Below are 133,145 nucleotides of genomic sequence, written 5' to 3'. Positions count from 1 at the left end.
TTTATACAGTTCTCCAATATGTAATTTAATTGTGGTCCAAACCGGACCATATCTTGATATCACTCTAATAGCAGAGCAAATCTTTTCTTATATCCGTTTTTGCCTAAGGAGAGATGCCGGGAAAGGAACTCGACAAATGCGATCCATGGTGGAGGGTATGTAAGATTCGGCCCGGCCGAACTTAGCACGCTTTTATTTGTTTTTACCAATAAAAGCTGCATTCGTTTCTTTTAAAATAGTTTTGTGTTTTTTTATGTATTAATTTCGAAGGGGTGGGTTTTGGTCGAAATTAAAAAAACGTGCATGAATTTCTGTAAGGTCCACACACTCACATTTGTGTGTACACATGCACGTAAGCAGCTGATAAATTAGTTGGTGGCATGTTAATTTTTATATGTAAATGGCAACATTTTAGCCAAAGAAACTCAAAAAATCAAATGTGGAAACCTTGTCAAACCCATGGCGAAACAATTAAAGGTGGTCTCATTTGTACAACAACCACAAATTTTATGATGCAATTCGCCATTTTGCCATCAAGCTGATCGACGGTTTGGCAACACACGCAAAGAAATTTGTGCGCGTGTGTACGTACATGAGCAGAGAATATGAGAGAAAGGAGATGACAACAAAGAGACTGTAAACATAAATCTGACATCTTAATACCGTCAAACCTGGCTGGTTGTTAACAGCTGTTCGCGTGAGACCACGTTGTTAAATCCGCCTTGTGTCAAACCAATGAAAGAACGATTTTCAGAAAAATTTTCCCCAAAAAAAAAACGTAGTACCAGTCTTAACCCATTTTAGACCACTACCCCTTCTTGTGGTGCAATCTCTTAGAAACATTACATGTAAGTTTTGGTTCCCTGATAAATAAAAAGTACACTCGGTGTTTTTATGTAGTATAGTTCTCGAGAAATCGGGGTCGGAAAAAATGATAGGACAGACACTATATTTAATATCGAAATAAAATTGAAAATACCAATAAAAAAATTCCCATGAATATTCCATTTAGGAACAGGGAATAAATTGAATATAATTGTTGTAATTTTCAATTACATACACATGTTCAAAACATTATTAACATAAACAAGTAAAAGCGTGCTAAGTTCGGCCGGGCCGAATCTTATATACCCTCCACCATGGATCGCATTTTTCGACTTCTTTTCCCGGCATCTCTTCTTAGGCGAAAAAGGATATAAGAAAAGAATTGTTCTGCTATTAAAACGATATCAAGATATGGTCCGGCTCGGACCACAATTAAATTATGTGTTGGAAACCTGTGTAAAATTTCAGATAATTCGTATAAGAATTGCGCCCATTGGGGCTCACGAAGTAAAATAGAGAGAACGATTTATATGGGATCTGTATCGGGCTATAGACCGATTCAGACCATAATAAACACGTTTGTTGATGGTCACGAGAGGATCCATCGTACAAAATTTCAGGCATATCGGATAATAATATCAGGTTATGGACCGATTTAAACCATACTTGGCACAGTTGTTAGGTATCATAATAAAACACGTCGTGCGAAATTCCATTCCAATCGGATAAGAATTGCGCCCTCTAGAGGCTCAAGAAGTCAAGACCCAAGATTGGTTTATATGGCAGCTATATCAGGTTATGGACCGATTTGAACCATACTTGGCACAGTTGTTGGATATCATAACAAAACACGTCGTGCAAAATTTCGTTCCAATCGGATAAGAATTGCGCACGCTAGAGGCTCAAGAAGTCAAGACCCAAGATCGGTTTATATGGCAACTATATCAGGTTATGGACCGATTTGAACCATACTTGGCACAGTTATTGGATATCATAACAAAACACTTCGTGCAAAAATGCATTTCAATCGGGTAAGAATTGCGCACTCTAGAGGCTCAAGAAGTCAAGACCCAAGATCGGCTTATATGGCAGCTATATCAGGTTATGAACCGATTTCAACCATACTTGGCACAGTTGTTGGATATCATAGCAAAACACGTCGTGCAAAATTTCATTCCAATCGGATAAGAATTGCGCACACTAGAGGCTCAAGAAGTCAAGACCCAAGATCGGTTTATAGGGCAGCTATATCAAAACATGGACCGATATGGCCCATTTACAATACCAACCGACCTACACTAATAAGAAGTATTTGTGCAAAATTTCAAGCGGCTAGCTTTACTCCTTCGGAAGTTAGCGTGCTTTCGACAGACAGACGGACGGACGGACAGACGGACGGACATGGCTAGATCGACATAAAATGTCACGACGATCAAGAATATATATACTTTATGGGGTCTCAGACGAATATTTTGAGGGTATAAAATGGTGGAGGGTATAAAAATTGTGATGTGCTTAACAAAAAACAAATGGAATCATTCATTGGCATTTACTTTTTTTGGCGGGTGAGGAAGAGGCCAACATTCTATAGCTACCACAAGGCACCCTGGCCTGGCATGGGATAACTATTAGCACCACACACGGGATAACTATTAGCACTACGCTGGAACTTTGAGCTCCAAACTGCGTAGTGTTCATCGTTGTCATGAGGAGCTAAGCTGCGTCCACAGGTTGCGGATACACAAGTGCTTCAGACGGAGTAGCTGCAACTACAGTCGCGAACAATCAGCGGTATCGAGTGAAGAGTCTCAGTGAGAAGCACCTGTTCTTGCATAAATACTGAGTGCCTATGAAGCTCGATATGACAAGGCGAGTTTTTGGGGCATTTAAATAACCAATGGCCATCTTGTCCCCGCGGCGAGCCCAGAACGAGCTTGCTCATCTATGAAGCTTGACAAGGATCGCCACCTCCACATACGGGCATGGCTACAAAAGTAACAAAAACCTCGAGGCGCAAAGAAACAATTTTTTACTTTTGGAGCTCCTAGAAGCTCTTTTTTGTGTCTTAATTTGCAGAAGTACCCTTAAGAGAGATATCCGTAAATTGTAATAAACAACCTTTTTTTGGCCCTTTATTATACCCTACACCACTACTGTGGTACAGGGTTGTTGTTGTAGTAGCAGTGTGTGGTACACTGAGGCGGCAGCCCTTGGCGATGAAGGAATTCATCGGGTCAATCCGGTACGTACAACCGGCTGCCATGGTGCTGTCACGAGAAGCTTAGCTGCGAGCGACCGCAGCTTGATAATAGTAGAATGCTCCATACGGGTTCAGATTTGGATATAGCTCCAATATAAACCGATTTCCCGATTTGACTTCGTCAGCCTCTGGAATCCGCAATTTTTGTCCGATTTTTGCATGTTTTATTATGACTGTGCCAAGTACGGTTCAAGTCGGACTATTGGGTTGCCCAAAAAGTAATTTCGGATTTTTCATATAGTCGGCGTTGACAAATTTTTTCACAGCTTGTGACTCTGTAATTGCATTCTTTCTTCTGTCAGTTATCAGCTGTTACTTTTAGCTTGCTTTAGAAAAAAATGTGTAAAAAAGTATATTTGATTAAAGTTCATTCTAAGTTTTATTAAAAATGCATTTACTTTCTTTTAAAAAATCCGCAATTACTTTTTTTGGGCAACCCAATATAACCTGATATAGCTCCCATGATACCGGATAAATTTGAAATTCGTTTTATATATGTGAGCATTTTCAAGAATAATATCAATTTAAATTTTAGCGTTTTTTGATTCCCTAAACAAATTGTAAATAATTTGAATTTTCTAAACGGCATTCCATTTTACTCAAAGTAAACTATGTAAGGATATTATAATGGCGAAACAATTAAAGGTAGTCTCATTTGTATAACAACCACAAATCATATGGTACAATCCGCCATCTTGCCATTAAGCTGATCGTCGTGTTGCCAACACACGCAAATAAATTTGTGTGTGTGTGTGTATACGTGTGCGTGCATGAGCGGAGAATATGCGAGAAAAAAGATTACAACAAAGAGAATGCAAACAAAAATCTGACATCTTAAACCGTCAAACCGGGCCTGATGTTAACAGCTGTTCGCATGCAAAAAAAAATCTGACATCTTAAACCGTCAAACCGGGCCTGATGTTAACAGCTGTTCGCATGAGACCACCTTTTAAAATCCGCCTTGGGATATTATGTTTAAAACCTCAAAAGGGTGGTACCACGTTCGCTTTTCGCGGTGAAAATCCATATAAAAAACTGAAAAAATTGCCGAAATGTTTTTTCAACTATTGAAAATTTAACATTGAGCGACGCCCAAGGAAAGCACAATAACAGTGGCTATGAAACACACACATCATTGTAACTCAATGTTATTAGTTTTGGTGACCATAAACATATGTTTATACACACATATGTGGTAAATTATTAATCTTGTTTATTTGTTTGCACTATAAAGTTAAATGCAGTATTTATTGAAGAAGTATGGACACACCAGGAAGTAGGAAGATGTTAAAGTACATAGAATATTATAAAAAAAAGCAATAAAAGATGATAAAAATAGGTTTGGTAAAATTTTAATGTTTAGTATTTTTACGGTGATTGCGGACCACAACCACACACTCTTTATCCATAATTTATCCAACAAATACATAATCAACATTAAGGTACGTATATTTACTTCATTGTAACATTTAATTTTATATGTCCAGTGTTGGACATGTGCAGATGTATTAAAAAAATAATAATCATTCCCACTATCAGTCGTAATCGTCTTATCATCAACAGCAACTGCCAAAGCATTTTAATGGACATTATCATCACAATTCATGATACAGGTGGTGGCCGTAAGTGCTATGCTCGTCTCCATCCCCGTGCTAATAACTGTCGCAAAAAGAAGTATGGACACAACAAGTTGCGCCCTACGAAGAAGTTGAAGTACATATACTATTATAATACAAGCAATAAAAAACTATAAAAATATGTTTGGTTAAATTAACAAAACAATGCCTTCGCTCCTGTAATTGAAGAGAGGCATACATAACTCAAAAAATAATTTTTTGAGTTAATTATTTATAAACATTAAAATTTTGAAAATTTAAAATGCGTATTCTGCAAAATATGTTTTTTAGTTATGTCACTCTTCGAGTACATGAGCGTTATTTATGTTTCTTTGGACATAACTCACCTTTTTAGAGCAGTTGGGTATAACAGTTTTGTTGCGTTCAAGTCCAACTTTCGCAGAATGATCACTTGTCGTTGATATGACCTGGCGCTGGAGCGTAGTAGTGCCCTTTGCTTTAGTCACTTGGTGTTCTCTCTCACAGCGAGGTTTTTTTGTTAACCATTTGTCACTAGTGGCACCGATTCTCTACATTTGCTCGACTTCAGTTATGGCTTTTGTGGCAATAGCAAAGCTACGCTACGAATGTGGAACTACAGCAAAAGGCATCTTTATATGAAAACCATCAAATCTTATATGAGAATTATGTTCTTTTTAAGTATTGCTCTGCAAATTTATTTGTTTTTTATAATCAATGAAACATATGATTATTTGACAGTTACTAATGCTGCCAGGTGTATTTTTACGGTTTTAATCGCCAAAATCACTAAAGTTTCCAATACGGCATCTCTGTTTTAATAAGTGAAAAAACGGATTTATGAAAGTTCACTTAAAATAACGTAGTACCGCCCTCAAGGGTTGGTATTCTATTCTGCTTTTGGAATAGCCGCTGAAATTTTTAATTGATTCCATAGCGAAATTTGACAGCAATCAAATTTTTTTGTTTCCATAACAAAACACGTTTCTTTATCTGCACTTATTGTTTTCTCTATCAGCACTTATTGTTTTCTCTATTTATAGTGTTTTCGTCGCTCTAAGCAGAGTACTACTTTTCCGCCTATTTTAAGCCATCGTTTTGCCGACGCTTTTTTATATGGAGTTTAACAGCATTCTGCCTGAAAAGCTGAACGGAATACCCAGTACGTACAGTACGTACGTACGTAGGCTGTAAAAAAAATGCTTAAATGGGGTTTAAATAGAGTTTTTTTGTGCTAGTTTTAACAGTTTTTTGATATTTCGAAAATTTTGACAAGAAAAATTCAGTTTCCTAATTTAGCATTATTTTCTTTAAAAGTTGCTATAATTTCAAACTCGTTACAAGTAGAAATTTGATTCCTACAGCATGCAGATACAGAATCAAAAAGGTATTAATTCCACATTTCAATTTATAAATAGAACTCAAAAAGATTTATAGCGTTTTTTGGTTTTTCTCAAACATGGCAACACAAGCAATTTTTGTAGGGTGTCCTTAAAAATAGCTTTCTGCATCTGATTCAACGGTTTTTTTCCATTTTTTAAATTTGGAGGTTTGAAAGCTTTTATAAGAACAATTTTTTGTATGGCTTTTTCAAAAGTTACAAAAATGTCATACTCATTTACACTTAGAAATCTGAGGCCTCATTCTCGCATCCGCAATCGACTTATTACGATCGAGTTTCCCATTATTTTGGATTATGGTATCCGTTATCAATAAATTCTATTCGAAACTTCGAATGAAAATGTGTGAGTTTTTGCCCGCAGCAATTTATCATAAATATCCAATTTTCGTCTATTTTTAAGAAATGAGGAAAATAGGTTATCGAAGTATTTATTTTATAGAATAAAACAATAATTATTATAATATATTCGCATTTTGTTTCCTTAATTTGGACAAATTAACTTGTGCCTAAGCCAAATTTGGCAAAGCAAATAACCAATTTTAGTCAAATCGGACAAAAATTGTGGCTTCCATGGGCTCAAGATATCAAATCGGGAGATCGGGTTATATGGGGGTTATAGAACGATTTCAACCGTACGGATAAGCACGGATATTGGACGTCGTAACAGAACACTACATGCAAAATTTCATTCCGATCGAATAACAATTGAAGCTTTTAGGGGCTAAATATGTTAAATCGGATGATCGTGCTATATGGGAGCTATGTAGCTTATAGACCGATTTCAACCATACTTAGCGCGGTTATTCGACGGTGTAAGAAAACACTATATGCTAAATTTCAGCCCGATCGGCTGAAATTAGGGCTTCTAGGGGCTAAATATGTCAAATGGGGAGATGGGTTTATGGGTTTGGTCCGATATGGCCCATTTGCAATCCACGACCTACATCAATAAGATGTATCTGTGCAAAATTTGAAGCGGCTATTTTTATCCGTTCGACCGCTATCTTGATTTCGACAGACGGACGGACGGATATGGAGAGATCGACTAAAAAATGAGGTTCAAGTAAATGGGGGTCGCCCCACCCTCAAATGGGAATATAATTCGATCCTAGCTAGATGAGCCTACAATTAAAAGCATTAGATAGCAGATTACGAATATGACATTAAACTTTGTGTCCAAGAATCTAGGTGGTGCTTTACCTCCCCATTAAAACAGTGGGGGATCAAGTGATAGATATTTTTGAGTGGAGTGCGTCATTCAAATTTGTGCTCAAGTGGCAGATCGAGTGAGGCGCCCCCACCGAACGGCAGTATACACCAATTATGACAATATGGGGCTAAATTCAAAGTATAAGGTTGTGGAGCGCTAATATGATATCTATTTTCTGCTGGCCAACACTTTCATGTTCAAAAGTTTTACATGGTTAAATTACTAAGAACTGTCGCCACCGCACCTAATAAATTTAGTTCTCTACCACTGAGAATCGTTTAATATGGTGATTTGATTTAAAAAAGACTAAATTATGATTATTCAACAGGTAGCCATATAGTCAGTTATAGGCGCTAAGCAGCTCCAAGCGAGTAGCAGCATGGACAAAGGAAATCTATAGACTCATAACATATGTTCAAAAAAGTTCTTACAAATGGGAGAAATGTAAAATTTTCAGTCGTTTATATGTGATTGCGCAAGCATCCGGGGGACATGGAACGGAGAACTTTTAAGTTATTTTGTTAACATTTTGGGTATTAAAGTCTAAACCTTTTCCTTATCGATGGCAGCACTAACATTTAAGTAAGCGTCATTAATTCTGTTTGCAAATGGATCAACTAAATGAAGACGCCACCACGAACAGAGAGAGGGCAGAGTGGTAAAAATTGATCATGCAGCATCTTTCTTTGTTATGGCAATATCGGTCCGTAAAATAAAGAAAACTAAAGTAAAGGAATTTCGTTGCGGTTGTTTGCTGTATTATTTTTTTGCAAATTTCCCACCCTAAGATAGGTGTTTCAGGTAGTTTAAGCGGCTATTTTTGCCATAGATAAACATTTATTTAGTAGAGTGCGAATATCCAAGTTTGTGTTAAACTTTTAGAGGGGAAAGCTCAACGAACGAACACAGAATCAGAGCTATTGGAGAGTAGGTTACTTTACAAAGGTGACATTTTTCTACGTCTTGAAAGCGAAAACTCAGTGGAGCGGGTTTGATTGAAAATTTAGCTCAAAGATAAGAAGCCTCCTTTTTATAGTCGAGCCCAAGTGGCATGCCGATAAGCACATATTTTTTTCGTTTTGTCACTCGATTCGTTCGCCAAGTCATTGAAAACAGCTGATTTTATAAAGGGAAAATAGCTGTTTTCAATGACTTGGCGAACGAATCGAGTGACAACAAGTAAAAGCGGGAAAAGTTCGGCCGGTCCAAATCTACCATGGATCTAATTTTTAATTTTTTTGCCCGATATCTCTCTATAGGCAAACAAAGGATAATGGATAAAAATTGCAAAGCTATTGGAACTATTTCAGGTTATCAACCAACTCGGAACATGCTTGGGTTTGGCTGCTGGAGACCATATTCATCAGTCATTGTGCAAAATGCCAGCCAAAATTCGATAAGAATTGAGCCCTATATTGGCTTAAGAATTAAAATCGGGAGATCGGTTCATATGGAAGCTGTATCAGATTATGGACCCATTCAGACCATATTTGGCGCGTATGTGGAAGGTCATAGGAGAAGTCGTTAAAATAATATTAAGCCAAATCGTATAAGAATTGCGCCCTCTAGAGGCTCAGAGAGTCAAATTAGGAGATCGGTTTATCTGGGAGCTACATCAAGTTTTAAACCGGTTTGAACTATACTTAGCACAGAAGTTGGAAGTCATAACAAAATATCTTATACAAAATTTGAGACAAATCGGATGAGAATTGCGGCATTTAGGGGCTCAAGAGGTCAAGATCCAAAATCGGTTTATATGGCAGCTATATCAAAACATAGACCAATATGACCCATTTAAATCCCAACTGACCTACACTAATAGGAAGTATTTGTGCAAAATTTCATGCGCCTAGCTTTATCCCTTCGAAAGTTTGCATGCTTTCGATAGATGGACGGACCGATATAGCTCAATCGACTTAGCATGTCAAGACGATCAAAAATAAACATATATACAAACGGAATGACGAAATTAGATTATGATGGAGGGTATAAAAAGAAGTAACAAATTTAGTGGTCTAGGCCGTAAGTTTTTGTACTGAAGACTTAAATGGATAATGATTATTGTCGCAATTATTATTGAAGGAATATCCAGTGCAGAAAATTTTTTCTGATATTTTTGCATGAGTAAGCCGAAGATGCTTACATATGCGCAACGGTGACATTAGATAGACCGACAAAACTGGAAATTCGATTAAATTCAAAAATAGACAAAATGATGACAATGTGATGGGAATTAACAGCGAGCATCACCAACAACAAATTAAGCGCCATCTATTGGGAGAATAATTTGAATAGCCCAGCAAACCCGAGCAAAGAAAAAGAGCGCGAGAGGTACAGGAGGGTGTGTTCAAAGTTGATCATTTGCTTTTCACTACTGTTTTGACAAGTTGTCTGTAAATAAAATAAAGGAACTAACCTTTGACTGTTTTCGGTATTATTTTTTTAACCTTCCTACCGGTGGAGCGGACCCTCCCCCTTACCCTAATTTTCAGAAACCCCAGATCTCGGAGATGGGTGGTACGATTGTGTGGTCTCTTATAGTAACCTACAAACAAAAATTTTGGATGGGGTACCTAGGGAGGCTGCCCCACCCCATAAACCTACCAAATATATATATATACACCAATCACGATAATATGGGACTCAAATGAAAGGTATTTAAGGTCGGAAAACGTATCTGCTATCCAATTGTCGGACCACCCAAACCCCCAAAAGACCTCTAAATCGGACATATTTACCGGCCATGGCAATATGGGACTCAAATGAAAGGTATTTGCGAGTAAAATACGAATCTAATATCCAAATTTGGGACAAAGTTTCTGGGGGTCAACCCCTTTCCCAAAGCACCCCCAAACAGGACTTATTTACTGACCATGGCAATATGGGGCTTAAATAAAAGGTATTTTAGTGTAGAATACGAATCTGACATCCAGATGTGGGGGCAAGTGTTTGGGGGGCCGCCCCTTCCAAAAACAACCCCCAAAGAGGACAAATTTACTACAATAGCAATATGGGGCTCAAATGAAAGGTCTTTTTTGGGAGTAAAGCACGAATCTGATATCAATATTCGGGAAAAAGTGTGTATGGGGCCACCCCACCCCCATAACACCACCCATTTAGAACGTATTTGCTGACCATTCCAATACAGGGCTGTAATATGAAGTATTTTAGAGAAGAACACGAATATGATTTATATTTTCCAATATATAAATCAGATTCGTGTTCTACTGAACAACCGCCCCATCCCTCAAAACACCCCCGAAACCGGTAATGTTTGCCGACTATGGATATGAAAGGTATTTAGGAGTAGATCACGAATCTGATATCAACATTCGGGATCAACTGTCTAGGGGACGTCCCACCCCCATAACAACGCCCAAATAGGACGCATTTGCTCACCATGACTATTTTGGGTCTTAAAGGGAGTGGATCTCGATATTGATAGTTTTTAGGGCCCATACCCTAAACCGGACATATTTGTTGACTTTTGCTATAACGGGTATAAATGAAAGGTATTTGAGATTGAAAAACGAATTTGATATCCAATTTTGAGGCCAATGGCAATATGTGGTTCAAATAAATTATATTTGAGAGTAGAGCACGATGCTGATATATTATCAGGGCTAAGTCCCCAAAACAACACTAAATCGAGCATATTTACCAAACACGTCAATGTGGCGCTCAAATGAAATATATTGGGGGTCTACCCCTTCCCTAAAACACCCCTCAATCAAAACCCAAACTGCCGCAAGAAGAATTATGGACACACCAAAAATTTGCGCCCTAAGAAGTTGAAGTACATTATACGTTGAAGACAATTATAATACAAGAAATAAAAAACATGTTTGGTTAAATTGAAAAAAGAATATATTCGCTCATCTACTTGAAGAGTGATATACAAAACTCAAAAAATATTTTTTTTCAGTTAATGGTTTAAAAACCTTACAATTTTGAAACCTTAAAATGCCTTTTCTTCAAAATCAATTATTTTGAGTTATGTCGCTCTTCAAAGACATGAGTGTTATTTATGTTTCTTTAGACACAAACTCGCCTTATTAGAGCAAATTAATATAACAGTTTTGTTGCGTTCAAGTCCAACTTTCGCAGAATGATCACTTGTCATTGATATGAAAGAAGATTTCAGAGCAAAATCAACATTGTTATCCTGGCGCTGGGGTGTAGCAGTGCCCTTTACCTCAGTCACTTGGTATTCTCTCAGAGAACGAGGTTGTCGCCAGTTGTTTTATCGGCATTGATTTTTCCATGTACAATAACGGCCAACTTGGCCTGTGAAAGTAGAGCAGCAAATTCAGCGGACTCCTATGCAAAAAATATTAAAATAAAAAATTTGAAAAGTAATAATTTAACACCCCACTTACCTTTGCTAATGTGTACGATATTCTCTCCAGGCTTCGGATTCTGGATCATTTGCCTGACTTCAGCTATGGCTTTTGTTTCAATGGCATCTTAGTTTGAAACCGTCAAATCTTATATGAGAATCATGTTTTTTTTATTACTGATTTTGCAGATTTATTTTTTTTTGTAATAATTAATGAAACATATGTTTATTTGACTGTTACCTTAAGCTGCCAGGTGCATTTTTACGAAAAAAGATGTTTTAATTGTCAAAATCACTAAAGTTTCCAATACGGCATCTCTGTTTCAATAAGTGAAAAAAGGGTTTCTGAAATTTTTTTACTCAAATGAACATAGTTCCACCCTTTATGGTGATTTCGATTCTGAGAAAAAAGAAATACTAATGTTACGGGACAGCATTTTGCAAATGTCGCCCCAACCCTCTCATAGTGTTACACTTTTTATACCCACCCCCATAGGATGAGGGTAAACTTAACTAGTCATTCCGTTTGTAACACCTCGAAATCACGATAGCGGTCGAACGCGTAAAGCTAACCCCTTAAAATTTAGCACAGCTATTAACTATTGATGTAGGCCGTTGGGGATTGCAAATGGGCCATATCGGTTCAGATTTCAATATAGCTCCCATATAAACCGATCTCCCGATCTAGTCACCGAGGTATTGCACGGTCCCATTTTATAAAAATAAAAAAAGTATTGGTTTTAAAATTTTTTACGCACTTTTTTCCCAACCAAAACCACCAAACCATTTTTCTGCAGTATGGCTTTCAAAATCCTTACCAATTCTTCAAAACTGAGTCATGTAATTATATATATATTTTTTTTTATTTTCAAACATAGGCGTTTATTTTTTATTATAAACAACTTTTCATTAATTCTTTAAAATTGTAAGTATAAATTTGTCTTTTGTGTGCATAGTGTGTGTTGGTTGTGTTGTGTATAAAAAATATTTATTTTTTACTTAAAACTATTTGAAACTAGTCTAGGAGAGTGTGTAGAGAAGATGATCGTGAAAGTGGATAGAGAAGAAAAGACAACGCAACGAACTAAAAGGACCATATAAAATTACGTATACTTAGAAGAGTATGAGTATTGAACTATTTGTGATAGAAGTTATGTGCATTGTATGTGAATATGTATGTGGTTTAAGCCTCCAATATGTAAGAAAAAGATGAGAAATGGATATGGTCTGATTCATATTTGAATCACTCCATCATTATGAAAAGGAATTCCAAATTATTCAATAGTCTAGGTTAAACAATGGTGGGAGATGACTTTTTTTTAGCAAAAAAAAAAAAAATATATATATCACAGTCGGGACTAACAATGGGATGGTTTCCAAAACAAAAATAAGGAAACAAAAACTCATAAATTATATAAATCTAAAATTATGATCTCCCCAATAGTTTCTCTGGGCGTACAAAGTAAACAGCAATAGCCTTTTTAGGGACTTGCGCTCATTAAGGGACTCTTCCTACGCTCTACTTTTAATTCACTCAAAGCATTTAAGGTAGTTGATGGTGTCGTTGATTCCGGTGTTTGGTTAGGTGCACTTGATACTGGTGTTGTTTGTTTTGTTGCAAGGTTACTTTTTGTTTCATCCACCGTCAAAGGTGAGCTGGGTGTCCGCGAATTGTTGGCCACATTACCCATGCCTGTGGGTGTAAAGCTTATTGAACTGTTGCTGGTTGTCAACTCTTTGGTTGGTGTTGTCGTGGGCGTCATTGTTGTCGGGGTAGATGTTGTGGGACTTTGTTGATTCTCCCTTAAGTGTTGTTGTACCACAGCATTGGCTGCTGCCAAATGAAACTGATTTGGCAAAAACATTTGATGGTAAGCCGAGTTTAATTGCGCTGCTGTTAATTGCTGTTGTGGCGATGAAGACAATTGTTCGCTGCACATTCTTTCCACGGAGCTAAAGGCAGCTGTGGCATTTTGAAAGGATTGCTGCAGAGCTGGAGGGGTATTGGGCATAGTGGTGGACTTTAGGTCGTCAGCATTGGGCGAAGATGCTGAGGCGGCTGCTGCGGCGGCATTTATAGTAGAAGCTAGCAGTTTATTAGCCCTTTTCCTTCTGGCTTCTGTTTCACAAGGTGATGGAGCACCTGGATGTCGGTAAGAGACATGTTTTCGTAGGGCATCCTTGCTGCGAGACACATGGGAGCAGACGTTACAGGCATACCTAGACAAAAGAGAAAAAATTTATGAAACAAAGCAAACAACTTTAGAATCATGAGAAATTGACTGCATAGAAAATGAAAACCTGAGTAAACGGAGCTAGAGCCGTTGCCTTTGTCTAGCGTTCGAAGCCATCAATGCAACTTCCAACAGATGCACAGAATCAAGTATATGCCATGAGAATAGTGTAATTTGTTTAGACAAAAAATCTGCCATTACACAAAAACACACGCATTGGAAAAAGTACAGCTTATAGACAGGATTATCGAGCATGATTAATGTGGTATTTATATCAGAGGCGTCTTTGCAATAAATTCAATATAAGTACAACATAACAACGTACGGCCCTTGAAGCCTTCATACCTAATATGGCTGATGAGTAATTCTAAACCAAATTACGAAATTACGTCCCATTGTGGTTAGTATGTGATGCGATCTCCGGCTTTCCTTTTCCATTTGCAAAAATCTTCGTTCATTGAGCTCCTCTCAAAAGAGAAACAAACAAAAATTGTAAAATTTAATGATCTTCGCCCTAACAGGCAAAAAACTTGAAAATGAAAAAAATCCCCAGAGCCTGTCCGTGATTCGAACCTGGGCACACGGAGCAACAACGAGTGCCGTTGCCGTTGTATAGTGTTCGAAGGCACCAATACAATTTCCAAAGGATGTACAGAATCATGGGTGTACCATGGGAGTATTGTAATTTGTGAAGATAAACAAGTAAAAAGGCCGGGCCGAACTTTGGATACCCACCACCTCGGGTGTATATGTTAACCCCCTTTTGTCACAATCCGGTGAAAATAGGATAACTTATGCATCCAAATTCGGCACGGACATTGAGTTGTCTAATAAATATAAGTGACTGTACAATTTTGTAGAACAAAATATTGGTCTTTTTGGCAGCTATATCTAAATATAAACCGATCTGAACCATATAGGACACGGATGTCGAAAAGCCTAACATAAGTCACTAAGACAAATTTCAACGAAATCGAATAATAAATGCGCTTTTTATAGGGCCAAGATTTTAAAACGAAAGATCGTTCTATATGGCACCTATAACCAAATCTGTACCGTTATATCTAAATATAGTCCGATCTGAACCATATTAAGGTCGATTATCGGGAGGCTCAAAACAACTCGCTATTTCAAATTTCAGCGAAATCAGTTAATAGAAAAGGCTTTTATGGGCTTCAGACCCCTAATCGGCAGATCGGTCTATATGGGATCTATATCTAAACATAGTCCGATCTGACCATATTTGGGTTGGATGACAGGAGGCTTAAGATAAGTCACTGTTTCAAATTTCAGCGAAATAGGGTAATAAATAAAGCTTTTATGGGATTCAGACCCTTTAGCGGCAAATCGGTCTATATGACAGCTATATCTGAATATAGTCTAATCTGAACCATATTTAGGTCGGATGTTGGAAAGCCTAAAACCATCCAATGCTTCACATTTCAGCGAAATCGGAAAAAATAAAGCTTTTATGGGATTCAGACCATTTATTGGGAGATCGGTCTATATAGCAGCTATATCTAAATATAGTCCGATCTAGACCATATTTAGGACAGATGTCGGGAGGCTTAAAATAACTCACTGTTTTAAATGTCACCTTTATCGGGAGATCGGTCTATATGGCAGCTATATCTAAATATATTCCGACCATATTTGGATCAGATGTCGGAAGGCCTTAAAGTACTCACTGTTTAAAATTTCAGCGAAATCGGATAAAAATAAAGCATTTATGGACAGATTGGTCTAAACACCATCTATGTCCAAATATGGTCCGATTTGGCCCGTTCAAGAACTTAACCAGCGCGCATCGAAAAGACGTATCAAATTTCAGCCCAATATCTCAATTTTCGAAGGCTGTAGAATGAATACAACAGACGGACGGATAGCCGGAGGGACACACCGACATCGTTAAATCGTCTTAGAATTTTACGACGATCCGAAATATATATATTTTGTAGGGTCGGAAATTGATATTTCGAAGTGTTGCAAACGAAATGACAAAATGAATACCCCCTATCCTATGATGGCGGATATAAAAATCTGAAATTACACAAAAAACATGCATTGGGAAGAGTACAGCTAACAGGGTTGTCGAGCGTGGTTAATGTGGTATTTAGATCATAGGGGCGTTTTTGCAATAAATTCAGTTTAAGTATAACATAACAACGTACGGCCCTTGAAGCCTTCATATCTAATATGGCTGATGAGTAATTCTAAACCAAATTACAAAACCCGTCCCATAGTGGTTGGTATGTGTTGCGATCTCTGACTTTCCTTTTCCTTTGTCTCGAACGATAAATAAGCAGAAAATTTGATTTTAATTTAATTATTTATGCAAATTTTAAGAACACGTGGGTCCATGCCACTGGTATTCAGTCTAGAACTTCGTTACCTTTGTGCGACAGCAATTTGACCCCTTCTTTTGGCTTGCCTTTTTTTGTGACATCAATACCTGTTTCTAAACCTATTTAATAGTTATCCCTTTTATTTCCCAATAAAGCCATAGTAATTGAAAATCCATGAAAACTCAAATATTTATTTTAATTCAAGCTCAAGGTCATTGTTATACCCTCCACCATTGGATGGGGGGTATACTAATGTCGTCATTCCGTTTGTAACATATCGATCGTCTTGACATTCTAAGTCGATTAAGCCCTGTCCGTCCGTCTGTATGTCGATAACTTTGCGAGGCGCTTGAAATATTGCACGAATACTTCCTATTAGTATGAGTTGGTTGGGATTGTAAATTGGTTCTATTGGTCCATGTTTTGATATAGCTGCCATATAAACCGATCACAGATCTTGATTTCTTGAGCCTCTAGAGGGCGCAATTATTATCCGATTTGGCGGATAATAATTGCACGAAGTTTTTTATTCTAACTTTTAACAACTGCGCCAAGTATGATTCACATCGGTTCATAACCTGATATAGCTCCCATATAATCCGATCTCGAATTTTGATTTCGTGAGTATCCAGAGGACGCTATTATTATCCGATATGGCTGAAAATTTGCAAGAAGTACCCACCACCATAGAATCTAGTCATTCCGTTTGTAACACCTCGAAATATTGATCTAGGACCCATAAAGTATATATATCCGTGATCAAGAACCTAATGCAGCTCCCATATACACTAATCTCCCAATTTGACTTTTTAAGCCCTTAAAAGCCGCGATTTTCATCCGATTTGTCTGAAATTTTGCACAATGAATTCCACTTTGGTCTCCAATAGCCAAACCAAGTATGGCCCCTAATTGGTTCATAACTTGGTATAGCTCAAAAAGCATAGCAATTCTTATCCATTATCCTTTGTTTGCATATAAAGAGATATCGACCAAAGGAATTGACATATACGATACATGGTGGAGGGTATATAAGATTCGCCCCGGCCGAACTAAGCACGCTTTAACATATTTTTTTTATTTAAATTTTCATTTATTCTTCAATATTTCACCCACTCTTTGGCGGTCATTCTCAAGATAATCTTATAAAGGGTGATTTTTTTGAGGTTAGGATTTTCATGCATTAGTATTTGACAGATCACGTGGGATTTCAGACATGGTGTCAAAGAGAAAGATGCTCAGTATGCTTTGACATTTCATCATGAATAGACTTACTAACGAGCAACGCTTGCAAATCATTGAATTTTATTACCAAAATCAGTGTTCGGTTCGAAATGTGTTCATTCACCGTTCAGCGATGAGGCTCATTTCTGGTTGAATGGCTACGTAAATAAGCAAAATTGCCGCATTTGGAGTGAAGAGCAACCAGAAGCCGTTCAAGAACTGCCCATGCATCCCGAAAAATGCACTGTTTGGTGTGGTTTGTACGCTGGTGGAATCATTGGACCGTATTTTTTCAAAGATGCTGTTGGACGCAACGTAACGGTGAATGAACACATTTCGAACCGAACACTGATTTTGGTAATAAAATTCAATGATTTGCAAGCGTTGCTGGTTAGTAAGTCTATTCATGATGAAATGTCAAAGCATACTGAGCATCTTTCTCTTTGACACCATGTCTGAAATCCCACGTGATCTGTCAAATACTAATGCATGAAAATCCTAACCTCAAAAAAATCACCCTTTATAAAACAAGTATAAAACAACAATGTGCTGAATTTTTTCTTTCCTCCAGCGTAGGATAGCGGGTATATTTATTTAGTCATTCCGTTTGCAACATACTGAAATATCAATTTCCGACCCTACAAAGTATATATATTTCGGATTGTCGTAAAATTCTAAGACGATTTAACGACGTCCGTGTGTCGGTACGTCTGTCCGTCCGTCTGTTGTAATCACTCTACAGCCTTCAAAAATTAAGATATTGAGCTAAAATTTGGCACAGATAGACCGATCTGCCGCTGAAATTTGAAACTGTGAGTAGATTAAGGCTTCCCGACATCTGACCCAAATATGGTTCAGATCGGACTATATTCAGATATAGCTGCTATATATACTGATCTGCCGATAAAGGGTCTGAAGCCCATAAAAGCTTTATTTATTATTCGATTTCGCTGAAACAGTGTGTTAATTTAAGCCTGCCGACATCTGACATAAATATGGCTTGGATCGGACTATATTTAGATATAGCTGCCATATAGACCGATCTGCCAATAAAAACTTTATTTTTTAACCGGTTTCGCTGAAATTTGAAACGGTGAGTAGTTTAAGGCCTCCCAATATAGGACCCAAAATGGTATTGACTTACAAAAATTTTTTCAAACAAGGTGTTAATTGCTTTTATATTGATATAGAGATTCGCGACAAGTGATTGTTGAATAGGGCATACGTTGAACATATTTTTAATTGTACGAATTAAATTTTTAGTTAATAGTATAAATGGTGTATTGACCAAAACTATATTGTGTTCCCTTTCACACATATGTAATGCGAAAGAAGTGCGAATGAGTTAAATATATGTCTAGTTTCTATCACATACAGACACAAAGTAATAACTTTAAAGTTAAACAAATGTATTGTGAAAAATTTCGATGTGAACAAATAGAATGGATGAATGCCAAACGCAACAAATTGGTGTTTATAAATACATATCTTTTTAAATATAAAAATCTATTTGTGTTTGTTTGTTTGTTCCGTATAGACTCAAAAATGGACGAACAGATTATCTTGAAATTTTTACAGATTATGTAGGTTGGTCTGGAAGGAAACATAGGTTAAATAATGTTTTGATATCGGAAGGGGGCGGACCCTCCGCCTTACCCCAAAAGTACAACCCAAAAATAAGAGTGTACCGATCGGTACAATATAAGACTCAAATGAATGGTATTCGGGAGTAGATTGCGGGTATGGGCAGGAGGAAGGAATAGGCTTTATAATTTGTTGATATCGAAAGGGGGCGGAAGCTCCCCCGTTACCCCAAAAACACCACCCAAAATCAAATGTGGACCGATAATGACAATATGGGTATCAAATAAAAGGTATTGAAGAGTAGAATACGAATATGGTATTACGTCTAAGTACCCAGGAAGTCACCCTAACACTAAAATTCCTCCAAGCAGACAAATTGAATGTTCATATCAATATGGGGTTCAAATAAAAGGTATTCGGGAGTAGATAACAAATTCGAAATGCAAAATCAGATTGAAGAATAGGGGGTCACACCAACCCCCCGAAAACACCCCAAATGGGGACATAAACCAATTGTATCTATATGGGACTCGGTTTGTTTGTTTGTTCCGTGGAATCAAAAACGGCTGAACCGATTTTCTTAAAATTTTCACAGAATTTGTAGGTTGGTCTGGAAGGAAACGTATGCTATATAATTTTTTGATATCGGATGGGAGCGAGGCCCCATTGGGGAGGCCTCATTCCCCAAAAACACACCCCAAAATTAAAAGTTGGCCGATAGGCACAATCTTATATATAAAAATCAATTTGTGTTTGTTTGTAGGTTTGTTGTTTGTGTGTTTCTTATAGACTCAGAAACGGCTGAACCGATTTTCTTGAAATTTTCACTGATGGTGCATAATCATCCCGAACACCCCTAAATCGGACATATTTATCCACCATGGCAATATGGGGCTCAAATGAAAGCTAATTGCGAATAAAATACGAATCTGATATGCAAATTTGGGAAAACGTTTCTGGGGGTCCACTCCTTCCCCAAAACACCCCCCAAACAGGACTTATTTACTGACCATGGCAATATGGGGCTTAAATAAAAAGTATTTGAGTGTAGAATACGAATCTGATATCCAGATTTGGGACCAAGTGTTTGAGGGGCCTCTCCGAGAACATTCCCCAAAGAAGACAAATTTACGACCATAGCAATACGGGGCTCAAATGAAAGGTCTTTGAAAGTGAAGCTGATATCAATGTTCGGGAAAACTGTCTATGAGGCCACCCCACCCCCATAGCACCACCAAATAGGAAGTATTTGCTGACCATTGCAATATGAAGCTCAAATAAGAGGTATTTTAGAGAAGAATATGAATTTAATATATATTTTCATCGCCCCATCCCCCAAAACACCCCCCAAACCGGTCATGTTTGCCGAGGAGCTCAAATGATAGGTATTTGGTAGTAGGATATGAATCTGACATCAACATTCGGGACCAACTGTCTACGGGACGTTCCACCACCATACCAAGCAAATTTGGGTTTTCAAGACAATGGAGCTCGATATTCATATTCACAATAAGGGGTTTAAGTGAATGGTATTTGAGATTAGAAAACGAATTTGATATCCAATTTTGAGGCCAATGGCAATATGGGGTTCAAATATATGAGAATAGAGCACGTTGCTGTTATATTTTCAGGGCTTAGTGATTGGGGGACCACCCACTCCCCAAAACACCCCTAAATCGGGTATATTTACTGACCATGTCAATGTTGGGTTTAATTGAAAGGAATTGGGGGGTAGAACTAGAATTGATAACCACTTTCGGGACCAATTTTCTAGGAGTTTACCCCTTTCCCAAAATGCCCCACAAACAGCAATTTTTTACTGACCACGGCATTATGGGGCTCAAGTAAAGGTATTTGGGAGTAGAATACGAATTTGATATCCAAATGTAGGACCATGTATTAAAGGCATCACCCCTTCCCCAAAACATCCACCAAAGAGTAAAAATTGTTCGACCATGCTAATATGTGGCTCAAATGAAACGTATTTGAGATTAGAAAACACCCCCCCAAGAGTAAAAATTGTTCGACCATGCTAATATGTGGCTCAAATGAAACGTATTTGAGATTAGAAAACACCCCCCCAAGAGTAAAAATTGTTCGACCATGCTAATATGTGGCTCAAATGAAACGTATTTGAGATTAGAAAACGAATTTGATAACCAATTTCGGGACCAGGTGTTTGGGGGACGCCTCATCCTGTAAACTCCCCTCAAAACCAATGGCAATATGGGGTCTAAATAAATGGCATTTGAGAAAAGAGCACGATGCTGATATTTTTTCAGGGCTAAGTGTCTGGGGGACCACCTCATCCTCGAAAACACCCCTAAATCAGACATCATGAGAATATCGGGCTGAAATAAAGTATTTTAAGAATGGAGTACACCTTATATCCAAACTTAAATTCGTAGACCAATAGAGATCATATAAAGGTACTTATATTGTTAAAATGTTTGTCAAGCGATATACTATTTTCGTAGCATGGTATTTCACTAAAAGCTCTTTAATTGTCGAAAATAAATATTCCAAGGGAAATTTTGTTCCATAAAATGTAAAAGAAGGCGCAGCGGAGCGGGCCCGGTCCAGATAGTATGGGTATAAAATAAAAGGTATTAGAGACTAGAAAACGAAGATCGTATTAAAATGTTGGGTCCAAGTAACCAGCGGGCCCCCCAACCCCAAAACTCATCTTTGCAGATATATTCCACGTTCATGTCAATACGGGACTCAAATAAAAAGTATTTGGCAGTAGATTACAAATATGGCATATAAAATTAGTTCCAAGTAATGGGAGGTCACCCCCCCCCAAATGGGCACATACGCCGACCATGGTTTTATGGGACTCAAATGAAAGGTATTGGCAAATAGATTACGAATATGATATTAAAATTTGCGTTCAGGTCTAGGTGGCGCTTTTTCTCTTAAAAATACGATAAATAGGTCCATTGACCCCTTATGACAATAAGGGACAAAAATGAAAGGTGTTTGAGAGCAGAAAACAAATCTGATATCCAATTATGGACCCAAGTGTTTGGGGGCACGCCCTAAAGCACCCTTAACTGAACTTAATTTCCAACGATGGCAATATGGAGCTCAAATCAACGGTATTTAGGAGTAAAGAACGAATTTCATATCTATTTGCAGTTCAAAGTGCCGGTGGGCGCTCCATCCCCAAAATACCCTCCAAATGGTTCACATTTACCGACCATGGCAATTAGGGGCTCAAATTAAAGGGATTTGGTAGTGAAGCACAAATTAAAAATGGATATTTGAGGTGCCATCCCTCCGCTAAAAAGCACTTCTCATTACCCTAATTTACAAAAAAAACAGATCTCAGAGAATGGTACTGCGATTCGTTCAAAAATTTTTTTCACTCTTACAGTCACCAAAAACAAAACATGGTTTCTGTTGTTGGGCTCGGGTGCCTCGGTGACCACCCAAATCCCGACAAATGGATATATAGACCAATCACGACAATATTGGGCCCAAGAAAAAAACGAATTTGATATCCAATTAAAGAGCCATGTGTTTGGCACTCAAATAGATTATGTAAAAGCTATTTCGGAGTAGAGTACGAAATTGATACTCATTTTAGGAACAAATTCCCAGGGGTCCACTCCTCCCTTAAACATAACTTATTTACCGATCATGCCAAAATGGGGCTCATATAAAATGTATTTGAAAGTGGAGCACGAAGATTTTATTTACTTTAAGGCCAAGTGTCTGGGAGGCCATCCCACCCCCGAAATACCCCGTGACAATTACAAGTTCTATTGATGGCTTCGAACGCGAGAGCCATTGCTGTTGTCTAGCCTTCGAAGCCATCAATACAATTTCCAACAGATGCACAGAAACATGTACATACCATGGAAGTAGTATAACTGTTGCCGACAAAAAATCTGTCATTACACGAAAAACACATGCATTGGGAAAAAGTACAGCTAATAGACAGGGTTGTTGAGCGTGGCGTTTTCGCAATAAATCCAATACAAATGCAATATAGCAACGTACGGCCCTTGAAGCCATCACACCTAATATGGTTCAAAAGTCTTCAAACAAAGGCGAAACAGGACCCATAGTGGTTGGTGTGTGTTGCGATCTCTGGCTTTCCTTTTTCATTTGCAAAGAAAATCTCCGATCATCGAGATCGTCTCGAAAGAGAAACAAACGAAAAAAGGGGCTAAGTTTACCAGCATGGATTTTGTAAAAAATGTCCACAAACAAAGATACTTGAAGACATCTGTGTGTTTTGCGTACCAAATTTCTGCCAAGTCAGGACAAATTAAAGCATCTAGGGGCCGTAGAAGACTATCAGGGAGATCGGTTTACACGGGAGTTATATCAAGTTATGGACAGATTTGGACCGTACTTGGCACAGTTGTTGGAAGTTCAATCGAAAAACTTAGTGCAAAATTTCAGCCTAATCGGAAAACAAATGCGGCTTCAATGGGCTCAAGAAATCAAATCGGGAGATCGTCTTTCATTGGAGCTATATTAGGTTGTTGACCGATTTAAATTGTACTTGGCACAGTTATTGGAAGACTTAACAGAACACTTAGTGCAAAATTTCAGCCAAATCGGATAAAAATTGCGCCTTCCAGGGGCTCAAGAAGTCAAATTATGGGAGCTATATCCAATTCTGAACCGATATGGCCCATTGGCAATCTCACATTAATAAGAAGTATCTGTTCAAAATTTCAAGCGGATATTTTAATTCGTTCGACTGCTATCGTGATTTCGACAGACGGACATGGCTAGATCGACTCAGACGATCAAGAATATATATACTTTATGGCGCCCCAGATCAATATTTCAAGGTGTTACAAAGGGAATGATTAGATTAGGGTGGTGGATATAACATCCTTTGGTGGTGAGTATAACAAAATATATAAACTAACACGTACAAGCATAATACATAACATCACCTAGTATATCATCGTTTAGAGGCCACCGTGGCGCAGAGGTTAACATGTCCGTCTACGACGCCGAACGCCTGGGTTCAAATCCCGGCATTAACATCAACAAAATTTTCAGCTGTGGTTATTGTTAAAAGACGTGTTTTATATTCAAAAACAAGCAAACGAATGAAAAATTTTATTTTTCAATATACATACAAAGGGTAGTTTTCATAACTAATATTTCATAGCATACTACCATACATTATAACAAAGTTTATTTATTTAAAGTACAATCTTCATTTCCAACACCCCCATTAGATTGGTCTTTAAAGCCAAGTAAATTGCAACAATGGATATGTTTGGGAGCCGGCAATCCTTTCGTCAGTATGTCTGCCACCATATCTCTAGTTTGAATGTAAGCAATCTTAATTTGGTCTTCTTCAATTAATTCTCTAACGAAGTGATGACGAATGTCGATGTGCTTTGAGCGAGCATGAAATGTATTATTATGTGATAAACAAATAGCACTCTTATTATCGCATTTGATTTCAATGGAGTGAATTTCATCAAGTTCTGTGAGCAAGGATTTAAGCCACATTGCTTCTTGTGCTGAAGTTGATAATGCCATGTATTCAGCTTCGGTGGTAGAAAGAGCTGTAGTCTGTTGCTTCTTTGAATTCCACGATATTGGCCCATTTTGAAATTTAAAAACATAACCAGTGGTTGACTTTCTGTCATCCACATCACCAGCCCAATCAGCATCAGCAAATCCATCTATTTGACTAGATCCATCTTTACTGAATTGCAGTGCATAATGACTTGTCGCCTTAAGGTATCGGAAAATTCTTTTTACAGCTTGCCAGTGTGCTTTACCATAATTTTTATTAAATCGTGAAAGCACCCCCACTGCATATCCAATATCTGGCCTTGTCACCTGCGCTGCATACATTATGCTTCCGACTGCTTCTTGATACGGTATGGTTTTCATTTCGTTTATTTCATCTTCTGTGGTAGGACACATATTCTTGGTAATTTTCTGGTTGATGTCAATTGGAGTCGAAATTGGGTTGCATTGATCCATGTTGAACTTTTTCAGCATATCTTCAATGTATGAATTCTGATTCAACCATAGCTTTCCATTCTCACGATCCCGTGTTAATTTCATTCCTAAAATATAGTGGGCTGGACCTAAGTCCTTCATCTTAAAACATTTTGAGAGTCTTTCTTTTATGTACTCTTTACTTCTTTGATTATTTGAAAATATCAAAATGTCATCGACGTAAATTGCCACGTACGTTTTCGCTCCGTTTTGAGTTTTGAAATAGATGCATGGCTCTGTTTTGGATTGTGTGAGACCAATTTTCTTCAGAGTTTCATCTAACTTTCTATTCCAAACTCTACTCGCCTGTTTTAAACCATATATGGATTTCTTTAAGTGACATACCTTACGTGTGTCCGATTTGCAACCTTCTGGGATTTTCATGTAAATTTCTTCTTTTAGTTCACTCTGAAGAAACGCTGTCACAACATCCATTTGATCTATGTCCAAGTCATGACGAACGGCCAGGCTGAGAAGAAGTCGAATGGATGAATATCTCACAACTGGTGAGAACGTTTCGCTATAATCAATTCCTTCCTTTTGTGAATATCCTTTTGCCACAAGTCTGGCTTTGTAACGCTCGATTTCACCGTTAGAATTTCGTTTTATTTTGAACGTCCATTTGCTATCAATTGCATTCCTTCCTGGTGGTAAATCAACAATTTCCCAGGTTCCATTTTCAACAAGTGCATTTAGTTCGTCTGATATAGCCTTTTTCCAATGTTCTCTATCAACACATTTTAAAGCTTCTCTCATATTTTTGGGTTCCTCAGAACATTCTATGAGACTTACTTGCGCATACTTTGGATTAGGCTTCATAGTCCTAGACGATCTTCTTAATTTCGGAGATGCGGTTCTACTGTCATCAGATGAACGGTTATCCACACATTCCTTAAACTCATCTTCAGAAATTTGATCAGAAATGTCCTCATTCTCTTGACCATCCGCTTCGCGAATGTTAGGATCTTCTTCCCCCACTGAATCGCATCCGAAATCTATTTTGTAAAATATAATATCACTTTCCCTCTTTGGGTCATCTAAGAATTCAGATTCCAGAAATTTCACATCCCTGCTCAATGAAACATTTCCAGTTTTAGGATCAAAAAACCTATACGAATTCGGATGTTGTGAATAGCCAACGAAAATCACTTCTTTGCCTTTTGGATCCAACTTTTTGCGTTTCTGCTTTGGGACTTGAACAACGGCCTTGCATCCAAACACTTTCAAATTCTTCAAATTTGGTTTTCTCCCATACCATGTTTCATAAGGACTAAGGAAATTTTGGCGCTTACATGGAGTTCGGTTTATTAAATAAACTGCAGTATTTGCAGCCTCAGCCCAGAAAGTTTTTGGTAGTTTTGAATCAATAAGAAGGCATCTGGTTTTCTCAATGATGGAACGATTCATTCTCTCTGACTTACCATTTTGTTGCGGTGTGAACGGCACCGTGGTCTGATGTTGAATTCCATTTTGCACCATGATGCTTTTCATTTTAGCATTGCAGAACTCGGATCCATTGTCACTTCTAAATGCTTTAATTCTTTTACCAGTCTCATTTTCGACTTGATTTTTGAACTCCAAAAACTTCTCAGAGACTTCACTTTTCTTCTTTAAAAAATAAACAAAAATTTTCGATGAAAAGTCGTCAACAAAAATTAGCATGTATTGTGAGCCCGCAAAGGATGGACATTCCATTGGACCACAAACGTCACTGTGAATCAACTCCAGGAGGTCAGTTGTACGATTGGTTGTTTCATAAAAAGGATATCTTGCAAATTTCCCTTTATAGCATGTAACACACTCGAAGTTACAAGGTTCAAAGCAAATTCCATCAACAGCTCCAGAAGCCATTTTCTTCAAAATGTCATTATTCACATGCCCAAAACGCTTGTGCCACATCTGAACTTGATTTTCTTGAGCCTTTCCTGCTAAAGCCTTATGATTCGAAGTTTTTAATTGAAACATACCATTCACATGATTTCCAGTAGCAATAACTTCCTTGTCATTGGTGATAACCTTACAGCCATTATTAGTGAAACGAACTTCGTGTCCCTTTTGTACTATTTTCGATACTGACAAAAGGTTTAGACATAATTCTGGAACAAACAGTACATCATTGAGCTCAACAGACTCCCTGTTCGCAATTGTAGGCAAATCTATATTTCCAACTCCTTTTACCATCATCTTGGAATTATTTGCAACTGTCACCTCAGCTACTTTTGGTTCAATATTACCATTAAACAATGCCTCATTGGACGACATATGAGCCGATGCTCCAGAATCAAAATACCAGTTCTCTTTTCCGGCACTACTTACCGAAAAGGAACCAATCATTGCATTTGACTTTTTCTTTGTGGTATTTTTGTTTGGGCACTTAGCAGCAATATGTCCAAATTTTTGGCAATTAAAACATTTTGGACCCTTTGGTTTTTGCTTCTGACGACTATTGAGTGCTAAATTTTCATCATTTTGGATGCGCACGTCCTGTAAAAGTTTTAGCTTAATAGAATCTCCTGTGATTTTCATTCCAGAACTTTGAATGCCCATTATCATTGGTTTATATTCCTCAGGAAGACCAGCCAGCATCATTGAACCAACCCATTCTTCATCCAATTTCAAGCCAGCACTTCTAAGCTTATGTGCACTCGTCAATATATCATTTACATACCCATCCACGGACGCAAAATTATTGAGTTTTGCAGAACAGAACCTCTGGATAAGACTGACTCTTCGTACCAAACCAGAATCGGCAAAGACTTGATTCAAAGTATCCCATATTTCTTTAGCATTCTTGCACTCTCGAATATGTGGATACACACATTTGTCCACCAGCATAATTAGCTCTGCTCGGGCTTGAATATTTTTCTCCTCTTTGCTCTCGGTTCCCTCTATAGACTTCCATAGATTCTTCATTTGAAAATATGCCATTACGGCAAACTTCCAATCTTCGAAATTTTCATTTCCATGCAGCTTTTCTATAGCAGTATTATTCGTTGCCATTGCTAGTAAGTAATAACGTATCTTACAAATCACACTTCAATTATTTTACGCGTTCAGGCCCATAACCTGTTAAAAGACGTGTTTTATATTCAAAAACAAGCAAACGAATGAAAAATTTTATTTTTCAATATACATACAAAGGGTAGTTTTCATAACTAATATTTCATAGCATACTACCATACATTATAACAAAGTTTATTTATTTAAAGTACAATCTTCATTTCCAACAGTTATCCTCTTACTAATGCTAGCTACATTTGTAAGGTATTCTGCCATGTTAAAACTTCTCGGCATAAAAAAGGAGGCCTCTTATCATTGAGCTTAAACTTTAATCCCCTGTTCTTTAATTTAGTAAGAGTGGGAAATTTAGTAAGAGTAAATTATAGTTTAGCTTACAAATAATCCTGAATAACGAAATACGAACAAAAAACCAGTAAGGAAAGACAAAAGTCTGAAGGTGCCGACTATATAATACCAACCCTATAAGTGGCAATTGGGAGCTATTTCTAATTCTGAACCTATTACGATGGGATATTTTATCCGTATCAAATTTCGAGCAAATAAGTAATATCTATCCGATTTTTATAAAATTTAACAAAAATGTCAACAGTTATAAAAGAGTAATGAGTATATATGCCAATTTTTGTGATAATCGGTTAACAAAAAGACAATATTGTTGCCAATTACTAAAAATCGGACGAACATATATATCTAAATCTAAACCGATTTCGATCAAACCAAGATATTGTGGTAGTCGTCTAGGTAAGCGTTGTGCAAAATTTTGGAAAGATTGGTCAATAAATGCGCTTGCAGTAGCTCTAGAAGTGAAAATCGGACGATATGTATATGGGAGCTTTATCCAAATCTGAACTGATTTAGCAGTGATGTTTAGAGTCATAAGCAAATTTTGAGAGAATCGGCTAACAAATGACCACATTATTGCAATATTAGTCCAAATCGGACGGCTATATCCGCCCGGCACGGGATAGCTGTGAACACCACGCCGGCTGGACCATAAAGGCCTGATCTGTGTGGTGTTCAATGCTGTCACGAGAAGCTTAGCTGCGAGCTACCGGGCACGTCTACAGGTTGCGGATAGTGGAATGCTCCATACGGCGTAATTGCCAAGGCAGTCGCGGACAATCAGCAGTATCGAGCAGAGAGTCTCAGTGAGAGGCCGGGCGGCACCGGTTCTTGCACAAATACTGAGTGCCTAATATGCTCGATATGACAAGGCGAGTTATTGGCGCCTTTAAATAACCAATGGCCACCTTGTTGAGGCTGCGATTGGTCCTTTGGACCGGAACGAGCTTGCTCACATATAGGAGCTTGACGAGGATCGCCACCTTCCCATGAAGATCTGGCTACGACAACAACAACAACAGCTATATCCAAATCTGAACCAATTTTTTCCCAAATTTCAATAGGCTTCGTCTCTACGCCAAAAAAATGTATGTGAAAAATTTGAAGACGATCGAATGAAAGTTGCGACCTGTACTTCGTTCACAAATTAAAATGGACAGACAGACAGACGGCATAGCCAAATCGAATCAGAAAGTGATTTTGAGTCGATCGGTATACTTATCAATGTGTCTACCTCTCCTCCTTCTAGCTGTTGCAAACAAATGTACTAACTTATAATCTCCTATACCACAGTAGTGGTAAAGGAGATTATTAAAACTAAAAGCTATGCGACCACCTTCGTTGGCCGTTATCTGTTTTGATACTGGCATTTCTTATTGGATTTTGTTTACTCGTTTAATAAGCAGTCTGTAGTTGATCGCACATCCCTCTGTGTCTGCTTTGTAGTAGAGCTGGTAAACTATCGATATTTGCAACACTCAATATTTGCGATATTTCTAATAATAAATATCCATAGTATCGATTCTATCGTTAATTTCCTTTCACCTATATTTAAAACGAAAAACAACATTTTAGACCAATTGGATGAAAATTGTTTCTTTTACAGGCTCAATAAGTAGAGATTTAATAAACCATATCAAGTTATGGGCCGATTTGAACAGTACTTGAAGTATTCAACATGGGAACGATTGGATTACATTCTTGATCGGATCGCTAATTTTTTGTTCAATTAAGCAAATAGTGGAACTTTGCCGATAGTATCGATACGAAAAGTATCAATCGATATTCAGCCAAAAACTAAAATATCGATAGTATCGGAAGCGCCATCAATATTTTGTCATCTCTGCTTTGTAGTTCATATGTCTAGTTGCTGTTGTATTGATGATATGTTAGATTATCTATGACTCTCACTCTCTATAAAGCGATGTTCAGGTTAGTCAAATATTTGACCCAACTTGCATTGCCATTTTTGCTCAAAATATGTCAAATTCGTACATTCATTCGTATTCACATTAGACGCATTTATTTAATACATTTTGCTTGTCCAAAAACAAATCAAATGGCGTTAACCATTATATTACAAAAAGGCTTTTTATTTGCCCTGCACCGATTGCATGTAAAAATTGTGTTTCCTTGCATCATCTTACAAAAAAATTTTACAATCAAACAAGGAACCCTCAAATTTTATATGCAAAAATAAAAAGCCCTTTTTGACCTAATGTTACAAGCTATTTGATTATTTACATATTTATCGATATTTCGTATATAAAAAACCATATCTTGTTATCATGATATCTTGAAAATGAATTCTATTGAAATATTGATAAATAAATTAAATAAAAACAAGTAAAAGCGTGCTAAGTTCGGCCGGGCCGAATCTTATATACCCTCCACCATGGATCGCATTTGTCGAGTTCTTTTCCCGGCATCTCTTCTTAGGCAAAAAAGGATATAAGAAAAGATTTGCTCTGCTATTAGAGCGATATGGTCCGGTTTGGACCACAATTAGATTATATGTTGGAGACCTGTGTAAAATTTCAGCCAATTCGTATAAGAATTGCGCCCATTGGGGCTCACGAAGTAAAATAGAGAGAACGATTTATATGGGATCTGTATCGGGCAATAGACCGATTCAGACCATAATAAACACTTTTGTTGATGGTCATGAGAGGATCCATCGTACAAAATTTCAGGCATATCGGATAATAATTGCGACCTCTAGGGGTCAAGATCCCAGATCGGTTTATATGGCAGCTATATCAGGTTATGAACCGATTTGAACCTTATTTGACACAGTTGTTGAAAGTAAAAATAAAATACGTCATGCAAAATTTCAGCCAAATCGGATAGGAATTGCGCCCTCTAGAAGCTCAAGAAATCAAATCTCCAGATCTGTTTATATGACAGCTATATCAGGTTATGGACCGATTTCAACCATACTTGGCTAAGTTGTTGGATATCATAACGAAATACTTCGTGCAAAAATTCATTCAAATCGGATAAGAATTGTGCCCTCTAGAGGCTCAAGAAGTCAAGACCCAAGATCGGTTTATATGGCAGCTATATCAGGTTATAGACCGATTGGAACCATACTTGGCACAGTTGTTGGGTATCATAACAAAACACGTCGTGCGAAATTCCATTCCAATCGGATAAGAATTGCGTACTCTAGAGGCTCAAGAAGTCAAGACCCAAGATCGGTTTATATGGCAGCTATATCAGGTTATGGACCGATTTGAAACATACTTGGCACAGTTGTTGAATATAATAACAAGACACGTCGTGCAAAATTTCATTAAAATCGGATAAGAATTGTGCACTCTAGAGGCTCAAGAAGTCAAGACCACAGTTCGGTTTATATGGCAGCTATATCAGGTTATTGACCGATTTCAACCATACTTGGCACAGTTGTTGGATATCATAACAAAACACGTCGTGCAAAATTTCATTCTGATCGGATAAGAATTGCGCACGCTAGAGACTCAAGAAGTCAAGACCCAAGATCGGTTTATATGGCAGCTATATCAGGTTATGGACCGATTTCAACCATACTTGGCACAGTTGTTGGATATCATAGCAAAACACGTCGTGCAAAATTTCATCCAATCGAGTAAGAATTGCGCACTCTAGAGGCTCAAGAAATCAAGACCCAAGATCGGTTTATATGGCAGCTATGTGAAAACATGGACCGATATGGCCCATTTACAATACCAACCGACCTACACTAATAAGAAGTATTAGTGCAAAATTTCAAGCGGCTAGCTTTACTCCTTCAGAAGTTAGCGTGCTTTCGACAGACAGACGGACGGACGGACAGACGGACCGACTTGGCTAGATCGACATAAAATGTCACGACAATCAAGAATATGTATACTTTATGGGGTCTCAAACGAATATTTCGAGTAGTTACAATCAGAATGACGAAATTAGTATACCCCCCATCTTATGGTGGAGGGTATAAAAAAACTAAAAGACCCAGAGCTTGAATTGAACAGCAAAATTAAAATACAAAACAGCCAACATTTCAGGGAAATTTTTAGCGAAACTTTTATCGAAATATTGTTTTTAGAGAAAATTATTTTGATCTGATTAAAATTTTGTCCAAAGGAAGAATTTTTTTTTAAATTTTTGTCTTACAAAAAAATGTCATTAGAATTTTGTTTAAATATATAAATTCCTTTGTTTGTTTCTCCTTCGAGACGAGCTGGATGATCGGAGATGCCCTAACAGGCAAAAAACTTGAGAAATAAATTGCATTAAAATTTGTTCTTTAACAAATGTCATAAAATGTTGTCTTAAGAAAAAAACACCTCATTTGAAAATGGCATTGGAATTTTGTATTTAAAAAAATTTCTATAAAATTTTGTTTCAAAATTTTGTTGAAATATTATCTTAAAAAAATTCTTTAAAAGTCCTTGCATAAAATTTTTGTTTTCGAAAAATTTTCATTAAAATTTAAAACTTGAGAAATAAATTCCATTAAAATTTGTTCTTTAACAAATGTCATTAAAATGTTGTCTTAAGGTAAACACCTCATTTGAAAGTGGCATTGAAATTTTGTAATTAGAAAAATTTCTATAAAATTTTGTTTCAAATTTTTTCAAATTTAAAAAAATTCTTTAAAAGTCTTTGCATAAAATTTTTGTTTTCGAAAATTTTTCATTAAAATTTAATGCTTTAGAAAAATGTTATTAAATTATAAGCTTTCGCTGAAATTTAGTTTTTGGAAAGATTTTTACTAAAATTTTCTCCCCGAACATATTTGAGGAGTCATAGAGGAAATAGATGTGCAAAATTTTGAGAAGATCGGTTGATAAATGTGATCGCAAAGGCTCTAGAAGTGAAAATCGGGCGACACATATCTAAGTCTGAACCGATTTCTATGAAATGCACTAGTGATCAGATGAGTCATAAGAGAAACCTTCGTGTCTAATATCGCGAGGATTGGTTGACAAATGACGAAATTATTGCAGTATTAGTCCACATCGGACGAACATTTATATGGAAGTTATATACAAATCTGAACATATTTCTTCCAATTTCAATAGACATCATCTCTAAGCAAAAAAAAAAAATGCCTGTAATAAATTAACATGGGCCGAAAAACAGACAAACCCACAGACGGGCGGACAGGTAGCCTGGCATAGTTAAATCTGATCAGAAAGTGATTCTGAGTCGATCGGTTAGCTTGTTAATGGGTCTATCTCTCTTCCTTGCACGGCAGTATTGGTGCAGGGTATTAAAATATTAAAAGCTTGTACTAGTTTTTGAATGAATCAAACAGTTTGAAAGTCCGTACTCAGAAAAGTAGAACGAAACAATTTTCCAGTTTTTTAATTTTTTTTTAACTTCACCGATATAAACCGATCTGCCGATATCCAACCCAATCTGGGGTCATATAGCTGTCATATAGACCGATCTGCCGATTTAGGGTCTGAAACCCATAAAAGCTTTAATTATTACCCGATTTCGTAAAAATTTGAAATAGCGAGTTGTTTTAAGCCTCCTGATGTCCGATCTAAATATAATCCAGATCAGACTATATAGATATAGCTGCCATGTAGACCAATGTTGCTATTTGGGGTCTTAGTCCTACAAAAAGAATAAATCTTGATTTCGCTGAAACTGTTACATGTATAAAAGCTCAAATTTTAATCAGAGAGTTGTTTTAGATATAGCGGTCATAATCCGATCTACCGACTAAGGGTCAGAAGCCTATAAAAGTTTTATTTTGTACCCGATTTCGTTGAAATTTGAAATAGCGAGTTGTTTTAAGCCTCCCGACATTCGATCTAAATATGATCCAGATCAGATTATATAGATATAGCTGCCATGTGGACCGATGTTGCTATTTAGGGTCTTAGTCCCACAAAAAGCATAAATCCTGATTTCGCTGAAACTGTTACTTGAATAAGAGTTCTCGGGACCTGAATATAATATGATCCAGATAAGCCCTTATATAGATATAACCATTGACATGGTAGTGGAGTTATAATAAAATAGGATGATTAATATATCCATGGTGGTGGATATCTAAAGTTATTAATTATTATTTTTTTTTTTAATTTTATATTTTAAAACAAAAAAAATTGTTCAACAAATTAAAAAAAAAATAAGTGATCGTAGTCGAGCAATCTTCCCGGAGTCGGAGTCAAATAAGAATTGATCGACTCCGCAGCCCTGGTTTTGAAGGCATTGATCCAATAGTGCCTCCAATACATACTATTGGTGAGGCTGCTGTTCCCAAAGGCAATCCTCGTTTTCGGATGTATTGGGTTGCCCAAAAAGTAATTGCGTATTTTTCATATAGTCGGCGTTGACAAATTTTTTTCACAGCTTGTGACTCTGTAATTGCATTCTTTCTTCTGTCAGCTATCAGCTGTTACTTTTAGCTTGCCTTAGAAAAAAAGTGTAAAAAAAGTTTATTTGATTAAAGTTGATTCTAAGTTTTAATAAAAATGCATTTACTTTCTTTTAAAAAATCCGCAATTACTTTTTGGGCAACCCAATATATTCTGTCGTTGCACATGAAATACCGATAGTCTTGTTTGTTTTTTGTTTGTATTTTTGTTAGTCAACATTTTTTGTAAGTTAAAATATGATATGGGTAATATTTAATTATTTAGGATTATTCGTGTTTGTTTACATTTTTTGTTAGATTTTCATAAAAATGCCCACCAAAGAATGGGCAAAATATTGAAGAATAAATGAAAATTTAAACGAAAACATTGACCTTAAGTTTGAATTAAAATAAATTTTTGAATGTATTAAAAAATCCATGAAAACTTTTTATTTTGTCTCATAAAAAGTTTTCTCAGAATTCTCTTTTATTAGAAAGTTTGGCCGAAAACGATTTTTTTTTGTCTAAGAATTGTCCTATTTATTTTGTTATATTTTTTTATACCCACCACCGAACGATGTCATTCCGCTTGCAACACATGGAAATATCCATTTCGACCCTATAATGTATGTATATAATCTTGATCAGCGTAAAAATCTAAGACGATCTAGCCATGTACGTCCGTCTGTCTGTTGAAATCACGCTACAGTCTTTAAAAATTGAGATATTGAGCTAAAACTTTGAAACATATTCTTTTTGTCCATAAGCAGGCTAAGTTCGAAGATGGTATAGTCCCTATATAGACCGATCCGCCGATTTGGGGTCTTAGGCCCATAATAGCTACATTTATTATCCGATTTAGCTGAAATTTGGGACAGTGAGTTGTGTTAACATCCTTCTTCAATTTGACCCAGATCGGTCCAGCTTTGGATATAGCTGCCATATAGACCGATCTCTCGATTTAAGGTTTTGGGCCCATAAAAGGCGCACTTATTGTCCGATGTCGCCGAAATTTGGGACAGTGAGTTAAGTTAGGCCAGTCAACATCCTTCTTCAATTTGATCCAGATCAAATTGAAGAAGGTTTGGGCCCATAAAAGGTGCAATTATTGTCTGAGTTCGCCGAAATTTGGGACAGTGAGTTGTGTTAGGCCCTTCGACAGCCCTCTTCAATTTGGTTCAGATCGGATCAGATTTGAATATAGCTGCCAGATAGACCAATCTCTCGATTAAAAGTCTTGGCCCCATAAAAGGCACATTTTTTTAATCCGATTTCGCTGAAATTTAACACAGTGACTTATGCTTTTCAACATCCGTGTCAGATCGTTCTACATTTGGATATGGCTACCAAAAAGACCAATATTTTGTTCTACAAAATTGAACAATGACGTGGTACTTATTAGACCACTCAATATCCGTGTCGAATTTGGTCCAAATCGGACCATATTTCAATAAAGCTTCTATGGGGGCATCAATTATGCATTTTTCCCCGGATTATGACGAAAGGTGGTTTACATATATACCCGAGGTGGTGGGTATCCAAAGTTCGGCCTTTTTACTTGTTATTTTTATTTCATTTTGTTGTTGTAATTGCGCCCAGCTTATACCAAAGGGCTTTTGTTTTGGCATTTAGAATTGAAAAGCAAAAAATTAAGACAAAATGCGGTGTGCAAAATACATCGGGTAAACTCCATTGATCGCGATTTTAATTTGTCCAAAGAAATTAAACTGGTATTATTGGCATAATAATCCCAGTTGGAAGAAATCCTTCTGCGTTGCCCATACTATTAACAGTTTTAGTTGGTATTATTGGCATGATAATCCCAGTTGGAAGAAATCCTTCTGCGTTGTCCATACTATTAACAGTTTTTAGTTGGTTACGCGTTTAAAATGTTTTTCATACCTAATCAAATTTTATAAAATCAAAACTAGAAATTTACCTCACATTTTGATGTGTCTCCAAGTGCACTCTGAGATTATATTGATTGGACAATTGTTTATGGCATATGAAACAAGTCGCATAGAGCTTTGAGCTGGACGGAGCTTTATTTTGGGGGCTTTGTGGTGTACTCAATTTATCTGCTGCCGAACTTCTGGCATCCGGTTTGCCGTTATCATTGCTGCTCATATTTCCCGAGGCAGCAGCTGCTGCTGCACAAGATGCCGCATATTTATCTAAATGTTGCTGCAGCTTAAGCTGATCCTCTGGAGAAATACTAAAACCCAGCTGGGGATGATGTAAGGGGGAATTGGGTTCGGCCGAACTGGGCGAAGAGAATAGTGAAGATTTTGAAGGTAATAAGGGTGAGGTGTTGATTGTATAATTCTCCATTGAAGTCTTTATGGATAGAGGAGTTAATGGATTTTGCAAATGGCTAGATAGTGAAGAATCAGATCCGCTATTGTTATTGTCATGATTACCACTAAGAAGTTTGCCTGCTGAGCCACAATTTGAAGATGATGTGGTGCTTCTCAAATTCTCCACTATTTTATCAATACGTTTTATGTCTTTTTGTTGAGTAGAGCTTAGTGGATTTGATCCGCATCCCATTTGTGTACTCGAAATTGGCGGTTTCTTGTCCAAACCACCACAGAAACGCTTTGATCCATGCAATTCATCATTTAAAATAGGCCTATTGCCTTCTTCACTGGGAAGTAGCGGTGATAAGTCTTTGGAGTTTATGGCCTGATACAGATTACATTGCTGCTGATATTTGGCCAAGATTTCGGAAGTCTTATTTAAGGCTGTCTGGGAAAAATTTAAGGGCTGATGCATAAAATTGGGATAGAATTGCAAAGATTTCAAAAAGAAGTTTTCCAAAGGAGAAGGAAACTTGGAATTCAAAACCGGATTCAAGAGAGGACTAAATGGTGAGGTAGATGTTAGGGCTGAAGTGGCCAATGCAGTTGGTTGTACTGGTGCCTGGGGTATGGTAAAACTGCCTGAGGTAGCTTGTGACGAAGATGAGGGTGGTGGTGTGGGTGGAGTTACAGATTTTTCTGGTTCCTCGGTTTCTTTGGTGTCCAATGCTGTTGGTTTATGTGATGATTTCTGTAACTAAACAAAAAAGGAACTATAAAAAGCCCGAAAGAAAGTACATGTCAAAACTTACATTATTGTGAACATCAGCCAGACCTTTGATGCCCAATGTTTCGGCTAAACTTAACAATGTGGGTATTTGCTCTTCATAGACATTGACTTCACCCGAATACATGAATGTCAGCAAGGCTACAATGGCTTGAAATGAAGCACCCGGTATTATGATCACTGGATGATGGGTATTATCCAAAGTGCGAAAGATTTCCAAAAAGAATGAACTGCAGGCACTTAACACAACACGATGGGCACGTAAAGTTCGTCCTTCGGCCGATATGGTGACATCCGTAAGATGGCTTTGATCTAATAATATGGGCAGTGTACTTAGTAAACTGGTCTGTCAAAGGAAAATAATAATAAAAATTCAGTTTATCAATATATAATAAAAAATAATTTTAAATTTCGGAAATAAAAGAAAGCCACAGAAAATTTGTAACCGTCAATGGTTCTGGAAACCGTACGTGAACCGTGGACAAAATCTGTGTTTCTGCGAACCATCTATGGTTCAGGTAACCAACTATGGGTCAGAAAATCATCCACTTTTGACTTTACATATCTTCCCATGAACAATTCTTTAAGGAACAGGCGATACTTCTCTCTTATTAAAGAGTGCAATTCTATCCAAGTTTCAGCTCAATGATATGGTACTCCAGATTCCGAAAGGCGACACCACTTATTAGAGAAGTTTTAACAAATTACAAATGTCGCCATCCTTACCTTAAAAATGTGGCCAACTCAGCTACCGAGGAGCTTTATTTTCCAGGGAAAATTTGCAAAATTTTACTGCGATGTGATAGCCACATAAGAATCTGATGACCTGAGTTCGAATCCTGTGAGTGATTGCAAATTCAAATTTGCCGATGAACATTCGATTAAGGAACAAGGGCAAACTTCTCACATATCAATGTGGACTGTTTGATTTAAGTTTAAGCTTAATGATACAGAACCTCCTTTTGATAGCCGAGTCCGAACGTGCGACACGTTTTTGGGGCCGCAGTGCGCTGCGGTGGGCTCCTCTGGTGAGTGATTATCCCATCACAAAAGGAGATGAATTTTTGTGCTACCTTTAACCATATGTTGCTTAGCGGGACGTCATTCGGACTTGATCCCATATTGTTGAGTTAAAACTGGGATCGTGCTGCAATCTTCGATTAGAGAGAAGTCTTTCTGAATGGGAAGTAGGGTGGAAAAATTTGCAATAAAAGTTCTATACTACTTTGGACATGCAAGGTAGCATGTAGGTTATTTTTTACAGCAAACAAGGAAACTTTATGTAACGTTTTTGATCTTTGGACATGGCATGATGTATAAATCTGCTTCATCATGACAATTACGCTATTCCAGGACTCCGTTGGCGCAGGCGAAAATAAACAATTAAAAATGTTTTATGTTCGGCCGTGCCGAACTTTGGATACCCATCACCATGGATATATTAATCATCCTATTTTATCATAACTCCACCATCATATCCATAGTTATATCTAAATAGGGGCTGGTCTGGATCATATTTTATTTAGGTTCCAAAAACTCTTATACAAGTCGCAGTTACAGCTAAATCAGGCAAAAAATCCTCTTTTTATGGGATTAAGGCCCTAAATTGGAAGTTCAGTCTATATGGCAGCTATATCTAGATATAGTCCGATCCGAATCATATTTGAGTCGGATGTTAAAAGGCTTAAAACAACTCACTAGTTCAGTTCATGCAGCTTTTATGGGTTTCAGACCGTAAATTGGCAGATCAGTCTATATTGGAATTAGGGACGTAGCCAGATCAGACCGGGAGCATCTAAAATTATTTTTCTTAAGTACAAATAATTTTAATGCAAACTAATTTTAATGCATTTTTTTCTAAAGGCAAAATTTCTGCGTACAATTTTTAAAGACTAAAGAAAACTACATCACAATTTTTCCTAAAGACAATATTTCAATAATTTAATGTAATATTCTCGACGAGTATGGTTGAAATCGATCCATAACCGGATATAGCTGTCATATATCTACCCCAGGTCTTGGTCCGAATCGGACCATAACTTGATATAGCTCCAATATTATAGCAATTCTTTTCTTGTATTTTTGTTTGTCTAAAAAGAGATAGCGGGAAAAGAACTCGGAGGGCATATAAGATGCGGCCTGGCCGAACTTAGCACGCTTTGACTTGTTTTATTCTATTATTATTTTTTTTTCTGTTCCAAACAGAAACAAAAACAAAATGAACAAGTAAAAGCGTGCTAAGTTCGGCCGGGCCGAATCTTGGGAACCCACCGCCATGGATTCTGCTAAAAATGTATGCAAATAAATTTAGTTGAAGGGCATAATTTTACCTACCAAACTTCTGTCAAACCAGCAAAAATTAAAGCTTCTAGGAACCAAACAAGGATGATCGAGAGACCGATTTACATGGGAGCTATATCAGGATATAGACCGATTTGGACCGTACTTGGCACAGTTGTTGGAAGTCATAACAGAATACCACATGCAAAATTTCTGCAAATTGCGGCTTCCAGGGGCTCAAGATGTCAAAACGGAAGATCGGTTTATATGGGAGCTGAATATAAATGAACCGATATAGCCCATTTGCAATCCCCAACGACCTACATCAATAATAAGTATCTGTGCATAATTTCAAGAGGTTAGCTTTACGCGTTCGACCGGTCTCGTGATTTCGACAGAGGGACGGGCGGACGGACAGACGGACATTGGTTAGATTACCGACGTCGATACGATCAAGACGTCTTAGACGCATACTTCGAGGTGTTAGAAACGGAATGACTAGATTAGTATACCCCCATCCTATGGTGGTGGGTATAACACAAAATAAAATACAAAATGATTTTTTTCTATGTAAAGATTGAATTGAAAGGAATATTTTTGTAAAGGCAAAGTTTCAATGAAATATTGTCCAAAGGCAAAATGTTGATCAAAAACATTTTCCTAAAATTTTTTCTATAGACAATTTTCAATAAATATTCTTAAAGACAAAATTTTAACCCATTACGCTTGACCCTCGATTCCCTTGTCAAATTTGGATGAAATATCATATGTTTCAATTTATATTGACGACAGGTATTTACAACAAAAAATCCCAGTTTTTAATATTTTACGAGCACAACCATTTAGCGAAGAAAGGTGGATTTAATTACATTGATATAAAAAAGCACCTGCTGGCTTATCACCATAAATTTATTTTTTAATATTGTGGTAGTCGTCGAGGAAAGCGTTGTGCAAAATTTTGGCATGATTGGTCAATAAATGCGCTTGCAGTGGCTCTAGAAGTGAAAATCGGGAAATATACACATATAGCAGCAATATTTAAATCTGGACCAATTTCTATGAAATTCACCAGTAATATCAAGAGTCATAAGAAAATCCTTTCTGCCTGCCAAACTTCAAGAGAGTCGCTTAACAAATGAGCAATTTATTGCAATATCTGAACCGATTTCTATCAACTTCAACAGTATTGTCGAAAGTCAAGAGAAACGCCTTCCTGCCAAATTTCGATTGAATCGGTTTACAAATGACCACATTATTGCGATATTAGTCCAAATCGGACGAACATATACAATATATGAGAGCTATATCCAAATGTGAACAGATTTTCTTCCAATTTCTATAGGCTTTGTCTCTACGCCAAAAAAAATGTGTGTGCCAAATTTGAAGACGCTCGGATGAAAATTGCGACCTGCAGTTTGTACACAAATTAACATGGACAGACAGACTGACATGGCTAAATCGAATCAGAAAGTGATTCTGAGTCGATCTTCTTTCTGGGTGTTACAAATAAATGCAAAGTTATAAAACCCTGTACCACTGCCGTGGTGTAGGATACGTATCAAAAGCTGCTTACCCAATATTCTGTGCCTTCACTCTATAAGATCACAATATTATTGCAGAAGGTATCGACAAAGTCTGTCTCACTGCACGGGATAACTGTGAGCACCACACCGGCTGGAACTCTGAGCTCCGATTTGTGTGGTATTCATTGTTATCACGAGAAGCTTAGCTGAGAGCCGGGTTGAAGATAGTGGAATGCTCTTGGTTAAATACTGCACAGATAAAAATAATTTTGTAAAATAACAACTTTGGTCACAAAAACATCTAACTATGAAAGTTTTTTAATTTTCCTGCAACAATTTATTTTGAACCTCAACGACCCAAAGTACAAACTTGTTGTTGAAAGGCTCTCTTTGCAAGCCAACAAATTACAACAACAACACCAATATATCCAAAAGCTAGGAAAAAACCATCTAACCAGTCAATGCATGTGCTTTGCTTCGGGTGTTGGTGCTTTTGTTTTTTTTTTTGTTCGGGCTCGGACTGCTTTGTCTTGTTCGCTTTACCCTTATAAACAAATTTTTATAATTTTGGTATTGAGAACTCATGATCGCATGTTTGATAGTCTTGCACGCATCCTCTAGCCTACCGACATCATCTTCTTTATGATGAAATAAATCAATAAGTACTGCTGCACAGTAATAAGGGTCTCAATTAATTAAATTAAAAAAGAAGGTAAAAACCACTCTTACAAAAATTTTTCTGAATACGAAATTCCTAGTTTGTATACGGATTTTTCTAAAATAAGTTTTTTGGCCGACCGGGGGACTCATACCTGTGTTTGCAATTCAAGAATGGCATGGGAGTTTTGTTTTCTACATGGTGGTACGCCTACTTTTACAACTACTTTAACTAAAGAATTTTTTGAAAGTCAACAAAATTTCAATAGGTTTGTTTGTCAAGTCTCTTGCAGAAACTTACTTATGTACTTCCACAAAGTATGTCTTCGATTCAATGCTTAAATTGGTTGAGACTTTGAAGTTTCACATACAATATGGTCCGAATCGGATCATAACTTGATATACCTCAAATATTATAGCAATTCTTTTCTTTTATTCTTTGTTTGCCTAAAAAGAGATATCGGGAAAATAACTCGACAAATGCGGTCTATGGTGGAGGGTATATAAGATTCGACCCGGTCGAACTTAGAAATGTTTTTTTTTTTAATTTTTAATCACTTTTTTTCTTCTTCAGTTGTGTGAACTGCGAGAATCATGTTTAGGTGCTAATGCTTTAATTTACGAAACAAATATTGCGATAAGGCATGGCAATGAGTAGTAACCACATTTTTTTCTCTCCTCTTGCATATAAATTTAGGACAATTTATAAGTAATTACCACGTTTTGATATCCTTGCGGGATGGCTGTGAGCACCACACAGGCTGGAACATTGAGGTCCGATCTGTGGTGCTCATTGCTGTCATAAGAAGCTTAGTTGCGGGCTACCAGGTTGCGGATAGTGGAATGCTCCATACGGAGTAGCTGCAACTGCAGTCGAGGACAATCAGCGGTATCGAGCGGAGGGTCTCAGTGAGAGGTCGGCTGGCGCCAGCTATTGCACAAATACTGAGTGCCTATGATGCTCGATATGACAATGGGGGTTTTTGGCGCCTTTAAATAACCAATGGCCACCCTGTTCACGCGCCGATCGGACCTTTGGACCGGAACGAGCTTGCTCACTCACAGGACCTTGACGAGGATCCCCACCTCTATTGAAAATGTGATATTATTCTTTCCAAGTAAATTTGCCGAAAAAATCACCATAACGATTATCCTTGAATTAAATGAGATTTAATTTCTTGTTTAGGTTCAACGTTAAAAACTCAACAGGTCTACGAATAACCAGGTTCAGACTTTAACAGAAGTAACCATGTTTTCTTACTCATTTTGTTCAATATTGTTCTTAGTAACTGTTGTCGCTATAATTTTCCGCCACTGTATACTTCAGATCGTCGTAAATCACTCTACAGCATTCAAAAATTGAGATATTAATTTGGAATTTGGCATAGATCAGTATTTTTTCTACACACAGTTCAAGTTATTGAACGAGCCAAATCTGATTGTTATTTGGATATAGCTGCCATTTAGACCGATTTGCCGACATGGGGTCTTAAGCCCATAAAATCCATATTTATTTCCCGATTTCGCAGGAATTACACACAGTGAGTTGTTTTAAGTCTCTCGTCATCCGACCAAAATATGGTTGAGATCGGACCATATTTAGACCGATTTGCGGACATGGGGTCTTGAGCCCATTAAAGACGCATTTGTTATCCAACTTCGTTGGAATTTGCAACAATGAGCTGTGTTTAGACTCCCGATACGAGTATGGTCCAGATAGGCCCATATTTAGATATAGCTGTCATATAGACCGATCTGCCGACATAGGTTCTAAAGCCCATAAAAGACGCATTTATCATTCAATTTCGCTGGAATTTGAAACAATGAGTTGTATTAAAACTCCCGTCATCTGGCCAGAATATGGTCCATATAAACTCATATTTAGATAAAACTGGCATACAGACCGATCTGCCGACATAGGGTCTAAAGCCCATAAAAAATGCATTTATTATCCTATTTAACTGGAATTTGTAATAGTGAGCTGAATTAAGACTCGCTACAACCGACACGAATATTTTCTAGATCGAACCATGTTTAGATATAGCTGCGATTTCATTCAAATTTGAAGCAGTGCGTTGTTATGAGCCTCACGCCATCCGACCAGAATATGTTCCAAAGACCCGTTAAAGACGAATTTATTATCCGATTTTGCTGGAATTAGAAACAGTAAGCTGTATTAAGACTTCCGTCTTACGTCCAGCATATGGTACAGATTATACTTAGACCTTCCAACTTAAGGTCTTCATCCCATAAAAAGGTTTTATTGCGCGAAACTGTGACTTGTATAAAATATCTCCCAGTAAGTAATTTTAAGCCTCCCGACATGCGACTTAAATATGGTGCAGATCGGACTATATTTATATATAACTGCCATATAGACCGATCTGCCGATATAGCGTCTGAAATCTATATATATGACTATGGATATGGTAGTGGAGTTATAAAAAAATAGGATGATTAATATATCCATGGTGGTGGGTATCAAAAGTTCGGCAAGGTCGAACTTAACATGTTATTACATGTTTAATTTTAATTACCTGTATTTTTTTTAATGTTAAATTTTAAGAACAAACATTTATTTTGGAACAAATTTCAATTTCAGTTTTCAGTAAACAGTAAATGCTATGATTTTCGGACCTAAAAATATGTAAGAGATTCTATAATTATACAAATTTTGGTCAACTCTATTCAGCGTGAACACCAGAGTTACGTGTATGTTTTAGTCTCTATGAAACATATTTGCTTTAAATTGTTTACTCTTCCATTTGGTTTTTGTGTTTTTTTCGAAATTGTCTTTACAAATGACTGGACATTTCGTGTACACCAGGCAAAGAGAGAAATCGACGGAGAAAAGAAATTGTCATTTGCTATTAAAACTCAAATATCCAAAAATACCAGCAAATTCGGGCAGATGAACAGAGCGGACGCGCAGTCAGACAGTCTATGTGTTTGTCTGCTGGTGTGACAGACAGAACGTCGCGGTCTGTTTTTTTTTTTTTTTTTTTGAAAACCTCCCATAAAACACTCTACGCTTTGGCATTTTTGAACTATCTGTCCATGGGTATGGCCAAAGAATTGGCAGCTGAAGGTAGCCTTAGCTCATTGCAAACACTCAGGAAAATTGGTGTATTATGGGATACATGGATATTTATTTTTAAAATTCACCAGCGAAACGGTCCCTGGTTACCACCACCTCAGCAGCGTAGCATCAGTCAATGTACCGCCACGACTTGGTTCGACTTTTTTCCATTTTCCACTTGCTCTCTGCTCGTTATTTTCATTGGATAGCTTTTCTTGATTTTTTTGTAGCTTGTCTTCAACAATTTTCAAACTATCCAAAAAATTGTCTTGTAAAATAAAAATACTAACGAAAAAAATCGGTCTATTGGAAAAGCAGGAAAAGAAAATAAACATGTCTACAAATGAAAGCGCATTGAGTATTTTTATGTCTTTTGGCCGCCGGCCGGTCAACCGAACAATCCATCCACCATCCAGCTGTCCACAGTTTCCCTCCGGCCTTAGAACGTTCATTTGAATGTCTATGTGTCCATTTGAATGTCCGTCTGTCGGTTGTAGCTCTGGGCTCTGCTGCTTTCTTCCTTCGTAATTGTCAGCCGAAATCCAAAAAAGTTGCGAAAGACAGAAAGTGACAACAACAACGATCTTGTCAAAATTGAATGCATTTGAAAATGAATGTGTACGAAAATATTTGGACAGTTTTTCGGTTTATGTCTGTCCAAATGAGATTTAATAATATTTGGATAAGTTGTTGGTTGTCTGCTTGCTTAGATGTGATTTCATTCTTTTTGTTTCCTTTTTTTCTTGCTTGCTTCGTATGTGCTTTACGGAGAAGTGCCAAAAATAATTAATGTGGGAAATATTGTGGAATTTGTTTTTGATATAAGGAAGACATTTGTAAAAAAAAGCTTAGAAATGGAGCGCAATTTTCAATAATCACTTTAGATCTTAATGAGAAAATTCACAGAAAATAATGGAACATTTTTTTCATATGTCCATTTGCAAATACGGAACGCATACCCTCTATTTTTTTTCCTTTTGGTCCTTATAAGCGAATACGTAATAAACATTTGTATTAATAGTGTATCCGTCGACTCAGAATTAATTCCTAGTTTTATCCAGTCATGTCCGTCTGGGCGCGAATCCGCCTGTCTGTCTGTCTGCGTTTTGTAATCCGCGTTTTGTTATCCAATCATCATGAAATTTTGCACATATCACTTTTTTAGCCTAGGGACAAACATTATTAATTTTGGTGAAAATCGATTCAGATTAAGATAAAGCTCCCATTTATATTTGGGAACTATACCCAAATCTGAACCGATTTAGATAACATTTGGCAGTGGCTTTCAGATAAGTAATACAACATTTCATACCAAATTTCAAGCAAATCTATTGAAAACTGCAGTAACTAAGCCTTTTATAAGTGTAAATCGGGCGAATTTATACAGGTACTAGCTGGACAGCGCCAGCTCCGCTGCACCTTCTTTTACTTTATATGGAACAAAATGTTCTTTGGAATATTTATTTTCGACAATTAAAGAGTTTTTGGTAAAATACCATGCTACGAAAATAGTATATCGCTTGACAAACAGTTTAATAATATAAGTGCCTTTATCTGAATCCCATTTGATCTCTATTGGTCTACGAATTTAAGTTTGGATATAAGGTGTACTCCATTCTTAAAATACTTTATTTCAGCCCGATATTCTCATGATGTCTGATTTGGGGGTGTTTTCGGGGGTGAGGTGGTCCCCCAGACCACTTGGCCCTGAAAAAATATCAGCATCGTGGTCTTCTCTCAAATACCATTTATTTAAACCCCATATTGCCATTGGTTTTGAGGGGGAGTTTACAGGATGAGGTGTCCCGCAAACACGTGGCCTCAAAATTGGTTATCAAATTCGTTTTCTAATCTCAAATACCTTTAATTTGAGCCACACATTGGCATGGTCGAAAAATTTTTAACCTTTGGGGCGTGTTTCGGGGAAGGGGTGATGCCTTAAATGCACGATCCGACATTTGGATATCAAATTCGTATTCTACTCCCAAATATCTTTATTCGAGCCCCATATTGCGACGATCAGTAAAAAATGTTTGTGGGGTATTTTGGGAAAGGGGTAGACCCCCAGAAAATTGGTCCCGAAAGTGGGTATCAATTCTTGCTCTGCCCCCCAATTCCTTTCATTTAACCCCCACATTGACATGGTCGGTAAATATGCCCAATTTAGGGGTGTTTTGGGAAGTCATTTAGCCCTGAAAATATATCAGCAACGTGCTCTATTCTCATATATTTGAACCCCATATTGCCATTGGCCTCAAAATTTGATATCAAATTCGTTTTCTAATCTCAAATATCATTCACTTAAAACCCTTATTGAAAAAGCCAGCAAATATGTCTGGTTCGGGGTATGGGCCCTAAAAACTATAAATATCGAGCCACACCGTCTTGAAAACTCAAATTGTCTTGGTGAGCAATTAAGTCCTACTTGGGGGTTGTTATGGTGGTGGGACTTCCCCAGTCGGTTCCGAATGTTGATGTCAGATTCATGGTCTACTCCCAAATTCCCTTCATTTGAGCTCCATTTTTTCATAGTCGGCAAATATGACCGGTTTGGGAGGTGTTTTGGGAGATGGGGCGGCCACTGAGTGACTTGGCTTTGAAAATATATATCAGATTAGTGTTCTACTCTAAAGTACCTCTTATTTGAGCCTCATATTGCAATGGTCAGCAAATACTTCCTATTTGGGTGGTGTTATGGGGGTGGGTAGCCCCATAGACACTTTTACCGAACATTGATATCAGATTCCTGCTTTACTTCCAAAGACCTTTCATTTGAGCCCCATATTGCTATGGTCGTAAATTTGTCTACTTTGGAGGATGTTCTCGGGGATGGGCGGCCCCTCAAACACTTGGTCCCACATCTGGATATCAGATTCGTGTTCTACACTCAAATACCTTTTATGTAAGCCCCATATTGCCATGGTCAGTAAATAAGTCCGGTTTGGGGCGTATTTTATTCGCAAATACCTTTCATTTGAGTCCCATATTGCCATGTTCGGTAAATATGTCCGATATAGGGGTGTTTTGGGGGTTGAGGTGAGGTCCCATATTTGGATATCAGATTCGTATTCTACTTTCAAATAACTTTTATTTAAGCCCCATATTCCCATGGTCAGTAAATAAGTCCAGTTTGGGGGGTGATTTAGGAAAGGGGTGGACTCCCAGAAACTTGGTCCCACATTTGGATATCAGATTCGTATTCTACTCGCAAATACCATTCATTTGAGTCCCATATTGCCATGGTCGGTAAATATGTCCGATTTAGGGGTGTTTTGGGGGTTGGGGTGGTCCCCCTAGCACTTGGTCCGACAATAGGATTTCAGATACGTTTTCTAATTTTAAATACCTTTTATTTGAGTCCCATATTGGTCTATATATATATATATGGTAAGTTTTGGGGGTGGGCGGCCTCTCTAGGTACCCCATCCAAAATTTGGATACCAAATTTTTGTTTGTAGGTTACTATAAGAGAGCACACAAAATTTCGCTTAAATCGCACCACCCATCTCCGAGATCTGTCATTTCTGAAAATAAGGGTAAGGGCCCTCCTTTAGATATCAAAAAATTTAATACCCTGTTTTCGCCACGGGATCATAATGCACCATATGTGTACTCCACTTCCACATACCTTTCATATAATACCCATATTGTCCCAATCGGCAAATCTGGGAAGGCCCCTCAGACACCAAGGACTATTTTTTTATGTCAGATTTGTACTCTACTTTTCATTTGATACTCGTATTGCCTAAAGCGGTGAAAGTGCGCTATTGGGGGGACTGTGCACCAAGTTGCTCTTCGTTTGTTTGTTTCTTAGTTGGTTTGTCTGTTCCGTATAGAAAATCAAAAACTCCAGATCTCGGAGATGCGTGTACCGATTTCAGCAAAATTGTATGCCACCTTATGGTACCCCAAAAAAACAAAATCGGTATGGAATTTTTGGGTCAAATAACCTGGGGGGACGCCCCATCCCGATTGGGACAATATAAAAGGTATTTAAGAGTAGAGTACGAATTTGGTATACAAATTTCACTCTTAATTTTCGGGGGGTCCCTTACCCCCCAAAAAAGCCCCAAGGGGGCACTTTTACTGCTTTGGGCAATATGGGTATCAAATGAAAGGTATTTAAGAGTAAGTGTCGGGGATCCCCCCCGCCAAAAAAACACCACCCAACACGACACTTTTACCGCTTTGGGCAACATGGCTATCCAATGAAAGATATTTAAAAGTAATATATTTACAAATCTGACACAAAAATTTATTTTTCGGCGTCTGAGGGCCCTCCCCCGCACCAAAACCCCACAGCAGAACAAATTTTTCTGATTGGGACAATATGGATATCAAATGAAAGCTATTTAAAAGTAGTGTCCAATGCTGATAAAAAAATGTATTCCTTGGTGCCTGAGGCGCTTCCCCACCCCCCAAAACCCCTTAACAGGACATGTTTACCGATTGGGACAATATGGGTATCAAACTAAAGATATTTGGAAGTTGAGTACACATCTGTTATAAGAATTTGGTCCAAGGTGTCTACGGGACCTCCCCAACCCCAAAATCCTCAAAACGGGCGTAACCCATAATTTAAATTTAGCATAAACATTTTTAAAGTCTTTTTAATGTGCTTATCTGTCCCAACCAATACTTTTATAAAAATTTTTCTATAGACCAATGTCAATAAATATTTTTAAAGACAAAATTTCAACCCACTACGCCTGACCCTTGATTCCGTTGTCCGATTTGGATGAAATTTTATCTCAATATATAAAAGAGACACGTGATTGATTGACTGACTGATTGACTAAACTACTATCAGCCCGAACGTCTTAACTAGAGTCATGAAATTTGGCACGAACGGGGTTTTGTGATATTCGTACGTTAAGGTACTAAAAGATTTGGTAACAAAAATTTCCCAAAATAGTACCGGAAGTGGGAATAATGGTACATTAAGTACCGCAATTGGTACTTTTTGGTACCTTGTTTGTTAATTGAGCTATAGCTTTGAATTTTGCAATTTGCTGTTCACCGATTGGGACAATATGGGTATCAAACTAAAGATATTTGGAAGTTGAGTACACATCTGTTATAAGAATTTGGTCCAAGGTGTCTACGGGACCTCCCCAACCCCAAAATCCCCAAAACGGGCGTAACCCATAATTTAAATTTAGCATAAACATTTTTAAAGTCTTTTTAATGTGCTTATCTGTCCCAACCAATACTTTTATAAAAATTTTTCTATAGACCAATGTCAATAAATATTTTTAAAGACAAAATTTCAACCCACTACGCCTGACCCTTGATTCCGTTGTCCGATTTGGATGAAATTTTATCTCAATATATAAAAGAGACACGTGATTGATTGACTGACTGATTGACTAAACTACTATCAGCCCGAACGTCTTAACTAGAGTCATGAAATTTGGCACGAACGGGGTTTTGTGATATTCGTACGTTAAGGTACTAAAAGATTTGGTAACAAAAATTTCCCAAAATAGTACCGGAAGTGGGAATAATGGTACATTAAGTACCGCAATTGGTACTTTTTGGTACCTTGTTTGTTAATTGAGCTATAGCTTTGAATTTTGCAATTTACGTACACTATGGTAACCTAAATTGGGATGCCAAAAAACTTTTTAGACATTTAGAAACAAAAATGTACCAAAAAAAAGGTACGATCTTTGCATAGGGCGAACGGGTAGAGCTAGTACTTCGAAATTTGGCTTAAATGATTGTTGTTGGATTGTTGTAAATAGAAAAATATGAAAAATAATAATGGAAACGGAAGAAACGTACGTTTAGTACCGTATTTGATACCATTTCATACTTTCTTTACGGATTGAACTATTTAGAACCCTAAAATTTAACATATATTTTGGTACCAAAAAGTACGAAATAGCTTATTTACTTTTACTGTGCATTAAGTGCTGTAATTGCTACTATTTAGAACTTTCAGAAATTTGGGATAAACGTACATCTTGGCAGTATGTACCGGACGACTAGAAGATTTTGTTGATATTCGCACATTTTGGTACTAAAACGTACAATATGACACCTTCTTTACGTATTGAGCTGCAGCTCTGATATTTGGAATACAGTTACGTCTAGACGCTACGTACCGTGCGACTAGAAGATTTTTTTGGTATTCGTTCATTTTGGTTCGAAACATACAAATTTGTACTGTATTTACATCTGTGAAATTAGGGGATACAGGTACATCTTGGCAGTATGTAACGGGTGACTAGAAGATTGTTTTGAAATTTTTACATTTAGGTGCTAAAACGTACAAAATGGTACATTATTAACGAATTGAGCTAAATATCTTAAAATTGCAATACAGTTACAACTTGATATTGGGTGTACCATGGGCGGCAGCGAAACGACCGGGCATATGCTAGTATATTCATAATTTAGAGAATTTATATTACCGCGGAAATTTCTTCATATATTTGAATTTTAAAATTTAAAAAAAAAAAATCCTAATCTTCTACAACAAAAAAATTATTTGCTTAATATTTAATAAACATTTAGGGAAAAAAGCTGGATTTTATTATTTTGGCATAAAATAGAACCTGCTGGCAAAAGAAGTAGGATTATTGTCATAAATTAATTTTTTTATAGAAATTATCAAATGCAGCAAGATATTAAAACGGAGTTCAGAATACTCAATCCTAAGAATTTTGAGAAATTTTTTGTTTGATTTTTGGGATATAAAAAATTGCCGACTTTTGACAAGCCAATTTTCCCCGAAACCATGACGGGAAAAATTGTTCTAACTGGTTTCGGTCGTCGACTTAATGCCAATCCCAATTTCATTATGATACCTCTATCCTAACTTGAGCTAGAATTTTTTTAAGGTAGCTCTATTTTTGGGTATTTTTCGTCGTTAATGCGAACGTGGGCACACGGAGCAGGAGCCAGAGACGATGCCGTTGTCTAGCGTTCAAAGCCATTAATACGACTTCCAAAAGATATTTGCTCTGTGTTGGCAATCAGTGTAAAATTGAGCTTTGACTTTATAACCAAATGTCACCGCCGAGGTGTCAGTTCCTGCATCCAATCGCTACCACAATTAAAAAAAATTGAGGTATCTTCACCAATTTCACGGTAACAAGAATTTCGCCAATTTTCGATTTTGAAAAAATGTGAGGTGGGCCCTCCCCAAAATAAAATCCTGGCTACGTCTCTGGGTACAAGGTATTATAACTAAGTGCATTTGTTTGTAACACCCAGAAGGAAGAGAGATAGATCCATTGATAGACATACCGATCGACTTAGAATCACTTTCTGATTCGATTAAGCTATGTCCATCTGTCTGTCAAAGTACAGGTCCCAATTTTCGACTGATCGTCTTAAAATTTGGTACAGGTATGTTCTCGGTTTAGAGAGGAAGCCTATTGAAATTGAAAAAAATCGGTTCAGATTTAGATATAGCTTCCATATATATGTTCGGCCGATTTTGAGAAATATTGCAATAATGTGGTCATTTGTTACCCGATTCAGTCGAAATTTGGCGGGAAGGATTTTCTCTTAACTCTCGACATTACTGGTGAATTTCATAGAAATCGTTTCCGATTTAGATATAGCTCTCATATATTTGTATCTATCGTCAGATTTTCACTCCTAGTGTCACTACAAGCGCATTAATTGACCAATCTTGCCAATATTTTGCACAACGCTTTCCTCGATGACTACCATATTATCTGAGTTGGCTCGAAATCGGTTCAGAGTTGGATATAACTCCCATATATATGTTTGTCATATTTCGGGTAATTTGGAAAAATGTTGTCATTTGTCAGCCGTAGTTATTACAGTTTGAACATATTTGCTCGAAATGTGATATGGATTGTTGAATAACCCATCTGAAAATATCCGGCGAGGTCTATCGAAATTGGTTCAGAATAAGAGATAGCTCCCACTTTGTACTTATAGGGTAGGTGTATTATACAGTCGGCATCGACCATGTTTTGCCTTTCCTTACTGGTTTTTATATAATAGACTAGCTGGACAGGGCCCGCTCCGCTGCGCCTTCTTTCACTCTCTTATTTTATCTGAGCCCTACACTGACACGAACAGGAAATAAGTCCTGTTTTGGGGGTGCTAGTACGGCCTTCCAGATATTTCGCCCCAATGTGGATATAATATTTCAGCCTTATGCTGCTATGGTCGATAAATATATCCCACATTGTCATTATTGGTTTATATTTCTATATGGCGGGCTTTGGAGGTGGCTTGGCCCTCCCTAGATATCGCACCCTAAATAAGGATACCAAATTTCTGTTTTTGAGTTATTATAAACAAACTTAGTTTCGCTTAAATCGCCCCAACCATTTCCGAAGTCTGACGTTTATGAAAATAGGGTAAGGAGAGGATATGCCCAGTAAAGTTTGGATTTAAGATCTACTTTATTCTTTTGGTTTTTGGTTCAGATCCACACTAATTAATTTTTTTGTATTGCTTATCTACATTCAAAATCATATTTTATAGCTACTAATTGGGAAACCTTTTTTCTACAGATCTGCTGGACCTCCTGTGTCTATCCCAATTTGGGGGTAAAAAGTGTACTCTATTACCAAAGTCCTTTTATTGCTGTTCTATTCTTTCCTAGTCGGCCTTCATATATTATTTTTAATTCCTTTTTTTGTTGGGTAGGGTAGGGGGAAGGGGATTGCCCTCTAATACATACTTTCATTGGAGTACGATTATTCTCGGTCGTCCTACATGACAGTCGCTCCTCCTAATGCTTAGACCCAAAACACAATTTATTTGAGTCTTTTATTGTCGCCATATACATGTCCTGCTGAATGGCAGGACGGCTGGACGTGACCCAGATTCTTGAATCCTTATATCAACAATAGACTCGAACTCTACTGACATAGACCTTTCTTTTAATTCACATATTATCCCGCTCGAACTACACGTCCGATTAAAGGGTATTTAGTGGGTGGGCCGGTCCCAGACTCTATCCCAAATATGTATATCAGATTAGTAGTCAACTCCCAAAGACCTTTCATGTGATACCCATTTTGAGACGTTGGACATTCATGCCCGTTTAAGGGGTTTTGGGGTTTGGGAGGCCCGGTAGACACCTTGGACCAAATGCTTATTACCCCCCCTGTTGCGGGGTTTTGGGGTTGGCGAGGTGCCATCATTCTGTTTGTAACTCCTAGAAATATTCGTCTAAGACCCCAACAAGTAAAAATATTCTTGATCGTCATGATATTATAAGTCGATCTAGCCCTGTCCGTCCGTCTGTCTGTTAGCCTTTGGGGGGAGTTTTGGGAAAGGTGTGATGCCCTCAATACATGGTCCTACATTTGTACATGAAATTCGTATTCTATTCCCAAATTCCTTTATCTGAGCGCCATATTGCGATGCTCAGTAAAAAATTGCCTCTTCTGGGGTATTTTGGGAAAGGGGCCGCCAGAAAATTGGTCCCGAAAGTGGGTATCAATTCTTGCTCACCCCCCAATACTTTTCATTTAAGCCCAAATACTCCCCCAAATACTAAGCCCTGAATATATAACAGCAACGTGCTCTATTCTCATATATTTGAACCCCATATTGCCATTGGCCTCAAAATTAGATATCCAATTCGTTTCCTATTTGGGGGTTGTTATGGTGGTTGGAAGTCCCCTAGATAGTTGGTTCCGAATGTTGACATCAGATTCATGGTCTACTCCCAAATACCTTTCTTTTGAGCCCCATTTTTCCATAGTCGGCAAACATGACCGGTTTTGGGGGATGGGCGGCCACTGAGTGACTCGGATTTGAAAATATTAGATTCGTGTTCTACTCTAAAATACCTCTTATTTGAGCCTCATATTGCAATAGTCAGCAAATACTTCCTATATGGGTGGTGTTATGGCGGTGGGATGGCCCCATAGACACTTTTCCCGAATATTGATATCAGATTCGTGCTTTACTTCCAAAGACCTTTCATTTGAGCCACATATTGCTATGGTCGTACATTTGCCCTTTTTGGGGGATGTTCACTAAAAACTTGGTCCCACATCTGGATATCAGATTCGTATTCTACACTCAAATATCTTACCGCCCTCCTAGGTACCCCATCCGAAATATGGATATCAAATTTTTGTTTGTTGGCTACTCCCCCGACACATAGAATAACGTTTTAATGCCAAGTTCGTACTCTACTCTTAAATATCTTTCATTTGATACCCATATTGCCCAAAGCAGTGAAAGTGCCCCCTTGGGGCTTTTTTTGGGGGTAGGAGACCCCCAAAATTTAAGAGTGAAATTTTTATAACAAATTCGTACTTTACTCTTAAATACTTTTCATATTGTCCCAATCGGTAAACATGTCCGTCCGGGTGGGTTTTGGGATGGGGCGTCCCCCCAGGTTATTTGACCCAAAAATTCCATACCGATTTTGTGTTTTTGGGGTACCATAAGGTGGCATACAAAATTTTGCTGAAATCGGTGCACGCATCTCCGAGATCTGGCATTTTTGAAAATTGGGGTGCGGGGGAGGGTCCACCCCTATTTTCACCGGGGGCTCAAACTCTACCATCCGTGAAAATTTCATGAAAATCGGTTCAGCCGTTTTTGAGTCTATACGAAACAGACAAACAGCGCAACATATTAATTTTTATATAATATATACAATAGTAGTAATATAGTCGGCGTTGACAAATTTTTTCAACGACTTGTGACTCTGTAATTGCATTCTTTCTTCTGTCAGTTAACAGCTGTTACTTTTAGCTTGCTTTAGAAAAAAAGTGCGCGAAATTTTGTTTACATTTGTTTGTTTGGCGTCAATTTTAATGTGGGTACCACATGTATTGAAAGAAATTCATCTAACAAGCCGAATCAACGCTTGTGATATGCACCTTAAACGCAATGAATTCGATCCGTTTTTAAAACGAATCATAACTGGAGATGAAAAATGGATTGTTTAAACGTTAGTCGAAAACGATCATGGTTCAAGCATGGTGAACCAGCTGAAACCACTTCAAAGGCTGATATCCACCAAAAGAAGGTTATGGTGTCTGTTTGGTGGGATTGGAAGGGTGTGGTATATTTTGAGCTGCTTCCAAGGAACCAAACGACTAATTCGGATGTTTACTGTCAACAATTGGACAAATTGAATACAGCCATCAAGGAGAAGCGACCAGAATTGGTCAATCGAAAAGGTGTCATATTCCACCAGGACAACGCTAGACCGCACACATCTTTGGTCACTCGCCAAAAACTGAGTGAGCTTGGCTGGGAACTTTTGATGCATCCACCATATAGCCCTGACCTTGCACCATCCGACTACCATTTATTTCGATCTTTGCAGAACTCCTTAAATGGTAAAACTTTCGGCAATGATGAGGCTATAAAATCGCACTTGGTTCAGTTTTTTGCAGATAAAGGCCAGAAGTTCTATGAGCGTGGAATACTAAATTTGCCAGGAAGATGGCAAAAGGTTATCGAACAAAATGGCAATTATATATTTAATTAAAGTTCATTCTAAGTTTTATTAAAAATGCATTTACTTTTTTTTTAAAAAATCCGCAATTACTTTTTAGGTAACCCAATAGATGATAGATGGATAGATATAAATATTGTTGAACATTTCGACATATTCTGGTCTGGATTTTAGCCATAGCGTTCTGTGGCATAGGCGCATATGCTAACTCTGTACGATAAACTCTGGATTCTTGCTGCTACGAAGTTGTATAAAAGATCTATTTACATCTCTGATCGGTGACGATCATCATCCACAGAAATGAGGATGAGGTACAGGTGAGTTGAAAGTTTATTCAGTTTCAGTGCGCATGATTCAGAGGCTTTGGCTTGCCGCTCAGAGAAATCATTACCTTGTTTATCATAAATTTTTTATAAACAGACAGACTAAAGCAGGGGCATAAAGGATTAACATAAAAAAGTTGCAATTCCTTATTCTTATTTATGCCTTTCCCAAATATGAATAATGGCACAAATGGTCTTATGGTCAAAAGCCCCCTTAATTTTTTTTTTTAACTTTTAACACATGGACTTTTAAAAGAAACCGGGTAATTTAATCTCCCTCATAAATCTTAAAAAAATCACCTCAAATATTATGAACATTTCAACAACCAAATGTCCAGGGGCGCGTACGCACACACACCCGAGAGAAAGAAAAACAAACAAAAAAACAAAACATATTGACTAATAAATATTCGTATAAATTAGCTTTTCCGTTTTACCTGATGATTGTGCCATCTTAAACAAAACTGCTGCTGTTGATGTTCGTTGTTTTGTTGTTGCTGTTGTTGGGTTGGTATCTGCGGTGAGTGTGAATGGTGATGTGGTTGTGTTTGTTGTTGCTGCTGCTGCTGCGACTGATGATGATGATGTTGGGAAAACGACTGATGTGTGGTCGTTGTCGTTTGTGGTTGTGGCGGCGGCGCTGGTTGCTGTTGTTGTGATTGCTCCTGAAATTTGTGGGATATTTGTTCGGAAACACGTGGTGAACGCAAATTTGTTGCTGAGCCGGCATTGGTTTGTTCCATACTTTCAGTGGCAATATTTCTTTCTTACATACGCTTAGTTTTTACTTTTGCCCGACAAATTACTTGATCATAAAAATAGTAAATCAAACGAAACCGTGGCTACAAATAGATATGCAAGAAAGAAAAAGAAAAAAAAAACAAACAAAAATACTTAGTAAAAAAAAAACAAAGTGAAAAAATACACAAAAGTTAAATTTTGTTTTGCTTTTTGGCGCGTAAACTTGTCACTCACTCCTTAAGAAAGCACACAAATTATGACAATTAATCATCATAACGACATAACGAAATGTCTTCTCAACCCATTATGATTCTTTATGATGTGTTAATGCCAAAATGTTGTCTGTGTGGCTGAGAGCAAACAAGCAGGAGAGTGAGAAAAAAATGCTACCCATATGTTCTCAACATAGTCACACAACAAGAAATTTATGAGTATTTAAGGCCACGAGTGAGGTGAGTAAGTATGAAACCCCAAATATCTATTTCTCTTTAGTTAATATCAGTTTCGCATACGTAATGAATATGTACGTCACATGGTTTGCATTTAAAATGCATGAAAGTTGTTGTTCGCAACATAGGTGGCATTTTATTTAATTTGTGTCGGGTCGATGGGGATTTAATATGCATGCATACAGCAAACTTGTATGCATATTTTGTAGAATAACTAAAAAAGCTCTCTTTGTTTTTGGCAAAGACTAGCACCAAAGAAATTTGTCAATGTTAGTTGCAAATTTCCTGCCATTGAACAATGTGACTTAAATAAAGCAAAACAATAAAACACGCTATGACATACATATATGTGTGATTTTTTTTATTTTTGATTTATTTACAACATTACATTTGAGAAAGGGAGCATTGTTTTTACAAATAAAACAATTTTATTTCATGCTGGATATAAATTATACATATTTTATATTTCAAACACGAGTATATGCAGTAATATGGGTACCACCAAAATCATTTAAATTTGTACACTTACATCTAACAATCTTTGGAGGAGTTATTTAGGGAATATGGGAGCAAGATTTTCACCATGAGATAACACAAAGTGCCGATCTAACACAAATATAGATCTCGACGGGCTTAGTTTTACAACATTTAATGAAAAAAATCCAGCACCATCTGTGCTTGGAGTGTTTGAAAGATTCTTCATAAAATGTATGGACCATTTTGCATTGATGGAGAATATCGGCGTCGTATGAACCATACAATGTATGAGCTGTATGAGGACGATAGTATAGTTAAACGCATAAAAACACGATGTTTTTGTTGGCTAGGACCTGTTGTCAGAATGAATGAAGAAGCCCCAGCGAAGAAGTCTTTTGAAGGCGAGTGCAAAAGATCAATGTGCTTGGAACGCTATTCTAAGTTCGGCTAATGAACAATTGTCCTGTCATAGCCAATTAAAGTAAAGTATAGTAAGAAAAAAATGTACCTACATACAATATATCATATAAATCCATCACAACAAACTGCATCAATTAGGTTTCTGATTCTTTCCTGCACTTCAGTATTCTAATAAAAATTAGTCTCCTGTAATTTATATAACAATTAAATATGACTGCCTTTGAATTAATGGGGAATTATATAAAATAATTGTGTGTTTTCTCTTCATTATTTTTCAGACTATTATTCACTTTCTCCGATTCCGTTGTTGTCTTGCAATTGGTGCATTTCCATTTTGATGATTTGCTGCTTTCTTTTTTCCCTCAATCTTTCACTCTTTGACTGTAATTGTCAAATATCATTTGTTGTTGGTTGGTCCCATAGATTTGTCAATGTACTTCTACTATTGTCTATCTGGCTGGCTATGGCTACTACTGTGTAACTTAGCTCTTTGTCCACTAAAAAAAAACCAAAAAAAATATATGTATGTAAGTTGTTGTAGCTGCCTGATTTTTCGTTCTCATCTCATTGGATTATATGGTATTGTTGTTGTCGTTCGCTGGTCGTGTTGAAATAAATTTTGTAATGCATGCATGAGTGTTTAGATATTTCTTTCTCTGCCGCTTCTTCTTCTTCTTCCGATTTGCTGTTAATGTTGTATTTGTTGTTTTTTGTCCGAGGGCTGCTATTTTTACCGGTTCATGCAACCAACAACAACAACAAGTATATATTTTAGCCAAATTGAATCAAACGTATGCAATTTGTTGTTCCTTCAAGTTCTGTTTTTTTTCAGATTTCAAATGGGTACACAATACGTCGTAAAATACTTGGAGACACCTCAATATTTTTTTAGTCACAAATCATAGAGCAGTGGTGTAGCATGATGGTGGGAAGCATCATGAAAGGTGCACGTTACATCATTTCTACTAAATAAAGTGGTACAAAATTAAGGTAAATGATGACTAGAACCGATTTGTACTAGACAATTTTTATGGCAGCAACTCTTAGTTAGTAAGAGAAAGAGAGAGAAAGACAGAAGGAAACAGAAATGGAAACAGGGCTATAAAATTAAGGGAAATGAAGACTAGAACTGATTTGCACTAGACAATGTTTATGGCGGCAATTCTAAGTTAGTAGGAGAGGGAGAGACCATAAAGGAAATTGTTCCCCTTTTCACAAACCTAGGTCCTATAAAAAGTTAGAAATACCGCGAGTAAAAATGCTCAGTGTGAATCGGATTACACTCACACATATATAAAGAACGGGAGAACACGAAATTCAATAAAGAGTTAAAGAGAGGCTTTTACAATGTAGCAAACGAGTTATAACGACGAGAGGAAGGTTTAAGGTTAAGTTAAATAGTTCACGTTGAAAGATTAAAAAACTAATGTGTGTACTGACAATTGGTCAAGTTAAAAGAGTAAAAATAAAGACTTGAAAAGGGAAGATATGTACAAAGTAAAAATGAATAGTCGCATTGATTGGATGAATTAAACAAAATGAACTCTTAGTGTATATAGATACAGTTTAATTTGAATATATATGGGCAATTAGCAGTAGTATGTCTCCCTAAGGAAAAGACATAACCCTTTCAGACTAGAAAAAAAACTTCCACCGATTTGTATGATATTCAGCGGGTGCTTATTTTTGCCATAGTTATGTGAAAAATACAAAAAAAAAATTATCCCTGGATTCTGAGAAAAGGACATAACACGTTTGTATAACTTAGGTTTTCGGTTTTTATATGATATAAATATTTGGAATATTAATGACATATTAAAGTCAGATAACATGATCGTGTACGGGGGTCTGAAAGGGATAAGACATAGTCTTAGCAAAACACAAAATTTTCTATGAAAACAACAATTTCCAATTTCCCAATTTCCTGTGCCAGTTAAAAGTTAGATGAAGTTTTCTTAAAAGTAAAAATTTGCAAATCTAGTTTTACATAAAAACTTTACTTTGACAAAACATTTTTATAAAAATAAAAAATTGTTCAAAAACTACGAAATTTATAATTCTATAAAATTTTTTCTATTTTTAAAATTACATATTGCAATTGTGGTAAGAATTGAAATCTCCAAAAAAAAAAAAAATATTCCTCAATACTTCTTAATTTCCCCCAGGTAAACACTGACTCTGGTCAACATTAAGGCTAATATATTACACAAACATGTATAAAAGATGCATGTACATACATATATACTACTTATATCAATATGCCCTACAAACATTTTTGAGCGCGATATAATAAACAATATTCTGGAAGATTTTTACGCAACTGCTCTTCCGTATGAGTAGCGAAATACTCTTCTACGATATCATTGGGCAAACCATTGCGTATGTGGATGTTTTAGCAACTCTTCGCGACGTTCCCTTACAACGCATTGCGTTATTATCGTCCGTATGAGTCATGAATTACTCATCTAGGTTATCATTGGAGAATCCATTGTGTGTGCGGAAGTTTTAGCAACTCTTCGCGACGATTATTACGCAAACCATTGCATCATAATCGTCCAGAAGATTTTCTTTTAAGTCGCCTGATTTAACTTTCCGCGATTGTTTTTATTTGCATGCCTGGTGCGTTTAGGACTTGTATTGAATATTGTTATTCGATGTTTTGTTTTGAGTGAACAACTTTCACAACACCAAAAACAATTCTCACTTGGTTCATATGACGATTAATACATAGTATGACGAATATGGGGTATAACTCGCAACTCTTCTCAAACAATATTTAATAAATATTCCAAAATACTCGTACAGGCGAGTAAAGCACATCACTTCTACAAGAGTGTTTTATAAATCTTCCAAAACACTAATCTGTTACCCGTCCACGCGATTCTAAGATCTTCCAAAACTTTTCTGACGTACTCTTGTGGAACATTCGCGGAACACTCTTCCAGAAGATTAGTCTTGAGGACAAAACTCCTCACGACTAGGGAATCGACTCTTACACGAGCTCCTCCGCGATGGTAACCTTCATCTAGAAGATCAAAAATGTTTGCAGGGTGTTAGCACGTACTTTTGTATAACTGTGTGTTTGTGTAATGAAATGAATCTAAAACAAAATAAAGGAATTTTCTTCATTCCAATATACATTTTTTTTGTATCACATCTACAACTACCATGGCAAAACACCAGCATCATTGTGATGCACTCGACCAAAAAGGTCCAACTCATTGTGCTGGGTATTTGGGTACTGGGTACAACTACGACTACTACCACCACATCACCAATTAATGGTGCAATGTTTGCTACTGTGGCCGTTATTATTGTTGCTGGTTTAGATGGCTGGCTATTTTGCTGACTGGTTGAATGGGTGACATTAGATGGATGCCGATATTTTTTCATGCTGGCTGGCTTGATGGGTTTTTTGTTTTGTTGCATTTTGTATTGTTTTGTAGTTGTAAATTTTTATTTATTTTTAAAAATTTGTTCTATTTTACAAGTTACAGAAAACACCGATAGATATGTGCACATACAAGGTACACATGATATACTGCATAAAAAAAAACAGTATATAGGGAAATCTCAGTGGAACTGCTGAAAACCCCAAAACAACAGTAACAAAAATTTTAATTCAGTCGTCCATGTACAGTGTTTGCACGCGGGTATATTTTAGTAGGCATGAGAAGGCTACTTAGGCGTATGATTTCCATTGAATAATGTTTGTAATTACGGTGGTCCATCCAGGCGTATGAGCTACAACACATTTGCCCATGTTAATGGCCAAATTTTCAGCAGTACACTAAGATTAAGAAACAGAGGCAAACTTCTCATACATCAATGAGTTGCTGTCCAATTCAAGTTTTAAGCTCAGTGACAAGGGACCTCCTTTTTTAGAGACGACTCCGAACGGCATGTCGCAGTGCGACACCTCTTTGGGGAGAAGCTTTTACATGGCATATTACCGCACAAATGTTCCGCGCCATATGCGGACATGCCTACCTCTGATCTACGGTGGTCTTAATGCTTAGTGAAATATAAAACCAGTTAAGAAGGGCAAAAGTCGGGCAGTGCCGACTGTATAATACCCTACACCTACCATATAAGTACAACTTGGAAGCTATATCCAATTCTGTACCAATGTTGATGGACTTCGGCGGATGTTTTCGGATGGATTTTTAAACAATCCGTGTCAAACTTTAAGCAAATATGTTCGAACTGTAATAAATACGGCTGACAAATAACAACATTATTGTAAATTACCCAAAATATATATATATATATGGGAGCTATATGTAATTATAAACCAATTTCGAGCAAACTCAGATAATGTGGTAGTCGTCGATGAAAGCGCTGTGCACAATTTTGGCAAGATTTACCAAAAAATGTGCTTGCTATAGCTCTAGAATTGGAAATCGGGCGATATACATATATGACAGCTATATTTAAATCTGAGTCGATTTCTATGAAATTCACCGCTGATGTCGAGAGTTTTCTTATAACTCTCGACATCAGGGGTGAATTTCATCTTTCCTGTCAAATTTCGAGAAAACCGGCGAAAACGCCTATTATGGGCCCAAGACCCTAAATCGAGAGATCGCTTCATATGGCAGCTATATCCAAATCTGAACCGATTTGGGTCCAAACTAAAGAATTCAACAATTCACTGTCTCAAATTTTAGCAATATCGGATAATAATTGTGGCTTTAACGGGCCTAAGACCTTATATCGGTAGATCAGTCTATGTGGGGACTATATCAAGATAAAGTCCGATATAGCCCATCTTGGAACTTAACCTGCCTATGGACAAAAAAATTATCTGTTCAAAGTTTCAGCTCAATATCTCTATTTTTAAAGATTTTAGCGTGATAGACAGACGGACGGACATAGCTAGATCGGCTTAGATTTGTAAGATGATCATAGGGTCGGAAGTGAATATTCCGATGTGTTGACAACGGAATGACATATTAATATACCCCCATTCTTCGGTGGTGGGTACAAAAGAATCAAATCAAGCAATCACTAAGCGAAAGGGAGAGAGAAAGCGTTATTGTTTTACACTCTTAGGTGATCGGAAATTGATGTGTACGTCCGTAACAGTTGACGAGCTGTAGTAAGAAATGCTGTATATAAACAAGTAAAAGCGTGATAAGTTCGGCCGGGCCGAATATGGATTCTGCTAAAATATGGGAGCTATATCTAGTTATAGACCGGCATAGACCGTACTTGGCACAGTTGTTGAGAGTCTGATCAGAATACTATATGCAAAATTTCAGCCAAATCGGATTAAAATCACGGCATGTAAGGGCTGAAGAAATCAAATCGGGAGATCGGTTTATATGGGAGCTATATCATGTTCTTGGCCGATTTCGACCTTACTCAGTACAGTTGTTGGGACTCATAACAGAACACTACATGCAAATCGAACAAAAACTGCAACTTCCATGGGCTCAAGAAGTTGAATCGAGAGATCGGTTTATATGGGAGCTATATACAAATCTGGCTCATTTGCAATCTTCAGCGACCTACATCAATATTAAGTATCTGTGCAAAATTCCAAGAGGCTAGCTTTACGCGTTCGACCGCTATCGTGATTTCGACAGATGGACGGGCGTACGGACACGGCTAGTTCGACTCAGAATGTCAAGACGATCAAAAATATATATATATATATATAGTTTATGGGGTTCCAGATCAATATTTCGAGGTGTTACAAACGGATTAGTATACCCCCATCCTATGGTGGTGGCAATAAAAAATACGAGTACATGTCGATTAGAGTGCGTTCTATTCTTATCGGACAGGCATATAGAGAAACACATGGATAAAGAAAGTGACAACACATCTGCAAAATACTTGTGTCTGAAAGCGCCTTATGATTTCACATTTAAAGTCAGTGGTGGAGCATTTCTAAAGTTACGTATAATTGTACGAGATCTGCTATAGACCACACTAAGTGTTGCCAGGTGCAATCTGACATTTCCATTGGAAAGTTTGACATTTTCTAACATGATCATACTCAGAACGTTTTTAGGTACTACCATCATTTGTGTTGTTAACACTGACTTGAAAAAAATTGAATTAAGTCGAGAACATTTTGGTGCAATCATTACTCACAACTTTTGACGTTGAGTGCATTGATGAGCTTAAATATTTGTATGACGATGAAGCATTATTCTCGCTCAAAGATGAATTTCGTGAAGGTCATCCAAAATATAATGCAAGACACAAGATCGTCATGTGACATACCGTAAGATAGAGACATTCTTGGTCATCTCTCACCAGCATACATTCGATATTGCATGAACATTTTTGGCCAGCTCTTCGGCCGAGTTCTTGTCCGCCACCCCTTGATAGCCAAGACGCAGTAGAGCCTTACACCCTTCCCAACGGCTCGAAGAAGCTTTAGTTTCGACCTTACACTAGAGCCTTCAATTATGTCTGACTGTCCACGTATATCGTGATAATTCGCATCGTCCTAGCTTTAAGTGCCTTCAGGACAGCGAAGACCCCCGCCTGAAAGACAATACAGCCTGTATGATTCCTTGATTCTAAGGAACTCCAAAGAAGACTCCTGCCCGGTCTTCGGTACGGCGCCGTTCGGACTCGGTTATTAACAAAGCAGATCCCTTACCATTTATGTGGGAATTTCGTCCCTGTTCCTTGATAGAACGTTCATGGAAAAAATTGCAAGAAAGCCTTTGTACGGGAATGGACCAGAATACTGACAGATTACATTTTAAGGAAAAGTGAATGGATTCTGAAATTTAGATGACTTCTAACACAATTTTTTGCCATTTGAATCATTAAAAATTTTTTTCATGTAAATGAATGTGGTCATTTGAATTGGTAACACTTTGTGTTAGTTACCCTGTATGTGAAAGGGTTATCTAAATTTAAAAATATGGAAAATTTTGTAAAGGTTGGAGCAAAATTGTGGCAACTGTGTGAGATTTTTTCCAACATCAGTTTCGAAGCATGAAGTGTTATTAGCTCGATCGGTATATCTAAAAACCTAGTTCTTCTCCTTCTTAGCGTTCCATATAAATGCAAAGACCAATGTAGTGTAGGGTAAAAGAATATCTGTGAGAAGTTTGAGCTCAAAATTTCAATTTTTAAAGTTTGTAACATACAACAAACACTTGTGCCAACGGACCGAAAAAGAATGGGCATGGCTGGATCATATTCACATTTTACGACTATCAACATTGTTTTTATACAGTGTTTAAAATGGATATTTTAATGTGTGACAAACACGAAGAAACTGTCGATAGTGGATTGAGGCTAATTGACTTCGCCGCGGCAAAGAACATGGTAGTAAGCAGCACCAGATTCCATCGAAGGATTCACACGGCTGTCACCCAATCCAAACACGAGAAACCAATCCCATGGCAGCCGTTGTACGTACCGAATTGACACGATGAAGTTCGATGAACGGCAAGGTCTGTCGCCTCAATGTACAACAAACTATTACAAGAACAACGAGAAACCAAATAGATCATATTGTGATATATGGAGGCATTCAACTAGCGTGTTAGATGTACCATCGATCCGAGGGGCGAACATCGATTCGGATCATTACCTTGTTACTGAAGCCAAAACTGCGTCATACAGGGTAATCTTACTACCTCTCCTTAATCAGCGCACAAGATGCGTTTTCTCCGCAAGACGAAAAAGGAAATGAAAAGACGGAAATGTGAGCGAATCGAGATGGTTAGGCGCCAGAATGAAGTCCGAAATTCGACTAATGAATTAAATATCATACGATGGCTTTGGCACAGGTACATCCTCCTGCAGAGACAAAGAAGGTGACTGGTGACTGATGCAGATAGTGTGCTGACGATAGGAAAATAGCACTGTTCCCACCTGCTGATATCCAATGACGGAGGCAATGAGTATGCCACAGAACCAATCCCAATGTAGCAGTTGCCTAACTGAAAAACAATAAGGCAGCAGTAGCCGATGGGTTGCCAGCTGAACTGGTTAAGAACGGAGGCGTCACGCTGATAGAGTGTAAGCATCAGCTCGTCTGCGCAATCTGGCTAAAAGCACGCGTACATACCCAATGATTGGAACCTCAGCATACAATGTCTCGTACACAAGAAAGGGGAAAAGATGGTATGTGTCAAATAAGAGGACTAAGTCTCCTCACAATTGCATACAAGATACTATCGAACGTACGGCGTGAAAGTTTAAAGTCTACAGTCAACGAAATAATTTGACCCTATCAGTGTGGCTTTAGACCTGGTAAATCCACCATAGACCAGATATTTAAACTACGGCAAACCCTGAAAAAGATCTGAGAAGCACAGATCAACCCCTACCATCTTTTCTTTGACTACAGGGCCACCTTCGACAGCCCTATACATATAAAGGTACTTCAGATCATATCTGAGTTTAGTATTCCTGCAAAACTGCTACGACTTGCAGAATGATGCTTGCTGATACACGCCCCTCGGTTAAAATAGGGAAGAACCTCTCCGAACCGTTCAATACCAAACGAGGTTTCAGACAAGGAGACATCCTATCGTGTGATCTCTTTAATTTCCTGCTGGAGAAGAGTATTCGAGAAGCAGGTACGAATGGACTCATGCAGACGACATCGATATTATGGGTCGGTCACCGGAAGAAGCAACTGCAGCCTTGAAATTGTACCGAAATAGAATCACCCTTCGTTGGTGTTTATTAAAATTATTGCATAAGTTAACCGATATGCCGACATGCTCTGCAACTTTTCTAAAAGCTTATCGTTTCTATAATTCAGGAAAAATTTTGAAGGCTTATGTGGTGATGGATCTTTCAGGGCGAACGAACTTAAGAGCTTTTAATCTATTTATACCCTACAACACTACTGTGGTACAGAGTATTATAACTTAGTGCATTTGTTTATAACAACCAAAAGGAAGAAAGATAGACTCATTGATCAGTACACAGAGGAACTCGGAATCACTTTCTGTTTCGGTTTAGCTACGTCCTTCTGTCTTTCCGTCTATGTTAATTTGTGTGCAAAGTACAGGTCGCAATTTTCATCCAATTATGTTCCAACTTAGCACAGGCAATTATTTAGCCTAGAGGCGAAGTCTATTGAAATGGGAATAAATCGGTTCAGATTTAGATATAGCTCCCATATATATGTTCGTCCGATTTGGAAAAATATTACAATAATATCTTAATTTATTTACCGATTCTCATGAAATTTTGCTTCTCTTATGACTCTTAAGATTTCTGGTAAATGTGATAGAAATCGGTTCGAAAGCCTTTGCGAGCGCATTTCTCAACCAATGTTCTCAAAATTTTGCAAAACGCTTTCTTTTACGACTACCACAAAATTTGCAAATGTTGTTCAAATCAGTTCAGCTATAGCTCCAATATATATAGTCCCCTTACCGCCAAAAAGATGTAAGTGAAACATTTTGGAATTTTCAGTTTCTAATAGGAATTGATAGCTGTTTCCACCATCTGCTAAAATTTTGTGCCGATATTCCAAGCCGTTATGATCTTACAACAAAAACAATTTCAATGTGTCATTTTAATTTTGGTAGTTAAATTTTGTGACAGCGAAGGGCATTCACATTATTTTCGCCAGACACCAGTACCTAAAACCAATTAACCAATAATTGGAAAAAATATGTAAGTTATCATAATGAAACGTTTTATATTTGGAAGTAGAGTACGAATCGGTTGTTTAAAAGTAGGGCTAAGCATCTGAGGGGCGACCCACCCTCGAGCAACCCGCCAAAGGGAAATATTGGCCGACCGGGACAATATTGGACTCAAATTTAAAGTTTTTGGAAGTACAGTGGTCACAAATAAACCCAAATTGGTCATTCGGGACAGTATGGGATGCAAATAAAAGGCGTTTGAAAGTTAAGTACGAAAGTCATATCCAACTTTGGAGACACCCAAAGAAACGATATTTATAACGCAAGAATTTTATTCGAGAAATCTTTATACACTTATACATCTATATCGTATATCGTTCCAAACTAGACTCTATCGGACAAGGATTGTGAGGTGTCAAAAACAACTCAAAGTTTCATATTTCGTTGATATCGGGTATAAAGTACAGTTTGGGTCCATTCTGCCTACTTTTAATCGCAGATCGATCTATAAGGCAGCTATATAAAAATTTTTCCAATTTGGACCATATTTAGAAAGTGTGTTAAGGGCCCTTACACAAATCTCTGTTCTAAATTTCAGCAAAATCGGATAAAAATGCGCCCATTATGGGCCCAATGCCATACATTGGGAGATCGGTCTATATGACAGCTATATCCAAATATGGTTTGATCTGGATCAAGTTCGGTCCGGATGTCACGAGGCTCTATACAGTTCACTGTTCCACAATTTAGAGAAATCGGCTAATAAATGTGGCTTTTATGAGCTTCAGACCCTAAATCGGGAGATCGGTCTATATCTATATATGTTTAGATATAGACGAAAGTTGCCACAAATGTGTAGGTGTCAAATATTACTCTCTGTTTCAAATTGCATTAAAATCGGGTTAAAATTGGGAGATCCAGCTCACTTTCAAACAATGGCTTCAATTGCACTTTCCTCTAAATTGCTTAAAACAAGGTCATTTATGTGACAGCGAAAAAGTGCATCAGCCAAAGAAGTAAACATCTTAATTCAATCTAAGATATTCTATGATTTATTAAATAAAAACCTTCTCCTATAAAGTTTTCATTTTGGCACATACATATTTTTGGCGGTTGGAGGACGAAATGTTCGTCAGCCAGAAGAAATTTGCAAAACTCTCCATAAGTTTTTCGCTCTCACACTCTTTTACTAAAAAAAAGGAAGATTTTCCGTAAAAGTTTGTGTAAATTTTTTAATGCTAAATCTGATTGCTACGTCATGTTGCCATATCTTCTAAATTACCTTAAAAGTGTACGAGAAAACCAAATTTGCTAAAAGGAGGCTTATCCCCACAACAAATTAATGTTCCGGTTAGCTAACACGAAGTTTATTTTTGCTACGAGAAACCCGCCCTTAGTCTCCTATAATAAATATCATCTTTAAAAATCTGTGAGCACCGTTATTTTGGTGTAGGTGCCTATGAAATGATAGCAGCTGATTTAAAGTGCGATATTCTACGCCGTGGACTTGGCACGGTATAGGAAATGCAACATTGTTCCACTCTCTGTACGCAACACCCTTACAAACGAAGACTACACTGGGTGGGTGGTGTGGTTATATTTTTTTGGACAAACGAACACAAAATTTCGATTTTATTGCTACGTGTCGAAAACATGCTACACTTTTTTGCACAGTCGAAATCACCATTAGCTTTTTATTGTAGTAAGATTGGACTATTCAATTATTTTGTCAAACATTTCGGCGACTTGGCTAGATTTTAATGACAATGTTTTTATTTTTTGTTTAATATTGTGAAAATTTATATTTTACTCGAGGTCTGCAGATTTGTTTGCTAATAAACAGAATGAACAAACAAATAAATAATTACACAAATCTGAAGAACTCGAGCTTGACTTTACAAAATTTAAATATTTAACTAAAAAGGTCGAACAATATAAAACAAACAATTTATATTTTCCGTTAGTTTTAATTTGCCTCGAACAGGTTGAATGACTTCAACAGGATATTTCAACAATCGGCTATTAAATTGATTTCCATAAAATACTACGCATACAGACTGCAAATATTATTTTTAGATGCATTTGAAGATTTTGACTAATTTTTATAAAAAAACACCTACATTCTGCTCAATTTATTTTTTGAAATTCACTTAAACCGCCCGAAAGTCATTTTTGATGAATGCTGACTAATTGAGTATAAGAGAAATCTCACGTGTATGAACAAATTTCCTAATTTAGGAAGTTTTCGATTTTTTTTTGTCAACATTTTGAGAATTTAGCTGGTCAATTTTCACCACAGTTTTTCCTACCTACCCTTTTAAGAAAATCATTTCCGTAAAATTTTTATATTACAAAAGAATTTCTATGAAAAACATTTGAGCATATTAAATGTGCCATTATGTGTATTTATTTTATGTATACAAATGAAGAAAGGATAACAATATCAAGATTTTCTTGAAAGAAAATCAAAAATACCAAAAGTTTGTACATATTTTTCCCAAATTTAAGTCTATAGAGAAAATGTTTTTATATGTTTGTCTTTTGAGAAAATTTCATGAAAATATTTAATTCAAAGAAATTTTTGATATTTTTATATTCTCAAAAATTTTTTCTTTAAAAAAATGTTTTAAATTTTGGTCTATACAGAAAATGTTTCTAAAAAAATTTCACTGAAATTTTGTTTGTAGATAAAATTTTACTTAAATTTTGTTTGTAGAAAACTTTTACTGAAAATGATGTTTTTAGAAAAATTTCACCAATGTTTTTAAATCCATTTTTTATATCCACCACCGAAGGATGGACGAAATATCCATTTTCGACACTATAAAGTATATATATTCATGATCAGCGTAAAAATCTAAGACGATTTAGCCATGTCCGTCCGTTTGTCTGTTGAAATGACGCTACAGTCTTTAAAAATAGAGATATTGAGCTGAAAATTTTGCACAGATTCTTTTTTTGCCCATAAGCAGGTTAAGTGCGAAGATGGGCTATATCGGACTATATCTTAGTCCATATTGACCGATCTGCCGATTTAGGGTCTTAGGCTCGTAAAAGCCACATTTATTATCCGATTTTGCTGACATTTGGGACAGTGAGTTGTGTTAGGCCCTTCGACATCTATCTTCAATTTGCAGATCGGTCCAGATTTGGATATAGCTGCCGTATAGACCGATCTCTCGATCTAAGGTCTTGTGCCCATAAAAGGTGCATTTATTTTCCGATTTTGCCAAAATTTGGGACAGTAAGCAAGGTTAAGCCCCTCGATATCTTTCTGCAATATGGCACAGATCGGTCCAGATTTAGATATAGCTGCCATATAAACCGATCCAATTGTCCAATTTCGCCGAAATATACACATATATTTAGATATAGCTGCATAAGGTATGCATTTTTCATCGGATTTTGACGAAAGGTGGTTTACATATATACCCGAGGTGGTGGGTATCCAAAGATCGGCCCGGCTGAACTTAACGCTTTATCTTTAGGAAAATGTTTTTAAAAACTTTGTCTTTCTTTGGAAAACTTATGATAAAGACGACTTAATTCACAAACGCTCACTCCACATTTTTTCAAAATTGAAAATTGCCAAAGTTCTTGTTACTTTGAAATTGGTAAATATACCTCATCTTTTTTTATACCCTCCACCATAAGATGGGGGGTATACTAATTTCGTCATTCTGTTTGTAACTACTCGAAATATTCGTCTGAGACCCTATAAAGTATATATATTCTTGATCGTCGTGAAATTTTATGTCGATCTAGCCATGTCCGTCCGTCCGTCCGTCTGTCTGTCGAAAGCACGCTAACTTCCGAAGGAGTAAAGCTAGCCGCTTGAAATTTTGCACAAATACTTCTTATTAGTGTAGGTCGGTTGGTATTATAAATGGGCCATATCGGTCCATGTTTTGATATAGCTGCCATATAAACCGATCTTGGGTCTTGACTTCCTGAGCCTCTAGAGTGCGCAATTCTTATCCGATTGGAATGAAATTTTGCACGACGTGTTTTGTTATGATATCCAACATTTGTGCCAAGTATGGTTCAAATCGGTTCATAATCTGATATAGCTGCCATATAAACCGATCTTGGGTCTTGACTTCCTGAACCTCTAGAGTGCGCAATTCTTATCCGATTGGAATGAAATTTTGCAAGACGTGTTTCGTTATTATATCCAACAACTGTGCCAAGTATGGTTCAAATCGGTCCATAACCTTATATAGCTGTCATATAAACCGATCTTGGGTCTTGACTTCTTGAGCCTCTAGAGTGCGCAATTCCTATCCGATTGGAATGAAATTCTGCACGACGTGTTTTGTTATGATATCCAACAACTGTGCCAAATATGATTCAAATCGGTCCATAACCTTATATAGCTGTCATATAAACCGATCTTGGGTCTTGACTTCTTGAGCCTCTAGAGTGCGCAATTCTTATCCGATTTGAATGAAATTTTGCACGACGTGTTTTGCTACGATATCCAATAACTGTGCCAAGTATGGTTCACATCGGTTAATAACCTGATATAGCTGCAATATAAACCGATCTTGGGTCTTGACTTCTTGAGCCTCTAGAGTGCGCAATTCTTATCCGATTGGAATGATATTTTGGACTACGTGTTTTGTTATGATATCCAATAACTGTGCCAAGTGTGGTTCAAATCGGTCTATAACCTGATATAGCTGTCATATAAACCGATCTTGGGTCTTGACTTCTTGAGCCTCTAGAGGGCGCAATTCTCATCCGACTAGACTGAAATTTTGCACATAGTGTTTTAGTATCACTTCTAACAACTGTGCTAAGTATGGTTCAATTCGGGCCATTACCTGGTATAGCTGTCATATAAACCGATCTTGGGTCTTGACTTCTTGAGGCTCTAGAGTGCCCAATTCTTATCCGATAAGAATGAAATTTTGCACCACGTGTTTTGTTATGATATCCAACAACTGTGCCAAGTATGGTTCAAATCGGTCCATAACCTGATGTAGCTGCCATATAAACCTATCTTGGGTCTTGACTTCTTGGGCCTCTAGAGAGCGAAATTCTGATGATTTGCCTGAAATTTTGTACGACGGATCCTCTCATGACCATCAACATACGTGTTTATTATGGTCTGAATCGGTCTATAGCCCGATACAGCTCCCATATAAATCGATCTCTCTATTTTACTTTTTTAGCCCCCAAAGGGCGCAATTCTTATTCGAATTGGCTGACATTTTACACAGGTCTCCAACATATAATTTAATTGTGGTCTAAACCGGATCATATCTTGATATCGCTCTAATAGCAGGTTTTTTCTTTCTTTCTTTTCTTATATCATTTTTTGCCTAAGAAGAGATGCCGGAAAAAGAACTGACAAATGCGCTCCATGGTGGAGGGTATATAAGATTCGGCCCGGCCGAACTTAGCACGCTTTTACTTGTTTTTAATTGTGGTAGCTATTGGCTGCCAGAACTGACACATCAGCGGTGACATTTGGTCATGAAGTCAGAGCTGAATGTTGCACTGATTGACAACACAGTGCAAATATCTTTTGGAAGTTGTTTTAATGGCTTCGAACGGTATACAATGGCAACGGCTCTTGCTGTTGCTCCGTGTGCCCAGGTTCGCATTAACGACGAAAACACCCACGAATAGAGCTGCATTAGAAAAATTCCAACTCGAGTTAGGAATCGTAATAAAATTTGGATTGGCGTAAAGCAGACGACTGAAACCAGTTACAACAATTTTTCCCGTCATGCTTTGGGGGAAAATTGGCTTCTCAAAAGTAAGCAATTTTTTTTTATCCCAAAAATCAAACGAAAAAAATTCTCAAAATACTTAGGAATGAGATTTCTGGAATCCGTTTTAATGTCTTGTTGCGATTGATGGTTAAAAAAAAAATTATGTCAGTAATCCTACTTCTATCTGCTGTCCATACTTACTTACTTTACTTTAATTGGCTATGACAGAATATTTGTTCGACTAGCCGAACGTAGAATGGCGTTCCAAGCGCCTCGATCTTCTGCGCTCATTCTAAAATCTCTCTAAAAAGGCTGCAGTTACTACTTCAGGTGACCGACCTATGATATCGATGTCGTCGGTATAGGCGAGTAGCATGTGTTCTCTTGTGATTAGTGTGCCATATCTATTCACATCTGCATCTCGTATAATCTTCTCCAGTAGGATTTTAAAGAGATCACACGATAGGCTGTCTCCTTGTTTGAAACCTCGTTTGGTATTGAATGGTACGGAGAGATTCTTTCCTATTTTTACTGAGGAACGCGTATCAGCAAGTGTCATCCTGCAGAGTCTTATTAATTTTGCAAGGATACCAAACTCAGACATGGCTTGAAATACCTTTGAACGTAAAAGAGAATCGAAAGCGGATTTGTAGTCAACAAAGAGATGGTAGGTGTTGATTTGTCCTTCTGGGGTCTTTTCCAGGATTTGGCGCAGTGTGAATATCTGGTCTATGATGGATTTACCAGGTCTAAAGCCGCAGTGATAGGGCCCAATTATCTCATTGACTTTAGGTTTGAATCTTTCACACAGTACGCTCCAGAGTACCTTGTATGCGATGAGGAGGAGACTTATTCCTCTGTAGTTGGCACATTCCGTCTTGTCTCCTTTCTTGTGTACGGGACATAGTATGCTGAGGTTCCATTCATCGGGTTTGCGATCTTCTAGCCAGATTGCGCAGATAAGCTGATGTATACGCCTTATCAGCGTATCGCCTCCGGTCTTAAATAGATCAGCGGGTAACCCGTCGGCTCCTGCTGCCTTGTTGTTCTTTAGTCGGGTCACTGCTATCTGGACCTCATTCTGACTAGGAGGTCTGTGTCAGTTACCAGATTTCCTTTTTTTTCTCTGCAGGAGGATGTTCCTGCACCAAAGCCATCGGTTTGATGTTTAATTCTTTGGTAGAATTTCCGGACTTCATTCTGACTCCTGTACATCTCAATTCGCCCACACTCACGTCATTCCATTTCCTTTTTCTTTCTGCGGAATAGACGTTTCTCCCGATACCTTTCCCTCATCTGGCGCGTTGCTACTGATTGCAGGATTGCTCTATATGCCGCATTCTTGGCTTCAGTAGCATCTCGACACTCTTGATCGTACCATGGGTTTCTTGGAGGAGCCTTCCGGTACCCAAGTACAGATTTCGCGGCATTTTCCATGGAGTGGGCAATAGTTTGCCACTGCGCCATTATATCATCGGAACAAGGAGTGCTTTCATCAAGCAGTTGGGTCAGTCGAGTGGAGTATGCCGCTGCCGTTTGTTGTGTTTGCAGCTTTTCAATGTCCAGCTTCCGTGTAGTGTCAGATCGTACTTTCCTCGCCATGTTCAAACGGGTGCGAACCTTTGCTGTAACAGGGCAATGATCCGAATCTATATTCGCTCCACGGATCGATCGTACATCTAACAAGCTGGATGAATGGCTTCCATCTATCACAACGTGCTGTCCATAGAAGTAGGATTATTGACATAATTTTATACCAAAATCATTAAATCGAGCATTCTTCGCTAAATGGTCATAAAACATTAAAAAAATTATTTTTTTGCTATTGGGGTTTAGAAAGTAAAGATTTTTTTTATAATTTTAAAAATCTAAATATTTGAAAAAATTGCTACGTCAATATAAATTCACTAAATTGTGAATAAACTAGCATACGCTCGGTCGCTTCGTTGCCCCCGATGGTACACCCACTATCAAGACGTAACTGTATCGCAATTTTAATAGCTTTAGCCTTATCCGTAAAAAAAGAACGTTTTGAAAGTTTTAGTGCCTAATTGTACGAATTAAAAAACACTCTAGTCGGCCGATAAATACTATCAAGGCGTAACTGTATGGCAACTTTGAGAGTTTTAGTTCAATCCGTAAATAAAGTACCATTTTGTACGTTTTAGTACCTAAATGTACAAATTTCAAAACAATCTTCTAGTCATCCGTTACATACTGCCAAGATGTACCTGTATCTCTAATGTCACAGATGTAGCTCAGTTTGTAAATATAGTACCGCTTTGTACGTTTTGGTACCAAATGAACGAACTTCTAAAAAGTCTTCTAGTCTCTCGGTACAAAGTGCCTAGATGTAACTGTATTCCAAATTTCAGAGCTGTAGCTGAATCCGTAAAGAAAGTGCCACATTGTACTTTTTGGTACCAAAATGTGCGAATATCAACAAATTTTTTTAATCGTCCGGCACAAGTGCCAAGATGTGCCTGTACTCCAAATTTCAGATCTGTAGCTCAATCTATAAAGAAAGTAGTAAATGGTACCAATTACAGCACTTAAGTACTTTTTGTACGATTTCAACATTTCATATTTGGTACAAATTATCGTATATTTGTCAAGACATCGATAATTTTTAGCAATTTTTTTAATTGTGCCCTTCTCCGTTCACTGTTAAAGTTAAAAATCTATTTCGTACTTTTTGGCATCAAAATGTGCGATTTGTTAAAAATTACTTAGTCATCCATCATATTTCTTAGTATATTCTACATGTTCAATTTCAGAGCTCTAGTCCAATCCGTAAAGAAAGTATGAAATGGTACCAAATAATGTACTAAACGTAAGTTTCTTCCGTTTCCATTACTATTTTTCATAGTTTTTATACCCTCCACCATAAGATGGGGGGTATACTAATTTCGTCATTCTGTTTGTAACTACTCGAAATATTCGTCTGAGACCCCATAAAGTATATATATTCTTGATCGTCGTGACATTTTATGTCGATCTAGCCATGTCCGTCCGTCCGTCCGTCTGTCTGTCTGTCGAAAGCACGCTAACTTCCGAAGGAGTAAAGCTAGCCGCTTGAAATTTTGCACAAATACTTCTTATTAGTGTAGGTCGGTTGGTATTGTATGGTCATATCGGTCCATGTTTTGATATAGCTGCCATACAAACCGATCATGGGTCTTGACTTCTTGAGCCTCTAGAGTGCGCAATTCTTATCCGATTGGAATGAATTTTTGCATGACGTGTTTTGCTATGATATCCAACAACTGTGCCAAGTATGGTTCAAATCGGTCCATAACCTGATATAGCTGCCATATAAACCGATCTTGGGTCTTGACTTCTTGAGCCTCTAGAGTACGCAATTCTTATCCCATTGAAATGAAATTTTGCACGACGTGTTTTGTTATTATATCCAACAACTGTGTCAAGTATGGTTCAAATCGGTCCATAACCTGATATAGCTGCCATATAAACCGATCTTGGGTCTTGACTTCTTGAGCCTCTAGAGTACGCAATTCTTATCCGATTGGAATGGAATTTCGCACGACGTGTTTTGTTATGATACCCAACAACTGTGCCAAGTATGGTTGAAATCGGTTCATAACCTGGTATAGCTGTCATATAAACAGATCTGGGGATTTGACTTCTTGAGCTTCTAGAGGGCGCAATTCCTATCCGATTTGGCTGAAATTTTGCATGACGTATTTTATTTTTACATTCAATAACTGTGTCAAATAAGGTTCAAATCGGTTCATAACCTAATATAGCTGCCATATAAATCGATCTGGGATCTTGGCTTCTTGACCCCTAGAGGTCGCAATTATTATCCGATATGCCTGAAATTTTGTACGATGGATCCTCTCATGACCATCAACAAAATTGTTTATTATGGTCTGAATCGGTCTATAGCCCGATACAGATCCCATATAAATCGTTCTCTCTATTTTACATCGTGAGCCCCAATGGGCGCAATTCTTATACGAATTGGATGACATTTTACACAGGTCTCCAACATATAATTTAATTGTGGTCCGAACCGGACCATTTCTAGATATCGTTTTAATAGCAGAGCAACTCTTTTCTTATATCCTTTTTTGCCTAAGAAGAGATGCCGGGAAAAGAACTCGACAAATGCGATCCATGGTGGAGGGTATATAAGATTCGGCCCGGCCGAACTTAGCACGCTCTTACTTGTTCTATGTACCCTCTTTATTTCGCAACAACAATTATTTAAGCCAAATTACGAAGTTCTAGCTCTACCCGTTCGCCCTATGCAAAGTTCTCCCATTTCGTATCATTTTTGGTACTTTTTTGTTTCGAAATTTCCAAAAACTCTTTTGGCATCCCAATTTAGGTTGCCATAGTGTACCTAAATTGCAAAATTCAAAATTCATACTCGGGCCCGATGGCCCCCTTGGCTACGTCCCTGAATAGGGGGTATAATCATTTAGTCATTCCGTTTGCAACACATTGAAATATCCATTTCCGACCCTACAAAGTATATATATTTCGGATCGTCGTAAAATTCTAAGGCGATTTAATGATGTCCGTGTGTCTGTCCGTCCAGCCTTCAAAAATTGATATATTGAGCTGAAATTGAATTGGCTTAGATAGGTCTTTTTGCTGCTTTATTTATAACCCGATTCCGCTGACATTTGAAACGGTGAAATGTTTTAAGCCTCCTGACATCCGACCCAATATGGTTACGATCGGACTATATTTATATTAAGCTGTCATATAAACCGATCTGCCGATAAAGGGTCTGAAACCCATAAAAGCTTTATTTATTATCCGATTCCGCTGACATTTGAAAAGGTGAAATATTTGAAGCCTCCTGACATCCGACCCAAATATGGTTACGATTGGACTATATTTAGCTAAAGCTACCATATAGACCGATCTTCCAATTTAGGGTCTTGGATCCATAAAAAGCGGATTTATTACTCGATTCCGCTGAAATTTAAAACAGTGAGTTTTTTTAAGTCTCCCACAATCCGATTCTCCCATAATCCGATTCAAATATAGTGAGGATCGGATTATATTACGATATAGCTGTCATATAGACCGATCTTCCAATTTGGGGTCTTAGTCCCCAAAAAAGCGGATTTATCACCCAATTCCGCTGAAATTTAAAACAGTGAGTTTTTTTAAGCCTCCCACAATCCGATTCAAATGTGATCCAGATCAGACTATATACATATAGCTGCCATATAGTTCGATATTGCAATTTAGGTTCTTAATCCCATAAAAAGCGGATTTATTGCCTGATTTCGCTGAACCGTTACTTGTATAAGAGTTCCCGGGATCTGAATAAAATATGATCCAGACCAGCTCTTATTTAGATATAACTATGGATATGGTATCCAAAGTTTGGCACGGGCGAACCTTACACGTTTTTACTTGTTTAAAATTTGCGTTTAGTAATTTTTTTTTTTTTGAAATGTTGTCCTAGTAAAATTTTTTTTTCTTTTTTTTTAGAGAAATTTTCACTGAAATTAAGGCTTAAGGAAGATATTACGTCCGCTTTTCGCTATATTTTTTTGGTAATAGATTTTGAAGCAAATAAACTCGCTGATTTCATTTAGTATAACATTCTTTCAATATTTTTGTGAAATTTTAATAAAATGTTTTCTTTACATTGAAATTTGTGTAGTGTTTCGAAAAGAATATAGCGAAAAACATGGTTTTCAAAGGTGAAAAACGAACATGTACCAGACTTTAAGAAAAAAAAATTATTGAAATATTGTCTTTAGAGAGCGAATTGCATTAGAATAAAAAAAAATAAAAAATTTATGTCAAGATAGCACGGGCATAGGCAAATTTTGCCTTTGGAGAATTATTCACTAAAACTATGTCTCTAGAAAAAATTTCATTAAAATTTTGTCGAAATAATTTCATTGAAATTTTGTCGAAATAATTTCATTAAAATTTTGTTTTTAGAGAAAATTTAAAAATAAAAAATCATTTAGAAAAACATTTATTGAAGTTATGTGTACACAAAATTTTTTTGGTATTTTTGTCTTTTAAAAATTTAATATATATTCTGAATCGTCTCGGCATTCTAGCCATGTCCGTTTGCCCGTCCGTCTGTCGAAATCACAATAGCCGTCGAATGCGTAAATCCGCTTAAAATTTGGCACAAATACTTTGATGTAGGTCATTGGGGATGGGCCATATGGGTTCAGATTTGGATATATCCCCCATATAAACCGATCCGCGATTTGACTTCCTGAGCCCTAAGAAGCCTACATTTTCATTTGATTTGTCTAAAATTTGGAACAAATATTTGAATTTTGCCTTCCAACATCCATGCCAAGTATGATGTGAATTGGTCTATAATGGATCGATATCCGGAGTTGATTTCTTAAGCCCCTAGAAGCCTCAATTTTCATCCGATTTGGCTGACATATGGAACAAAGACTTAAGATATGACTTTCAACATCCATGCCAACTATGATCCGAATCGGTCTATAAACAGATATAGCCCCCATATAAACCGATCCCAGGACTTGACTTCTTGAGCCCTTAGATGATAACATTTTCACCTAATTTGGCCCAAAAACCTTAGAAATTTAAATTTTCATCCGATTTGTCTGACATTTCGAACAAAGACTTAAGATATGACTTAAGTATGATCCGAATCGGTCTATAAACAGATATAGCCCCCATATAAACCGATCCCCGGACTTGACTTCTTGAGCCCTCATAAGCCTCAATTTTTTATCTTATTTGACTGACATTTGGCCCAAAAAGCTATCTTACGGCTTAAAACATCAGTGCCAAGTGTTATCCGAATCGGTCAATATGATTATTTAAGCCCCCCTAAGTAGCCATATCACAATATGACTTCTTGAGACCAAAATAATTCAAATACAAACTCAGTTAATAAGGGCAACTTTTTAGCGGTGGTGGGTATTCGGCCCGGCCAAAGTTAGCACGCTTTTACTTGTTAAAGGTAAAATGTAAACATAATTTTTTATACCCTCGACCATAGGATGGGGGTTTACTACAATAATTTAGTCTTTCTATTTTATAACACATCGAAGTATTGATTTGAGACTCAACAAAGTATATATAATCTTGATCGTCTCGACATTCGAAGTCGATTTAGCCATGTCCGTCTGTCTGTCTGACGAAAGCATGCTAACTTAAGCGCGGTTGGGATTGTAAATGGGCCAAATCGGTCCATGTTTTGATATAGCTGCCATATAAACCGATCTTGGATCTTGACTTCATAAGCCTCTAGAGCAATTCTTATCCGATTCGTCTGAAATTTTGCATGTTGCGTTTTGTTATAACTTCCAACAACTGTGCTAAGCACGGTCTATAACCAGATATAGTTGACATATAAACCGATGTTCAGATTTGACTTCTTGAGCCTTTACAAAGCGCAATTGTCACCCGATTTGCACGTGGTGTTTTGGCATGACTTTGAACTTTTGTGCCGAGTATGGTCTAAATAGGATCATAACCTGATATAGCTGCCATATAAAAACGATCTCCCAATTTGAACCTCTAGAGAGCGCAATTATTACTCGATTTGTCTGAAATTTTGGAGGTGGTATTTTTCTATGACTTCTAACAGCCATGGCAAGTGCGGTTCATATCGGTCTATAACTTGATATAGCTCTTTTATATTTGAAAAAGTCATTAAAAACTTGTCACATGCGATCCGTGGTGGAGGGTATATAAGATTCGGCTAGGCCGAACATAACGGGCTTTTACTTGTTGGTTGGTTCTTCAGACGGGCCGAACTTTGGAACCATTAACTCGGCTATATATGTTAACCAAATTTCGTCAAAATCAGGTGAAAAATGCATATATTGTATTATGCCCCATAGCAGCTATATCGAAATATGTTACCCTAAGACCCTAAATCGGCGGATCGGTCTATATGGGGGCTATATCAAGATATAGTCCGATATAGCCCATCTTCGAACTTAACCTGTTTATGGACAAAAAAAAAAAAGAATCTGTGCAAAGTTTCAGCTCAATATCTCTATTTTTATAGACTGTAATGTGATTGCAACAGACAGACGGAGGGACATGGCGAGATTGCTTAGATTTTTACGCTGATCAAGAATATATATACTTTATAGTGTCGGAAATGGTTATTTTGGTGGTGGGTATAAAAAATCTTTGTGAAAATAATGATACCCCCTTCCAAATATTGTTGGTCGTTAAATAAAAGATGCACATAAGATTGGATGTTCTAAAAGTTATCTGCTTAGAAAATTGGATATAAATTTAAATTTTTAAATTTATTGGCAAAAATATCAAATACGAACATAAACGATTGACAGATAAACGACTGAACTGTGTTTGTTGCCGTAAATGGGCTTGCGTGAAAATGTCTGAGAAATTTCTTAATAAAAATTCTGAGATCGCTGAATACATGTGGGTCTAAGATGGCTGGGTTATTATTCGTAGACATTTTAGACCCACATGATGACTCATGGACATCATATGATATAGGTTAGGTTAGGTTGAAAATATGGTGCAGATATTAATCTATCCCATGCCACTATAGACATACACCTAAGTCAGTAATCGGCGTGTTGTGCGCTCTAAAAACTATAAAGTAACCTCAAAAAAGAAAATCTAAGTTAGGAGTGCTACTTACAAAATCCTTAATTGTTGTCCATGCCTCGCCCCTAAGATGGTTCATGTCTGGTATTGTGTCCCCACCTAAGTACCGGTATCTATAAGACGCGAAAGCCGCGCAATGACAAAGGAAAGGCTCCAACGTCTCATTATCTTACCCGCATGCCCTTCACGTGTTATCACTTGCGGCACCGATTTTACATAAGTTTGGTATAGCATATATAGTGGAAAAATGTTTATCCTAAATTAATAAATATTCGAGCCAAAGGGAAGCAAACATAATTTAAAGATTATCATTTTTTCCAACTTTTAATTGAAACATTCCCTTTGGTGAAAAATATTTTCCTTCATATTAAGGATTTTTTATTTTAAATAGTAGGTAAATGAAGGTCAAAAAATCGTTGAAAGCTGGGAAATTTACCTAGGTACAAAACAACATGAAACCGTAACTAAATATTCAAAAAAGCTTTAAAAATAGGAGCGTCTTTAAATGTTTAGTTTTTTTAGGTTATCATATTAAGTTCAAAAAAGGAGTTATTAAAAAACAAGTAAAAGCGTGCCAAATTCGGCCGGGCCGAAACCCACCATCCATGGATTCTCCCAAAAACTTATTAAAAATAAATTTAGTTGAAGGGCATAATTTAATTCTACATACCAAACTTCTATCAAACCAGCAACAATTAAAGGTTCTAGGAACCGAACAAGGATGGTCAAGGAACGGTGGACATGTGAGCTATACCAGGTTATTGATCGATTTAGACCGTACTTGAAACAGTTGTTAAAAGTCAGAACGGAACACCACATGCAAAATTTCAGTCAAATCGGACAAAAATTGCAGCGTGTAAGGGCTCAAGAAGTCAAATCGGAAGATCGGTTTATATGGAAGCTATATCAGGTTATAAATCGATTCGGAGCGTACACTGCACAGTTGTTAAAAGTCATAACAGAACACCGCATGCAAAACTTCAGCCAAATTAGAAAAACAACTACGGCTTTTAAGGGCTCAAGAAGTCAAATCGGAAGATCGGTTTATATGGAAGCTATATCAGGCTAAAGATCGATTGGGACCGTACCTGGCACATTTGTTAAAGGTCATAACAGAGCAATACGTGCAAAATTTCAGCGAAATCGGACAAAAAATTGCGGTTTCCAGGGGATCAGAAAGTCAAATCGGGAGATCGGTTTATATATGAATCTGAACCGATATGGCCCATTTGCAATTCCCAACGATCTGCATCAATATTAAGTATCCGTGCAAAGTTTCAAGCGGCTAGCTTTATGCCTTCGAACGCTATCGTAGTTTCGACAGACGGTCGGACGGACATGGCTAGATCGACTCAGAACGTCAAGACTATCAAGAATATATTGGGTTGCCCAAAATGTAATTGCGGATTTTTCATATAGTCGGCGTTGACAAATTTTTTCACAGCTTGTGACTCTGTGATTGCATTTTTTCTTCTGTCAGTTATCAGCTGTTACTTTTAGCTTGCTTTAGAAAAAAAGTGTAAAAGAAGTATATTTGATTAAAGTTCATTCTAAGTTTTATTAAAAATGCATTTACTTTCTTTTAAAAAATCCGCAATTACTTTTTGGGCAACCGAATATATGCGGTCTTAGGCGAATATTTCGACGTGTTACACACGGAATGACTAGATAAGTATACCCCCATCCTATGGTGGTGGGTATAATAATAATTGGACTGATTCATATCCGTTAGCAAATAGAAAATTTAATTTAAAGCTAGCACCTTATTTTAAAGTGTTGGTTCTTTGCTTCCCACGAATAAGGAAAAATCTTAATTTTTGGGGCAACTTTTTTTCAGTGTAGGCACAATATGTCAATACATTCAGATTTATTTTATTTTTTTGATGAATTTTCCATTTTTCCAACATTTTTTTTATATTTTTCCACCAAAAAAAATCAAGGAAAAATATAATGGGCTTGCACATGTTTTTCTTGGTACTTTTGTCAAATTTCTCTTTTAAAAGTATATTTAAATCATTTCACGTTCTGATTTTTTGAATCATATTTGTATATACTAAAAACCTGGGAGGTGCATTCCACCTATTAACCAAATGGAGGTGTATGGTCTTTTACTTTTTTAAAGAAGCATCACACACACACACATACTACAATAACAACATAAAGTATAAGTTTATATTGATTTCCATGTTATTTTTCAATTCACTGATTGAGATTTGGGAATATTTGACGAATTGGGAGGCCGACGAATAAATTATGATTTCCCGGGCCACTACTTGTTGAATAGCAAGACATATCACATACGGCCAGGCTCACTCAGTCTTTCGTTAAGCACTGTTACCTGCGCAGCGATGCCAGTTTAAAAGGTTCCAGCTCAATAGCAAACACTTTTCAGTATTTTTAAGTGAAATGTGGCCCAAAGACTTTGTTGTACCAGAAAAATAAAAACGTATTTTGCAAATGAACAGAGTAGGAAAGAATTTTTTCTGGGATTTCACTCATGTGACACCACTTTCAGATGTTGTTATTGTTGCCGAGACTTTTGGTGATGTTTCTACTATTTGTGTTGTTGCTGTTGGGATTTTTGTTGTTTGACATTCGCGCGTATCTGGCTGATTCATATTCTCCAGATATTAGACGACATACTAGTGGCTGTAGTTAAATACTTATTTGTTTTTGACCGAACAAAATTGTTTTTGTATTTTTTCTTTAAAAATAGAATTATTTGCTTTGTATTTTATTTTTGTTAATTTAATTATAAAAATCCATTATGGATGACTATGGATTTCGACAATTATGTTTGATTTCCTGGGGGATTTTCTTGTTTGCAGGTTAATTTATATTTATGTTTATGATGACAAAAATCATTAAATTCTTGTCTTGTCATACACCACACACACATGAAACATTAGCATACACACAACATAAATACTTGACATTAAAAGGGATTAAAAAAGCGATTATGATTTTTTTTAATTATATTTATTTCTATTAAAATTACTTTATTTTTTAGATTTTGTCAAATTTTCACCTTTTCGTTTGTTTGTTGTTTTCTTTTTAATTATTATATTTAATATTTTTTGTTAAATTTCTTTAAAGAAAAATTCTTGTTTAAATTTAATGACATTAAGTTTTTTTTTAACTTTTTTTCATAAATTTTTTGTCAATTTGTTACGTTTTGAAAATTTTATGTTCGCTACGTGTCCACCTTTGTATCGTGTTTGCTCACTTCTAATTTGCCAAAAAGAAATCTTCAGTCTTATTCTGTCTCAGGAGGTTGGAGATTTTCCTAAATGTCCAATACATTTGTGCCCCTTTTCTTATTTTTTGTTTTGTTTTTGTTTTGCTACTTTGGTGAAATACTACTGCTGAAATATCTGATCATTTCATGTGCTGCTCTTGTTGTTGCCGCTCAGCAAAACATGTTGTTGTACTTTCACAAGAGACATTTTGGTTTTTGGTCACACACTTTCATTTGATTTTCATTTATGTGTTGTGCTTTTTTGCGTTTGTATTATCTCTCGCTAATCTGCCTTAATGAGGTGAAATGAGTGGCGGCGGCAACAACAGCAATTCTCTAACACCAACAGATGATGGAACTGGGGAAAACTTTCGTCAAGTGGAAACAATAAAAACAAATCAAAGGAAGAGACTAAACAAGTAAACGAGAAAGAGAGAGGAGAGTAATGTCATCCCAACAAGTGACAGTTTTTAATGAAAATAATTGAAGATTGCTTGTTTTTTTTTTTTTTTTTTTTTTTTAACTGAGTGAAAATGGTCTCTTCAAACAAAAAAAGAACAAATAAAGATAAACACTCAAAAAGGTATTAAAGTAACAGTATTCAAGTTAAGAAACTATCCCCTTTAACATCATCAAAAAATTATCCCTAAAGAGTAGAATTCTAAAAAAAAGACTGCCAAATTTCTCCACAAAATAACCCCATCATCGACAACTGGCAAAAAGGTAAAGAGACTGCTGCTATTTACACAAATTGTTGTGTGCCCAAGAAGAGAAATCTGATTTAAAAATTTGTGGTGAAATAAACACACCACAGGAAGGTTATTTCACCAAATGAATGTTATTTGGGTGCATCCCTTTCCAGCTCCTAAGCCACACCGAGCGGACATTTACATCGATCTGGACAATACATAACTCAAATGATAAATATTTGGGAGTAAACTACGTGCGGCGTTTCCACGCTACTTCTTCCATCGGACGCCTCCCCAGGTAGTAGATAAGGGAAAGCTCATCAGATATGACGAAGTAGCGCATAAATAATATATGCGGGGCGAACGAAAAAGTTAGGACAAGCAGGGCGTGTCCCGCTGGGAGCTGTCGTGCAATAAGGTCGGCAGCGGATGAGCCAAAGGAATGGACAACGGTGGCGCTCGCAGATCTTCAGAAAATTTATCATAAAAAATGCACGGCCTAGGGGGTCGCTGGCAGCCCCAGCATTAGGAACCATTGCGAAGGCCAATCAGTCATCTTATCCCAAAAACCATGGATAAGCAACGAAACTATATGGGAAATAAAACGCAGGAAACATCTACGCAACGTTCTGCTACGGGCAAATCAAGTGTAATAAAACCGCAGCCATGACTGAATATCGTGCCTCCGCCTCGCTGGTCAAACGCCTAGTTAGCAGACATAAACGAATATATTTTAATATGCTGGCAGAGCAAGGCGAAAATGCAGCTAACATTGGAAACATTTGTGGTGTTTACGAGTCAATAAAACAAATGAGCGGCAACAATGTAAGGCCAACGGCAATAATAAAAGATGAGAACGGGTCGGAATTAACAACATCCGAACAGCAATTAGAGTTATGATTCGGATTTATCTGCTCGAAAGGACCAGTAAACGTGTACGTAAGCTCCGACCACATTAATCCCCCAATACGCTGAAACCCACGCAGGGATATATGCCCCACCCACCTGCGAAGAAATTGAGGCCGTTCTGGACTCACTCAAAAGCAGCAAATCATCCAGTCCTGCCAACGTACCTGGCGAACTGTTGCGATATGGAGCACACCCCATTGCTCCATCAATCACCCAAATCATCAGAGAAGTCTGGCATACAAATGTTACGCCCTCAGAATGGAAGAATGAAATCTTGGTCACAATCCCAGGGGTCACCTGGTGTAAAAATTGGAGACTGGATGGCAAGTCTTTTTCTGCAGCGTATTTCGCTTGTACTTGACAGCATTTTGAGGAAGGAACAAGCAGGTTTTCGGCCAGGGCGTTATTGTGCTGGCCCTATTAACTCCCTGCGCATAATCATTGAACAGTCTGCAGAAACTTATACACACCTATAACTTTTATTCATCGACTTCTAGCGTGCGTTTGATACAGTTTCGAGAACTTCAATGTGGAGCACGCTGTTGAATAAGGGCATCCTTGAAAAGTCGAAGCTGTATAGAAATGATGTAGTTTCAGTCCGCTTCAATGGAAAAGAGACCCGACCTTTTGGGATCGATAAAGAAGTAAAGCAGGGTTGCATCCTATCGCCGACGCTATTTTTAATTTTATTAGACTCCGTATTAGAAGCAGCTAATGCTGAGGCACCCTATGGCTTACGCTGGGGCATTAACGACTTCCTCGGAGACAACTACTACGCCTCTTTGCACATCGCTTTGAGTACATAAAGGCGAAATTGGAACGATTGAATGAAATTGGAACGATTGGAAATGCCAAAGTAAGCCCGGGAGCCGAGTTGATAGCGTGCTTGGATTACCAGTGCAGGGGTGGTGAGTTCGATTCCCACCAGAAGCCTTGTTCGGTCGCTACTGTGGTATCACAATGGGCTTAAAATTGTCTAAGTGAGTCTGTAAAGGACTGCCACTCTTACCTAACCTAAACCTGAGGATAAACATAGCAAAGACCCAATTGAAGAGGATGGGAACATTAAATTTGACACCACTCACTCACTAAAAACGAACATGTCATTGAAGACGTTGATAGCAAAATAACAAAGCATGGAGGATCGGAAGCAGACATACGGGTAAACCATTAAAAAAAGTGACCCAATAGTTGAGTTAAAATAAACTACTTTCGAATAAAGTTGAACTTAAGCAATTTTTATTCGTTTTTAATTAATGTAGATCTTAAATATAATTACATCAAATGAACCTCATAATGGTTCAACGTTAAATAAATGGACCTAAATTATTCAATACTCAGTGCATATTGTGAACAATCGTGAAAGATATTTTGAACTAAAATCAACACAATTAATGGAATAAAATATCCGAAAAATTAACCAATTAAGAATAAAATTTGCTAACTTAATTGGTATAAGTATTTGGTATTTATGCGTACCATTTTTCTGAGTGTACGTATCAACAAGGTTAAAAGCGCCTTTCTTAAACTCAACTAAGTTTGGAGATGCAGTGACATCTCACGTAATACAAAAGTGAGTTCAACAGTAGTGTGAAATCTTTTTAATTATATGGCTCTACAACTTAGAGCTTGACATAAGCCACTACCCGCAAAATAAATCGCTGTCTACGACAAATTCTTCGAATTTTATTGGCGCCTTTCAATAACCAATGATCATCATGGTTCCGCAGCGATTGGTCTCATGGGTCGGAATGACCTTGCACACATATAGGAGTTTGGCGAGGATTGCTATCTCCACATGAAAATATGTGGTTACAACAACACAAACGATGTCTTAATGTTTCTTTATAATTAAAGTCACTAGGAATGGGTAAAGGATAAACCCAAGACAGACGGAATTTAAACTCCCATCTATGGCCTCTGCAACTATCGCAGCAATAAATACCTAAAGTAAATCCTGCACTCGAAACTATCTTATACTAGAAATAAATACAAAGGAGAGAATCCATTAGGCACTGTGCCTTTGCTACGCCTGCGTGGAGATGTTCGGTCGCAGTGAAGTGCAAAGTTAGCCCAAGAATGAACTACTGTAAGACTAGTGATAACATATGGGGCTTTGGCATGGTAGGAGCTCTCGTATTGGGTAGTTCGAAAATATACTAAGACAGCTCAGTGTTTGATCCTTTGAATCGCTTAGGTCTTCCGGAATGGAGCTGAATATCGGCCTTTAAAGATAAACGCTGCCACCAAAGTTGCGATTAGGCTGGGGCAACAAAGCATGCTTGAAGAGGACTGCTATAATCACAGTTCCACAGATTTGGAGGCTAATGATGCTAAGGAAAATTTGAGGAAAATTCATACCATATGGAGATAACTTACCATCTTCATGGTAAAAATTATGAATACAGAAAAAATAATAAAAATAGGTTTCAATTACGAAATAAATTGATCCAATAAACTTTTTAAGGGATTTTTTCAATCACGAAAATGATAATATCAATCACAGTTTTTGAAAAAGGTAATTGAAATTTTTTTCCATTAAAAAAATTACGTATTCTATCGAAAAAATTATCGAAAATTTTTGAAATTTCCAATAAACTTTTTAGGTTATCTAATATTGATTGAAATGTTCAACAATTTTTTATGGATCAATTGAACAATTAATTGAAAATTTCAAAAATATTGAAATTATGCAATTGTTAAATTTAAATTTGCGTAAAAAGTCCTCTTAATTTTTATTATATATAGTTTTAATTAAAAACCTGCAAGGAAAGGCAAAATTCGGGCAGAGCCGACTATATAATATCCTACACCACCGTGTCTGCGTACTACTTTTAATATATTGAACTTATCTCCAAATCTAGTCAGACTTTAATTTTGCGTACCTGTAATAAAACACCTAATGCAAAATTTAGTAAAGATCGGACTAAAATTGTGGCATTAGATTCAGTGCATCAGATGGTGTCGTCCTCAGTGCGGCTGTGAAGTAAAAACAAGCCATCCTTTTGGATCCGGTTAAGTATTGAGCAGTAGGTGGACTTTTGAAGCGCCGTCCACCAGACCACAACACCATATAGCATTAAAGGGTCTGACAAGTGCAGTATACACCCAATGCATGACACGCGGTCTAAATCCCCAACTTTTGCCAATGGCTCTCTTGCAGGCGTATAGGGCAAGAGTGGCCTTTCTTGCCCATTCCAAAATTTTGGATTTGAAGTTCAATCTCCTCTCCAGCAAAACACCCAGGTATCTTGCGCTTTCTGTAAATTGAACATTCTTTCAACCCAAGCAGGCAGGTTCCACAGTGTGCAACTTCTGTCTTGCACGGATGTGTACCTAGACCACTTTCGGCAGCCCACTTTGCTGATGCACCTAGAGCTTCCTGAAGTATATCTCTCAGAGTGCTGGGAAACTTTCCCCTAACCGCAATTGCCACGTCATCAGCATACGGGACCACTTTGTATTTTTGGGAAGAGTATTCCAGAGGCGTATTGCACTGATAAAAAAAACTGTTGCTCCGATATGCGATATTGGTGTCGTATTTGAATCACTTGTTTGCCTCTACTAGAATTAGCATAACGAAGTACAGCAGACAAATAAGACGGCTTATTTGTGTATATTATTATGTGCAGTGCCAGCAGCGAACGTATTTTAAGGTATGAATCGAAAGTGACACCATATAACTGTTTGGCAAAGTCCGATATCCGATCCCTCCTACGCAAACCAAAAACATATCTAGAAACATCATTAAAGGCAACATGTAATTTATTTTTAAGAACTGCATCACAATTTGAAAAAATTTCACAAGAATATAAAAGTTTTGGCAGGATATATGTTTTTGCCTAGAGCATTGTGATTTCTATGGGAGTATACGAGCGACCTTAATACACTATACGTCTTGCCAACTGCCGAGCTAATATGATTGGCCCATAATAATTTATCATCAAAAACTACGCCAAGATTACTCGCTGAGGTCAACATTTCGATTGCAGAACCATTAATTACAATATTAATATTTAGCGTCAATGTTGTGCGATTTCTGGAAATGGCTATGCATTTTGACTTCGAGGGATTCAATTGAAGGCCATTCGCATTCGCCCACGCATTAATATTGTTAAGGTCGTTATTCAGACGATCTATGGTATCATTTATTTCCTCAGCTGACGTGCTTATATACAGTTGAACATCATCAGCATACATATGTATACTACAGCTCTGCAACTCTTTGGGAAGGTCATTGCTGTATAAAGAAAAAAGGAGAGGGCCTAATATCGAACCTTGTGGGACACCTCGTGAAACTGAAGGCACCTAGAATTACGATTTCCAACTGATACAGATTGGCTACGATTGGAATGATAGGAATGAATCAGATTTATTGAAGATTCGGAAAATTTAAAAAAATGTTTAAGTTTAAGACAGAGAATTTTGGGGTCAACAGAGTCATACGCCTTAGAATGATCTAAAAGAACCAGAAAAGCGATTTTGTATATATCTTCAACAACTTTCAAAAGTGCGGTAGTGCAACTGTGCTTCGGCCGGAATCTTGATTGGAGGTTGATTAAAAGTGAGTTATCCCCAATATGTTGCGAAATTTGCTTGTTCAAAAGGTGTTCAAATATCTTCGAAATATATGGAAGTATGGCTATAGATCTAAATTCTTGATTATTTTTCGGTACCGGGACTACTCTTGCCTGTTTCCAGTATTGTGGATAGCAGCTCCTTAATATAATATTGTTAAAGAAATAACAAATGAAAGGCAGAATATGGGGAAATATTATTTTTTAAAAATTTAGGATCAAATAGATCAGATCCTACAGCATTAGATTTAATTGATTTGACGGCATCGATGATGTCATATGGTTCAAAGTGTACGAAATCAAAAAGCTGATTCGGAGTAATATCATTGTCAATATTACTTAATACATTCCAATATAAGTTAATATTGGGCCTTGGTAGAGATATATTTAAAAAACTTTCATTAATTGCATCCAAATCCACATTATCATCAACTGCTATATTATCTCCCCCTATTCCAATTGACTTAATATGCCTCCAGGTATCTTTTGTATTTAATGCCTCCTGAAATTTCCTGCTAAAATAAGCAATTTTTTGGCTTTAATGGTGGAAGTTACTAGATTCCTTGGGCATTTGTAAGAATTGTGAAATTCAAGTATCCTAAAACGTTTCCAACGGGAGTATAGATAATTTCTTCTTTCAATTAGTGCTTTAACTTCGTTATCGAAACATGGGCTTCCACTACTCTGAATAGTTTTTGTCCTTATTGGGACACATTTGTCAAATAAATTATTTATATTTTGCTGAAAAAAGTTTGCCTGTTTGTCAACATAGGACATGGTATAGAGCTGATGCCACCCAACAGATCCAATCTCCCACAATAGCAAGTTGTAGTCAATGTTCTTAAAATCTCTGTAAGCATAAGTCATGCTTCGAAAATAAGGGTGCCGACAACTGATCATAAAGATACACATCAGATTTTGAACTTACAAAAACCAAGTCGATAAGAGTTTCTGTTGTTGTTGAATAGTGCGTAGGAGTGTTGGAATTAATAATATATAACCCAATCGATTCCATGCTCGTTAACAAGCCTGTTTCTTCGAGAATATTGCAGTTAAAATCCCCAGTGACAATAATATATTGTTAATGGCTATATTTCAAAGTAGAGGAGACAGTAAACCTCGTTGAGGTGTTCCTCTGCTGACCCATCGTTTTAAGATCCACAGATGCCAAGCCTGCCGTAATGCATCTTTTAATAGCAAGTCATTAACAAACTTTCGTACGGTAGAGTTGATGCCTAGAAACACCAGCTCCTTCATGATTACGTCGGTTTTACATTATTGAAAGCACCTTCGTTGTCAAGAAATGCTACCATTGTATATTCCTTGACAATGAGAGAACCCTCTATGTAGCCGACTAGGTCGTGAAGGACTGTTTCAGTGGATTTGCCTTTACTATATGCATGCTGCTGCTGCGACAGCCCATCTCCAGGAATCTCTGCCCTAAGATATGGTTCGATCAACCTCTCAAGAGTCTTCAGCATAAAGGATGACAGACTAATAGGACGAAAATGTTTCGCCTTCGTGTGATAGGGTTTTCTGCTTTCGGAATGAAAATGACCTTCGTGTCCCTCCATCCCACAGGTATATATGATATTCTGATATATCTCCCTAAACCAGGGAACCAGTCTATCAGACACAGCTTGTAATTCAACCGGTGATACATCATCAGGTGACTTAAAGGAGACGAAACTTCTTGTCGCCCGAAGGATTTTCGGCTCAGACACAATTTCCGTAACAGCCTCGGACGAAAGCATGCCAGTGACAACGTCTTCTGGTGCCACGTTGTCCGTTAGAGAATTTCCCGGGAAATGAGTATCAACGAGTAGTTCTAGTGTTTCCTCACTAGACATTGTCCATTCATTCTCTGACTTCTGGAAATACCCCACCGTAATAGGTCTCGAGGACAGAACCTTCCTCAGATGTATCCTCCACGGAGAAGAATTCTACCCAGGATTTGTTCTGAGCCTTTCTAAGCGCGCCCTTATATTATATATATCTCCATGGCTGAAACTAATATAACGATGATCAAAGAAGCTGTGGCCATCCAACAGTTCCCAGTCGTATATTCTTCCACTTATATCTTCCAATACAAAGGTAATATCTAGTACCTCCTGCCTGTTCCTGGTAATAAAGGTCGGTTTATCCCCTTTATTACAAATCGCCAGATTGCAACTTAAAATATCTTCAATAAGCAGGTCACCCCTTTCGTTGACATCCGAACTTCCCCATATCTGGTGAGGTGCATTAGCATCACTTCCTACAATGAGGCTTTTCTTCACTCCAAAAGGGTCTTCAACCAGCGACTTAAGGTCTGAAGACTGCATCTCTGAACCGTGTGCCATATATAGGGAAGCCAGCCAGTAATGATATTTGTTTATTTCAAAGCTGGTTACTACTAAATCTTCAGTGCTTAGCAACGGAAAAAGAAAAACATTTACACTACTCTTTGCAAGAATACAAGCTCTGTGTCTCCAATTCCCCGTGCCCTTGAGAAGTTCAAACTCTAGAATTCTTAGTCCACGAACCATTCCTCCACACGCCCATGGTTCCTGGATAAGAACCACGTCAAATCCAGCAGCCATCAGGAGGATCCTTAGTGCCGCCGCAGTGGTCTTACAATGGTCGAGATTTATATATAGAAACCGGACCATAGTCAGGATGCAGAACGTCCACCAGTGTCCCGTTTCAATGTCATCCCCTCCTGTCTCGATTGTGGCAGGGGGAATTTCAGTCTCCTGCATTCCGCCGGACTTTAGCGATGTGGTCGATAGTTCCTCAGGCAAGTGTTCAGCAACAACTGCTGAGACGTCTCCTAATTCCCCAACTCCACCGCGGCTATAGACCTTCACTTTCAACTTGTTGAATCCGTAGTATACAACCCCTTCGGACTTGTTGAGGTTTGCGAGACAGCCGGAGTTTAGTACAAATACTGCATGTCTCCTGTCACCATCAGCCTCATCCAATCATCCAATCGGTGGTTAAAAGATTGAGATTACATTCCCTTAGTTTTCCAAGTATCGATTCAGGATCTGAGGGTGTCCTTGGTATCCAAGCATGCGCCATTGGCAGAGAAGAAGTATCTTCCTTCTTGATTAAATTTAGTGCTGCACCTGGCCAGATCTCACCAATCTTTTTTAGCGCACAATGATATATTTCAATTGAGCGTTGATCCTTGAAGGCAATTAGTTTGTATCGACCCCGAAACCAGCCTGCATCGTCACAAACTGGGAAGACCCAGGAAATTCCGCAAGGACATCGGAGTATACTGATAACAGTCCTTTGACTATCCCATTCCAATTATTCCTAGGTATGCAGCCCTGTTCTTTCGGGTAATCGGTGCAGCGAATTCCCGAGCCCAATTTAGGGAGTCTCTCTCCCTAGACTTAGGATCATTCGCACCAAGCCTCTCAATAAACCTGAGAGCGATGCGTCTTCTATTATTCCAACCACTTAAAGAGCGTGTTGGTTTGCCGGGGAAGGCTGACGGCGTAGGCAAATTGTAGACATGCGAAGAAAGAATAGGTTCGGCCTTGTCCTTAAGACTCGAACCAGGTGTCTTCGTCAAAAGCCTCTGCTGACCAGTCGTCTGTCGGCTAGTGGAACCTGGAGCAGCCGCTCCACCAGTCGAGGTTTCTGTAGCAGACAACATGCTACGGCCTGATACCACCACCGCAGCTGTTGGGTCTTGGAGTCCATTCTACTCCCGGGCTGTAGATCTGCCGTTCCACTGGAAACAGACGCAGATCATCAACCGCATAATGGATACCTCTATCGCAGCTACCCTTGAATGACTTAAATTTTTCTTCCAAAAATAATGACCTACTACGAGTTGCAGGAAAATTCTTGCGGAGTGGCAATCTTAATCTCAATCTTACCTTACTCGAATTAAAATTGCGGCTTTCATGAGCACAAAAAGTCAAATCGGGAGATCGGTTTACATGGGAGCTATAGACCGATATGGACCGTTCTTGGCACAGTCGATGGAAATCATAACAGAACACTATATGCAACATTTTTGTCAAATCGGACAAAAATTTTGGCTTTCAGGGGCTCAAGAAATCCAATCGGAGATCGGTCTATATGGTAGCTATATCACGTTATAAACCGATTTGCACAGTTGTTGGAAGTCATAACAGAACACTATGTGCAAAATCTTAGCTAACTCGGATAAAAATTGCGGCTTCCAGGCGCTCAAAAAGTCGAATCGCTAGATCGGTTTATATGGGAGCTATACTAGGTTATGAACGAATATGAACCGTATTTGGCACAGTTGTTGGAAGTCATAACGGAACACTATGTGCAAAGTTCTAGCTAAATCGGACATAAATTGCGGCTTCCAGGGGCTCAAGAATTGATATCGAGAGGTTGCAACGCGCAAAAACAAAGCTCAACGCTCTCAATCTGTTTTGGCCTTCAGGAGGGGATAATCACCGCTGAAAATTTTTTCTGGTGCTCTCGCCAGGATTCGAATCCAAACATGCTAATCTCTGCGCTAATCTCTAGGTTGCCCAAAAAGTAATTGCGGATTTTTTAAAAGAAAGTAAATGCATTTTTAATAAAACTTAGAATGAACTTTAATCAAATATACTTTTTTACACTTTTTTTCTAAAGCAAGCTAAAAGTAGCAGCTGATAACTGACAGAAGAAAGAATGCAATTACAGAGTCACAAGCTGTGGAAAAATTTTTCAACGCCGACTATATGAAAACTCCGCAATTACTTTTTGGGCAACCCATATATATAAAAAAATGAATTTGTGTTTGTTTGTGGATTTGTAAATTTGTTTGTTCCGTATAGACTCAAAAACGGCTGCACCGATTTCTTTAAAATTGTCACAGATTGTGGGGAGTGGTCCGGAAGGAGCAATAGGCTAAATAATTTATTGATATCGGTAGGGGGCGGACCCTCCCCCTTATCCTAATAGTACGACCCCAAAATAAAAGTGAACCGATTGGGACAATATGGAATTCAAATGAAAAGTATTCAAGAGTAGACTACGAATTTCATATTAAAAATTGGATCCAATTAACTGGGGGGCCGCCCCGACCCCAAAACCCCCCAAAAAAGATTTTTTGGACGATAATGACAAAATGGGATTCGAATTAAAGATATTTGGGAGTGGATTACGAAAATGGTCAGGAAGGAGGAAACGGCATTTTAGTTAGTTGATATTGGAAGGGGGCGCACCCTCCCCCGTTACCCCAAAAACACCACCTTATTGAAAAATTAAAGGTATTGGGGAGTAGAATACGAATATGGTATTAAAAATTGGGATCAAGTATCCGAGGGGTCGTCCAACCCCAAAAGCTCCCCCAAAAAACATATTGGACGTAAATATCAATATGGGACTCAAATGAAAGGTATTCGGGACTAGACTACGAATATGACATAAAAAAATTAAGTCCATGTAATTGGGGTCGCCTTACCCTTAAATGGGAATATAATTCGATCTTAGCCAGATGAGCCTCAAATTAAAGGTATTTGGTAGCAGATTACGAATATGACATTAAACTTTGTGTCCAAGAATGTAGGTGGTGCCTTACCTACTAAAGTCGCATCCAATTGATTTGACCCATTAAAACAATGGGGGTTCAAGTGATAGATATTTGTAAGTGGAGTGCATCATTCAAATTTGTGCTCAAGTGGCAGATGGAGTGAGGCGCACAATTCTCCTATAGACGCCCCACACCAAATGGCTGTATACACCAATTATGACAATGTGGGGTTAAATTTAAAGTTTAAGGTTGGGGACTGCGAATATGATATCTGTATTCTGCTCATATATCTAGCGGACCACCTCATCCCAAAACAGTTGATCAATTAGAATGACCTAACAGGACATTGCCGCCATACCCCCAAAGTTATGACGTTCAGTGTGATAGGAGCAGTTGCAAACCTTAACATCAAAGTGACCACCATTTTTAGGTCATCGACAAGGTGCCTTCTTTTCCTAAAAAATTCAAACAACGTGCTGCTGGGCAATACTCTCATGTTCAAAAGTTTTACATGGTTTAATTACTAAGAACTGTCGCCACCGCACCTAATAAAAAGACCGGCAAATTAGTTCTTTACCACTGATAATCTTTTAATATGGCAATTTGATTCGATCTAAAAAAGACTAAATTTTGACTATTTAACAGATAGCCATATAGTCAATCATAGACAACTAACACATGCCTATAACATTAGGCGCTAAGCTCCAAGCGAGTAGCAGCATAGACAAAGGAAATCTATAGACTCATAACAATATGTTCAAAAAAGCTCTAACAGATAGGAGAAATGTCAAATTCTCAGTCGTTTATATGTGATTGCGCAAGGATCCGGGGAACGCAAGGAACATGGAACGGAGAACTTTTAAGTTATTTTTTTTTACATTCTGGGTATTAAAGCCTAAACCTTTCCCTTATCGATGGCAACACTAACATTTAAATAAGCGCCATCTATTCTGTTTGTAAATGGATCAACTGAATGGAGACGCCACCACGACAGAGAGAGGGCAGAGTGGTAAAAATCGATCATTCAGCATTTATCTTTGTTATGGCAACCTATCGGTCCGAAAAATAAAGTATAGGAATTTCGTTGCGGTTGTTTGCTGTATTATTTTTTAAATTTCCCACCCTAAGACGGACCTATCTTTGGCATAGATAAAAATTTATTTAGTAGAGTGCGAATAACCAATTTTGTGTTAAACTGTTAGAAGGAAAGGCTCAACGAACGTACACAGAATCAGAGCTATTGGAGAGTAGGTTACGTAACAGAGATGACATTTTTCTACGTCTTGAAAGCGAAAGCTCAGTAGAGCGGCTTTGATTGCAAATTTAGCTCAAAGATAAGAAACCTCCTTTTTATAGTCGAGCCCAAGTGGAGTGCCGATAAGCACACATTTTTTTTTTTGTTCTGTCACTCGATTCGATCGCCAAGTCATTGAAAACAGCTGATTTTAAAGGGAAAATAGCGGTTTTCAATGACTTGGCAAACGAATCGAGTGACAACAGGTAAAGGCGTGGTGAAAAGTTCGGCCGGGCCGTATTTTACATACCCTCCACCATGGATCTCATTTGTCATTTTTTTTGCCCGATATGGAGCTATCTCAGGTTATCAACTAATTCGATTGGTTTGGTTGTCATTGTAGATGTCATTGTGCAAAATGTCAGTCTAAATTGGATAAGAATAGAGCCCTATAGTGGCTTAAGAATTAAAATCGTGAGATCGGTTCATATGGGAGCTATATCAGGTTATGGACCCAATCAGACAATATTTGGCACGTATGTGGACGGTCATAGGTGCAGTCGTTAAAATAATGTTTAGCCAAATCGCATATGAATTGCGCCCTCTAGAGGCTCAAAAGTCAAATTAGGAGATCGGTTTATATATACACAATATGAGACAAATCTGATAAGAATTGCGACGTTTAGGGGCTCAAGAGGTCAATATCCAAAATCGGTTTATCAAAACATAGACCAATAGACCCATTTAAAATCCCAACTGACCTACACTAATAGGAAGTATTTGTGCAAAATTCCATGCCTTATCCCTTCGAAAGTTGACGTGCTTTTGACAGATGGACGGACCGACATGGCTAAAACGCCATAGAATGTCAAGACGATCAAAAATATACATATATACTTTGTTGGGTCTCAGATAAATATTTCGATACTTTACAAAAGGAATGACACAATTAGTTTATGATGGAGAGAAATCAAAGGTTCAGCAAGTCTTATATATAAAAATCAATTTGTGTTTGTTTGTTTATGTGTTCCTTATAGACTCAAAAACGGCTGAACCTATTTTCTTGAAATTTTCACAGACGATGCACAATGATCACGTGGTAAAAATAGGGTACTACATTTTTTGATATCTAAAGGAGGGGAGTTCCCTCCTGCTCTTTTATAGTAACCTACAAACAAAAATTTTGTATCCAAATTACGAAACGGGGGTCGCCCAACCCCAAAACCTTCCAAATATATATATATATATATACACTAATCACGATAATATGGGAATCAAATGAAAGGTATTTAAGATTAAAAAACGTATTTGATATCCAATCGTCGGACCAAGTGTTTGGGGGACAACGCCAACCCCCAAAACATCCCTAAATCGGACATATTTACCGACCATGGCACTATGGGACTCAAATGAAAGGTATTTGTGAGTAGAATACGAATCTGATATCCATACGTGGGACCAAGTTTCTGGGAGTCCAACCCTTCTCCAAAACGCCCCCAAACAGGACTTATTTACTGACCATGGCAATATGGGGCTTAAATAAAAGGTATCGGAGTGTAGAATACGAATCTGACATACAGATGTGGGACCAAGTATTTGGGGGGCCGCCCATCCCCGAGACCATAGCAATATGGGGCTCAAATAAAAGGTCAATATTCAGGAAAAGTGTCTATGGGGCCATCCCACCCCCCTTAATCCTACCCAAATAGGAAGTATTTGCTGACCAGTGCAATATGAGACTCAAATAAGACGTTTTTTAGAGTAGAACACGTGTCTAATATATATTTTCAAATCCAAGTCACTGAGTGGCCGCCCATCCCCCAAAACAGCCGCAAACCCGGTCATGTTTGCCGACTATGGAAAAATGGGGTTCAAATGAAAGGTATTTGGGATTAGACCATGAATCTGATATCAACATTCGGGACCAACTATCTAGGGGCGTCCCCCAAATAGGAAACGAACTGGATATCCAATTTTGAGGCCAATGGCAATATGGGGTTCAAATAAATTATATATAGATATATGAGAATAGAGCACGTTGCTGATATATTTTCAGGGCTTAGTGTTTGGGGACCCTCCCACTCCCCAAATCACTTCTAAATCAGGCATATTTACTGACCATGTTAATGTGAGGCTTAAATGAAAGGTATTTGGGGGTAGAGCAAGAATTGATACCCACTTTCGGGACCAATTTTCTGGCGGCCTAACCCTTTCCCAAAATACCCCAGAAGCAGCAATTTTTTTACTGAGCATCGCAATATGGCGCTCAGATAAAGGAATTTAGGAGTAGAATACAAATTTAATATATATAAATGTAGGACCATGTATTTAGGGCATCACACCTTCCCCAAAACTCCCCCCAAAGGTTAAACATTTTTCGACCACGCCAATATGTAGCTCAAATTAAAGGTAGTTGAGATTAGAAAACGAATTTGATAACAAATTTTGGGGCTATGTGTTTAGGGACGCCTCATCCTGTAAACTCCCCTTAAACCAATGGCTATAAAGGGATTAAATAAATGGCATTTGAGAGAAGAGCACGATGCTGATATTTTTTCAGGGCCAAGTGTCTGGGGGACCTCCTCACCTCCGAAAACACCCCTAAATAAGACATATCGGGCTGAAATAAAGTCTTTTAAGAGTAAGTACACCTTACATCCAAAGTTAAATTCGTAGACCAATAAAGTTCATATGGGATTCGGACTTATATTGTTAAACTGTTAGTCAAGCGATATACAATTTTCGTAGCATGGTATTTCACTAAAAACTCTTTAATTGTCGAAAATTAATATTCAAAGGAAAACTTTGTCCCATGCAAAGTAAAAGAAGGCGCAGCGCAGCGGGCCCGGTTCAGCTAGTTTATTAATAAAATTACCAGTTGATTTAAGTTAAAATGTTTTTTAAAGTGGTCAAAAGGTTCACTCGACTGCAGCTTCTGGAATACCCTACCCATCATCAGCAGAGTTCTTCAACAAGATATCCAGTCAATCATCAGTTCTTATGAGCTTCTTCCAAATGATTACAATTTGCTTATAATCCCAAACAAAGCTGAATATAACAAACAATTGGGAACTTTTTGATTGTCTTGCACCTCAGCAATAAAAGCAGATATTGAAAATGTCGAAAATCGACATAATGAAATGTTTACAAATATTCTATCAAAAACAAAATTGTAAAAAAAAAATTATGAAAACCATACACAGAAAAAATGAAAATCTTGATTTAATAAAGAGAGAAGTTTTTATATTACATAGTAATCCACCAATGTTGCCAGCATTAGGGGAAAACTACCGCTGAAGACAAACAGGCAAAGATCCTACTAGTGTGAAGGCATAACTACATGCTGTCTACCGTGGTGGGTATCCAAAGTTCGGCCCGACCGAACTTAACGCCTTTCTAAAACGTACAAAGTGGTACTTGATTTACAGACTGAGCTACATCTATGAAATTAGAGATACACGTAAATCTTGGCAGTATGTAACGGATGACTAGAAGTTTTTTTTTTAGGTACTAAAACGTACAAAATTGTACTTTATTTACGGATTAAGCTAAAGATCTCAAAATTGCGATACAGTTACACCTTGACAGTATTTATCGGCCGACTAGAGTTTTTTTTTTTAATTCGTACATTTGGTACTTTCAAAATGTTCTTTCTTTACTGGTAAGGTTAAAGCTTTTAAATTTGCGATACCGTTACAACTTGATATTGTGTGTACCATCGGGGGCAGCGAAGCGACCAGGTATATGCTAGTTTATTTATAATTTAGGGAATTTATATTGACGTAGCAATTTTTCCAATATTTTGATTTTGAAAATGGATTTAATGAGTTTGGCATAAAATAAAACCTGCTGTCAAAAGAAATAGGATTATTACCATAAGTTCGTTTTTTTTATAGAAACCATCAAATCGACTCAGAATGTCGAGACGATCCAGAATATATATATATAGTCCGAACTCTATTATCCGGGATTGTCGAGGCCGGAGTATAATCGATTTTTCCGGATAATAGAATGAAATACTAAATACACTGGTTAACACTTTTTTTGCAATAATATTAAACTGTGGAGTTTTTTTTTTTTAATAAAGATTGATTTTTAAGCTATTATCTTTTTGGCAACAATTTTTAAACAGTTTACGCACGTTTTGTGTTTTGTTTCACTGTCAAACAACTGTTAAGAAAGTTCAATGCGCACTTCTTTCACTGAGCGACGAAGCTCATTTTTGCCTTAATGGGTACGTAAAAAAGCAGAATTGTTGATTTTGGAGTGAAGATCAGCCAGAAGCATTGCAAGAGCTACCAATGTATCCAGAAAAAGTCACAGTTTGGTGCGGCTTATGGGCTGGTGGCATCATTGGACCGTACTTCTTCAAAAGGAAAGGTGAGCGCTACCGTGAGATAACATTCAACTTTTTTTTGCCCAAAATGCAAGAGTTTGACTTGCAAGACATGTGGTTTCAACAAGACGGTGGCACATGTCACACAACACTCGTAACAATAGACAATAGGCGAGTTCGGTGAACATTTTATTTCACGTTCGGGACCGGTCAATTGGCCGCCTAGATCGTGCAATTTACAGCATTTAGACTATTTTTTGCGAGGCTATGTTTAAGCTCATGTCTATACAGACAAACCAGCTTCAATTGACGCATTGGAAGACAACATTGAAGCATTTATTCGTGAGATACCGGCCGAAATATTGCGGATGGACCATTTCAGGCGCAGTCACGATCAACATTTGCATGATGTAATCTTCAAACATTAAATTATATGGACCGTAATATCGATTCAAATAAAGATTTCATGCATTTTTCTGAATTTTATGTGTTTTTTTTAACTTTCCTATAGCTCCTTAAAAATTACCCTTTATTTGGTAATCGAACTGTAACGATGACATCATTTGTTTCTAATATTCGTTGGGTCATTAGGTAGAAACTGTTCCACTTTGTTGGCGTTTCTTGTAGCAATGTATAAGATAAATCTTTTTGGTCATATTAAATTTTACTCAAGCTATGGTGCTTTGCTTGAAAAATCTGACTATGTTCTTATACTTTGTAACCAAGGCTTTTACTAAATCGTCGTTGTCGAATTTTAAACCATATTGAACCACAAAGTTCAACGTGTGAGCAAAGCATGCACGATTTCTAATTTTCAATATTTCGCGCTTTTAGCATTGAGCTGACATTATCCGTACAAACGGTTTTATTGAGCACATTTCAATGGTTTAAAAGTGTCTGCAATATTTTGAGACGAGTGGTTAGTCGTATTCAATACTTTTCTGTTATAAAAAACTGCTCTAAAAAACTAAGAAGCTACAGAATGCATCGACGATCTACAACCGCTGCATGTCGATGCGATGTTGTCAGTATCCGCCGAAATAGCTGGAGTGCTGGAATCTGGGACATGCATTTCGAAGCCAGAGTGGTATCTTTTCAATGTTCGTGCAAGTTTAATATATTTCCTCTGGTTTTGTACTCCTTTACGCAGTTAATGCACTTTGCAAATTTTTTGTCATCTGACTATTTAAAGTATTTCCATACTTGTGAGATTTTACTTTTCTTTTCTTGTGCTCGCCTCTCGGTCACCAATTCTTTCTCCGAGTCCGTGCTGCTGCAATCGCATGTTTGTCTTTCAGCGCTTGACACACAGAGTATGATGGGGCTCCTACGTTTATCTTAAATTCAATACATATTTAAAATACTTCATAACTACTTTAAAAGTAAACATTATACCTTTTTGAAGATTTCGCTATATAAATGTTTTTTCCTTTTTTCTCTTTAATCAATTTTTTCCCAAATATTTTTTTAGCAGGAGCCACAAATTAATGGAGGAGGAGTCATTAAATTTAATTTGGTGATGTGCAAACCAAACTATCGACGCTAGAATCGATGGGCACTATCGATAGTGTCTGGGTCGCTATTGATAGTAGCGATAGCGTCGATAACGATAGTTTCTCACATCTACAACCTGGCCTTCATATAATTAATTGTTTTTAAGTCCTACCGGTAAAATAAGCGTTTTTTTTCAACATATTTTTAACTTCTATTATTTTATATGGAGATTGAGAAATTTTCGATGAAAAACTAATTTTAACATGATTTCCTCTAAAATAATAATTACATTTTTGTAAATCAGTTTATTGTATTTAATTTTTGATTCACTTTCTTTGTTTACTTTGAGCACAGTGGCCCAAACCCTCCGGCAAACACCTTTGAACTCTCCAATCCCAAATGTAACCAGTTCGGCAACGATATATTGTAAGAAATCCCTTGGAGCATTGATAATAGGAAGCACAATTGAAGGGATGAGGAAATTTCAAATCTTGCCACATTGAACACAAAGGCCTTCCATCGATATATAAAGGTAGAGCTGTGGTTGTGGTGGTACTCCTTGCTGTAGTACTTAATTCGAGTTCAGGCGCTGTTGTACTTGTTGCAATAGCAGTTTCAGAGCTTACAGTATTTATATAATGCGGATTTGAGGGTTTAACATGCAATTCTTTAATCAGACACTGATTCTTCCATTTGTCACAGGATAACATTTCGGCATTATAATACGAACCATTGGGACATTCACCCAGTGTAGAGCGTAAACCATTGCACATAATGTATTGTGAACAATTTGTGGGATGTGGTATGATTTTGCCTTTGGCAACATTATTACAATTCTTATGCGATACATAACGTATGGCTCCACCAACGACAACTGCTGCAACAAATTCCTCTTTCAAAGTTGACAGCAACAATAAAACAGCGACACAAAATGAAAAATATGCCAACATTTTGTCAAACTTTGCTTAACTAAAATCCACCAAAGGCTACAATTGTTCTTTATATAGTCTGCTCAGAAGGTACCAAGAATTCTTTGTTTTTGTTTTTTGCTCATTTAACAAGATATCATATTTCATTTTTCAATATCTATTGCCAGCGATAGCAAAATTTGACTAGTTTACAAATGAATGAAAAAAAACTTATCTCGATCGCGTTTTAATTTTCTCCTTGCTTATGGTGGCAAACAACAATTAGCTCAAAGAGAAATTTTGAAAAACTTCTTTGGGATGACAATTGTTATCAATAAGATATTTAAATCATGATTCCAAATTAATGGGTTAGTATACCCTACACCTACATCACAACTGGTGTAAAGGTTATTTGAGCATTTGTTTGCAACGCTAAGAAGGAGAAGAGACGATCGATCCCAATTAGAATTACTTCTTGACTGGATTTAGCTATGTCCGTCTGTCACTCCATGTATTTTTGCAATCAAGGTACAGGTCGCATTTGTTGTCCGTTTGTCACAAAATTTGGCATATATATTTTTTTGGGCTCAATTTGGTACGCTATGGATTTTGGTTCATGAAATCAGTTCAGATTTATATATAACATCCGTACAAATCATTAATCCGATATAAACTTATTTGTCTATTGTATGTAGTAAGAAGAGTCGGAATTGCAAATTTGACCATGAACATTCCATTTACCCCTCAATACACGAACATTTTGATTGTCATTTCGATGCGATGAGGTTCCAGGGGACCACAATAGTTATAACGCCGAAACTTTTCATCTATTGATCTGAGCTGTGCAAAATGCTCTAGACATTTGTAGAGGAGAACATAGCCTTTCCGTTAATGTATGTAAGTGCTCGCTTCACTAATATAGGGTGTCACACTTGGCCAACTTTGAACTCTTCAACATTCTGAGAGTTAAAACTTTTAAACTAATGGAAACAAGAACAAGTAAAAGCGTGCTAAGTTCGGCCGGGCCGAATCTTATATACCCTCCACCATGGATCTCATTTGTCGAGTTCTTTTCCCGGCATCTCTTCTTAGGCAAAAAGACATAAGAAAAGAGTTGCTCTGCTATTAAAACGATATCAAGATATGGTCCGGTTCGGACCTCAATTAAATTATATGTTGGAGACCTGTGTAAAATTTCAGCCAATTCGTATAAGGATTGCGCCCATTGGGGCTCAGGAAGTAAAATAGAGAGAACGATTTATATGGGATCTGTATCGGGCTATAGACCGATTCAGACCATAATAAACACGTTTGTTGATGGTCATGAGAGGATCCGTCGTACAAAATTTCAGGCATATCGGATAATAATTGCGACCTTTAGGGGTCAAGAAGTCAAGATCCCAGATCGGTTTATATGGCAGCTATATCAGGTTATGAACCGATTTAAACCTTATTTGACACAGTTGTTGAAAGTAAAAATAAAATACGTCATGCAAAATTTCAGCCAAATCGGATAGGAATTGCGCCCTCTAAAAGCTCAAGAAGTCAAATAACCAGATCTGTTTATATGACAGCTATATCAGGTTATGGACCGATTTCAACCATACTTGGCACAGTTGTTGGATATCATGACGAAATACTTCGTGCAAAAATTCATTCAAATCGGATAAGAATTGTGCCCTCTAGAGGCTCAAGAAGTCAAGACCCAAGATCGGTTTATATGGCAGCTATATCAGGTTATGGACCGATTTGAACCATATTTGGCACAGTTGTTGGGTATAATAACAAAACCCGTCAAGACACAAGATCGGTTTATATGGCAGCTATATCAAAACATGGACCGATATGGCCCATTTACAATACCAACCGACCGTATTTGTGCAAAATTTCAAGCGGCTAGCTTTACTCCTTCGGAAGTTAGCGTGCTTTCGACAGACAGACGGACGGACGGACGGACAGACGGACGGACATGGCTAGATCGACATAAAATGTCACGACGATCAAGAATATATATACTTTATGGGGTCTCAGACGAATATTTCGAGTAGTTACAAACAGAATGACGAAATTTGTATACCCCCCATCTTATGGTGGAGGGTATAAAAAAGGCGTTAAGTTCGGCCGGGCCGAACTTTGGATACCCACCACTTCGGGTATATATGTAAACCACCTTTCATCAAAATTCGGTGAAAATTGCATATCTTATCTCATATAGCAGTTATATCGAAATATGATCCAATTTGGACCAAATGCTGATAAGTACAAGTCATTGTTTAATTGTGTATAACAAAATATTGATCTTTTTAGTTGTTATATCTAAAAATAAACCGATCTGAACTACATACGACACGGATGTCGAGGATGATGTCTATAAATTTTTTTGTCCGATTTTTGTCTATGTGACAACAAACCCCACAGCTTTGATTCGATTTGAAAGAAATTTTGCATATACACTATACTGTCATTATGTTCTTCAAATGTGCTTGATTTGGAACAAATCGGGTCAAATTTAGATATAGCTCCCATATATAGTTGTGTCCGATGTGAGCACAGAATCCACAAATTAATTCCGATTTAAAAGAAATTTTGCACATACTATACACTTTTATTTTGGGCTCAATCGATACAAATTTGGATAAAGCTCCCATTTATATTTCTGTCCGATATGGGCACAGAATTTTATTCCAGTTAAAAAGACATTTTGCTCATTGAAAAACTTGACTTAGTTGCTTACTATACAATACAATTTTCTGCTATCCTTATTATACCCACTACCATAGGAGGGAGGGTATATATCTATTTATTTGCAACATATCGAAATATCCATTTCCGACACTACAAAGTATATATATTTTTGATCATCGTAAAACTCTAAGGCGATTAACGATGTCCACGTGTCTGTCCGTCCGTCTGTTGTAATCACGCTTCAGCCTTCGAAAATTGGAGAAGATAGAGATATTAAGCTGAAATCTGGCACAGATACGTTTGTTTGCGTAAGTTCTTGAATGGGACAAATCGGACCATATTCGGATATATTGGGTTGCCCAAAAAGTAATTGCGGATTTTTTAAAAGAAAGTAAATGCATTTTAATTAAACTTAGAATGAACTTTAATCAAATATACTATTTTTACACTTTTTTTCTGAAGCAAGTTAAAAGTAACAGCTGATAACTGACAGAAGAAAGAATGCAATTACAGAGTCACAAGCTGTGAAAAAATTTATCAACGCCGACTATATGAAAAATCCGCAATTACTTTTTGGGCAACCCAATAGCTGCCATGTAGACCGACCTGTCGACTTAGTGTCTGAAACCCGTAAAAGCTGCATTTATTACCCGATTTCGCTGAAATTTGAAACAGTGAATTGTATTGTTATAAGCCCCCCGATATTCAACTCAAATATTATTCAGATTGGACTATATTGAGATAAAGCTGCCTTAAAGACCGATCTGCCGATTAAGGGTCTGAAGCGCATAAAACCTTTATTTATTATTCAATTTCGCTGAAATTCGACACAGTGAGTTGCATTAAGTCTTCCGATCACCGACTTAAATATGGTTCAGATCAGACTTTATTAAGTTATAGCTGCCATATAGACCGTTCTGCCTGTTAAGGGTCTAAAGCTCACAAAAGCTTTATTCAATTTCCGATTTCATTGCTATTTGAAACAGTGAGTTGTTTAAAGCCTCCCGACCGATATTCCTGTTAAGGGTCTGAAGCCCATAAAAGTTGCATTTATCATCCGATTTCGCTGAAATTTGAAACAGTGAGTTGATCTAAGCCTCCTGACATTCGCCCAAATATGGTACAGATCGGACAATAATTAGATATAGCTGTCATATAGACCGATCTGCCGATTAAGGGTCTGAAGCCCATAAAATCTTTATTACCCGATTTTGCTGAAATTTCAAACATTGAGTTGTTTTAGGCCTCCCGGCATCCGATCCAAATATGCTTTAGATCGGACTATGAAATTGTGAAATTGGAAAGATACATCACATTTTTTTTTTTTTTGAAAATCGTGGTCGCTATTGGTTGCCATCGGCGGTGACATCGGCAGTGACATTTGGTCATAAAGTCAGAGCTGAATTTTCTACTGATTGACTATTTATAGGCCGATAGGTTAATCTTTCAAAGCCTTCAAAGTGTGGTTGTCTTTTGGAATATCTTCGTTTTATTGTGAAAGTTTCGGCGAATTTTGCGCTCATTTTTGCTCTTAAACTAGTTTTATGATTTCAACAGGTTATTGTTTGTGTCGGTCTATTGGTTTTAACTGACTTTTCCTTCCATACAATTGTGCGCAAACAAATTGAAGATATTAAGCAACTACAATTTTTTAACGATATAGTTTAAAAAATAAATGTTGACCAATTTTTACGAACAACCATCTTCATTCTGTTTAAATGAGTCGCTAATTTCTTCTTCGAACTTAATTGAAATCGATCGAATTAAGAATTAAGTCTATCGGAAAAATTTGTATAAATTTTTTTTTTTAGCAAGAAAATTCCATGAAGATTTTGGCTTTAATGACTTTTCGTTTAAAATAATCACAAGCATTTTATCTTTTAAAAAATACATTGCGATTCTGTCTTCAAAAAAAAAAATGCATTAACAAGCCAATTTTCAGCTTGTCGAAAGTCGGTTTCTATATATAAAAAATAAATTACTTAATAACTTAATGTATATCATTTTATAATTCAATTAAAAGTTCGGCAAAGTGTAAATGTTCACAGTTTTATATTTCGCTTCCATCTTAAAGTACCAACTATATATGGGTTGCCCAAAAAGTAATTGCGGATTTTTCATATAGTCGGAGTTGACAAATTTTTTCACAGCTTGTGACTCTGTAGTTGCATTCTTTCTTCTGCCAGTTCTCAGCTGTTACTTTTAGCTTGCTTTAGAAAAAAGTGTAAAAAAAGTATATTTAATTAAAGTTCATTCTAAGTTTTATTAAAAATGCATTTACTTTATTTTAAAAATCCGCAATTACTTTTTGGGCAACCCAATATGATGTCACACATTTATCTGCAAGTTTTTGCAGTTGAATTCTATTAAGTTGGGTTTTTCAGATCCTTACCGATATTTTGGTACTAAAACCCTACATGAAATTGAACAAGTGAAAACATGCTAAGTTCGGCCGGGCCGAATCCTATATATCCACCGCCATGGATTGCATTTGTCAAGTTCTTTGCATGATCTGTACGGGCCATATAAAGTTATTGAACGATATGGATCGTACTTGTCATGGCTGTTAGAAGTCATAGAAAAACATCACCTCCGAAATTTCAGGCAAATCGAGTAATAATTGCGCCCCCTGGATGCTCAGAAATTCAAATTGGGAGATCGGTTTATATGGACAAAAGATATGTGCAACATTTCGGTCAAATCGGATAAGAATTGCGCTCTTTAGAAGCTAAAGAAGCCTAATCGGTAGAGATGGGCGATGGGTAAATACCCAAAAGGTATTTACCCGGTAAACTGGGTAAATACCCGGGAATTTATATACCCAAAAGCTGGGTATTTTAAATTTTGCAGATATCTTGGGTATAAAAACTTTTTCCAAACAATTTTTGATGATTTCGTATTCTATGTATATAAACCTGACCTTCTGATCTCATAAAATTGGATTTTAGTTATCTATAGCTGCTATATATACCGATATCCGAATTTGGCAAAGTGTGTCTTGGAAGTTAGCGTGCTTTCGACAGACGGACATGGCTAGATCGACTCAAGATGTCATGACGATCAAGCATATATATATTTTATGGGATCTTAGACGCATGTTTCGAAGTGTTACAAACAGAATGACGAAATTAGTATACCGCAATCTTATGGTAGAGGGCATAAAAAACTACAAATAGCGCCACTTATGTATCTGCAAGTTTCTGTAGTTGAAAGTTTTAGTTGTAATCTGTAGATCGCAACCTACATTTTGGTGTATATTTTGTCAGGAACCTCGCGGGGACAATGTACTAAAATTCTACATACATATTGTGTCCACTTAATATAAAAGATGCCACACACTCATCTGCAAACTTCTGCTTACATCTATTTAAGCGTTTTTTGAGACCTTTACCAATATTTTTGTATAGCTTGTCATGTAAATCCACTATACAAGGAACTTGATCTTTATATTTAACGCATAGTACTATAACTTTATATGTATGTAGCCCATAGAACTACTCAAAATAGTCAACATAGAGGTTGACTTAGTGTAAATGATGCCTCACATTCATCCGCAAGTTTTTGCAGCTGAATTGTTTTTAGTTGTAATCTGTAGATCTCAGCCGACATTTTGGTGTACAGTTTGTCAGGAACCTCACGGGACCAAGGTACTAAAACTCTAAATCGATGTTAAGATATTTTAAATGTATATCGTAATATTAACGAACCTTAAACGATAATTTAATGTGATGTACACAATCGATTCATGAGATGTTTTGAGCTTCAATTAAAGCTTTTACTAGCCATACAAATCGCATTAAAAATATTTTAGAAAGGTTCATTCTTCGTCTGCTAGTAGAGCTTTTATAATATGGCCTTATTTGCTCATAAATCATAAAGTTCATTACTTTGATAGGTCATCTTTTACATCACCTTTAAGATAATGTAAATATTTTTATATTAACACTAAACACTGTTCAAGCCTATAAAATTTAATATCTTTTTAAACTATTTAACTAAATTTGGCACCAAAATCGCGAAATCACTTGTGCTCTGTCGCCCGGCACCCAGAACAGGTGAATTTTGAACTGTTCAAACATCTCGTTGAGAGATCTGCGATAGTCGATAGCGGCTTTTGAATTTAGAAATATGTTTTAATGGGGCCTCTGGCTGTCTGAGAAGATGTTTATGCCAATCGTCGTTATGATATTATATCTTAGCCCACCACTTCTTAAATTGCAATGATTTCCGCTTGTTTTTTTAGTATGCAGAACGAACAACGAGCAGCAGATTACTCGCTAAGGTGAATGTCCATATCGTCATGGGGCGGATTAATATCCGCACCCTCTTTTCAACCTCATCTAAGATGACCATCAGGGCTATCTTACTGTCAGGACGCACAGCGTTGCCAAACCGAAAAATCTTGGAAATAATTCTGAAACTTTTGGACGGATAGAGATATGCGCACGAAACTGATCATAGCCAATGTTGAGGTAATTCCCAATAAGTATTCTAAATTAGTGGACCCTAGTGAGTCCAGAGGCTGATCAATGGGGCTTGAAAGTTGGTCACCTCAAGCATGCCAAAATTTGAATTGCTAGCCAAACATTATTTTTTTTAATTTTAGTCAAGGTATGTCGCTATTTTTGAAATTGTGGGACGACTTGTGTACCGATTGAAAATGTTTGTACACCGTTGGAAAGGTTACAAAATTATACGAGTGTTACAAAAAGTTGCTGCAATAATATTTTTTGCAAATGATGTTACATTATTTTTTCTTCCATACCTTTTTTTTTTCTTACGGTAGGTGTAATTTGTTTCTATACCCTACGCTACCACTGTGGTACAGGGTATTGTAACAACTTAATGCATTTGTTAGCAACACCCAGAAGGAAGAGAGATAGACCTATTGATAAGTATACCGGTCGACTCAGAATCACTTTCTGATTCGACTTAGCTATGTCCGTCTGCCCATGTTAATTTGTGTACAAACTACAGGTTGCAATTTTCATCCGACCGTCTTCAAACTTGGCACATACTTTTTTTTGGCGTAGAGACGAAGCCTATTGAAATTGGAAACAAGTGAAAGCGTGCTAAGTTCGGCCGGGCCGAATCTTATATAGCCTCAACCATGGATCGCATTTGTCGAGTTCTTTTCCCGGCATCTCTTCTTAGGCAAAAAAGGATATAAGAAAAGATTTGCTCTGCTATTAGAGCGATATCAAGATATGGTCCGGTTTGGACCACAATTAAATTATATGTTGGAGACCTGTGTAAAATGTCAGCCAATTGGAATAAGAATTGCACCCTTTGGGGGCTCAAGAATTAAAATAGAGAGATCGATTTATATGGGAGCTGTATCGGGCTATAGAAGTCAAGACCCAAGATCGGTTTATATGACAGCTATGTCAGGTTATTAACCGATTTGAACCATACTTGGCATAGTTGTTGGATATCGTAACAAAACACGTCGTGCAAAATTTCATTCCAATCGGATAAGAATTGCGCACGCTAGAGGCTCAAGAAGTCAAGACCCAAGATCGGTTTATATAACAGCTATATCAGGTTATGGACCGATTTGAACCATACATGGCACAGTTGTTGGATATCATAACAAAACACGTCGTGCGAAATTTCATTTCAATCGGATAAGAATTGCGCACTCTAGAGGCTCAAGAAATCAAGACCCAAGATCGGTTTATATGGCAGCTATATCAAAACATGGACCGATATGGCCCATTTCCAATACCAACCGACCTACACTAATAAGAAGTATTTGTGCAAAATTTCAAGCGGCTAGACAGACGGACGGACGGACATGGCTAGATCGACATAAAATGTTGAAACGATCAAGAATATTTATATACTTTATGGGGTCTCAGACGAATATTTCGAGTAGTTACAAACAGAATGACGAAATTAGTACACCCCCCATCCTATGGTGGAGGGTATAAAAATCAGATTTGGATATAGCTCCTATATATTTGTTCGTCCGATTTTGCAGTAATGCAAATGAAAATTTGCCCATAAACATTCCATTAAGGAACAGGGGCAAATTGGAGGCCACCGTAGCGCTGAGGTTACCATGTCCGCCTATGACGCTGAACGCCTGGGTTTGAATCCTGGCGTGACCATCATAAAGTTTTCAGTGGTGGTCATCCCCTCCTAATGCTAGCGACATTTGTGAGTCACTATGCCACGCAAAAACTTCTCCTCAAACAGGTGTCATTAGCAGTAATAATGCAATAAAATTGTTATTTTTGGCCGATTTTATCGAAATTTGGCCGGAAGGATTTTCTCTTGACTCTCGACATTACTTTCATAGAAATCGGCTCAGATTTAGAAATAGCTGTCATATATGTATATCGCCCGATTTACACTTCTAAAGCCATTGCAATCGCATTTATTGACAAATTTGCACAACGCTTTCCTCAAAGGTTACAATATCTGAGAAGTTTGGTCGATTCGAATCGATTCAGATTTAGATATAGCTCCCATATATATGTTCGTCAGATTTTGGCTAATAATGGTGTCTTTTGTCAACCGTAGTTATTACAGTTTGATATTTGTTCGAAATTTGATACGGATTGTTTAATAACACAAATGAAAACATCCACCGAGGTCCATAAAAATTGGTTCAGAATTAGATATAGCTCCTATTTTACTTTGTACTTATTGGGTATGTGTAGGATATTATACAGTCGGCACCGCCCACTTTTGCCTTTCCTTACTGGTTTCTATTTTAAACCGATATATATAAACCGATCTCCCGATTTGACTTCTTGGCTATCAAATCTGTCTATAGCCTGATACAGCTCCCATATAAACCGTTCTACCGAATTGACAGAAGTTTGGTATGTAGAATACAATTATGCCCTTCAACTAAATTTACTTTGCATACATTTTAGCAGAATCCATGGTGGTGGGTTCCCAAGATTCGGCCTGGCTGAACATAGCACGCTTTTACTTGTTTAATACTAGGAAAGGTAACAATAACCTTTCCAATGGTGTATGTAGAATACAATTATGCCCTTCAACTAAATTTACTTTGCATACATTTTAGCAGAATCCATGGTGGTGGGTTCCCAAGATTCGGCCTGGCTGAACATAGCACGCTTTTACTTGTTTAATACTAGGAAAGGTAACAATAACCTTTCCAATGGTGTACAAAGAATTTCAATCGGTTCACAAGTAATCCCAAAAAAAATTGTAAGTCCTTTAACTCATAAACCGTGTTTTTTGTTTTGACACCGCTGTGGGACGTCTGGGTCACAGACGGCGCGCCATAGCGGAGTAAGGGCCCGACCCTACAAAGAATGTGTATATCGGATCGTTATGAAATTCAAAGACGATTTAACGACGTCGGTGTGTCTGTCCGTCCGTCTGTTTTAATCACTCTACAGCCTTCACAAACTGAGATATTGAGCTGAAATTTGGCACAGGTACGTCTTTTTGATGCACGCTGGCTAAGTTCATGAACGGGCGAAATCAGACCATATTTGGGTATAGCTGCTATATATACCGATCTTTCATAAAGGGCCTGAAGCCCATAGAAGCTTTATTTTTTATCCGATTTCGCTGAAATTTAAAGTTTTAGGCCTCTCGACATCCGACCCAAATATGGTTCAGATCGGACTATATTTAGATATAGCTGCCATATAGACCGATCTGCCGATAAAGGGGTTGAAGCCCATAAAAGCTTTATTTATTACCCAATTTCGCTGAAATTTGATACAGTGAGTTGTTTTAACCCTCGCGACATCCGACTTAAATATGGTTCAGATCGGACTATATTTAAATATAGCTGCCATATACACCAATCTGCCGATTAAGGGTCTGGAACGCACAAAAGCTTAGCAGTCTTAAGACTCCAGTCGTTCGCCCAAAATTTGATATTGAGATATAATTGTCATATAGACCATTCTGTCGTTTAAGGATCTGACGTCCATAAAAGCTGCATTTATAACCCGATTTCGCTGAAATTTAAAATAGTGAGTTGTTTTAGCCTCCCGACATCCTACCCAAATATGAATCAGATCAGACTTTACAGGTATAACTGTCATAAAGACCGATCTTGTAATTTTGGGTCTCAATCCCATAAAAAGCAGATTTCTTGCCTGATTTCGCTGAAACTGTTACGTGTATATCAATTATCGGGACTTGAATAAAATATACTATAAAATAGGATGGTTATTATATCCTTGGTGGTGGTTATCCAAAGTTCGGCCCGGCCGAACTTTATGTCTTTTTACTTGTTTTTAAGTATTTAGAGGTCACAAGCCTCAATTATAAACGCTTCGATTTTTATACCCACCACCATAGGAAGAGGGTACACTAATATAGGCATTCCGTTTGTAAATATTCGTCTATGACCCCATAAAGTATATATATTCTTGATCGTCTCGACATTCTCTACGAATGTCGCTAGCTCTACGCGTTTGTAGAGCTAGCGAACGCGTAGAAATTTTGCACAGATACTTAATATTTATGTAGGTCGTTGGCTGAAATTTTGCACGCAGTGTTCTGTTATGACTTCCAAGAACTGTGCCAAGTACGATCCACATCGGCCTAAAGCCTGATATGGTTTCCATATAAACCGATCTCCCGATTTGACTTCTTTAGCCCTTATAAGCCGCAATTTTTGTCCGATTTGGCTGAAATTGTGCTGGTAGTGTTCTTTTAAGACTTCCAACAACTATGCTAAGTACGGCTCGAATCGGTTTATAAACTGATACAGCTCCCATATAAAACGATCTCCCGATTTGACATCTTTAGCCCCTGGAAGCCGCAATTTTTGTCCGACTTAGCTAAAATTTTGCACATTGTGTTTTGTTATGACTTCCAACAACTGTGCCAAGTACGGTCCAAATCGGTCTATAACTTGGTATAGCTCCAATATAAAAAGGTCTCTCGATTATCCTTGTTCCATTCCTAGGAGCTTTAATTTTTTCTGGTTTGACAAAAGTTTGAAATACAGAATAAAATTATGCCCCTCAACTAATTTTATTATGTATTAGTTTTTAGCAGAATCCATGGTGGTGGGGTCCCAAGATTCGGCTCGGCCGGACTTAACACGCTTTTACTTATTCAGCCCAACCCTTACCTGCTTTTTCAGTATTTGGAACGCACAACAAGTCGATCATTGGCTTAGGTGCATCGATGCATTTTAAAATAACCTAACATCAAAATTCTTCAGCGTCAGTGTAGAGATTCTGTTGGGACTCGTAGACGATATGGCTTTGCGATTGTAGCTTCGTATATGGTACATTGACGGTTGAATAACTTGGTGCACCATTCTGATTAGTATGAACTACGTCACCAAAAGTGACTGAGGTTATCCCTTCTGCAGGAGTTTGAGACTGACATGACAGTATGCAAATGTAAATTTGCCCATGAACATTCCACTGAGGAACTGGGACAAACTTCTCGCGTATCACTGAGCGCTGTCCGATTCAAATTTTAAGCTCAATGATAAGGGCCTCATTTTTATAGCCGAGTCCAAACTCGTGCAGCATCGCGACACCTCTTTGGGGCAAACTTCTCGCATATTACTGAGCGCTGTCCGATTCAAATTTTAGGCTCAATGATAAGGGATACCATTTTTAAAGCCGAGTCCTAACGTCGTGCAGCAATGCGACACCTCTTTGGAGAGAAGTTTGAACATGGCATAGTACCTCAAAAATGTCGCCAGCATTGCAAATTTTGCCCAGGAACATTCCACTAAGGAACTGGGGCAAACATCTCACATATCACTGTGCGCATCCGATTCAAATTTTAAGCTCAAGATAAGGGGCCTCCTTTTTATAGCCTAGTCCGAACGGCGGGCGCATTGCCACATCTCTTTGGAGAGAAGTGTGAACCCGGTATAGTACCTCATAAATGTCGCCAACAACAGAAGGGGATAATCACCGCTGAAAATTTTTTCTGATGTTCTCGCCAGAATACGAATTGTGCGGAAAGCGGAAAGGAAGGGCTTTAACGATCGGCCGGGCAAGAACTTTTTAACATTAACAAATCTCCATATCCCAATTTGTTTCTGTATGAGCCATAAAATGTTATCAAAAATGTGTTCTAGTTATTTGCATGTCAGGCGGCAGGAGGGCACATTTAAAAAAAAATTTAAAATTTTGCCAATTCTATTTACAACAAAGTACTTATTATTTTAAAGCAGACACTATCATAAATATTTGTCGTTTTCCAAATTATATAGAGTACTTGGATGAGACAAATGCATGGACTATGGTATAGCTATATGTATGTATGAAATAAGAAGGCACAAGTCTCCGAGACTGGGCCAGCAGAGTCTACAGCATATCAGACCCCCATGTGCATGCATGACTAATGGCCAGAGATACCTTCAGAAACTATGCAAGCAAAAAAAAAAAACTGAATATGTCTATGTGCATGTGTCCATTCAATTCAGTTGTAAAAAATATGTGAATGTAACATTTCGATTTAAGACAACAACAACAACAACATGCAAATGTCCACAAAATATAGCGTGTTATATAAAATGCAATATGGCCATATAGACAAAAGTGAACAAGTCCATTTGCATTTCACTAAAATGCAAAAGTTTACCACGAACATAAATAGGCGTAGGAAGGCTACAAGTTTTCGACCCCCTCCCATGAATGTGCCTCTTTTTGTCATTTTCTTAATCCCTTCATTGGAACCATCTTGCGTATGCATCTCTAGCCCAAGCTCTTAAATTAAATCACGTTCCACGATGAGCTTTGCTTTCTGTTAGTTTAAGTTTCTGTGATATGGTTCAAAATTGCTGTTGTCGTGGAGAGCTCGGCTTCTGGATTACAATGTGCCTTTGTGTTAGTGTTCCTTCCGTCCATTTCTGTATCCTAGGTAGTTATCTCTATTCCATTCTCTATACATCTATTTAAATGTTTGCAAAGCTTAAATATTTTAAACTTCAAACACTCCAAGTATTGCCTCGCGTGCTCTCTTATGGTGGTGAATTTTATATTAGATTTTTTTTTAACAGCACTGACATTTTATTTTCATTTTAAACAAAAATTAAATTTAATCATCTTATTTTCGGTCCCCTTATTTTCAAAAATATTGACTTAATCGCTTCTTCCAGTCTAACTAGCCTATCCTCTATTTAATGACATCAATATACAGTCAAATATACGAATCCTCTTGTTTACCATCACGAAAGATAGATCGTCGTCACCATACCCGAAAGGAGAAAAGAAGGTGGCGGAGAAGCAAAACAAGAACGAAAAAAAAATTTGCCCAAAAATTACATGGCTAAAGGCTAAAAACAAATGACAACTATAAATTCTAGACTTTCCACAGACCCAACAGAACTACAATAAATAAAACTGCAATGGCAGAAATACAGAAGCAGCATGGGCATCAGCATCACAGTCAGCAACATCAAAACTAGCATCAGCAGCAGCAGCAGACGATCGCAACATCACCTCCAACAACAACAACAAGAGCAAAGACAACAAATGGATTTTAATTAAATGCACGTACAAAATTATTTCGAAATCTACTTAAATACCAGAACTGGCCCCAGCCACACACACTCACATGGACACCATTACCCAAAATCTTAAGAAAAACGCATTTAATATAAAGAAACCCCCTTAAAAAAACACAAACAAAAACCCCTTGACAAAATTACAACGAGAGTATTGCAAATCCAATGCTGCACCCCATCTCTGTCACCTTATGATAAACCCAATGCTAGCCTCTACCCAGTGTCATCTAACCAACCAGCCACCTCCCTCCATACATGTGAACAGAAAACAAATCCATTACCGCAAAAAATCTGTTTGTTTAAATTAAAATAATTGTGATATTAATGCCTTCTAATTTATAATTAAATCCAACAACTAAAATAAATTTTTTATGTAGCGATCAAGGTTGGTAAGTAAGAGCCCTATAAGAAAATAAGTAAAAACATTCTAAGTTCGGTCGGGCCGAATTTAGGCAACCAAACCACCATGGATTCTGCAAAAAAATTTATACAAAATAAATTTTCTTAAAGGGCACAATTTTATTCTACATACCAAACTTCTGTCAAACGAGCAAAAATTGAAGCTTCTACGAACCGAACAAGGATGATCGGGGACCGGTTTACATGAAAGCTACATCAGGTTATTGACTGATTTGGACCGTATTTGGCACAGTTGTTGGAAGTTATAACAGAATACCGCTGGCAAAACTTCGGCCAAATCGGACAAGCCAAATCGGGCGATTGGTTTATATAGAAGCTATATCAGGTTATAAACCGATTTGGACCGTACACTGCACAATTGTTGGTAGTCATAACAGAACACCGCATGCAAAACTTCAGCCAAATCAGAGTAAAACTACGGCTTTTAAGGGCTCACGAAGGCAAATCGGAGATCGGTTTATATGGGAGCTATATCATGTTATAAACCGATTTGGACCGTACATGGCACAGTTGTTGGATGGCATAACAGAACACTACATGCAAAATTTCAGCCAAATCGGGCAAAAATTGCAGCTCCCAGGGGCTCGAGAAGTCAAATCGGTTTATATGGAAGCTATATCAATATCTGAACCGATATGTCCCATTTGCAATCACCAACGACATACATCAATAGTAAGTATCTGTGCAAAATATAAAGCCGCTAGCTGTACGCTTTCGACTGCTCTCGTGATTTGACTCAGAACGTCGAGACGATCAAGAATATATATGCTTTATGGGGTCGTAGATCAATTCAATTTCGAGGTGTTACTAACGGAATGACTAGATTAGTATACCCCATCCTATGGTGGTGGGTATAAAAACTTTTGCAGATAATTGAAATTACCACCAGGGAATTTATAACACCTCAAAATATTTATCTACATATATTAGGAGGCCCCCCTAGCGCAGAGGTTAGGATGTACATCTAGACGTTGAAAGCCTGGGTTTAAATCCTGGCGAGAACTTCGGAAAAAAAATTTCAGAGGTGGGTTTCCCCTCCTATTGCTGGCGACTTTTGTGAGGTACTGTTCCATTTGCTATGGCAATCATGTAAAAACTTCTACCCAATGAGGTGTCGCGCTGAGACACGCCGTTCGGACTCGGTTATAAAAAGGAGGTTCCTTATCATTGAACTTAAACTTGAATTGGACACCAGTCATTGATATGTGAGAATTTTCCCCCTGTTCCTTAGTGAAATGTTCATGGGCAAATTTGCATTTTTTACATATATTCAGCGACATTCGCGTGTCTGCGAAAGCCCACAAGATAAAAAATTTGCTCACGCATTCCCACGCAAAACTTGTTTAAGACGAGCCACGTTCACGCACGTGACGAGACTAAATTTTTCTTACACACGATGACGCACGACTCACTCAGAAAAACACGACCACGACACAACCATGGCTCACGAGACACTCATGTTTTACGAGAAAATCACGTCTCGACATTAATCACGACTCACGAGAAAATCCGGACTGACGACATCAATTACGACACACGAGAAAATCACGACACAGGAAAAATTTAAAACTAGATTCAATTAAGAAATTTGTACATGCAATTTAAAAATTTGCTGAAATCGGTGCTATAAACGAATTTGTGTTATTAATTAAAAATTTTGCCATTTGGATTTATGATAAGCTCAAAAATTTAATTAAAGTGACTATTAACTCCATGAACCAATTATTTGAAAGTTTTTCTTCCTTTTAAGCAACATTTTTAATGGTTTAATAAAAATAAATAATTGATATTTTTCACATGAATACTTACTTTATTTAATTGGCTATGACAGAATATTTGTTCCACTAGCCAAACGTAGAATAGCGTTCCAAGAGCCTCGCCCCCATCTTCTGCGCTCATTCTAAATCTCTGACACCAAGTTTCGAGGCGTTTCCCACAACTTGATCTTTCCATCGGGCTTTTAGTCCTCCCGGTTTGCGTGTACCACCGTGTTTGCCTTCAAAAGACTTCTTTGCTGGAGCTTCTTTATCTATGACATGACCTAGCCAACGCAGCCGTTGTATTTTGATGCGTGTAACTATGCTATCGTCGTCATACTGCTTGTGATTCATACGTCGCCTATATTCTCCATTATCGCAAACTGGTCCATATATTTTACGAAGAATCTTTCTCTCAAATACTCCAAGCACTGCCCCATCTACTTTCATAAGTACCCATGCCTCAGAACCATATAACAATACGGGAAGTATAAGTGTCTTGTATAGTGTAATCTTCGTTTGTCGAGAGGTGGCCTTGTTTCTAAACCGCTTACTTAGTCCAAAGTAGCATCTGTTTGCCAGTATTATTCTTCGCTTAGTCACAAAACTGGTGTCATTCGTTTCGGTTACGGCGGTGCCGAGGTAGATAAAGTTACTGACTAGCTCAACGTTGTGTTTCCCAACTTTCATCATTTCCGTTTTGTCTCCTTTCTCGTGTACGGGACATAGTATGCTGAGCTTCCAATCATCGGGTATGCGTTCTTCTAGCCAGATTGCGCAGATAAGCTGATGAATACGCCTTATCAGCGTGTCGCCTCCGGTCTTAAATAGTTCAGCGGGTAACCCGTCGGCTCCTACTGCCTTGTTGTTCTTTAGTCGGGTGACTGCTAGCTGGACCTCATTCTGAGTAGGAGTAAACATTTTATACCATCATCATTGATTAGTTAGGTGAAATCCTCTTCGCCGCCAACGTCGGGCACTAGCAGTTGGGTAATATGTTCTTTCCATATCCTCATCATGTTATCTTTATCAGTTACCAGTTTTCCTTCTTTGTCTCTGCAGGAGGATGTGCCCAAATGTGCACCAAAGCCATCGATTTGTTGTTTAATTCTTAGGTAGAATTTCCGGACTTCATTCTGACTCCTGTACATCTCAATTCGCTCACACTCACGTCTTTCCATCTCCTTTTTCTTTCTGCGGAATAGACGTTTCTCCTCCCTCCTTTTCTCCCGATACTGATTGCAGGGTTGCTCTTTATGCCGCATTCTTGGCTTCAGTAGCATCTCGACACTCTTGGTCGTACCATGGGTTTCTTGGAGGAGGCTTCCGGTGCCCAAGTACGGATTTCGTGGCATTTTCAATGGAGTGGGCAATAGTTTGCCACTGCGCCATTATATTATCGGAACAAGGAGTGCTTTCATCAAACAGTTGGGTCAGTCGAGTTGGGTCGCTGCCATCTGTTGTGTTTGCACCTTTTCAATGTCCAGCTTCCGTGCAGTGTCAGATCGTACTTTTTTCACCATGTTCAAACGGGTGCGAACCTTTGCTGTAACAGGGCAATGATCAGAATCTATATTCGCTCCACGAATCGATCGTACTTCTAACACGCTGGATGAATGCCTTCCATCCATCACAACGTGATCAATTTGATTCCTCGTGTTTTGAACGGGTGACAGCCATGTAGCTTTGTGAATATTTTTATGTTGAAATCTGGTGCTACTAACTACCATGTTTTTTGCCGAGGCCTCCGACTAACCACATAGTATAGTTCCTCACCCTTTGGTGTTGTAGTGACGCCATTCCCAGTCCATCGCACTTCCTGTAAGGCGGTAATATCTGCCTTGTACTTCTCTAATACGTTCGCCAGCGCGTATAAAGCACCTTCCTTATAAAGAGTGCGGACATTCCAGGTGCATATTCGCAAATCATGGTATTTTTTATACCCACCACCGAAGGATGGCGGTATATTCATTTTGTCATTCCGTTTGCAACACATCGAAATATCCCTTTCCGGCCCTATAAAGTATATATATTCTGGAACAGCGTAAAAATCTAAGACGATCTAGCCATTTCCGTCGGTCTGTCTGTTGAAATCACGCTACAGTCTTTAAAAATAGAATACAAATAGAAACTTTGCATAGATTCTTTTTTTGTCCATAAGCAGGTTAATTTCTAAGATGGGCTATATCGGACTATATCTTGATATAGCCCCCATATAGACCGATCCGACGATTTAGGGTCTTAGGCCCATAAAAGGCGCATTAATTATCCGATTTTGCCAAAATTTGGGATAGTGAGTTGTGTTAGGCCCTTCGATATCCTTCTTCATTTTGGCCCCGATTGGTCCCGATTTGGATATAGCTGCCATATAGACCGATCTCTCGATTTAAAGTCTTGGCCCCATAAAAGGCGCATTTAAAATCCGATTTCGTTAGACTTTTCAACATCCGTGTCGTATATGGTTTAGATCCGTTTACTTTCAGATATAGGTACTAAAAAGACCAATATTTTGTTATACACAATTGAAAAATGAGTTGTACTTATTAGTATTTGGTCTAAATCGGAACATATTTCGATATAGCTCCTATGGGGCATAAGGTATGCATTTTTTACCGGATTTTGACGAAAGGTGATTTACATATATAGTCGAGGTGGTGGGTATCCAAAGTTCGGCCCGGCCGAACTTAACGCCTTTTACTTGTTTCGTTTGCGTGGGTCGTCAACTTTGGGAGGTTCGTTTTTACAATTCCTGCGTTTCTCATTGGAGTTTTCATAGTTTTCCGGCGGCGGGTTACTGGTCCAGCGCCCCAACGGCATGGGTTTTGTGGGATTGCGCAATCCGCTCGGTCCAAAATCCGACGCTTGCCTCCAGTCGCCCCTAACCTGGGAACAGACGCTGATGTTGGCCATTGGTTATTTTAAGGCGCCAATAACTCACCTTGTCATCTCGAGTATCATTGGCACTCGTTATTAATTTAAGAGCCAGTGCCACCTGACTCCTCACTGAGAGTCTCCTCTCGAAAATTGCTGACTGCCCGCGGCCGCATTTGCAACTACTCAGCATAAAAACGGAGCTTTCCACCATCCGCAACCTGTGGACGCGCCCGGTAGCTTTCAGCTAAGCTTCGCGTGAAAACAGGATGAATACAAAACTTTTTATTTCATTGGATTAAATTGCGTATTAAACATGAAATATATAGCTTAAAAATAGAAATATATTTTTATATAACAATCCCAGTCTTCGGAAAAAAAACTTTCGTTTCCATTATGAACCTCTCTTCATTGACGGGGACATGGTCTGTAAAGAGTATTATAACCAAATTAATGTATGTATATACATATTTAAAGTGGATCGTAGTAAATACCAATCTTAGCATTTTGCGTACAATACCATGAAATCTAGATCCCCATATGCTTTTCAAAGTCATATAGATAATAACTATTAAAATAAGATTATATTAATATGTTGTATTTACCACGTTTGCATTCTGCAATTTCCTCCAATTCGTTGCGTTCGGAATGTCCATTCTTTTTGTTCACATCCTAATTTTTTCCGCTTTAACCTATTTCAGCGTAACGTTTTTCACAAACATTTTTGTTTTTACTTTGCAATTATAATTAAATAAATTATATTTTAGGGAGAGATAAAAAAGCTACACTTTCTATTTTTTGTCTACCCTCGCCACTTTGTGTCTGTATATGATAGAAGCGATGCATATGTTTGACTCATTCTCACTTCTTTTCGCAATGAATATGAGTGAAAGGGAGCACAATATAATCTTGACCTTGTTGTGTGCTGTAAATACTAACAAGTAGAAGCGTGCTAAGTTCGGCCGGGCCGAATCTTACATACCCTCCACCATGGATCCCATTTGCCGAGTTCTTCTCCCGGCATCTCTTCTTAGGCAAAAAAGGATATAAGAAAAGATTTGCTCTGCTATTATTATATTATTACATGTTGGAGACCTGTGTAAAATGTCAGCCAATTCGAATAAGAATTGCACCCTTTGGGGGCTCAAGAAGTAAAATAGAGAGATCGATTTATATGGGAGCTGTATCGGGCTATAGACCAATTTAGATCATAATAAGCACCTATGTTGATGGTCATGAGAGGATCCGTAGTACATAATTTCAGGCAAATCGGATAATAATTGCGACCCCTAGAGGCTCAAGAAGTCAAGATCCCAGATCGGTTTATATGGCAGCTATATCAGGTTATTAACCGATTTGAACCATACTTGGCACGGTTGTTGGATATCATAACAAAACATGGCGTGCAAAATTTCATTCCAATCGGATAAGAATTGCGCACTCCAGAGGCTCAAGAAGACAAGACCCAAGATCGGTTTATATGGCAGCTATATCAGGTTATGGACCGATTTGAACCATTCTTGGCAAAGTTGTTGGATATCATAACAAAACACGTCGTGCAAAATTTCATTCCAATCGGATAAGAATTGCGCCCTCTAGAGTCTCAAGAAGTCAAGACCCAAGATCGGTTTATATGGCAGCTATATCAGGTTATTGATCGATTTAAACCATTCTTGGCACAGTTGTTGGATATAATAACAAAACACGTCGTGCAAAATTTCATCCTAATGGGATAAGAATTGCGCACTCTAGAGGCTCAAGAAGTCAAGACCCAAGATCGGTTTATATGGCAGCTATATCAGGTTATGGACCGATTTAAACCATACTTGGCAAACTTGTTGGATATCATAATAAAACACGTCGTGCAAAATTTCATTCCAATCGGATAAGAGTTGCGCACTCTAGAGGCTCAAGAAGTCAAGACCCAAGATCGGTTTATATGGCAGCTATATCAAAACATGGACCGATATGGCCCATTTACAATACCAACCGACCTACACTTATAAGAAGTATTTGTGGAAAATTTCAAACGGCTAGCTCTACTCGTTCGGAAAATGCGTGCTTTCGACAGACAGACGGACGGACGGACAGACGGACATGGCTAGATCGACATAAAATGTCGCGACGATCAAGAATATATATACTTTATGGGGTCTCAGACGAATATTTCGAGTAGTTACAAACAGAATGACGATATTAGTATACCCCCCATCTTATGGTGGAGGGTATAAAAAGTAACCTCGAAAAATAAACTCCAAGTCAGGAATTCTGTTCTACTAACAAAATCCCTAACTGTTTTCCACACCACGTCCCCAAGTCGGTTCTGTCTGGTATTGTGTTTCCACCTAAGTGCCGGTGTCTGTTAGCCGCGACAGCCGGGCGACATTGACATGAGAATTGTTACGACGTCTCATCATCTTCCCCCCATCTCTTACGAACGCTGTCACTTGAAGCACTTATTCTGTATAAGTACGTCCGGAGTCCTGTGTGACTCGTTATGATACAGAAAGCTATAATGACCTGTTTTCTCTCCTACACAGAGCTACATCTGTGAAAGGGATACAGGTAGATTTTGGCAGTATGTAACGGATGGCCAGAAGAATGTTTTGAAATTTGTACATTAAGCTACTAAAACGTTCAAAATTGTGCTTTATTTACGGATTGAGCTAAAGGTCTCAAAATTGCGATACAATTACACCTTGACAGTAATTGTCGGCCGACTAGAGTTTTTTTTAATCCGTACATTTAGGCACTAAAACTTTCAAAATGTTCTTTCTTTACGGATAAGGCTAAAGCTATTAAAATTGCGATACAGTTACACCTTGATATTGGGTGTACCATCGGGGGCAGCGAAGCGACCGGGCATATGCTAGTATATTCATAATTTAGAGAATTTGCATTTACGTAGCATTTTTTTCAAATATATTGAATTTAAAACAAAATCTTTTTATTTCTAAGCCCCTTTTGTGAGCATTTAGCGAAGAAAGTTGGATTTAATGATTTTGCCATAAAATCTAACCTGCTGTCAAAAAAAGTAGGATGATTGCCATAAATTTATTTTTTTATAGAAACTATCAAATGCAACAAGACATTAAAATGGATTCCAGAACTCCTAAGAACTTTGAGATATTTTTTCGTTTGATTTTTGGGATATAAAAAATTGCTTACTTTTGACAAACCAATTTTCCCCCAAAACATAACGGGAAACATTTTGGAACTGGTTTCAGTCGTTTACTTTACGCCAATCCAAATTTCATTACTATATCTCGTTCCTAACTCGAGTTAAAACTTTTCTAAGGCAGCTCTATTCTTGGGTATTTTTCTTCCTTAATGCGAACCTGGGCACACGGAGCAGCAGTAAGAGCCGTTGCAGTTGTCTAGCGTTTGAAGCCATTAATACAACTTTCAAAAGATATTTGCACTGTGTTAGCAATTAGTAAGAAATTCAGCTCTGACTTTATCAGCAAATGTCGCCGCCGATGTGTTAGTTCCTGCACAATTTAAAAAAAAAAAAACGAGGTATCTTTACCAATTTCACAGTAACAAGGATTGTGGCAATTTTCGATTTTGATATAACAATATATAACAAAAACAGATAATATTAAATTTTTAGAAATAAATTTAAAAAGTTTAAAAAAGTTTTCGTTTTTCAAAAAAAAAAAAAAAAAAATGCTAACCCAAAATTTCATCAAATGAAGTTTATGGAATGTTAGAATGTTCTCATTTGCTGTAGCAAATAAAAAGGGTATCATCAACTGTAAAAAGGAATGTGAGTGCTATACTTTATCAGTGGATAGGGATGAGCAGACATAGGCAAGTAGAAAGAGGCGTGTTTACATTTTGTGGCCATTATAAGAGGCACTCGAATGTAGAGTGCGGGGATACACTAGTAAAATATTATAGAGCGTATTGTATAAGAAATCGGGATCTTATTTGACCCTATGAATAAAGCTTTATAGCTTGTATATCCACCATCGTCAAGTAAAAAATGCAAATTTTGCCCATCAACGTTCCACTAAGGAACAGGGGCAAACTTCTCACATATCAATGAGGCCAGTCCGATTAAAGTTTAAGCTCAATGATAAGGGGCCTCCTTTTTAAAGCCGAGTCCGAACGGCGTGCCGCAGTGCGACACCTCTTTGGAGAGAAGTTTTACATGGCATAGACTTATTGTAGCCGTTGAGTGAAGCGGACGTGTTTTTATTTCGCTCCTCAAAGAAAAAAAATAGATATATATTCGTATCTCGGAATAGGTACTACCTATTACGAAAAAATTTTAAAGCCTATTGGAGTAGGCTAGAAATGGACTCCAAAGACTCAACATCTGCGGTGGTGGCGTCTGACCGCAGCATGTTGTCCTCCCCTACTATAGGTGTGGGTGCCTTGGCACCTGTAGTCGAGAGTAATGCTTCAAGCGCACAACTATCGTCAGACTAATAAATGAGGAAGAGACGTATAAACCAGAGGGATGCACAGCTCGTCCCCAGCCTTTAAGTAAAGGTGGAGTTTCTGACTCGGATCCAGACAGCGACTGTGTCAATGAAACAGTAATCGCAGCCGAATCGTGAGATGAGAGCATCGGGATGACAGCAGAAGTGAGCGATGGCTTTGCTAAGCGACGTAGGAGACAGAGGAGTATGTACCGTCAGCGTAATCGGGCAAAAGTGCAGGATGCTGGAAGGGATAGAACTGACATTTCAAGCACTTTTACTGAAGTTGGAAAAAGAATCAGATCTCCCGAAGAGCATAACACTAAAATACTGAAGAAGAAAAAGAGCTCCCCGCTTTAAAATACTCTGGGAGAATCCAGACTGTGTCCTGCGGAGGTGGACAAAGTTGGAACAGGAACGAAGGCAGCGCGCACGGCCCCTGGGTCATCATGGAGGACTGTGACTTCCAAAAGCCACAGCCATCGCGGAAGGGGAAGATGGTCGCTGAGAATGGTAAGCAGCAGTCCCCTACGCCAGAGTGGCAAGGAAGCACAACAGAGATGAGCTGACTTATGCAGTCTTCAAAATCGGCTGTGCATCCGGTAGGATTCCACCAGATCATCGGTCCCAAGTAGAGGATCTGATTAACGATCGGATTTTTGAACATGTGTGGAACTCTGTAGAGGGTCCACCCATACAAATGATGAGCTGCGAGTTTAGAGAAGATATCTTTACGCTGCGGTTTGCGTCGGTGGAATGTATTGATACCGTCAAACAGCTCATCACAGGTATTCACGCTCCCTGGGAGGGCGCAAAGCTCGACCTTGTGTAAAAGGTGGATATCCCCCAGCTCACAAAGGCTACGGTCATCACCAAGGGATGGGGCAGTAAATTTGCATCGGAACGCATGTTGCGATTCTTGGGAAAGCAAAACCAATGTTTGGTCGCAGAGAAGTGGTAGGTCTTCCACAGGGAGGAGAAGGAGGAAGGAACTCTCTTTGTGGTTGACATTGATCAAGTCCCCGTGACAAGTTTGGCTAAGACTAAAGGCATGGCGCACTACGGGAGCAAAACTGACTTTTTCAAGATTGGGAAGACTAGAATAGGCAGAGATTTTCATTCAGCGACACCAGGCCGTGCAGGTGACACCACCCAACAAACAGGGGGCCGACAACGAGACAATCACGGCATCTCTCAATATTGGAAAGACTAGGAGAAGCAATGATCCTAATACTAAAATATCAAGCAGTGCAGTGGCGAGAGACCCAACACAGCCTAACAAACAGGAACCCGACGACGGACCCATCACCGACTTTAAGATTCGGAATACTGGGATAGGTAAAGATCCTAATATTGAAACATTAGGCAGAGCAGCTACAGGAGACTCAATGCAACCCAACGAACAGGGAGCCGATGATGGTGCCATCACCTACTCCCAAGAAGCCCATTTACTTAAGACTTGGAAGGCTAAGATAGGCAAAGATCCTAGTATTGAAACACCAGGCAGAACAGGGAATGGAAACCCAATAAAGCTTAACGAACAGGGACCCGACGATATCACTGGTACTCGGCCGAGACCTGCGTTATTTGTCATAAAAATTTGAATTATAAATTTTTCCAGAGTTGTAAACGTTGGATGCTACAGTGGTGAGACAGGGAGACGGTGGAGCATACCTGGCATCACTTTATCTATCTTTCGATTCTCCGACACCGCCACTCACGTCGGAGCTGCAACGGCTGGTGAGGAAAGCAAAACAGACAGGAAACGAGGTACTAATAGGGTGCGATGCGAACTCTAACCACATTTCGTGGGGTATCACCAACACTAATAAGCGGGGCAAAGCCCCGGTAGAGTTCTTGAATACTAACGACCTAATAACACTTAATATTGGTAACACCTCTACCTTTTGTAAATAGGATTAGTGAGGAGGTATTAGATGTGACGATATGTCTCCATGGAACACACTTTCTCTGACCATCGCTATATTAGGTTTAGAATAGCACGGCCAGCGCCGAATCCGATAAGCTATCGGAATAAGTTGAAGGCCAACTGGATAAAATTCGGAAGGCTACTCAGAAGAAGACTTGGGCAAGATAATTTAGATTGTCCTAGCATAGAAGAGATTGACGAAAATGTCAACAGGATTACGACTGCACTGGTGGGATCCTTCGAAGATAGTTGTCCTCTTCGTGAAAGGAAATCAGCTCATAAAAAACCTTGGATGACAGGGGAGATTCGCAATATTGGGAAAGAGGTCCGCAGACTTTTTAACAGAGCACGTCGTAAAAAAGCGGAAGTTTATTGGGATGTATATTACACATGGTTCAAGGAATACAATAAGATTACCAGAGCGGAAAAACGTGCTTCCTAGAAGCTTTTCTGCAAACAGGTCGATAGATTTAATGACGCCGCCAAGATAAAAAAGTTTCTCTCAAAAACCCATGTCCAAAATGAAACTTTAGTAGACGATATGGGAATGTGAGCAGAGACAACGGAGGACATGTTGAGGCTTTTGATGAAAACCCATTTTCCACAGGATACGACGTGACTCACGGAGACACCGTTGATCGAAGGTTTATAATTACGGAATTCATGGTGAAGGAATCCTTGAGGAGCTTCAAACCATTTAAGTCACCCGGACCTGATGGAATATTTCTGGCGTTACTACAGAAAGAGGCCGACTATCTGGCGCCTCGTCTGTCCAAAATTTTCACAGCGTGCCTAGGACTTTCATATACTCCGAAAGCCTGGCAGGAGGCAAGTGTGGTGTTTATATCTAAGCCCGGCAAGGCAAGTTATGCGATACCAAAGGCCTACATACCCATAAGCCTTACGTCCTTTCTACTCAAAACCATGGAACGTATTGTGGACACCATGATAAAGAGTAAGACATCCAGCGAACTGCTCAAATACAAACATCATGCCTATGTCAAGGGAAGGTCGGTGGAGACTGCCCTGCACGAGGTTGTACATAAAATAGAAGAATCCTTCGATGCCAAAACGTACACACTGGCATGCATTGACATCGAGGGGGCTTTTAACAATGTGCGGAGCGACACACTGATCCAATCCTTAGACCAGTACCGGGTAGACCCGGTCCTTAGAGACTGGATAAACCATATGCTAAGGAACAGGTGGATAAATTGTGTGTCCAATGGCATACATATAAGGGAGCAAGTGGCACAGGGCAGGTGACCACCATAAATGACCTGTTACGGATGCTGACTGAGGAGGGATTTGAACCCTTCCTGATGTTATAATACTTCTAAGAGGTAAGGATCCGAACGAGCTATGCAAAAGGGCCGAAAGGGTCTTGCACATGGCATATGACTGGGCTAGACCCAGAGGTCTCAATGTTAACCCATAGAAGACTGAAATATGCCTGTTCACAAGGAAGACGAAAATGGGCGAATTTAACGCACCACGTTTCCTCAATAAGACGATTTCGATATCTGACAAGGTCAAATACTTAGGTGTGATCTTGGACAGGAAACTGAATTGGAAGTGTCACATTCAGGAGCATACTGAGAAGGCTCACA

The 133,145-nt window shown here is 37.8% G+C and overlaps 1 protein-coding gene and 1 long non-coding RNA gene across 3 annotated transcripts; one reads left to right on the top strand and one right to left on the bottom strand.

Moving 5' to 3' along the window:
- The first annotated feature begins 4,086 nt into the window (after nt 1-4,086).
- On the top strand, nt 4,087-4,813 carry LOC131994176 (uncharacterized). The gene is made up of 3 exons (XR_009396508.1): nt 4,087-4,280; nt 4,342-4,527; nt 4,625-4,813. It is a non-coding gene; the product is annotated as an uncharacterized LOC131994176 (long non-coding RNA).
- Nucleotides 4,814-12,522: 7,709 nt separating this feature from the next.
- Nucleotides 12,523-86,294, bottom strand: LOC106094068 (uncharacterized). Of its 2 annotated transcripts, none has more exons than XM_059360098.1 (5): nt 86,219-86,294; nt 57,527-57,931; nt 37,825-38,145; nt 36,652-37,769; nt 12,523-13,851 (listed from the first exon to the last, which is right to left on the bottom strand). In XM_059360098.1, the coding sequence occupies exons 2-5, from the start codon at nt 57,830-57,832 to the stop codon at nt 13,113-13,115; spliced, it is 2,484 nt and encodes an 827-aa protein (XP_059216081.1). In that variant the 5' UTR covers nt 57,833-57,931; nt 86,219-86,294; the 3' UTR covers nt 12,523-13,112. The 2 variants fall into 2 exon arrangements, with proteins under 2 accessions (XP_059216081.1, XP_013116694.2); XM_013261240.2 differs by lacking the exon at nt 86,219-86,294 and adding an exon at nt 59,265-59,652.
- Between the last annotated feature and the right edge of the window lie 46,851 nt (nt 86,295-133,145).

The sequence above is a fragment of the Stomoxys calcitrans genome, chromosome 1 (genome assembly GCF_963082655.1).
Source record: "Stomoxys calcitrans chromosome 1, idStoCalc2.1, whole genome shotgun sequence".
Classification (NCBI taxonomy): Eukaryota; Metazoa; Arthropoda; class Insecta; order Diptera; family Muscidae; genus Stomoxys; species Stomoxys calcitrans.
This window is presented reverse-complemented; position numbering and strand designations above follow the sequence as displayed.

What these genes read in the sequence shown, in the direction of transcription:
- LOC106094068 (XM_059360098.1), bottom strand. Translation starts at nt 57,832, where the DNA reads ATGGAACAAACCAATGCCGGCTCAGCAACAAATTTGCGTTCACCACGT. An exon ending in TGGCTGATGTTCACAATAAT is followed by an intron (nt 37,770 to 37,824) that starts GTAAGTTTTGAC and finishes TTTTTTGTTTAG; the next exon opens with TTACAGAAATCATCACATAA. An exon ending in GAGACACATCAAAATGTGAG is followed by an intron (nt 13,852 to 36,651) that starts GTAAATTTCTAG and finishes TCTTTTGTCTAG; the next exon opens with GTATGCCTGTAACGTCTGCT.